This window comes from Lathamus discolor, chromosome 5 (assembly GCF_037157495.1).
Source record: "Lathamus discolor isolate bLatDis1 chromosome 5, bLatDis1.hap1, whole genome shotgun sequence".
Lineage (NCBI taxonomy): Eukaryota > Metazoa > Chordata > Aves > Psittaciformes > Psittacidae > Lathamus > Lathamus discolor.
Genome location: NC_088888.1, coordinates 19,100,608 through 19,222,503, shown reverse-complemented (window position 1 = coordinate 19,222,503; position 121,896 = coordinate 19,100,608). Strand labels below are relative to the sequence as shown.

The window sequence follows — 121,896 nt, the reverse complement described above, 5'->3', positions numbered from 1 at the left end:
CGGAGACAGGTTTCTGGCTGGAGGCGGCAGGAGCAGCCATTTAAGTGGCTACTGAGACTGTAGGGTTGGGCTGACATTTGCCATCTGGCTACCAGCAACTCTCCCCTCCCCTCCCACACCATCCCCAAAGCTTCTTCCTGCACCCCAGCATAAGTGCATGCAGCTCCCCTTCTACCTGCTTTTAGCAGCAAAGCCTCTGATGCTTCTGCAAGCCAGAGGGAAAGCCTGCTTGGGCTGGGGAGCCGGTGAGCCACAGCTGGCTTTCTGGCAAGAGGGCAAGGTCTTGCACTCACGCAGGGAGGGCACACAACCCTCCACCTCCTTTTGCACCATGCATGCTCCTGCATGCCTGTTGCAGCTGGGGTGCTCTCCTCCCAGCCCCCAACCCACTCCACAAAGAAAAGACTGCAAGAACAACAGCTCCTTTTTCTCCTTTTCTTTTGTACACAAATATATACAGGGTATTATACACATCTCTACAGACAGTGCCACTCGGAACACACAGCTCTCTGCGGGCAGAGCCCCCACAGCCACAGGGGCAGCCCCGGCCTGTGGCCATGCCTAGAGACTGGAGCAACCCAGCCACCTGCTGGACCAAGGGGGGGCGGGGGTTAGTGGGTGCAGGAACAGGGAACAGGATCAACATCCCCCCTGCCTCAGCCCCGGAGCTCTCGTGTCATTTCTGCCTCACCCCTGGGGGAATGGGTGACACTCACCATGCCCCTCTGCACTCACACATGCTCCAGCCCCAGCCAAGCCGCAGGAGCCGGGTGGCCTGCCCTCACCATGCACTGAAGACCCACATCTTTTCCCCTCCATCCCCCTTTCCTCCAGGCCTAGGATTCCTACCGAGAGGTGTGCAGGAATGTCAGCTACATCCTCCCAGAGCAGCCCCCACTGCTCCGTGTGTCTGGCTCCCCTCCTCTGGGGGACAACGGGGAAAGAAGCCATGGGTGGGACCACCCTGCCCCATAGCAGAGCAGTGGCAGGGCCGATGCGTCACTTGTTTGGGTCTGTTAAAGTGCCTGGAGCTCCAGGGCCAGCACAGGTGACTGAAAGGGTAAATGACTGTCCCCTTCCACCCAGCCTGTCAGACCCTGGAGGGTATGGCCCCAGTTGGGCCGGTGCAGCACCCACAGGGGACAGGCAAAGGGAGGGTGATAGTGTCTGCAATGAGCACCAAACAGGATGGTGGCAGGGGTCGAGGGAAATAAATATAGCTCAATAGCAGGGAGATTTATTATTTTCCTTTACATTTTACACAAGGGGAGGGGGTAAGCAATTGAGGGCAACTGATCCTGTCCAGAAACCTCCTCTCAAAGAGCCTTTAAACAGGGTCAGACCTTCCCGCAGGTGCCAGGGGCTCCAATCCACCTCTCCAATCCAACCTGTCCCCTGCCTGCCTCTGGGACACAGCTACCAAACAGGAAAGGGTCAAGGGCAGAGGTAGGGCAGGAACAGCCCCCTCTCTCAGGCTGGGTGATGGCAGGGGGGCCTACACCCAGTCAGTGCCGCTGAAGGAAGCCAGCACAGCCCCAGGAACCTTCTGTGCTCCTGAAGATGTGGTCTTGCTCAGAGAGGGCTCCCAGGGGCTGCTCTCCCGGGGCTCCCTCCCTCTCTGAACCCCTCAGCTGGGCCAAGACCCTGCTCAGGGAAAGCAGCCCATGGGGCCCCATCACAACCAGGCAGAGCTGGGCCCGCAGGGTGCTGAGGGCCTGCAGTCCAGGACCCCTTCTCCCTAGCACCCTGCCCCTGAGACCTGACCCTGCTGTGCAGACACAGAGCAGCAAAGGGGGCCATGGTACCACACAGGGGTCCGGTTGATTTGTTTGAAAGGGGAGTAAAATGCCACTTAAAATGATGCTGCAACCCCTTGCCTGCGCCCCTGGGGAGGAGGGGACAGGACCCGGGGGAGAGGCTGCCTGCGCCTCCTCCTGCCCTCCGCACCCCTCACCCTGCAAGGGGCTGCCTGGCTCACGCTCCTTCCCCACAGCGGTGCCACCCCTGACCACGAGAGGCCAGGCTGGCCCCTTCCCCGTGGCGGGGGATGTCTGTCACCACCCCAGTGCCTGGCCCAGCTCCTGGCACGTCACACCAAGTGCGTGCTGCACGGGGTTGAGAAAGGGCACGTGCAAGCAAGGGGAGAAGACACAACAGAAGGCATCCCCCCCCCCCCCCCCCAGGTGGGGCTTCCCATACACTGACTAAAGCTTTTAGTTCATCACTTTCCTGCAAGTCTAATAAATTATTAGTGTTTCCTACCAGGAGGAAGGGGGACAGAGGGGCCTGATGAGAAGACCCCAAAGGTTCCCCCCTGCGCCCCCCCAACAGCTCACCCAGCCCTCCTCCTCCCTGCAGGTCCAGAGCAGCACCGTGGGGGTCACAGCCCCCCTTCTCCCCAGCCCCCGGGGTTTTGGGGTCTGGGGACACATTGAAGAAGGTAGCTAGTAAAAGAGCATGCCCGCCGAGCTGCTGGGCCAGCGCAGGGTGGAAGGGCAGGGAAATGGAGAGCTTGTGACAGGGCTCCTGCCCCCACTGAAGGCAGCAGCCCCCAGGGGGCAGGGTGGGCAAGGGCAGCAGCCAGCACCCTTGGGTACCTCTCCCTAGGTCTCCATGTGCACAGCCTGCCCTGCTCCTGGGCTTCCTTCCCCTCCCGCCCTCCGAGGTCCCTACTGGTGGATCTCGTTCTCTATGAGGCTGTCCTCACACGACTGGAAATCTGTGTCGTTCATGCCATCTGCATTGATGAGCTCCTCGTCCTGGGAGCCCTGCTCCTCTGACTCCGTTGCTTCGCCCTCCGGTGAGGAGTCCTGCAGCACTTGGGCGATGTACTTCTGCCAGGCCAGGCACAGGGCAGGCGAGCGGTGGGAGAGAGCAGAAACACACGTGAGCCCAGGGGCTTCTCCTGGCAGCACAGCACAATACACAAAGAGCCATGCAAGAGGCTGAGAGTGGAGATACGTTTGGAAGGTGAGGAAAGGTCCAGAATTCCCATGATGTACTGGGAGAGGGGCTAAAAGTGGGGATGGCTTGGCCCTGGCAACAGTGGAACTGGCAAACCCCAGCATCCCCAGGGAGCCAGGGCTGGGAAAACATGGAGCTTCTCAGCTCTGTGGAGCCCATGTGGACTGGAAGATTGTGCTCCCTTTTTGCCAGTGGATGTGTCCCTCTGAGGCTGTGCCTGCCTCCTATAGGAATCTCCTTTTGGCAAGATGCCACTGCCCTTAGGTACATGGAGACTAGTAAGGAGCCTGGATTACATACGCACACCCCAGCACAGCTCCCCTGAGAAAGCAGGAGGCACTGCTGTACCCCGTCTCTGCATGTACCCCCTGAACTGCTCTGCACATAACCCAACTACAAAAGTGTCATGGTGGAAGGAAGCAGCTGAACAATACAGTGAACCACGGAGAAATACAGAAAACTGACTGTGATCTCAAGAGCTGGGCAGGGGAGGGAGAGTCCCCAAAGCACTTTCATGGCCTTCAAGGCAATGCCCACAGAGACCCCTTTGTGTTGCTTTCGTGGTGTGTGACAGCCTTTGCTGACAGGCAACATGCAAAGATGCAGAATGAGAAGTGAGACTGACCCAGCTGGATTCACTGTCCCAGCTGAGAGAGAGAGGCAGAGAGTAGATGCACAGCATCTGAGGAGCAGTGGGAAAGGGCCGAGTGTGCATGCATGTGTGTGGGTGGTGTTACAGTTCAGCACCCCATGAGGGGCACAGCACCAAACACTTGTCTCCCACCCTCACTGGGAGACTCTGGGTGCTGCCTCAGAGAGATGAGGAGCGAGTTACTCTGACAGGCAGTCACCCCCTTCCCAAACCTGGGTAAGGAGCACAGCAGGACATGGAGGCAGGGGCAGGGGCAGGGACAGGGACTCACAGCTGATTTGGGAGCCGGCAGACTGGTGGCAGGTCTCCCATTCTGCCTGTTTTCTACAGCGTCCACCTCCGTGTGGTCAATCTGGAGAGAAAATGAGAAGTTAAGACTGCTGGGCAATGCGTTTGCTGTCCCACCACAAGAGCAGCATACAGACAGCAGGGACAGCCTTGGGACTGTCCCCTCTGTGAAGAGACCCAGGGTTGAGAGGCTCTTCTGGGGAGCAGGCTGTGACTCCCCAGGAGCGCCTGCTGTTCCGTGGCTGAGCTGTGCTACCTAGGAGAAGGTCCCACACCCCTACCCAGTACTCTGCCTCACCTTGTAGTTGTGAGCGCTGAGGTATTTGAAGTGCCCGAAGCAGACGTGACACAGGCAGATCACAATGGTGATCACGAGGACCACAAAGGTGAACATGGAAGTGGGGGCCAGGAACCCTAGGGCAAAGGAAAACCGAAGTGGTGGTGTCAGAGGGACTGTGCTCCACGGCTGCCAGGACCACAGCCTGGCAAGGGAAGTGGCTCTGTAGGAGGCCAGAGGCTGGCATCCCAGCTCAGCATTCACCTGTGCGCATGGTGGAGAAGAATAGAAGCCAGAAGAGGCAGAGGATGGGGGCTGCCACCACCTGGTTCACAGCCCCTGAATGGATCTTCTTGTCCAGCTTGGCAGGCAGGTAAGCATAATACAAGTTGTATCGGTCCACCAGGTGCTTAAGCAGCATGTACATGAGCCCTGGGAGAAAGGGAGGTATGCCAGCGGAGAATCATCCCCTTTTCCAACACCTCTGACTGACAACTGACCTCTATCTCCCCCAAGCCACCCTTCTTGCCTTCCCCTCAAGTTCTTCCCAGCCTCTGACACATGGAGGCACAGGGGTATCTCTTACCAAAAGGGACGATGATGGGGCAGGTGATGCTGTATGTCATGACCACAGTGAAGACACACATCATCCACGCGTAAGCAGCCCCAAACTGGAACTCGTAGGCCTGGTGCTGCAAGAAGGAACAAAGACATGTCAGCATGTCCCTAGGAGCTGAGCAGGGGTAACGCACACAGCCCCATCAGGGCCCCGCTCCAGCACTTCCATCCCCACGTGGAGGCCACAACCCACCCCCATCAGCCCCGCTACATACTCGTTTGACATTCCTCCGCTCCGCAGCTGAGCGGGCCAGGCAGAGCCGTATCATGTACATGAGCAACCCCGGGATGCGCAGCAGGTCCATGGCATTCCCGATGAAGGCAGAGGCAATGACATAGTTGACAAAGAAGGCCCCGTTGTCTGGCAGGAACACACACCTAGGGAGGCACAGCAAGAGCAGGCTGCAGGAGGCGCTCCTGCCTTGCAGGAAAGTAGCCAGGAGCCCCCAGTACCTTTGGACACCAACAAGGACCTCCCCGCATCGCAAAGAAGGGCCTTCTGCTCAGCTCTACTTACTCAAATCGTACAGCAGCTTCAGCAAGGAACTTTTTGTCAAACAACCAGCGGAAAAACACATCCAAGCTGTGGGGGAGGAGGCAGGAAGAAAAGAGGAACAGTCAGACACAGTGATCAGACAGACATGCACGTGCAAGGACGTGGAAGCTGCGCTAGAAGGACCCAAAGCTCCGACCATAGACTGCCTTGTTCCCTCTTGGGATGTGTCACTAGCAATTATGTAAATCAAACACTGGAGGAAACAGTGCAGCACCCAAAAAGGAGTGTATAGCTTCCTGCTCTCGTGTACTTTTCTCATTTTGATCTGATCCTGTCAGTAAAGTATTTTCTTCTTCCCTCTGTTGCTCCTCCCTCATGCAAGGAACAGGTGCCTGACTCTATAGAAGAAACTGTTTAGGTACGAGGCCCTCTCCAAAACAGAGATTAGAAACAAACAAATTAAAAATCCCATTTTCCTCATTTCTGATTTTCTGATACAAAACTGTCCAAGCCTCTGGCACCTTGGGCACTGCTGGAGTACACAGCTCCAGAGGCAACAGCAAGGGACTGAGTGCTCAGAAGGAAGCCTGGTCTGTTAACACTGTTGTAGTCAAAATGCATTTAGCTGCCTCATTTGTAAGCTTGTATCACAGAATGAGAGTGGTTTGGGTTGGAAGGGACTTTAAAGCTCATCTAGTTACAACATCCCTGCCATGAGCAGGGTCACCTTCCACTAGATGAGGTTATTCCAAGCCCTGTCCAACCTGGCCTTGAACACTGCCAGGGATGGGGCAGCCACAGCTTCTCTGGGCAACTTGTGCCAGTGCCTCACAACCCTCCTAATAAAGAATTTCTTTCTTATATCCAATCTAAATCTACCCTCCTTCAGTTTAAAACTGTTACCCTTGTCTTATCACTACAAGTACCTGGGAAGGAGGACTATTCTGCCTCTATCGGAGTTTGTCTATTCTCAAGAGCTGCCTGCCTTCACCACTGAGGGGCTGTACCCTGAATCCAGAATTTAGGGAGGTAGAGATCCCCCACACTATCATGTGTAATCAATTCCCATCACCCCTAGTCCCACTCCCACCTCCCAGTTTCCCTACTCAGCCACCGTTCAGTGCTGGGAGCCCGTGCCTAAGGCTGGCAGCTGATGCACTGCTGTTTGCCACAGAGCATTTCTGTAACTGCAGGAAGATTTGGGGCTCACATCCAAACAGACAAGCATTGCTGCAGCCTACACATAACTTGCCCATGCAGTCAAGAGGTGTAACCTACACTGAGCTGGCTTGAATGGCAAATTCACTAGTTTTGTGCAAAATTTGGAGTGTGCAGGGCAGATGTGGGGAGTGCCTCCTTCACCAGCAGATCTTGAGCAGGCTTTTTACATGCATCCATGAACCATGCCAATTTTGTCTGCATTATTTCTAACACCATGACACATGTCAATTCATCTGCACATTGATTCAGTGAGCTTCTCAGGGACACAAACAGGTATGGTCCAATCTAGACCCAGTCAGAACTAAACTGTCACCTTCCTAAGAGAGTGGTGACCAGGGCACTTGTGCAGCAGGAAAAGAATATAGTGTAGGAGAACTACCAGGGGTGCATCTTAACCCTCCCCATGCTCCTGGTCTCTGCACTTGCTTTACCTCCCCACCACTTGTACCTGCTCAGGCCCAGTGATGGCAGCAGCAAGACCATGAAGATGAGGAAGGTGTAACACTTGTGCATGGTTGTCCTGTTCTCTCCAGACCTGAGGGCAGAGAGGAGGCTGTTAATCTTTCACCATTGCCCCGCCACGATCAGAAGTGCCCCCACGGTTTTCCCATCAGAAGGCACCTCCCAGTGTCTAATCTGAATCCTACCCTGTCCACTGCCAGTATGTGGACTTGCTCCCTGTCCTTCCACTGTCTATAAGGTCTGTTCTTGAGTCCCAGTTCCTCTCCTCCTTGTTTCACAGGCCTTCCCATCCCTCTTATCTTTAGAGGACTCTCTTGATGATGACTCTAAAGAGTCATCTCTCTTGATGTGGTCACATCCTCCCCACCAGCCGTTGCGACACAGAGCAGAAAGCAAAGCTTACATCGCATGTCCTGTGGGGAATGTGCATCACAAGCAGCATATTCTTAATGCTCTTCACTTCAAATACCTTCCCTGTGTCCAGAAGCCATAGCAAATAAGGTGATTTTTCCCTTGGAAAAGCTATGACTTACACACGGGCATAAGCACACCATTCCTGCCCACCCTCCAGAGCCAAAACTTCTCTAGCTACTAGCATTTGCCACCAGCAACCAGCCTCAACTCCTGCCAGCTTTCATCTTCTCGTAGACCTATGTTAAGCTCTGCTCAGACAACCATGCTGCACAACAGCAGCTAAAGACTGTCAGAACAGCTGTCTATGGCAGACCCCAGGTGTCGAAGAGGTGCAACATAACACCATGCTTGGAGCGGAAAACAGAAGGTCAAGCAGAAGGATCCAGCAGGAGCTTTACGTCAGTGATAATGTCTAGTGGCCAGGCAGCACGCTGGTGTGACTCAGAGCAAGCTCTGGCTGTCCTTACCTGGTCCAGTGCGCTTCGAAGAATGCAGAGTAATACACGATGGTGGGCAGCAGAGCAGAGAAGCACCACAGCAACAGGGTGGGGAAGAACTGGGTGATGATGGGGTTCTGCAATGGCAGAGAAGAGACCATGTGTTACATGGTGTGTCAGCTTCTGCACCAGCCGTAGGTACGGCTGCCTTTGCTGACACTGATGCCCCAGCACAGCAGTTGCCACTGCAGCCTGGCCAATTTCTCTCCCTATCCCCAGCCTTGCAGGTGGTAGGGGTAGTTCTCATGCTACCCATCCTGTACACGTCTCTGAAGGCCTTACATTGAGGTACTCCACGGGCTTGGTGACATTGAACTTGTCCATAGTGGTGATGATGATAGCAGGGGTGGTGAGGAAAAAGAGAAGGATGAAGAGGACCACATTGATCACGAGGCAGCGGATCCACCAGATGAAGCCCCGGATGGAGAGGTGTTCCCTGGGAAAGAGGAAGGAGGACATCAGGATAGCTGCATGGGGGAGAAGGGCAGGTCCAGAGCGCCACATATACACCACGGCCCAGCCTGCATCTTGGGGCACCAACCTAAGGCTTTCCCCTTCCAAGTCAGATCAGATTTCTAGCTCAGCCAGACTGGGCTTCAGCAAGAACAACTCATTCAGTTACCAGAGGAGCAGATGGGGAGGGATACAGAGAGTATGCACCCCTTTCCCCTTAGCAGGGCCCACTGAGCCCCACAGAACTGCTCACCAGTAGATGTTCTGTGGGTCAGGGGCATAGCTGACGGTCCAGTTGGAGACGTGGAGGGACTCGCTGCAGGAGGAGGCCCTGGGCTCCCCACGGCATGCACAGCCCTGGCACTTACAAGCATTGAAATCTTTGAGGATTCTGGAGAAGAGAAAGAGGGAGATGCTGACACAAAGGGCTGACGGGGACAAACCGAGGAGAATGCCTTAGTGCTGGCATTCCCCTGATTTAAGGCGAGAGCTGGGACAGGTCATCTTCCTGTGGAGAACAGGACTCTGCACTCACATGGCTGTGATGGTCTCATTGTGGAAGGTGACAAAGGCCATCCCCAGAGGCTTTTCATTCACCTTCTCCTTCTCCCGCTTGTAGTCATCTTTGAGTTTCTCCTCCAGCTTGGTATAGTACTCAATGGCCTCCACCTGGGCAGGGGGACAAAGGTCAGATCAGAGACTCGGAGCCCCAAGCCCCCATGTGCCCTCCCACCCAACACCTCAGCTCTGCCCTCACCTCCTCACAGCCTCTGATGACACAGCAGCACAGGTGGCCGCAGGGCTTGGGGTTGATCATGGATGGGGTGTTCTCCTTGCTCTGCAGGTTGGTGAAGTAGATTCGGCCACGCTCTGCTTTCTTCCTGAAACCGGAGAGTGGAGGAGAAGGAAGGAGAGAAAGAAACAGGGTGGCTCAGAAAAGCTCCTGTGGCACCAGACTAGAGGGGAGCCCATGCCACCGGCCCACCCTGCCTCCTCTCCCAAACCAGGCATTACCTCTCTGCATCCAAGAACATCAGCCGGGCCACGTCGTAGCAGGGACGGGCCTCCAGGACAGTGCAGTTGGCATAGGCCTCCCTGCAGATGGAAGCACCAGCTCATCACCTGGCACCAAAGGCTGTACCCTCAAGCAAACCCCATGCACCCAGGGCTTCTATCCTGCCCTGGGGCTGAGCATCACAATGCATAACAAGAGCTTGCTGGGGGCAGCAGGGGATCCTGCCTGTCCCTTACAGAGGAGGCAACATGTAGAACAAACGCTACATCCTCTGGGCTCTAGCGCAAGACTCCTCTTTGGACTTTCACCCTGTGGCAGCGAAGAACCCCTCCTAACCCCACACCCCCTCTGCCTTCATATACCACAGGGTATAGGATCAGGAAGAGGCAGAAGGGTTCCCAAAAGGTACAAAGCACTTCTCTCCCCACGGCACTTCTAAACGTGTTTCTGACTATGTCCACTGAGGTCCTGACAGGAGAGGAATTTAATTTTATTGTTAAAAATATACTTTTCTGCAAGGACTGTGATCAGGGCAGAAGCAGCAGCACAACATCCCACAGGCACTGCTTGAGCATCTCCTGCCTGTATCTCACCTCTGAACTTGACTGTATCTCAGGATACGCCCTGTCCACTACTTACCACACTGATCAGTATGGTTCTGCCAGAGATAGGTGGGCATATCCCAAGGCATAAGACTAAGGAAACCGCACATTCAGATAAAATGTGCAGAAAAATAACAGCAAGATGTCCAAAATTCAAGTGTTCACCTCTTTCTGCTCTCAGTGTATTACTGCCATTCTAGGCAACAGTAGCACTACCCCAAATAACATCACTGTTACAGAGTAGCCTTTAATTAGGGCTACAGGGAGACTCACTCAAAATGCTTCTTGATCTTCTCTGGCTCAGCATATTTTGAGATCCCATTAATGAAGAGAGTTCTCTTAACCTGGAAGGAAGAAAGGAAGGGGAAAAAAAGAGAGATGGCAGGCAGGTGTGGATGGCATGAGACCACATGGCAGCAAAGCCCTCCAAGGCCTGAGTCAGTGACAGGAAAATGCAGCCCCATCACTTAGCACCCGGGGATCCCCCTTCCCCTAAGCTTCCACAAGCTGCTGGCATCCTGCATCCTGATGCACTACAGAACAACAGGCTTACACTGCAGCTTACACTGCAGCTGCCTGAACAGAAACAAGGGGTACCCTTAAGAAGGCAGCAAAAGCAGCTACAGAAAATCCAAAGTAAGACATGAGGTCCCCCCCACATTCACCCAGCGCAGACTTCTCCTGTTTCCCCACAGACAGTCAGGGCTGCCGCTCTGGAGATCTGCCTTTGGCCAGGCAGAATAAAAGAACAGTCAAAATAAGAATGTCCCAAATTGCTGTGGGAAGGGGGGTGCTCGGCACTCTCGTCAAGGCTACCTTGACAGAAGGGCATGGAAAATATGCCTGGGAGAGTGACCAGATCTTGCTCACCAAGTCATCCTCTTTGTAGCGCATCTTGGAGGTGTGCCGGCGCATGCTGTACACTGTCAGCAGCAGGTACAGGAAGGCAAAAGATGTATGCAGCCACAGCAGGTTATTCCTGTCACAAGGGAGACCACAAAGGTCAATGCAAGGTTACCACTACAAGTCTGTGTATGGCTGGTCAGGCCCTGAAGGCGCTGGGGCCATGAGCAGTGTAACCAGCATGGCCACATGACCTACAACCACATGCCCTACAATCACTAGCCTCACAGTGAGGGCAGAAATACAATGTTCAAAGAGGTGAGGCTCTGCAACAAATAAGCATTTACAAAATGCCCCCCCCAAGGGCCTCAATTATCTATCCCATCCCTGCCCACACATACCCAGAATTCAGGTTAGCGATAGTCGTCCTCCCAAAGCTGTAGGCGTTGTTTTCTAGGGAGAAAGAGGCAGACACAAGCACATTCAGTTATACTGAGTGGCACAGAGCACCACTAGGGTGGGCTACTGCAGCAATGTCACCTGCAGAACACCCTAAAACCCAGGCTGCCCAGGATGACCCTCTGGATGCACCACACTCAAAGTGAAACAGCAGTGAGGGATTGTCTGTGTTAGTCCTGTCCTGCCCTCCACTGCTCTCCAGTGGTCTGGACATGGTGTTGAAAGCAGGTCCCCAAGCCCAGCAAAGCCTCCCTGCTCTCACCTAGCAGATCCCCTGAGAAGTTGACAGGTAACACGATGCCCACGGAGAGCACACCCACAGCCACCAGCAGCCCGATGATGTGCCTCTGGAAGGACAGGTAGTGCACTGCATCACCCCCACACTTGTCCCGGATCTCGTCATCCCTGCCAGGGAGAGAAACACCCTCAATCTTCCACATTCCCTCAGGTGCTGGATGGAGAAAAGCATAAGGGCATGGCTGCCCTCCTGGTGAGCCCACACAGCACCCCTGGTCCATGCCATACACATCTGCGACCAGGCCCTGCAGTAGGGAGCCTAGCACCCAGCCTTGAACCAGCTTGGGCAGAAACCTGTCCATCCAAATCTTACTGCAGCCCCACTCACCATGTGCCAGCCTTCAGCCCCACAGGACAGGCAGCTGGACACATGCAAACCCCAGCACACACCCTTCTGGTGGACCTTGCCTCCCCTGCTGAGATACTGTCCCACAGTGCCCTGAAGCTAAGAAGTGCTTGGGAGACTATGCCTGAGCATCATCAGGCTGGGGGTGTCTCCCTGCATCACCCAGCTCCCCCTTCATAGCAATTCCTTGGATAGCAGTGCCCCTAGAAGGAGTTCCAGGGAGAGGAGCAGGGGAGACCTGGGCTTGGTGCTCTTCTCTGTCACAGACCCACTATGGGACCTTAGTTTTGGCTTCAGGACTCTTTATCTAGTCCCATCTTTGCTTGTCCTCTCCAGAGGACACACACTTTGCTTGTGTTCTTCATGAGAGGGGGCTGCAGCAACGGCAGCCGCTTCACACAGCTGTACTGCACTGGGCGCTCCAAGACCCTGCCATGCCTTTCCTTCTTCCCCATGTGGGTCCCTGTGCAGGTCCTGGGCCACTTACTTTATCCTGAAGATGGCTGTCAGCCAGGAGCAGAAACCCTGTGCAGAAAGAACACAGGAGGGGCTCACATCATTCTGTGTTCCCTTATCCCCATGCCCTCCTCCAAAGGCTTGGGACCACACTGGTGTCCTTGCACCTCCAGAGACTTGGCTTAGGTGGAGGACAGACCATGAACACCCAGACGTGCAGAGCCATGGATGGGCCAAGAGGAAGATGACTGTGCTACTCCATGGGGCACAACACAGGCTAGACTCTGCCATGTGGCTGTCCAACCTCCCAGGGAACCCATGGGCTATGGGGACACCTAGAAAATGCACTACTTGAGCTATCTTTCTGAACAGGAAGAGCTCTGCGGGGACTGGGAAAGCTGGGCCAAGCCAGTGCTCCTCAAAGGACACCTGGGGGAGGAATATTTCCTGGGTGGTTCACCACCCATCCATCACACCCTGTTATTCTGCTGAACTCTGCCTTCCCTTTAGAGAGGAAAACAGTAGTAGACAGCGGTGTGAAGAGAAGCTGGCAAGTACTGTTTGCCATGCTGAGGCAACAGGTTGGACAGATGTCCATTAAAGCCACAGTTATGTACAGCCTACTTATTTAAGCTCATGTCTAGAAGCCACAGTTATGTCACCTTGAGGTCTACACCACACTCACACACTACAAGGTGTGGGACTTAATGCCTGGGGATAGGCAAACCCTGTTTCTTCTGAAGAGCCCTTGGTTCAGACAAGCTGTGGGCTCCTGGCCACGTGAAGGCAAGCTGTTTGACTCTTGCTGCTACTCACGTTGTCCCTCTGGTCGAAGTCCACAGAGCTGGAGACGGAGGTGAGGCGCTCATAGCGGTCATGGTTGTCGGAATGCAGGGCGGAGGCTACGCTAAAATGACAAGCGGGAGGTGAGGGAGAAAGTTAGGAGATGCGAGGAGGCAGCCTGGCCAGGAACCAAGAGCACCCAGAAGACTGACCCAGAGGTTAATTCAGGTCAGTTTGCTCAGGTTGAGATGGAGAGAGGCAAGATCAGAGATAGCAGTGAACAGAGACCCCTCCTCAGTCAGCACCCTGAGCCTTGCAGACCCCCAGGCTTGGCCACGGATGCTACTCGCTCAGCACCTTCTGAGAGGCACTTGCACTATGCAGCAGCACTTGGGAGGAGCGGCTGGCAGCTCCTGCCATGAAGGAGAGATGAGGACTGTTAAGCACAGAGTTTACAGAGGACAGGAGGTGGCAACCAGAGGGAGCTGCAGCTCCTCCAGCTCTGGTGCGGCCACAAGGCGGCAGCCCCAGAGCTCCGGAGGTGCTGGCAGCAGCTCTATGCTTGCCTTGGGGAAGAGAGAGGTTGGGAGTGTGGTGAGCTCGATCCTGCTAGACCAGCTCTCCACACCTTCAGCGCAGGGAAACGCAGAAGGAAGAGGAACGCAGCTGAGCCCCAGTGGGTGGCTGGAGCCCGAGCTGCCCTACAGCCTCAGCTGAGCCTCCTGCCTGGAAATCCCTCCAGCATGAGCAGGGTAGACAGCTAGAAGTGAAAGGACAGGAAAGCAAGAGAGATGAATATCCCAGACCCCTTTACTCCAGGCACAGGCAGGGTCCTAGAAGAACAACCTGCAGCAGAATCAACCAAGGCAGACAACAGCCCCCACTATGAATGGAAGCAGAAGGCAGCTGGCAAATGAGACAGGAAAATGATCAGACCTAAATTAAACAGAACTTGCAAGATAACAGCAGGCTGGGACCTTGGAGGTGCAAGAAGAGATACACTGATCTGAAGGCTAGAGGCAAAGGATAAAACCTGATGAAAACATGGTCTCCCTGTAACCAGTAAAGGTTCACGGAGGATCAGATGGACAAGAACCCAGAGAAGCAGCCGAAAGACAAGTGCTAGAGACAAGGTGGATGACACTATGGGAATGAGAATGAGCAAAATACCCTCACAACCCTGCTGAAGGAAAGAGGATGGGACGCATAGCCTCTGTCAGAGCACAGCAGCACCTGCTGAGTCCCTAGCTAGAAGTAATGGAGAAAAGAGATCAGCTGAAGGTCATGGGACTACAGCAGTGCAGATTCAACAGTGGTGTGCAGCCTCGCAACTGTGCAGCCCAACACCCTGCTCTGCTGGAGGGACAGCCTAAGTTTCAACCAAGCTCTTGGACCTTCAGCTCCAGAGGGCTTGCAGCTCGGTGCAGGGAGCAAGGGCAAATTTCTGCTGTCTGAAGCCCTGAGGAGAGCCCAGCGTGATGACATGGTGTGCTTTTGGCTCCTCAGTACTGGAAAAGCAAAGGGGATAGCAGAAGCAGCACCTGAGGGAAGAACTGAGAAGAGTGTCATGTTATGAGATGACCAGGCTAACTCAGCTCCATTTGCAGGGATGCAGAGACAATAATGAGGATGACCTGCAGTGCTAATAAGACAGAAGAGGCCAAACCTTGCTAAAGATGGGAAGCTGAAGAGGGAGCTCCAATGGTACCTGCACCTAGCTGGAGGCTTTTTAAAGCAAAGCACTAAGCAAAGCACTAAACAAAGCAAGTGGATGGCAGCAAGGCTGCCCTAAACCATGAGAAGATTAAGGTGGGACCCTACCTACTGCCCCAGGCTTGCTGCCAGCCCCACCAGGGAAGGAGAAGGATAGGGTGCAAGGCATGGCTAACTTCAGGCCAAGAGAATCAAAGGCTCCCCGATGGGAGGCCAGGCATACCATAGAAAGGGCTTGCTGCAGCATGAGGCAGGAGGTGGCTGTGCAGGTGGCAAGCCCCACAGGGCTCTGTGAACACTGCCCTTACACAGAGGTGGGGGTAGGCTGCCACAACTTCCTGGTACACTGAGTCACTGGTTAAGAGTGCTGATGGCTACCACAAGCCCTGGCAACTGACAGGACAAGGGCCTTTGCTTGAGAACTGGGAAGTGGACACACCAAACATAGCCTTTTGCACCAAGAGCGATGCTGCACATTCAAGGGCTGGGAGCACCAGGTGGCATACCAGTGTCCCTGAGGCCCAGCACAGAGCACAGCGGGGATGCAAAAGTGCCATCAGCCTTGGAGGAGCATAGCCAGAAGGAGGTTTCCTTGCTGAGCTCCACAGGCTTTTGGAAGTTTCTGGCTATCAACACTGTCCCAGCTCAAGCAGTAAGTTTGTTGGGGGGTAGGGCAGAAGCAAGAGCAAGTTCAGATGAAGAAGAGGAGCAGGAAGAAGTGGCCTCCTGGAGAGAGACAAGCACTCATGAGGATAACTGAGATGCCCCCCCTGCAAAAGCCTCGTAGCACGATGGTTCTGCTAACTCTGCCTTACTTCCCCCACAAGGTGTTAGCAGGGAAAAGTTGCCAGACACACCTGAAGCAGAGCCAACCACTAGTGAAGCACTCAAGCATGAACAAGGGGTCCCCTCTATGCCATGTACCACAGTTACCACCATCTCTATTTTTGTAACTCCAACTGCTCTGCTCCTTTGGGGGCAAGGAGCAGCTACAAAAATAGGAGCACCCCTGTACCCTCTCAAGGCAGCAGCAGTGGCGGGCCCCTGCTTTGCAAGTGGTTGGAGTATGAGAAGTGAGGCTGCAGCTTGCTGCCTTGGCCTTAGACCTGTATCAGCCTGGCTGGCGTGACCTCATAGGCTCTGCACCATCAGCTGACTGTCTCCTCTGTGGTGTGTACCACCCAGCCAGTTGGCAAGGCATAGGGGATGCTCTTTTCTTAGCCATAAAAGCAGCAATACAGAAGAGCAGGGAGAGAGGGTCCATGGCAGGGTTTAACGGGCAATGTCAGGCCACGGTGCTGGAGGATGCTCTCAGCAGTGCTGAGACAAGAAGTTTGCTCCTGAAGGGGGAGAGAGAAAGGACAAAGGCGCTGCCTTGCTGGGTGTGCTGCCAGTTGGGGTTATGTAGCAAGAGACAAGGGCCAGCATTTGCCCTGGTCACAGCAGCCTCATGAGGTAAAGAAAAAAAAGCCGTAAGTCTTGCAACTGCCTGCCAGATCCTCTCTGTGCATCCATCTGCCCTTGCAGCCAGTGCAGGAGCACTCCTCGTGGCACCCTGGCACAAGAAGGATCAGGCAAAGGACGTGACCAAGCGTGCTGTGGGCTCAATTGGGTTAATTTTCTCCATCATAAGGCAGGATAGCTGGAGGTGGTAGAGCAGGACATATGATGTGGTAACCTCCACCTTGGCCAGGACAGGGAGCTCCTTGGCACTGCTGCCTTTGTGGAGTGTTTAAAGCCTACAGGGGAAAACCAAGGCGCATCCAGCTGTGGTAGTGGCTGACACAAACGGAAGGGAAAGAGAAGAGCGTGAATCCACTGAAAGGCACAAATCCAAGCCCAAACTCCCAGCCACTTAGATTAGTTCAGAAGCAAGACAGAAAACTGCAAGAGAACAGGAGAGAGAAAGAGAGAAAGCAAGAAAGAAGAAACAAGACCCTGAGAAAACAACATACTATTCCCGCTCCTCTCGCTCCGTCTGCCAGCGTCGGCGCCTGGGGGCACAGAAACAGAAAGGGAGAGGTTACAACCCCGTGAGCAGGTGCTGGGTCACCTCTGTCACAAGGAGCTACGCACCCGGCACGGCTCCGCACTGTCCTGGGGAAGAGAAACCTGCTGATGGTCAGACTGGAGAGGACTTTGCTTCCAGAGCCCAGCATCACCCCAAATCTCAACAACCCAGAGCCCCCACCAGCCTGGGGGCAGAGTGCTTTGCTGCCAGCTAAAGTGAAGCTGGCCTGGCTCCACACCATGAGTGCCCCAGGGAGTCCCTGAGGGACAAGGCCAGGCAGGACAACCAGCCAGGGCTGCCCAACTGCTGTCTAAGCTCCCCTTTCATGCCTTTCCTCCCCAGCCAGGCAGCCAACACACTTGCATGCTACCCTCCCAAAATGCTCATCCCACCCTGCACATGGGTCAAGCAGAAGCAGGTCCTCCCTGGGATCCTGGTCGTGGTGATCCACAGCTCTTACCACACCATACACTTACCAGCTGTCCCTCACCAAAGAGTTGGCATCCCTCAGCCTTTCTGCCTACAGCCACTGCTCCCATTCCCTTGCACCAAAGGTACTCAAGCACCACCTCAAGCATCAGAAAAAGACCATCTAAGTCCAGACCTGTGCATCATGTGACCAACAGTAAGCACCTACATGACCTAAGCTTTCATGTAGGCTCAGAAAGCTTAACCCTGAGGAGCTGCTGCCCTCATACAGCTATTACCTTCTCCTCTTTTTCCCCCAGTGTCCCTACGTTGCTGATTTCCCCAGCCAGGCCACAAAAGGAGGGGCAGAGGAGCCACAGGGACACAGCTGCTTATCTAATGCCATCCAGGATCACTTACTTAAACCAGAAGGGTTCCTGGTTTGGTGCTGGAAGAGAACAACTCTTTGCACCTTTGTGCATGGGGTGCCTGAAGAGCACCTTGCTTGAATCTGTTTGCCAAAGGAACCAAAGAAGCTGGAGCTCAGCCCCATCTGAGCCTTTGGCTGCAATGAGCTCATGGAGCTCATTCAAAGGGAAGAACCATCTACCACAGCCAGCCTTCAGAAGCTGCATTTTGCCTCTAGCATGTGACAAAACACCACAGGCACAGCAAACCACCCCCGGAGAGGGGCAGACTACCTGCACATCCCTTCTGGCTTAATCCAGGAGAGTTCCTTGTTCTGCAGTGAAATAAAATAATCACTGTCCTTCCCACTGCTGCCAGCAAAAACAACCATAGCATCTCATTCTGCTGTGGAGCTGCCATCCCTAATGGGCCCTAGCTTTTGCCAACAGACACTAGAGACCAAAAATGCATTGGGTAGGAAGGATCCATACCCGGACCGACTCATCAGCACTTAAGATGTAAGCTAAACTCACATTAGCACAGCAGTACTGCACCTGGAAATGCAGCCTATGACTTTAAAGTGCTCTTAACAAGAACGGCACCCAACAGAACCAAAGATACCTCCAGAGGCTTAACAAAGCCTTCACTGTGGCAGCCCTCACCCTTCCTGTGACCTTTTTCCTCTCTCTCTTCCTTCCATCTGCTGTCTCTGTAAGGGCTCTTGCACACCTCTGTCACTGTAGGGACCATAAGTTACATGGAGCCAGTAGTCACTCCCTGTGCTGGGAGAAGGATGCTGTAGCAAAAAAGCCAGTGAGGATTCTTCCTGTTCCTGGAACTCAGGGGATGCTTGCCTCTCCTCCCCAGCTGCCCCCAGCACATGCAGGGGTATTTGTCCTTTCTGCCCCACAGAAAGAAGGGTACCACACACGCCCTTCTCCCATGCTTACCTGTCAGCATCAGTCACCAGGGCCAGGCGTCCATAGTCCCAAGCAACTTTACGCAAAATTGAAAAGACAAACAACAGTGCCTAGAAGAGAGCAAAGGAAGAACTGTGAGATGAGGCACTGTCCAACTCTGTGCAGAGCCACAGGAATAGGCAGGGTAGGAGGGGACAGAACTGCTCAGCTAACAGCACACTGAGATCATGGGACAGCACAAGTTCCCCAGGGCTGTTAAAATCAAACTATCAGGATGGCTGTGGGAGGCAGAGGTCCAGGGTGCAATACACAGTAGCTAAGTTAGCCACAGAATCAAAAGGCCCCTCAGGTCCCAGAGAGGTGAGATTATTCCTACAGTATCTGTGGTCTTGCAGTTTCTAAGGAGGAACAAGAAAAGCTTTTGAGTGGGTAAAGCTGCAGGGACCCGAGACCATAAGCAGGAGGTCTGGGATGCAGGACTCACCTAATCTGATCCACGTCCTTAGGAAAATTTGCAACACCTTCCATGGGCTCAATGTGGTAGTATTTGAGTTAAGTCAATAGTGGCTAAGCCCACAGTAGGTAAGGGACACGATCAGGGCCACAAAGTCAGCCAGTAGCAAAGTCAGCCAGCAGCAAAGTAATGGATGGCATTTGGGGCCCTCAACATTAACCAGCTCCCTTCATGGCTAATCATGGAAGAAGTTGCTGAAGCAACAGTAGGTACTTACAAGAAAGCACATAAAATCAAGGGCTAGGACAGTGGGCACCCCTCCGAAAGGCAGCCCCTGCAGCACAGTGCTGCGGATGCGGGCACTGTAGCAGTAATCCTTGGTGCTGTTGTTGCATGTAGAGGTTTTGCAGGTGGCCCCCGCTGAGCCAAGGGTGGCAATCACGTAGGGAAGCATCTCTACAGCTTCATCGTCTTCCCTGGGGAAAGAAGAGGAAGGCATGGTTAGAAGCACAGCAGCTGAACAACAACTGCTGGAGTTTGGGGCCTGCCTTGCCTGCTACCTGAGGCCTCCTCTGCCCTACAGGATTTCCGTGGGCACCAGTGTCCAGGGACAGGTCATCTGGAGAAGCCTACTGAATGTGAGGGTGCTGGAAAAGCCCAGGTACTTCAGCAGCTGTGGTCCCACCACCCACAGTTCCTAAGCTCCTTTCCTTGCTTCCCCACTTTCATGCCCTTTAGGTGCATCTCTTTCTCACAGACTACTACTCTTCCTGGGAGATGGTGTGTCATCCCCTCCACCTCAGCAGAGAGAATGTTCATGTACAGGAAAGAGCAAAGGGGTGGGGTGGTGGTGGGATGAAGTCACATCTGGATGACGGAAACAAACTGCTATGGGATAGCTGCTGCATCATGATCCTACAATTTCCTCTGCCTGTCTGCGTGCCATTAACTTTATTAGGCTGAATCACCACCTTCTGCTCATTGCAGGCCTCAGCCCCCAGGTCCCAGGGCACCCATCAGGGGCTAGTTACATCTCCTGCTTGTTTTCTTTCCCTCCTCTGATTTGGATGCATTGAGATGCCACCACACAGAGGGTGGAGAGGAGGCTTAGCCTGTCAAATACTTATTTTGGTGCACCTCAGATTGCTACAAGGCCTGCAGCTGGGTTTGGGTCAGCACCACTGCAGTGTCACTGCTTGGACATGGAGAGATCTTTCTCCTGTGCAGAGCATCTCCATGGGAAACACAGAGAAGACAATGCTAGCAATGGTTGAGCATCACTGGGATGATCTAGAAATGACAAACTGAGAGCAAAACCACAATCACTTTGTGTAACAGGGAGAGAAAATTCTCATCAGCTGCAAAAGGAAGCACCGATAACAGACAGGAAGATCTACCCAGGCTGCTGATCTCTGAATCTCTCCTCTTATCCAGCATCAACCAACCATCCCAAATCCTTCACTACTACTGTGTACCACGTAGAAAGGCTGGATGGCATAGCATCACTTCTGGGCAATGCCCAGGTGCTGCTTTCCTTGTGGGATGGGCAAAAGAGACATCACTTGCCAAAAGCATGAGAAAGCCACCACCACTGCCCTGTGCTGGCTTCACACATGTCCCGGAGATGCCCCCTACCACCAGCCCTTGCAGCTCTGCATTGGATGCTGACATTGGCAGGGAGGGCACAGGGCTCTTCCCTCCAGCTCACGGCTACATCCTGACAATTTCCTGCCTGGCTGCAGAGATTTATCAGCATCACAACACAGCAGTGGCTGGATAATGGGCACCAAATCATTCACTGCATTGTCCTGGAAAGCTCCGCTTCCAAGTGAGGCCTCCCAGCTCAGCTGGTATGGATGCACAGCTGGAAACCAGCTGAAGCACCAATGATGAAAGGCAATACAACAAGCAAAGGTCCAGCTGGGTACAGGCATTAAGAGGCGTCAGCCAAATTGGAAAAGCCACCAATCAGCTTGTAAAGAGACAGTCACAGGTATAGAGCTGGAGTGGGGCTGCTGGGAGCAGAAAATGGGACTATAAAAAGCAGGAGAAGAAAGCCAAGCCATGAGATCACAGTTGGGAAACAACTGGGAAGCCAGGCAGGATAATTCACCCTGGCTGAATTAACAAGAATCTTGGAAGCTCCAGGGGAGGGATGGGAAGAAATGATGGGATGAAACTCACCAAAGGGAAGTCACATGCTTTGGAGCGTGAATGCTTATATCCCCTCTGGTTTTACTCCCAAGTGCCAGCCTAGATGGACTCACTGCAAAGAGAAATTACCTCTCATTCCTCTTTTCGGGAATCTTGTAAACTTTAAGGTTGTATATGGTATCTTGCAGCAATGAGTTCCAGATATTGAATAGAAGACTATGACCCTACTGCAACTTCCCAGCCTTCAGCTCTCCTCACATAGTGAGAGAAGCCAAAGAATAAAAGCCTTTGCTTTTTCTAGACTTAAGTTCACTACTATTAAATGCCTTCTCTTTCCGATGACACAAGGTCTCTTCCAGCTCTAACCACTCTCACCACACACCCCAAATATATCCTCTCTTTTGACCCTATGGAAAGGTGACCAGAACCGCATACAATATCCTGAGTGGGAAAATGACCTTGGATGCCAGAACAGCATCCTGATGCTCTCAGCATCTCTCTTTCTGCTACTCTTTGTACAGTCAAGCATGATTTACTTCTCCAACGGCACCTCTGCACATTGAGGACAAGTATCTCCAACCAGCCCGCAATGCTGCTGCCCTGAGTAGCCACAGTAATTTAGAAGCCAGCCATGTCCCAGAACAAATCATTCCTTCCAATACACCTGGCTGCACACTTCTAAGGACCCACTTTCTCACTGCCTCACACCACTTCACAGGGTGTCAACTTCATCTTGACAGACCTCAACACCTCCACGGTATCGGCAGATTTTAGGCACCTTGCTGCGCATTATCTTTTCTGGATCATTAATAACCACGAACCTCATCCCTCTGCTCTTGTCACACTGCAATTGTCCATTCCTAGGCTTTGTTGGTGGACCCTCAGCCAATTTTTGAGCCATGAATATGCATCCCTTCCAGTGGGCAGTTTTGTTAACAATCTTTTGTGAAGGATTTCAGAGGTTTTCTGAATATCCAAACCAGTTATACAAGCTGCCTGAATATTACCTACTATTTTATAGAAGTACTGAAAGACTTGCAACAGACCAGGGAGGTATGATTTTCCTCTGCAGAGAGCAAACTGTTTTACCTCATTCCTGCATGTTTTATAGACCCATTTTCTGGTAGTCTTTCTACAAAAATGAGGCTCACATTGCCCATGAGCCTACCATAATCATTATTCATATAAACCATTATACGTTCAAGACGAACTTCGCAAACCTATGGGTAATTTAAGCCACATTTCACAGAGACAGGTCCCAGAGATGTATTTTTTCCCTGAAGCCTAGATGATGGTCTGGAAGGGACTGGAGATAAGTTTTCTTAGCTTCTCCAACCACCCAACCAGAACAGCCAGTAATGGAAAAGCTGGGGCATATGCCCAAGGCTTACACTGCCTTTTCATCAACCTAGCCAGGTGGCACAGTGACAGTCAGCACCACTCTCTGGTATGCAAGCTCCCACCAGGCTGGTTAGCACACAAAGGGGCTCCCCATGGAGACAGACATGCTTCAGGGGTGTGGGAGGGCTGGGAAGGCTTGCTGGGACATGGTTAAAAGGTGCCTTTCCTGGTCCCTCCTTTCCCTGGTGTGCTGTAGGACAGAGGGAGCATGGCTCTGGCTGGGCTGAGATGCAATACAAGCATCAAGAGCCAAGGCTCGGGGAATTGGTGGGAGGCTGTTGCAACAGATGGGGTTATGGGAACCAGCCCGTGGTGTCCAAGCCCTTTCCTGACCATCAACACAGCTTTCCACCACAGCACACAGAGGGGCCAAGGAGGCAATAAGAGCAGGACATCAAACCAGGTCCCATGCAAGCCCCAGAGCCTTCCCCTCCTGCGCTATGTGCATTTAATGCTGACTTCCTCAAAACTGCGAAGACAGCATAGAATAACCTGCCAAAAGGCATTTTCAGCTCTTATTCAGCAGTTCCGGACTCCAACCCCTTCTCTGTGAGCAGTGGGAAGCGAGGAATGGCAGTCCCCCTGCTTCCCCATCCCCAGAGAAGCCTGCTCCGCCATCCCCAGAGAGCCTTGCTCCCTGCCCCACACACCCAGCAGGACTGGCGTGTCCATGCTGTCCCATGTTTCCATGCCAGGAGCAGAGGCATCCTGCTTCCTAGTTGAAGGCCCTGAAGCACATCCCACTGGGTGCTGCAGAGCATCAGCTCCCACCCCCTAAGACCTGTGTAAATGCAGTGCAGGGAACTGCTGCTCTAGAGGGCTTGTTAGGCCAGGGCTCTCCTCCTCCTCGCCTTTGTCCTTGGCCTGCAGGTCACCACATCTTGCCGGGTTTTTCCTCTTGGATGAGCACCCATGTGGAAGCTAAGCAAGCCTGCAGCTCTCATCCATCCGTTGCAAAGGGGAAGAGGGAAGGCAGAGGCATGAGGCTAAGAAGGCCAGGAGGACATGCCTTGGCCCTTCCATGGCTGCGGGTCAGCCTGCAGGGTGTGCATAAGGATGCTCACAGAGTCATCCTCCAGTCTGGGAAGGGGGTAACACCTAGCAGATGCCTGAGGGGCTCTTGCAGGGCAGAGTAACAGGAAGCACCCACTGAGGAGGCCGCCTTCCCCACTCTGAACTCTGCCACGGCACAGCATAGCTTGGGCACACAATAAAAATAGCACTGCAGGCCCCTCCAAATGCAGCACTTCCTGTTTTCACCAGTGCATCCTGGAGTCTTTGCTCCTCATGCCCAGTGATTGCATCCTTTGCCAAACCCCTGACACGAGGGAAAGAAGAAAGAGAAAGCATTCTGCTTGGACTCATGCAGGACTGATGCAGAAGCTGTACAGCCAGCTTACAGGCACACAGATGCACTAACACGGACAAGTGCCTGGCTGCGTTCTTCCAGCCACACCACTGATGTCATGAGGAGGTGACCTGAGAAATGCCTGCAGAAAAATGTACATCAATAAAGCATGGGCCTGCACTTGCAGGAAGCGTGACGTCAGCACACAAGCTATGTTCATTTGTTTTCTCACCAGTAAATGTTAATAACCCACCTGTAATTAGTACAGCGAGATTGTGCTCTGGTACACATACATTCCTCTATGGAAAGGTGAAAGCCTCCCAACAGACCGGAGGCACAGAGACAGGCAGGATACCTGCCTGGATACCAGCAGGTTTGGGACTACAACGCAAAAGATTTCCAGTTTAAATAAAACCAACCAAACCAAACCAACCCCAAATGTGCTAAATCTCTAGGATTCAGTGTCCAGGGAGGTGAGGTGCGTTTTGGTTCCTGGCCCCAGAGCGCGCTGAAGACATGGCCTGTACCTTGCAGACCTGCTCCTCTGGGGTGCCCTTGGTCACCCAAGCACCATAGGTGATCTGTGCCATGATGCCAGGGACCTGAGCCTGAAGGGTGTATCACCCTCTGCCAGTGCAGCAGAGACCTGCCTGCACTGGGCACTGGGGACCCTCATACAGCAGCCAGCGCTTAAAACTGAGGAAACCTTTTCACCCCCCAAACAGCCAAGTATGTTACCTACACCCTGCCAGTGAAGCCCAGCAGAGAGAACTCTGTGCCAACCGCCTGCAGCCATGAACAGTCACAAGAAGAACAGGCTGACCCTTGGAGAGCAAAGCAGGGAAAAGCCTCAGAAGAGACAGGAAGAAGGGGTCAGCAAATTAGCTGAAAGCCTTTCCCAGAGTACAGGAGCAAAACAACGGGGTAAAAACCACTCTTGCTGCAGACAGAGTGGTGGGAAAGCTGCCCTGCACCATGCTTCAGACCTGGTATGGGGTTTTCAGGCAGCTGAGGGCTGGAGAAATGCTGACATGCCGGGTGCATCAAGGAGGAACATGATCTGCAGGCAAAGGGGAAAAGCATCAAGAAGCAAATGTGCTACCAATGCATTTCAAACAGGCCTGGGCAAAGCACTGACAAGCATAAAATAGGGATCAGTCCTGTATCACCAGAAAGGAGGAGGACCTGACAAAGCCCTGCATCCCTCTGCCTCCTCTCCATCTCCTTGTACAAAGCTCCCTGCATGCTTCATCATCTGTATGAGCTAGCCAGGCAGGCACCAGGCCTCCAAAGCTTTGATCTGGCAGGCTCGGCTTCTTCAAAGCAAAGATGAAGTACACCCTTGTCCTGGGTCCTGGGTCCAGCTGGCTTTGCATCAGGCCTCAAACATGTGCCAGCAAAGGGCAGCACACCTTCTTCTCTGTGTGTGAGCTCCCAGCCCGTGGGTTGGCAGGTACTGTCACTGTCAGAGCCAGCCCCTGGCCCCATGCTGCTCAGAGCACTGCTTCGCAGCAGCTTGTGTCCTGCTGGCTCTGTCCATCCTGCTGGTCCTGCTCCCAGCGCAGCTGGAAGCACGGCCAGCCACACAAGTGTCTGGCAGGGACGGAACCGTAATCTAACCATAACTACAGGGATAGACTGTAACAGCAGGGAGCCTTCGGATCTATGAGAAACTGGGGTTAGATTTTCCCCTAAAGCCAACTGAGACCTCTAGAGAAAACCGAATGAGCAAACAGGAAAAAAGCATTGCCTGCTTCCCCCCACCTGAAAGGAGGAGGGGAACTCCTCCAGGAACTCTGTCCTGAACCTGCTAAAGGGTGGTCCTGAAGGGACACTGATGTGTTGGAGACCCCTAGTTACTCCTTGGGGCTCAGTACTGGGCTGCTCCTTTGTTTCAAAGACTTGAAATGGGGTTATTTGAAAGAAGCCCTTCCCTGGGAAAAACCATTCCACAAGCTGGCTAATCCCAGCATCAGGGAAATCTTCAAGTTTGAGGTGAAACCGAACCATTTTATTGTAGCATTTTTTCTTTGACAGTCTTCCCTTCACCAGGCCACATCTCACTTCTTTCTTGGGGGTTATTTTCTGATTCACGATTTTCAATACAGGGAAAAGGTTTTGGGGGCTATCTTCCATGAAGGTCAGGGAACCTGTCCATTTCATGCCTCTGACCCTTTCAACATCCTCCAGGATAACCAATCACAAAACCTTCCCTTTGAACATCAGCAAAACCCTTCATATGCTGCCTTACCAAGCGATATGGATTTAGCTCCAGGCAGCTCAGTCTTTATTACGCCTCTTCTACAGCAACTCCCTCCATTCTGGGGGTAGTGCTTTCAAGTCATGTGGGGCCCTGAACAAAATGTTCCATGCCAAGAGAGCTGTACCACAGCTTGAAACCCTAGTATGCTACAGTTCATCTTGGTTCACCTCTCCTGGCTAATCTGCCTTCAGCCTCAAAGACTTTTTGGTTGCTCTGGCTCTGTGTTTTTCTCCCACGTCTCACCTTGTTGCCCTCCTGCCTCAGTTTTCACATCCCAGTGGACTAGGTGCTCCTGGGCAAGTGGTGCCTATCCCTGTTCCGGCTGTCAGGGAAGGGCTGATGGTGTCCCCATCTCCTTCCCCTCCAGGGAACCTTGGTGGAACAGTGCAACACCATGTTGCAGCTCTGCTGCCAAGAAGACAGTCCAACCACCTCCATCTGGCTGTAAGGAACAAACACAGCCACAGCAGCCAGCACCAACCCAATTTGCTTTGCCTCCTGACAAACACTATGGAGTCTCAAAGCCACATGGACACCCACAGGGTCCTGTCCATGTGTTTCACCCTAGTCCACAAGGGCCCATCTCCTCCTCTGCCATCAAGAGGCAGCCCAAATCTATCCAACAGTTCTCCATATCAGTCAGCTCTCAGTCTGCATGGCAGCATCACAGCCAACCCGATCTGCATTAAAATTTTGAGTGTTAGATTTCATGACTCACTGAATCAAACACCTTGGTTCCAAATATATCTGTCATTTTCCCTTCAAGCTCCTGGGCTGTAAATCTACTGGAAAGAAATCAAGTTTGCCTGCCAGCTTGTACTTTATAAAGAAATACCACTTTCTGTTTGGCTTACCATGTTTCCTGTAGGCATATGCTGGTAGTGATACAGCAAACACAACATAAATAGATTGAGTGGTGAGACTGATGAGGTGCTGGACTTCACGCTATATATTCTGCAGAGCAGTGGCCATATGGCAACCAAGCCCTGGTTGGGAGTAAGCCCCAGAAAACAGGGCTTCCTCACCTATCACCCAACACCCCAGAAGCAGCAACTCCACCAATTCCCAATGGACATTTACTAAACCCAAGGATGGAGACTCCACCACCTCTTAACACCAGTGGTTTTCCACCTTCTGGTCTGTGGACCTAGGAGCACATGGGCTGATCCTCAGGGGTTGCCTTCTTGGCTATCTCCTGTATGTCTATTATCAGTGCTTAAGCTGCCTGTACATGGTCTGCACCTTCCTCACAATACACCTGTGGGACCACCCCAGGTTGGCTCTTCCATACTTCATTTTTTAGGTGAAGGTGTCTATTCATACAGGATCTTTACTGTACAAGTATCACTTCGGCTTTCAAGCACTGTTAAGGAGAACTTAACAGTGCATGTTAAGCTCTTACTTAGTGTTCACAGTGTTTAGATGCATGTCATCTGGCTTGGCTGAAACATGGACCAAGGAGACCTTGCCAATCCTTTATTTACTCTGAAATTTTCCATGTTCCCTTCAGTTTCTGAAGTGACCAAATGCCATCCTGTCCATTCTGCACAAGTACACATTTTTAGCAGAAGCTTTGCACCTCTGCCTTTTTCCTTTGTTCATCTTAAGCTCAACTCATCTTAAAGCTTCTTGTTTAGCTCTGATCCTAATCCTCTTGTGCATAGGGGAATATAATGTATTTGCCTTCCCTCATGCCCTGTATCTGTTTGTCACAGATTGGGTATTCTCATCCACACACAGCTTTTCCTCTTGAGCAAAATGTGTGTGTGTGCCTAATAAAACCAGGTTTTTGAGCTAGTTTCTCAAGGTCACATTGACTGTTTCCTCCTCCTCACTTCTGCATGACAAGAGTCTTTACCTCCTTGCAGCACAGTGCTCAAAGACATAGGAATTTTGTTCACTGGTCATGACTGCAATCGCTTACCTATACAGTATGATCAGCACTTCCCAGCACAGAAACCGCTACTCATGGAAATCACCAAGCAGCAGTAAGAAACATCTCTCAGTTGTCCAAGCTGCCTCTGAGGGGTCCACAACCAATTCCTCACCAGGGGCTGGTAGAATACCTACTGCATCTGCCCTGGAAGCATCCCTACTCCTTACTCTGCAGCATGCAAGCTGTTCACTCAGATGTTATTTGGGTTGCTCTCATGGCCAGTCCTCCCGCCCCAAGCACTGAACACACCACACTCAGAATGCACAGTGATGGGGCATTCTCTTTTGGATGGTACTTCAGAAGAGCTTCATGTCCTTCTTTTAGCAAGTACTCCATTGAGACCCAGGAAAATTGAAACCCTGCATCAATTCAGGGATGGTGGCAAAGCGGGTGCATGGGCTGCTTAGAGCAGCATCCCTGGCGATGACGTTTAGCAGCACAGAGAAAACCCTCCTTCACATCAGGAGGTGAGGAAGATTGGCACTAGCACTGAAGGGCTCACTAGCCTGTCTCTCTCATCCAGCAGAAAACACACGGGATGTAAAAGTAGGATGCCTACAGGGAAACCTCTTCCCTTACGGGCACTGGGGGGCAAGCACCCAGAATGCTGCATGACCTCCAGCACAAGCTGCCTCACAGTGTTGCTCCTACAACAACAGCATCTGCTCCAAATCCTGACACCTGCACCCTTCCTATAACAAATAAAGGCTAATTCTTTTCAAACATCTGTAAGGAAGACTGCAGCTTCAAGCATTTGCAGTTTGCAGGCTGGGGATTTTCTCACCTTTTCCTCACCTTCCCTATAGCTCTCCTAGGGTAGCAGCTGCCTTGCAGGGTTGGCCTACAAAGGACCCACAGCACAGGCAAGCAACAAAGGTCAATGTAATCACAACCCTGCAGCAGGCAAAACTGAGCTCCCTTTATGGCTCCGTGCTGAGAAGAGATTCAGCAGCCACAGCAGGAAGAGGAAAGAAGTTAATTGTTCCTCAATGACAGCAGACATCAGCAAAGGGCTCTCAAAGCAAGAGATCTGGATGCAGTCAACAAGCCAGGATAGGACAGGAGAACATCTAGGAACTAGCATTCTGCATCTGCTGGGGAAATCATGACAGGAGTCAGAGCTCCAGCAACAGCAGTACTGCCCAACCCAGGGAACAGCACCAGCACACTACACCCAGGGCAGGCACAGCACCCAGTACAACCAAGAGCAGCCGGGAAATCTTGGCCGCAAGGATGTCCAAACTAGGACACTGACACTGGGAAAAAACTGAGGCTTTATGGCACCTTACACAATCTGTCCCAATGGCTACTGAACTCCAACAAGGGAGACAGAGGCTGTGAGACACCAATTCTGAGCTCCTGCTGGGCATAAAATAAATAACAAAGGTCATAGAGTGAGATAGACTTTAAACACAGCCTTGAGACTGTCCTTGCCCCCAAGCCCCCATCTATGCTACAGAGAGAACTGCTGGACCTCACATGGCATATCAGTGCCAATTCCTCTTCTGCAGCATGTTTGCTCTGATGCTGCCAGGGGGATCTAATCTAGAGGCAGCTTCCCAGGAACCTTTTATCTGCTGGGAAGAATGAGGGTGGAACACCTCTTTCTGAGTCGCAGGGCAGCTCAGATGCTGGGGCTGGGGTCTGCGGGCAGGACTCACTTGCACACACCAGGCTGGGGATGCTGGGCTCTCAGCCAGCCACCAGCACTTGAGAGATGCTGACTGGGCTCTTCTTTTCAGTGGTCTCCCTCCACCCCGTGGGGCTTGGCAAAAGGAGCTGGGCCTGGCTTGGGAAAACAGGGAACAAAGCACCGGTCAGGCACTGGGCACAGAGACGACGGCGCCTAGCTGAGACCGGGAACACCAAAGTGGTACTTCAAGGCAAGCAGCCCGGCTCCCAGACCACAGATAAAGGTGTGTGAGATGAAGTGGCTGCCTGGACTTAGAGGAGGGCACTGCATTTTCAGCAAGACATGGCAATGCAAATCTTGTGTCATCCGGACTCCATCTCAATGTTAGGACAAACAAAGAAACAGTACTTTAACTGGGCAAAGCTGCTCTGACTCACTGTTTATCCATGGAGCTCAGCTCCACAAAAGCAAATATCAAGCCTAGGAAAGTCCACTGAAGACTTGCAGCTGGTCACCTGCACTCTTCCTGCTCACAGCCCCTGCTGAAGCCAGGGTGCTCACACTTACTAAGACCACTGAAATCCTGACCTGACGTGCAGGAGATAGCTTGGAGGTCCCCACAGAAAGAATGTGGAGCACACCAAATACTGTGCACCAAGGGCTGCTGGAGAAGTCAGGAAGGGCCCTCCTGCCCAGATGGACAAGCATCACACAGAACTAAGACTGAATACCTGGCAGCTGCCTCAAGTATGCCTGTCAGGCAGCCACAGCATCTCCCAGGCTCTGTTCCTCCAAGCTGTGGTGTTGAAAGGAAACCAGCAGTGGGTGCTTTCCATGGGCTTGAGCCTGGAGAACTCCCAGGAACAGCTAAGCATCATAGCCTGGAGCTGCCGTAACGCAGCCTGTGCATCTGGAAGCTGCTTTCTATGGAAAGCACCACCTGAACAGTGCAAATCAGTGGAGAACTGTCTGATCGGAGCTGCAGCGGCAGCCCCAGGAGTGACCAGATCAGAACGGTGCTGCTGTCATCAGACCACCTCTGCTGCCAGGCTAAGTCCTTCAGACTTGATCCTTACGTGACAGCAGGAGTAAAGACCTACCACTTATTCTGGCCATGTTCCCCAACACCACATCTCCTTCCCAAAGCACACCCCTGTATCCTGTGCTTCCACAAATGACTTCTAATGATAAAAGAAAACAGCACGACAGCATTGATGACTGGGGTCCAAGTGCCCCAAGCCTGGGGTGAATCTCATCTCTGATCTTGTGTCTCCATCCTTGCATAAAGTCTTCAATTTTGAAGGTCACCCAACAGCCACAGCCCTAACCCTTCCCTGGGCATGGGTACCAGCACACAGCACAACACTGGCAGGATGCACCAAAGCATGCCATGGGTTTCCACCAAGAAATCACACTCCTGGCTGTTCCCCTTCCATGGAAGGGGCATCCAACTGTATGGACCAATGTGAAGTGCAGCATCACAGAGGAAAGCAGGATAAATAAATGGGAGTCAGTGGACTCCAAAGACAAGGAGCAAAACTGGTTCACATACTGGAGAAGGTGTGGATGCATACCTTGTATTGGATGAGGACAACACACCACATGTATAGCATGAAAAGAATCACTAAAGCAGTGGCTGAGGCCTCTAATATGAAGTGACACAACAGCAAGCTGTTTCCTCCAGAATTTTCCTTATAGGCATGAAGTCTGTCTCGCCTTCCCAAACACATCACTAGAGCAGGAGTATTAAAACAATTAGTAGATTACAGCATCCTGAGATAATGACTAATTAATAACCCAGATGAGGTTACTGCTTAGTATTTCTCCCAACACAAATCTAGCTTTGGCAGCTGTATGGGCTTCTGCTTGTTAAGATGTTTCTTGAAGTATCTTCATGTGAAAGAAATCGCCCCTCCTCAGGAAAGCTCCTAAATACTTCAAATGCTCTCGCTGAAGTCATCATAACTTAAGTACATGGCTAAATTCAAGTGTTTACCTAAAAAGGGTCAGACTTGAGCACTGTGCTCTGCTTCAAGCACCAGATGTTTTCCATGTGCACTGATTATCAACCCAGCCCCAGCTGAGTGTCTCAGGGTAGAGGCGGCAAAGACCAAGTAGCTTAACCACAATTCTTCTTTGATGACGAGAAGTAGGTTCCTGCAGTACACTTCATAGTGGCTGGTTAAATAAATGGTCCTAGATCAGAAAGCTTTCTTCTCTCATGGAGAAATGGTTCTGGCAAGCAAGAAAAGTATGCCACTCCTCCTGAACCCACTTCCTAACTTCATTACTGCTGCTCCTCCAAAAACACTGCTCCCCCTTCTCAGCAAAGAGACCAGAGATCCCTTGCTGAGAGGAGACATCTCACCTGCCCCTGCTATCCTCAAACTAGCCTTTCTAGCCTCTGTTTCCACAGCTGATGTCTTTGTGTGGTCAGCATCTTTCTAGCAGTATTGTGCCCGAAAGTCCCAAGCACAGATATGGCCAGAGCCAGAGAGATAACTGTACTGTGGTCTCCTTGCTCTGCAGCATGACTCCTTTGCTTTCATAGCCCAAGAGGCCTTTCAGTCATACCGTAGCCAAAAATCTAAACCCCTATATCCTGTCATCCTAGCTTGTCCTCTCACTTTCCATCTCTTTCCGGCACAGCTGCTGCCCATGGTGCCCAAACTGTCCAAAGCGGGAGGGCAAACCAGGCTTTTATTCATTTCCAAATTAACACAGGAGTTTGACAAGTGCCAACTGCTATATGGTGATCTTTAGTTTTCCCATTTATATCCACAAACATCCAAACATCCTAGCTGTCCCATTTTTAGTTTGGGACACAAACATGAACCTTGTTGCCAGACTTTTTAAGAATCAGCATCAGGGCTTGCCTGGCTCTTGGCAAACACCACCACACAACCGGCACAGCCTTTGTGTCACCATCACTGTTATGAGGGATTCTGATAACGTCTCTTGCGTTAAAGCACTCGAGTACCTCAGAGCTGCCCAGGCAGTTGTATGATCCAGAGACTCCTGCACTCCTGCCAGGGCAAGCAACCTACAGATACCAAGGGCAGAGACGAACTCCACTAATGCATGATGAAGGAGCAGCTTCCTAACATTTGCTTTTCAGATCATGATGTGGAAAGACATGTGCTACATTCTGGAGATAAGGTGGGAACCTCTTTCAGGGCATTTTGCTTTTATCAATGGAGAAAGCACAGTTACACCACCTCATCTCATACACCAATCAGGCTGTTCCTAGGGTGCCTTTTGCCTGGCTCCTCCAGAACCTCATAGTCAGCTCAGCGGAGCCAGCCTGATACTTCACAGGAAATCACTAGGCAGCATTAGACTTATGTGACTGAAAACACAACCTGGACAATGCAAAGTATGGATGGACAATGCTGCTTATCTGAGCAGTGGACCAAGCAAGGTCTCCACTCCTCAAACTGGAGAGCTTCCAGATTCAGTTTGCACCTTGCAAGCCACCACCGCCCTCCCAAGAGCTCCCAGGCAAGCCCAGCTGCTCCTTCCCCTAGTCACCCTCCCATCTGAAGGAGAAGAAGGCCACAAAGTCAGCAGCCCCCCATCACCCTAGGAGGAGGCATATCCCTGCCATGCCAACTCACAGCTCCTTGAATCACAGCCACTTATGGTGGGACATCTCCTCTCCACCCTGTGCTGCTAGGGCTGGGAGCTCACCTCTAGGGCCAGCCACCAGACGGGAAGGCGCCTGGCTACCCTCAGATCAAACCTGGCAGCCACACTCTGCTCCTCCACCACCTGAAATGGGAAAGTACAGGGATGCAGGAGGGCAGCATCGTCACCAGCCTCTCCTCCTAGGCAGCCAGCCCCGCTGCTGCCATCCTAGCTGCCTGTTTATGCCCAAGACTTGCCATGGCAATCCTTCCACAGCTCCATAATCCAGCAGGGAGGCTGGAATTTCACCCCTGGCACCCTGCCCTCCTCTTACGCCACCCGACCGGCATCCTGATCAGAGCCTACATGGAATCCCGGCGTAAGGAAATCAGGCCTCTGTGAGGTGGCAGTGACAGCCACCACGCATGGCTTCTGGGAACTGACTGCTGGGTCTGGAGGCAGAAGGATGCATCCCATCAGAGTCAATGCTGGGACTTTTGAGATCTACCCTGCCACACGCAGCTCTGCTGGGCTCCACGCTGAGGGCTGCCTCCTTTACTGCAGCTTATCAGGAATCCACAGCCCCAGCAGTGCTTTGGGGCCAACACTTGCTCCCCAAGGGACATAGTCACACACCGGGTAGCAATAAAAACGAGATCCCTCACTTGGTGCTTTCTACCTGGGACCCCAGTGGGCCCTGCAAAGCAGCCTGGGGCAGTCATCTGCTCATCTTCAGCGTCTCACCCAGATGCTGGCTTCTGGGCATATGAGTACACCTGGGTATATGAGTATACCTGAGTATAGGAGATACCTTCTAGTGAGTCTGGGACCACCTCAACAGGAGGAAGCTGACAGCTACCAAGCCCAATTTCTACCTCACTGCTACTGGCTCAGTACCTCGGTCCCTGCATGAAAAACCTGCAGCCCTTTGGGCATAACTGTAGCCCAACACAGCCATCTGCATCTCACTTCTTCCCCCTGCATCCTAGCTGCTTCCAACCCTCCTCTCCAATGACCCCATTCACATGTTGGTAGGGGTGGGAAGCTGTGGATGGCTTCCTAGGGCCAGGGGGACAGAGCTGGTGCTTAGGAAGCTTCCCCCAGCCATGTCCACAACAGCCACTTGACAAGGGGTCACCAGCGTCTCCACATGCCTGCCAGCCAAGCTCACGGCTTCCAGGCCCAGGTCCCACTTTGCCTGTGCTTACCAGCAGACAAAACTCGTCCGAATATAGCATCAGTTGCCTATTTATAACGTGCTGTTTACCAACACCAAGCACTCTTGTTAGAAGCGGAGGATGAGATGAGTCAAGGAAGCATGAACAAGGGACCCTTCTCCTGTCATGGGAAGATGAGGTGGTTGTGGGAGGGTTACTTAGGGTTGGGTGCTGCAGCACAGCTGATCACCTGCAGCGCGGCTGATCACCTGCAGCTCCCTCAACAACTGCAAGCAGACTCAAATGCACACTCAGCATCTTTTTTACACCAGACCCTTAAGGTCTGGGAAGATCTTCCTGAGAAAGGGTGAAATCAGATTGAGCACACAGGAGTCCACCAGCATCCCCTTGCAGCTGCTCTGCGCTGCCCACCCAGGCTCCGCTCTGGTGATGGTTGCTCCATCACTGCATGTGTTTGGCACCTCTTGGTAGAGTTCAGTGTGGAGGGCTGTACAAAGCAAGGACATCTGAGGCACTAATGATACCAGCCTTCAGCAGTGGGCAGAGGTGACCACAACAAAGTTTGCTATGGGTCTTAAAGTGGGGCAGGGGGAGGAAATGGATTAGAACCCCAGGCCCCCATAGCAGTGTCTCATATTTGGCACACTGTCCACAAAGGTGCTCCTGAACAACAGATGGCATGAAATGAGTACCTCCAAGGGTACCTTCAATTTTGCAGACTTTCCCTGATGCCCAAGCTACCCCCCCTCCTGGGTGGCTGGAAACAGACCCTGTGTACTGTTATTGAGCTGCACACCCATACGGTGGCAAGTCAGAGTCTTGAAGTCCATCCAGGCAAAACAACCAGTGCCAGCCCCTGGGGCTCCTCCCAGAGACACCACCACATTTTCCATTCCTCCCTCCAGGCTGCATCCAGCCATCTCCCAATGCCAGGCTCATTTTTAGAGCCTCCTATTTTCCTCTCTGTCTTCAAGAAAGTTATTGCTTTCCTGCCCTCAAATAGCCCACACCTCTTCCACCTACCAAACTGGTAATGGACCTCCTGGCTCCATTCTTCTGCCATTTCCCGGATCAGTCTCCCTTGCCATTGCACTCACCAGTCCCAAACAGGCCGGCAAGGATGTACATTTACTTTCAGAGGCTGGATCAATATCTGAGTTTTTAACATTTCCTAGTAGTCTCAAGGAGGCTCAGGGGCTTTACAAGAAAGCCTCAGCTGGAGCTGGGTGTGCATTCAGTCAAGGCTTGAAGTCCAGTTTTGTGCCTAAACCACACTGCTTTAGCTGAGGTAATACGAGACATCACCATAGGTCAACTGCATGAGTTTCAGCTATAAACCATGCACACAGCTCACCCTCATGTGACATCTTTCAACATGGTTTCTCCCCACCCACAAGCTATGGGCTCAGTGAGGGTACAGACTTCTGCACTCAATGCACTGCCAGAGGGTGAGGCACCAGCCAGTGGTACTGTCCATGCCCAGGATGATCCTCGCCGCCTGACTCACCATGGTGTTTGCTGCTGGGCCCCCGCTCTTTGCCAGCTTCCCACATGTCCATGTGGCAGCTCCAGGCCATTCCTATCCGTGTCCCAGCCCACCCCCTCCTCCCAGCACCGACTCACCCACCCCCAGCACTGACTCAATCCCTGCTGCTCACACATCAGCTTGCCTCCAGAATCTCCAGTCGCAGGGCAAGCTGTCAGCACCGCCTTAGACAGCGGCAGCAAGGCAGCATGGAACCACAATGCAGGACAGCCTGGCTCTGCTCTGCATCCCACCCAGACCGGCTGCATGTCTGACAGCATGCTGCTGACATGCCTTGTGCCTCCACTTCTGTCCTTTGAAATCATATAAACCCCTCCCAGGGAGATCACACAATTAATTCATGAGCATTGGGAAGACAGTCCACTCTCCAGATTAGACATACCAGTAGCACAAAAGTATTTCTTGCTGCTTGCACCCTCACTTACAGTCAGCCAAAATCCCTATTGAGTTACTAGGAATGAAGGGTATGTCCTGCAGCTATGGTCCTCTGCTCCCATTGGTGAGGTCTGGGGAAGCAGCAGGGCACTGCTGCCCATTCCTTTTGGATTTACCCCTCTTCTGGGTGAACAACACCTGTCCTGTCCCTGCTCAAGAGCATCAACTACAGGATTAAAACCAAAGATGTTTCTGAACGGTTTCCCCCTTGTTTGGGGGGTAACTGCAAGTACACAAGCTTCACACTGCCTCTGCCAGCTCAGGTCAACTCCAGTGCACCTTAGGAAGTTTTGCTACTGCTGGTTTAATCTTCCAAGGTCAGCACTTAGGCTCTTCAGAATGAGGTCTGCCGCCTGCCCTGGAGGGAGAGGGAAGTGGCACTGAGCAGCAAGTTCATCTCAAAAAGCAAGAAAGAAGGAATGAAACACTCGCCATCCACCCATGGCCTGAGTCACAGGACCCCTGCCAGCCCTAGCGTGGCCTGTCCTGTCTGTGGGCTGTGCCTGCCTTTGGGTACCTGTGAGACCAGTGGTGCTGCAGGATGCTCTGCCATTCCCCATCCACGGCATTTATTTCATTCTGTGCCTCACATGGCTCCTACATGTCACCTCCTGCTACCTGCTACCTGCTTGTCTCCACTGTCACCTTTTCTCCTTGAGTCCTTCCCTTTTGTCTCTACCTGGGGAGGACTTCAGGTTTACATCAGGACCAGGTCAATCCCCAGCCTTACAAGGGGATTCCATCAGGAACAGCATATATGCTTGAATCTCAATCTCCCATTGATCCTGAAATTCACCTGGCATGAGGCTCCTGCAGGCAAACTGGGGCATGAAAATGCACACAGGTCTAAGTGTGGAGGCAGAACAGGAATCACAAGGCAGCTGCGCTCCAGTGCTGGGGCAGGAGGAGAGGGTGTTGCCCCAGATCTCTGCTTGGAGCCTCCAGAGCCAGCTCTGCAAGGATGGGTTGGTGGGAAGGGTGAGCTTCACAATCACTAACACCTTGCAAGTCAAGGGGTGCTCTGAAATGCTGGGAGGCAATTAAACATTGATCAGAATGACTGACAGGCTGGAAACAGCCCCGGGGAAGGGAAGGGAACAGCAGGCCGGGGCCAGACAGGCTTACCACCCTGCAGTAGCTTTTCAGGACTAGGCTGGGAGCTTTCAGTCCATGGACCCACTTGGCCACAGCACCACCAGCTTTACTTCCATCACTGCTTGGATGGCTTGGAGTCTACCTTTACTCAACTCTAGGTTTAAAAATTGCTTTTGTTGCTTGAAGAAATGCAGTGTAAACAAGAGACAGAACACATGCGCTGCAGTCCAAATAGCAAAGCCTCCTCTTCCAAAACTAACTCCTTTGTTTTCTATTTATCAGCCACACACTTCCAGCGCTGCTTTCGGTCACTCCCATGTATTTTGAAAACAGGCTTATTAAAACTGCACACTTCCTCTACTTTGATTGCCCCATCTCTTTTCTTCACCTGATTTCTGAGCTCCAGCTAGAGGTCCTGTTTGATCTTTCGCACCAAGCCAACTCCAGAGATATCTGTGAGCACCGCTGGGTCAGACATCAAGGCAAAGATCCAAGCGATCAACATGTCTGCACAGGTGTAAGTCTGCTGCACTGATGGAAGTGCAGTTATACAGGCAAAACTGCTTCTGCTTTGAGGTGGTGGAAGAAAGCCAGGCTGGGAAGCAGAAGCATTTTTGCCAAAATAATGTATGAGCAGAGCAATCAAAACAGGCAGTCCTACACATCAAGCAGGCCAGAAGCTGCAGGTGTTTTGAAGGAAGCATCTAATGCACCCTACAGATACAGCCCAGACCATGTTTTTATGCCTTTGATTTGTGAAGGCACATCCCTCACCTCATACCCACCAGAGGAGGGCTGAGCTATGGCTGCTGCTCCGTAACAGTCTTCTGGAGCTACTCAGGCTGTTCCACTCTGTAGCAGCTGTCCCAGAGGAGAGGACAAATGCTTACTGGGGTTATTCCCTACAATCAAAGCTCTGCTCACATCAAATGGAACAAAGCTTGAGAGAAAACAAACCAAAGGAGTGAAACATGGGGATTTCTCCCCCTTCTCTCACAGCATATCAAAGCATTTGCTTTCCCCCTGACTCACAACCATAGTCAGGAGCTATCTACCAGCTTTGAAATTCCCCTTCTACCCCAGGCAATATTAAAACATGAAGATAAGAGAGCGTGAGATTCCAGGAGCACCGGGCAGCAGGGATTTACAAGGGATACATCCTGTCAGGCACACTGGATCATCTTTATTTTTAACAGCATCACAGCATTAGTGGGTGAAAGGGAAGTCATGGACGTAGTAAGATTTTAACAAGCCATCTGCTGCAGCATCTCACCCAGTCGAGGTTTGTTCATCAGGCTAAGGCAGAAACATCACCTCATGGACTGAAAAAATGGGTGTAATGACCCTAAATAAACTGGCAGCTCTAAGTGACAGAGCACTGAACTGCAGGCTGGCAGGAACCAGAGGCAAGGGTGATATCTGGTTCCATTCATCATTTTCGCTGGCCATGTCACTTAGTCTGGAGAGGTGGTAGGTGCTGGCTGCTCCCAGGTACCTTCTTTCTTCGGGAAAGCAGCCAGGTGCTGAGGGAGGGATGCTAGAAATCACTCAGAGGCAGACAATGGGCTGGGGCAAGGAAAGGCAAGGAGTAATTTTGGAGGCACACGCAGAAAGCAGGCATGGGCTTGCCAGGGCATCACCCTACATCAGCTGGGTCCAGACTAGTGCTTTCTTTTACTGGAGATGCCTCCTCTTAAGCTAGAGGAGTCTCAAGGAAAGGGCCTGGATACCAAGGCAGAGCAACAAACACGGAGAGCTTTGAAATCCCAGAGAACAAGGGTGCACTGAGAAAGCAGCAACAGGCAAAGACAGAGCTCTCCACCTGTGCAAGAGAAGGTAGAACTGGGTGCATGGCCTAGAAGGTGACCACAGCCCCAGCATGTCACCATGGGCTTTTTCTTGCTATTCTTCATGGCCTGGCATTTCTATCCTACCAAGCTAATGATATACAGTCATAAGATACGTTACGCTTACGCAGGATAAGCAAGTCTCACTGTAATCTTTTCTTGATTAGACAAACAGATTGATTTCCTTATTTTTCTCACCATAAAGCTTTCTCTCCAGCCCTCAGATTATCTTGTAACTCTTTTCCGTATTCTCTTAAAATTTTCAGCATCCTTTTCTGCACACTGACACTGGATTTAGACAGTGTATTTTAGTACCAGTCTTCCCAGAACCTTCTACAGCAGTAAAGTCTCATTCAAGGGCTACTCACTGATGCCCTTGCAAGCATCAAACAATTCACCGTAACTGCCAGGCTTGAACCAAAGAATCTGGGGAGATTCTTTGAGCACTAACTCATCCTACTCCCAAACTCTGGTAATACCAACATTTTCTCCTGTCCTGTCTAGTCGGCAACCAGACATACCCACAGACAGCAACCCTCCCAAGTACAGCTTTTTAACTGGTTGCGGGTCCACCTGAGGGACTCTTCTTATCCCCTGCCCCTTCCTCATTTACCTATGAGGCTGACCCTTGGGTCAGTAGCACAGATTGACATAAGTCAAGATGTATTATGTCTATCACCCCTGCTCAGACACTGGGAGAGGCATCCTTTCAGGTACGGCTGTTGACCAACTTGACACTGTACGTGCCAGATAAATGCACACTGGTGGATTTTTAATCAGCATATTCTCCCACCTCCTTAACAAGATACACACTAACTGCTTAACTGTTGATTCCAGATTGCTTAAATAGGCTGTTGTACTGCCATTCTTTCTCTGTATTTCAAGGGATCAAGCCTTGAAATATCAGATGTTCTCCAAGGTGGCTGCCCACCATGCAAAAGTTGCCTTAAGTCTATCCTTTAAGTACTTTCAGGGAAATTTTACAAAACTTTGCCCACATGACCATATCTACTTTATCTAAAGTCTTGCTACTTGTTCCAATTTATGCTTGGATTTGCTTTTTAACATTAATTCCTTTAAGAACTTTGTACCCTGACCTTCTTTGCAAGGTGAGGACAAAGTTCTTACTGTCACATTTTATTGTTCCTCTTTTCCATGTAGACAGAAGCCAGTTCTTTCTTCTATCCAATTGCTGCATCAGCTCCTTCTGCCCTAGCTGGGAGATCACACTGAGTTTCACATCCAGCACAAATCTGGTTTCTTTCTCTCAAATTTATAACTTTGCAACTCATGCCAAATCAAGCTGCCTTTTCTGTGTTGTGGGTAATAGTAAGACCCTGGGCAGCTACCGCAGTTCAGCAGACACACAATAGTTCATTTCCAGGTCTATGTCTCAAGCATAGAGATCTCAAGAACCCAGCAAAACCAAATCACCAACTTGCATATGCAGTCATCCTGGAGAAGATGTCAGCTTTACCAGCATCACCCAAGAGCCTCCAGAGTCCAATGGTTTCACACAGAGGAAGTCTAGACCATATGCACAGGGAGCTGAGGGATTAATCCCTTTAAGATTTCCATTTGAAACTAAAAACACGAAATTTTTGACTCAAGAGCCCAAGTATCCCCAGATCAGTGCAGAGACCCCTGTCAGTCACTGCCACGATCTTTGACCTCCAAGAAGACGACATCAGATGTTTATAATAATTTCAAGCAGAAGACAAGGCCTGATGCCAGCTGAGCTTCCTCTAAGACTGTCTTCCTCATGCTAAGATTGTCTCATCCTATGGCTTGATGAAGGGACCTGGGACAGAGCCTACTACAGGACACTGCTCTAACTAGCAAAAGCAGGGCCCAAGCCAACAGAACTCTCCTGCTAAATAGACTCTAGTAATACCCCTGTCAGCAACACATCAAGAGACAGCTGGATGCTATGAGGGAACCTGTCAGAGCTGCTCTTCAAAGCAGGTCAACAGGAGAGATCACAGCATCTCCCCTTGAGCCACACCACATGGCCTCCTTGTTGGCGTAACAGAGCCAGGGGTCACATCAGTGGCAGCTGTCTCTCTGCAGGGCAATGCTTTGCACTGAGCCAGGAGCAGACACCAGCATGGAAACTAGCAGAAACTCCCTAGTGGAAAGGGATGTCAAAGGGAACAGGGTGTCAAAGCAAGCAACTGCTCCACACACAGAATTACAGGGTTACAGAGGGGATGAGCACACTGGATGCAGGGACTCACAGGAGTAGCTCTGGGCACACACAGTCCTTCTAGGAAATGACAGGCAATGGGCAGACAGGAAAGGCCCACAGCAGCCACTCTTCCAGCCAGAGAAAAGCAGAGTTTTTTTTCCAGCTTGCTCCTCAAAGGCGGTGATGGTTCAGGAAAGCAATTGCAGAAGATACTGAAAACAGGCATACATGAATCCTGTCTGCAACTGCTTTCTCCTGGTGCTGATGCAATACACTGCCTTTCAGATACACAGTCCCTTAAGAGATCCAGCCCCTTTCTTTGATGCAATAGCACAAAGATCTTCCCAGATTGGGTGACACAAATAGGAATCTTCAAAACCTTGCTTTAAGCCAGACCTGTACTACCAACTGCCAATTTCTCTGGGGAAAAGCAGCACACATAAAACAAGACCTCTCTCTCTTCCCAGCACAATAACCACGTGGGCAGAAGCTGCTGGCATCACCAATTAGACCAAAGCACTTCAACAACAGGAGATCTTACTCAAAAGATGCAGTAGGCTATGCCAGCAGGATGCCTACCTTGCCTGTATAAGCTGTGTAGCCACTATATGAGCTTGGCCTAGGAGGGCACACAGACACTGGGAAAGCATTCCCTCTCCCCCACCTGTTTTTATGAGGGATGGGGAGGAAGGGACTTGAAAGCACAAGAGGGAGAACAGCAGGCATGCAATACCAACATGCAAGGGCCATGGGGGGATTTCTAACACCGCTTAGCAATCATGTGCAGGGAATGCATAATGAGCATGCAGAGACAGACCTGGGAAGGGCAACGAGCACTGCACAGAGAAGCACAAAGGAAAATGTTCTGCATCTCGCACTTAGCAAGAGTCTCGGGCTTCCTGCAGCTGATCTCTATTTGGAGCAGAGGGCAGACACTCAGCTCCATGCTGGACAGACATGAAGGGAGAAGGCAGTGCCAACCACAGGCCTGCAGGCTCAGAGAAAAGCCATTTCATACTGCAAGCCTTTGCTCTACAAGCTTGGCACTGGTTTCACCAATCTTGACCCTTCTTTCGCAGAGTGCATACACATATGCATGTTTCACCTTCATTTCCTGATTTTTGTTTTTCTCCTTTTAACCAACTTTCTAGCCAATGCACCAGGCCTGCCCTCCCCCCCACCTCCCCTGAGTTAGAGAGCTGCCAACAGGCTGAGGGCTGCAGGCAGAGAGATGCCTCCTGAGAAGTCCACGCTCAGGGCAGCTCCTGCACACAGCTCCCCATACGGCTGGTGAGACAAGGAGCTCTTCCCAACAAGAGCCTGAGCTACAAAGGGCACAGGAGAGAGGCTGAAGGCTGCAGTTCCAGGCAGCAGGCACTTCCACGATGAATGCAGAGATGAGCATGTCCCATGCCTCGGTCCCTCAAAGCTACAGCATCAGGACCAGCCACACACTTGTGAAAAATCAAAGTGGTGGAGGGATACAGGGACTCCCTCCCTGCCTGGAAACCTGCAAGCAAGCTCTGAGCTCCCCAGGCTCATTTGTAGAGCCAGGAGGAACAGCAGACAGCTGTGCTTAGACCAGACACAGGAGAACCTTCCTCTGACTCAGGCAGCATCCCAGGGGCCACAGCCCATTTGAGGTTCTGCTGTTCCCCCTGCAATGCCTCCCTCCCGAGCCATCAGGCAACACTTGGGACACTGCAGAGCCAGTTGAGGCAGTAGCAAACCTACCCTTTTGCTTCCAGCTCCAAGCAGGGCCTCCGACTCCTTGCTCAAGAGGCAGAGAGGAGAAGAGGCAGCAAGCTGGCACACCAGCTGCTTGCCACAGAGCCACCAGACTGGTGGGGGGGGAGGTCAGGATGGCTGCTGGGCTCAACACAGCATGCTGCCAAGCAAGCTCTCACTGGCAGGAAGGAGGTAGGGCAGGAGCAGCTGGAGGGGCTGCCACCAAGGATTGCTCCCCCTCTCCTTGGTTCCCACCCATTGGAAACCAGCTGCTAGATTAAAAAAGCCTTTACAGTACTGTCATTCCAGGACATGGAAACAATCTCCATTTGCCAAACATTCCCATCATTTTGTCTCATCTATGCACCACAAAAAGCCCCAGCAAAGATCCAGCCCCTGCCTCCAGCAAGCCTTATCATTCTTGCCCATCCTTACCCACCGCGTAGCTCCGAGATGCTTTGATATGTAAATCAGGCACAGGATCTATAACCAGCACCGTCTGCAATTCACAGCGTGCGGGGTATATCCTACACCACGGTCTCCTCTGGCACAAAGCAGGCGCCCCACGGCTGCGTAGGCTTCACGTCAGACAGCGCAGGTCCCGCTGTCCTTCCTGGGAGTGGGAGGTGCCGCCTGCACAGCCCCGGGGTCCCAAGCACACAGCCTCACCCTGGCCTTCAGGACGGAGATGGGGCTCTAGCAGAAAGAGACACGGGCTGGGTTCACCTCGGTGCGCACGGGGAGGGTGTCAGAGGAGCCGCTGGCAGGACACTGCGGGGCCCCCGTGACCTGTGTCACTCCAGGGCTCAAGGAAAGCGTAATTAGCAGCAGACAAAAAGCAGGCCCTCAGCACTGCCAGCTCTCAGGCCTTCATTGCAAATCTCACACTACCTGGGATTTCCAAAGTCCTACTTCCTACAACAAAGCAGCTTCATGGGGATATTTATAAAAAAAAAAACAACAAACCCAAGCAAGCTCCTAGCCCATTTCATTGCTGAAGAAAGCAAAAAAATATCACCAAGGATATTTTAAAAGCCCTGAAGGAAAAAATAAACCCCACAACATAAACAAACAAGAAGCAAAGCCCTTAGTATTTTTCTTTTCCTGACTCAACTCGCAGCTTCAGGACATTTTAGGATAGTTGCACCACACTCTGGTCAAAGGGAAGAACATATGGCACTGCAAAGCCCCACGGCAATGTCTTCCTGACAAGAAAACTGACACCCTCAGAAAATACAGTAGATTCAGTTCCTTCCAAGGTTACTGAAGACAGGAACAGACAAAAATAGAGCTAAGAGTGCAACAAAACATACTTATGAGCCAAAGCAGAGTGTCTTCCCAACCCCCTCAAAGGCATCTTCTTTCATGTTTATCCTGCTCCGATGGTACCCAGGTGAAGACTGCAGCAAAAGGCTTCTCTCCCTGTAAAGGCAATGTGCATTCCTATCACTAAAAGGCTTGAGATGAAAAGGCCTTTCCTAGGTAGATACCAGATAATTGCCATCATTAGAAGTAACATCCTTAATGCTTTGCTATTTTTGGTTTGAAGAGTCCTCCTGAACTTGGTTTTGAGCTGAGTGGTCAGCTTTCCACTCTCAGAGCGTTAAGAGAATAAAGGCTATTAGTGACTATATAGCATGGGTGTTTGGAGGGGAAGAGTACCAGTCTCTGCACTTGTAAAGGCACTGTCCCCCGCCCAGGTGGGGCATCTGCAGGACCATCCAAGAGGCACCCACCTGTGCCCTACAACCCTCTGGTGGCTTTCTGACCACTGCTAATTTGATGCTCCTGCCCTGCAGCTGGTGTTTTTCCATGTGTACTTACTCCAGAGGAGGACACTTCTGCCGTAACATACAAATCCAGGGGGAAGGCTCCTCAGGGACTATGAACAACTAAATTAACTGCCTTGAGCATGTATCAATTGGCCTTTTGCTTCCATCTCCTACCTACTATCAAAGGAAGAGCAGAGAAGGGAGGTGCCCAGAATCCCAGATTTCCCAAACACTTGGTCTCCATCCAGCTGAGAGCTATCAAACCTGCTCTGAGCACTGGGGCTGACTGCAACCTCATCATAGATTTCTGGCATGATGCCTCCAGCAGGTAGCTCCACACACGGCGCATTCTAGGACAGGAGGAGAAACCACGGTTTGCTGATCTGGAGGGAATGGCGATCAAGACAAGAGCAGCAAGGGCCTGCCTGACTACGCAGCAATAGACACAAGCCCTGTCTGATAGCTCCTTGCTAAGTTCTCCAGGGTATGAGAGGTAGGGCGGTACCAGCCTGCTGCTCCCACCCTTAAAACATCACTCCTGCCTCCCTTCTGCTCTCCGCCACAGCGGTGCCTGGAGGACAGGCAAGAAGGACAGGCAGCTCTCCAGCACGCACAAAAGCAGGCTCAGCACCTCCGACGCGATCGCGGGTGAGATGGTAGCCGGTGCCACCCCACAGAAACCCGGCGGCCTGGTGCAGAAAACAAGGTACCCAGCCGCGGCCGAGCCGAGGACCACGGCACAGGACGGGCGAGAACCCCCGGCACATGCCCCCGCCGCGCTTCCACGCAGCGCCGCCGGGCCTCGGCTGGCAGCGCAGGCCTCTCCGCGGGCGCCGCACCCGGGCGCGCCCCCCGCCCGCTCCACTCCGCCCCAAAGATGGCAGCGGCGCCCCCCGCCCGGCCGCCCCCGCTGAGGGGCTCCGCGCAACGGCAGCGCCGTCCGGTCCGGCCCTGCAAGCGCCGCCCGGAGATGCGGCCGCTGCCCTTCCCTCAGCCCCCGCCACGCCGCCAAGCACCGAGGCGGCGGCTCGCTGCGGCCCCGGGCCCGCCTGGCCTGGAGGTAGCCACGGCCGCCGCTGCCCGCCGCGCCGACGACTCTCTTACCCGGTGTCAGGCGCGTACTGGCTTCACCGGGGCCGCCACCCCGCTCCTCACGGCCGGGCCGGGCCGGGCCGGGCGCTGCGGTACCGAGCTGCGCCCCGCGCGGAGCAAGCGGCGAGCGCCCGACTGGGCTCGGCTCGGCTCGGCTCGGCTGGGCGTGGGGCGGGGCCCCGGGGGGGCGGGGCACGGCGCAGCGGCACCGGCTCTGCACCGCGATGGGCGGGCCCGCGGGCGCTGCTGCTCATGCGCGCTGGAGGAGGGCGGCGGGGCCCGGTCCCTCGGAGGTGCGCGGGCCGGGAGCGGAGCGCGATATGGCGGCACCGGGGGCGGCGGCGGGCCTGGGTGGCTGGGAGCGGGACGGGCGCTGGATGGGAGCGGGCCCTTAGGCCTCCCATGTGGGGCTGGCCGCGGCCTGAGGGCGGCCCGTGTCCTGCCGCCGGGCCCTGTCGCTCCTGGTGTGCGGCTCTCACCCGGAGCTGGGCCCTCACCCAGCCTCGTGACCGAGCTGGACGGGGCCTGGGCGGCCCCCCTCGGTGCTGGGGCTGAGCGAGGGCGGGCGGTAGGGCGGGTAAGCCTGGGTTGCTCCGGTCCTCCCTTCACTCGTCTACCGGCCTTGCTGCCCTTCACAGGGAGCCATTTGCGGGCTTCGGTGGTACTGTGTGCACAGGGCTTGAGGCGGCTAAACCGCGAGCATGGGTTGTTTGCTGCTCTAGAAACGCTGAAAAACGCTGGCCCCGGAGGTTCTTCGGGGTAGGTTTGAGCGGCAGGCAGCTGAGCGGTGGCATGTTGCAAAAGCTGCTGGGAGCCTGGGCTCTGTGGGGCCCGGAGCCTTTGTGTCGCTTGCGGAAGGGGTCACGGCTAGCGTCTTGCCTCTGCGGCAGGCAGCACCCTGTGCTCTTGCTGGACTTCAGCCCTGCCCTAGCAGTTTGGCCTGTGTGATTCCTGCATGTGTGTCCTTCAGTGTCTGTTTCAGAATCCACATGGAGCTGAGCTGCCGGGATTAGGCTTGTGGATAGATAGGTATGAGTAGTCATGCAGCAAAGTTAAACCAAAATTCCTGTGTCCTGACAAGAGTGGCATTTACTCGTGTGTGTCATGGGGACTCGGGAAGTGTGGGTGCTAGCCTGGGCTTTGCTGGTTGGTCTCCAGAAAACACTTTTGGAGGTTCGGTGAGTAAGGGGAGGCAATTTGGGGAAGAAGACATCATGATGGATTTCTTGTAAGTGTGTAAAGCTTACTCCTTGTAGTAAAAGCAGACATACAGTCTTTATACACAGGATACAAATGCTCATCTGAGCTGTGTTCACTTCCCTGGTTTGAGAGTTCTCCTATCTTACCTAGGAGGGTCTTGTTTGGAAGGAAGGAAACTGAATTAGGGGAAGTTCTTGCATGAGAAGAGAGGCTTATTCCAGCAAAGCTGCAGGTAGCTCTTTGCTGTCTTGTACCATGAATGTGCCTTTGTCTCCAGGGCAGCTTTTTCTTAAGCCTGAATTCTGTCTGTTAGGCATTGTTTTCTGGTATGGCTTTATCAGGAGGGCCTGGAGCCACTATCGTTCTTTGTTCTGTGAACAAGTAACTCAGGTTAGTGGTTCTTGGCTTTATTTTAATGGTTGAGCCACAGCTCTCCACCTTTTTTCCCTTCCTGATTTTTGTCCTTCTCCCTGCCACAGCTCCCCCCAGTGTGGTTGCTGCTGTCTGGTTTGTGATCGCACCTTGCTGGCTGGGACGTGGTCGCCCAGACCAGGGCTGGGAGCAGAATCTGGCCTTATGGCTTGCCACCTGTCCTGTTTTTGAGACCTCAATACTGTCAGAGCTAGTGAAGATACCTTTGAGAGGTGATAGCGGCATTGAGTTACAGGAGTGTGGGCAGTTCTCTGAATTCACATGTAATTCCAGAAGGCAGAGAGAGACAGGGAGTGTCCTCAATGGGGTTCACCTCCAGCCCCACAGACCAGAGCAGAGCTTCTGGGGTTAAGTACCTGCTCTACTGCTCCTTTCCTTTGACCTCACACAGGTTGTCCTCTCTGTAGCTTAATTTCCTGCCAGTGCACTGGGAGTAATTCCTCTGTATTTTAGTACAGTGCTGTGAATATGAATATATAGAATGGTTTAAGGTGCTTGGGTAATAGAATGGTAAGAGCTATAAGAACCTTAGAGTTGGGTTGCCTGGATACTTCGAAGTTTTAAGTAAGTTTTCCAGTAAAGGTATTCAGCTCTTCTTTTTCATCTGCCTTTCTTGATTGTGATTCGGGAAATGAGGTTAGTGTGCTTTGCTTTAAAATTGTTAACAGATGTACCTGTAGTGAGTTTCTGTTGGTAACTTGGATCAATAAATATCCTACTTAATAGCTAATTTTATTCATAAATGGAATTCGAAAAGACTTAATTCCTCTTTGTGAATCCTGGCCTTTCTGGCTGTCATTAATGTAAAACCAATTGTGTCTTGGTAATGAATATCTTGTGTATTTTTAACACACACACACACACACACACACACACACACACACACATGCCCTTAATCACATCGTTTCCTTTATGAGGAGAGTCGTGAATGGATTGAGTCCTGTAGTTCACACTTGGCTCTGGTAGCTCACCCTGGCAGACGGTCTATAAATAAACCCACAGTGCCAGAGTAGGGGTTTAGGTATTTGCATGGCACATATCTTGGATTTATTTCCTGCATTCTACTGATGGATGACAGATGCCGTTAAAATCTTTGTGGTGCCTGGAGCATGTCTGTTTTGCTCTCTTAGGAGAATAAAGGGGATGTTGGCCCCCACTGTTCGACTGTGCAGATCAGGTTACTGCTATTAAAGTCAAGAATATTTTTCCCTATTTTATTTTGTATGTTTGACAGCAGGCTTTGAGTAGTACTCCTCGGCATTTGCTTTGCAGCATCCATTGGTTTTCTCTGGGGCCTGTTTGGATGAGTTACTAGAAGAAAGAAGTAAAGAAATAGTTGAATGGTTGTGAAATGACAGATTTTGGGAATATAGGGAGCAGGGGTCATTTCCAAAATTTGTGATTAAAAAGGGAGCTAATACGGGATTGTTGGATAACAACTATTTAACAGTATGCTTACTCTAGGACGCAGGCAGGGTAAAAATGGTACCTCAACTGGTTTTTAAAATATACACCACTCATAAAGACTTGGTCAGAGCCATTGCACTGGCCTCTTGAGTGTTCAGAGACCTTTTATGAGCTCCCATCGTTGTCTTAATAGTGCACATTCATACAGACTATTCTTGTGAGGCACATCAGTATTTTTTTGGAATGGAAGAGATCCGTTTCTTGTCCACATCTCCTGGTGTTTCTCCAGAGATAATGTCATAATATAAATCTGGGTTGGCAGTGAAAGAAATTCTGGTCTTAGGTTTTGCCACATTCCCTTGCGCCAGCATTCACACAGCTGTGGGGTGAGTTGGATCAAGGAACTACATGTATGTTAAAGCCAGCATAAGAGGTGACGAAAATGTGTGTCAGGGGGACACAGACCTTCCTTTCCTGGTACTGTGTGCCCTGATGTAGTTTCCAAGTGAGTATGTAATCCTGTTCTCCTTATCTGGAAGATGTCCTTGCTTTGTATCAGCTCCCTGAGGTGGCCAGCTTGTGCATTTGCGCATGTTTGACGAAAATACGGTATGTGGCCTGCTTCTGTGAGCTGGAATGGAGTTCTCCAGCATTCCTCCATTCAAAAGCCACTCAAGATTGTGGTAAGTGTAAGTTAGTTCTTTCATCTGAAGGAAAAAGGGTGAAGGTGATAGCTTTATTATGGCACTTGAAAGTGGCACATTGGTTAATTAACTTCCAGCGGTTTATAACTGGTGAAGAGTTTCTTCTTGTGCAGTGCTGAAATTTGGTGTTGGTCTGCTGGATTGAATGGGGTGAGGCTGAAGGGCCCTCAAGAAGGGAGTGTTTGCTCCAGCACATTATTGCGTGCTCAGATTTATTCAGTAAAGTAGAAATTGAGTCATTTCAGTGATATTTGATTAATAAACACCTTCCTTCTGAATCTTTCTACAAATTCTGTCTGAGGTCTGTGCTAACTTTTGACAGGTATGTGGAGTGGAGAGAAGCACAGTGTCTCTGATTCTGGTTTAAGAAGTTAGTCTCTCTGACCACGAGACAGAGCCACTGCTAGAATTTAGGGGCAGCAGCGTAGGACCAGCTGTTTCTGTGCACAGTTCTGTATCACTGCTTTGGTGCAGCTACATGAGGCTGACGTTTGTATCAGTTGTCCTTGTACTGGGCCTTTCATTTTAGGGTAGCATCTGTTTAACCACTGCTCTTCACTAGCACAAAGACTCTGAAATTAATCCTGCTTGAGCAGAAGATTGGACTAGATGACCTCCAGGAGTCCTTTTCAAGATAATTCCTTGGCAGGAGTGCATAAGTGATTAAGTACCGAACGATTTAAGGCCTAATGGTGTGAGGCAGCGTGGGGAAGGAGAGAGGCGCTGGGTGTGCTGGGGCCGATAGCTGTCTTCGCTTTATAGCAGCTCTTCAACTTTGGCACTAACTTGGATCATTCATGTCGCAGCACCCAGCGTGACTGTGAGTGGCTTCTGTGCCCTTTGGAGTTTAGTTTGGTAATTAGCTGCTCCACAGAGGGGAAAACAGAAGGCAAAAGAGAGAAAGCTCGCAGCTGCTGAGGGAGTAAGTCACAACTGGGTCTGGTTAAGGAGCACCTGGAGACAGACCCGAACTTTCTAGAAGAAAAGCTGGCATGTTACAATAGCTGAAGATGTGATTCACTCTTTGTGAACCTACTTGCACCCTTGAATGCTGTACTTCATGCCACAGGTGCATTCTTCTCTTCCCTCCACCCTTCATGCTAATTGGAAGCATCCCCCCTGTTTACTCAGTTCCTAACAGGATGCTTCATACCAAATAATCAATCATAGGAAGGTTCTTAGCCTGTGACGCATCTTAATGTGCTGAGGAATAATTCTTAGCAAAGAAGGGGGTACTGAGTCATCTGGAAAAATAAACAGTCCTTGGGCATTTAATGCTGTTGATGCTCCTGCTAGTAGTTTTTAAACTTCAAACCTTCACTGTTGCCACAGGGTAGGAACAGATGGTGACTCCTCCCCAGAGCGGGGATGAGTTCGGAGTTTAGGCGGCGCTTTAGGACTCTGACATGCTGCCTTAAGCACATCTTGCTATGCTGGGCCTGACTTTGCTGTCACCGTGACAAAGGCATAGTGCGTGCCGGTACCTGCCCTGCCATGAGCCAGCAGACCTCTCCCATCAGCCTATGTAATGGTGAGGATGAAGAGGCCCATCCTGTCCTGCCACTGAGGCCACCATGCCTGCCAGGGGAATAGAGACAGGGGTGCCTCGGATGGCTGGATTCCCCAGGAAGTGTCTGTCAAAGACAACAGCCGGGCCAACCTGCTGTTGCTCTTTGGGTTTTCTAGAGGGATTCAAAGCCTCAGTGTGATTGTGGAGGTAGTAGGAGCAGTATTACTGAGTTTGAGTTTCACGGAGGGAGATGGTATGCCCAAGCACAGAGCAGGACACGGGCTGCCTTCTGTTAACACAGAGTGTGGGCTTATAGCGAGGCAATGTAGTTGAACTTGTGTAGAAATCCTGGCAGCAGGAATGGCCAGGTAATCGCACCTTGTTTGCCAGCAGCACTGTAAATACCACAGGGCCTTGTTTTCATTAGGATTACACAGTGAGGTAAGGAGCTGTGGCAAAAACAGCCTTCTTGGAGTCTCATTTCAGAGGGGGCACAGTGCAGGCAAGCTCTGAAGGGAGGCTCTGAACTCATGTGAAGGTCTAACCCCACTGAAAAGTATCTTTGTTTAGCACATCTTTGGCTGTTGCAGTTCTCTTCCAGACCTGCCTGTATGACAGGTGAGATGGTTTGCTGCAAATCATGTGCTTTGTTCAGGGATCACTGCTACAGGACTGCTGTGGTGCACATCTCCAGTGCTGTTCATCTGGCTATCAGTGTTAGCTTGCTCTGTAGGACAACTGCAAACCCTAAAAATTACATACATCCCCAAGCAAGCAAACACAACACACCTGGGAAAAATAAAAACAGTAGAGGGAGAGGGAAGATTTAGATTGGGGTTTACTTAGTTGTAATAAAACCAGCTGTGGTGTCATTTGTCAGAAGGCTCTGTGCGTGTATTTTTCCCCTATAGAAACGTTAGGTCAGCTTTGTTAAGAAAATGGTAAGAAAAAGGTTTAAAAGTTAGAAATATTAACTCTTTAGAGTTAAGAAAATGAAGAGTTAAAAGAAAATGGCTTTACAATGTACTGCTACAGTTTGGCTCATCAGAACTGGCAAAGAGAGATAAGAGGTCAATGACTTTTTAATGTTTACTTTAGAAAGGAGAGAAGCAGAGCATGTGTTGAGTGCACTGCCAAGGCCTAAGCAAGCAGTGTCACACAGCAGTGGTTGCAGTCAGTCTTAGCTCTACCTAAGCTGGCCTGAAAGAGGACTGGCTCTGGCCTGTGTTGTTTTCTCCCTTCTCTTGGATCTGCCTGGGTCATCACTCCCTACCCGATGTCAAGGTGACCTGTGTCCAGATAAGCCTTTGTGGTTGCGTGTGCAAGCTGGTTGCCATCAGCCTGACAGAATGAGGTTAAGGAACAGCCATAGATGTAGTCAGGGAAGAGGGGGTGGAACACTCAGAGGTCACCCCTGTAGCCCAGCTCTGCTGCAGTCTGGGAACTGTTTTGGTTTGGCTGAATTGAGCACTGTAAAGCTGGAGGGAGCTGGTTGATCTGCACAGCCTTAGCAGGGCAAGATTGGCAAAGGTATGATCCTGGTCCCTAACCATAGGCTGCCGAGCACCTTATGTATGCTAAGGGAGAGCATGCCCTCGCCTACGGAACTTTGTTTTGTTTCTTGTCTGGCAAATTCTTTCTTGAAGCTCTAGTGCCAATCTGCAGGGTGTCTCTGGCTTTTTGCTTGTTTTATAGGTAACACTGGTAACTCTTACAAGTAACTATGGTGGGTCACTGCAGCCTCTAAACTAAACGTCTGAAATTCTCAAACCTGCTGCTTGCTAAATGGTTCACAGTTTACACAGAAGAGTCCTTACTTATGTGTGCAAGCAACTCCAATGCAGTGATACTGAATCCAGCTTTGTAGTATACACATCTGAATTATATTGTCTCTGAAATTCAGGCAGGAATTTTTGGTCTGCTTTGCGGCATGCTGCTTTGTTACCACTCCTTGTGCTGTGGATTGCAGTGTCTAAAGAGGTGCTGAGGCTCTAGTGTGTGATTCACATAAGGGAAAGGAAGCAAAACAAATTCTGTCCATTTTCCAGAGTTCATAATTCTCTTGTTTCTTATGCAGGGTGGATTACCAGAATCCAAATGGCTCTCTTGAACAGGCGGTTGGGTTTGTCCTTAACCCATCTAAGCAGTACGGTGATCCAGCGGCACCTGAGGTACTTTTCAAATCTTGCTTTTGTTTTGTTGGGAGAGTTTTCTGATTGAAGGAGGTGCTGTTAAGTAGGTCAACCATAAGATAAAGTATTTGTGATTCAAAAAGGATAATGTAATAATAATTAAAAAATCTCTCAGTTTTCTCTTCCCAGGTTGCAAAGTGAGCCCAAACACAACATAGGCAGGTTCCTGGCAGTCTGAATGTGGTCTGAACTCTGCATTTTCATATGGCTTATAGGCCTTGAGGGCAATGCAGTGGCCTGCAAGCAGAAGTTGGAAGTGCCTGTGTTTTTCAGCCAAGTGCGAATAAGCAACAGCCAGACCCTGCTGAATACAGCACCAGTTATATATTTAAAATTATTCCAGAGTTTATAATTTCAGGTATTTAGAACAAAAGTAACCTGAAAAATTATTTCCTTGTACCTTACCAGTGCCCATTTTGTTATTTTTCTTTAGGTCCTTGTTCCAAGCTCAAGGCATGTAAAACTTCTTAAATGTATGGACCTCATATTTTACAATGCCTTGCACAAAGCTTAGAGCCTAATTGCACAGTACATTCCTTACAGGTATGGGGAGTCTCTAGCGTATAACTCTTTAAAAGGTCAGGGGTTTAGTTTAAAGGATGAGACTAGTTATTCCTCTGACCGTGCTGTGGAGAGGGTATTAAGACAATGCTCAGAGCTAGGTTATGTGGTAGTCCCAGAAGCTATGTTGAGGAGGTACCTAAGTTATACTGGCTTTCTCTGTAAATGGGTTGCATGAGAGCATTGGCCAGTAGAAGTTTCAAGGAGCTATGTATGCTGACAGCGAGAGGGACACAAAGTCCACAAAGGTGAGCGAGATGTCAGCAGTCTTAATGGGGAAACCTTTCCTTTGTGATGGGATTTTGCTTCAAAACTGTGGTAGAAATGAAGAAAGAGGAAAGAAAAAAGTCCTCCTTGTGCTGTTAATCTTGTCCAGTGGTACCCAGGCAATCACACTTCTAGTTGTTTCCTACTGCTTCATTGTGCATTTGGCCCATCTAGGTTTCTTCATCTCCTTCTTGTGACAACACTCTTGTCCCTTTCCAGACTCCTCCTTTCTGCTTTCCCTGCTGTGCAGCCACAGCTGACAGGCAGAGGATAGAGTGTGGTATACCACATCCCTGCCAGGGGATAGGAGAGGGTGGCTTCTTGCAGAGGTGAGTGACTTCTGAGAGAGAAGAGAGGTGTCCTCTTGTAGGGGAAAGCTGGGGTAGGCCTCTGCTCTAGGAAGCAAATCTTGAGGGCAGCACTTGACCTCTGCAGCAGTTGGACTAATACAGACTGACCCAGCTGGCCCTCCTTTACTGGATGTGAAAGTGCCTGCTTCAACTGATGAACATCCACACTGTGTTTGATACACGGGGTGGCTTCGTCTTCTTTTAGGCAGCATTGCAATTGCACGTCCTTCGTCTTCTAGAAGGGGTGATGATCTCCATTGATTTTTATATACTGTAGACAGTTCTGCTCTGCAAAACAAGGTGAACGGTTAGGTTGATTCCATATACTGTTTATTTGACTAGTTCAGCTGACAGCAGCTTGGCATTCCTGCAGCTGCCTGGCCAGCATGTTTCTGGTGCCTTCCTGCAAATCAGTTGTTCACCAGTAGAAAGGATCTTCCTGCTTTTCTGATGGTTGGTGATTGGGCCTTCTTTGAAGACAAACAACACATCGCTTGAATTTTAGCTTACTGGATAAACAAATAGCTGTTCCTGTAAAGGAGGTTGAATTGTTTCTCAGTTTATTCCTGCTGTTCCTAAGCATAGTCAGAGTCAACTCTAATAACGTAGTATCGTACAGTTTATTTCTGTTGTTTCTTACTCTGATAATCTCACAGAGCAAACAGATACAGAAGAGAATGTGTCTCTGGGTTCCTCCCACATGGGGAAGGTGATGATCTGTTAGGTTCTAGCCACTGGCAGCTTAGCAGCCACAGCAGGACCTCAGGTGTCTTACTGAGAGCAGAATAAGATGGGAGACCCTTACAGACTTCACTGAGAAGATTGGTCAAAAAAACCCTTATCACTGGGGATTGTGTACAAGATTGAAAGAGTCTGACTTGAGCCAGAGCTTCCTGTAGGCTGTTTATAGCAGAAACAGGCACATTTTTTTTGCTTGTAATTGAAGTTGAATGAAATCATCTGCAGTCACTGAAAAGCCCAGTAAATGCAAGCCACTCTTCGTGCCATCTTTTAGTCGTGTTTCAAAGTAGAACGGTTGTTATGTTTGACATTTAGTGAAGAGAGTGCAAAGCCTGAAGTAGCATCTGGCTTTCAAAGAGCACATTGAATGCAGTCAGTGTGTCACCCATATGGTATGGATTTGTTGCTGGCGCCTTGTGAGTGGTTTGTGTAATGACAAGATCCTGTGCTGGGTTTGCCCTTGCTCCCTAAGGATTACCAGGGAGATCTGTCTTACTCTTTCCTGTCTTTTGCTAGTATCACTGGAGCATGCCAAGCAATACAGAAGCTCACCCGTGTGCGAGTGGTGGACAACAGCGCCTTGGGGAACACACCCTACCACCGGCCACCAAAATGTATCCATGTGTATAACAAGACTGGGGTTGGCAAAGTAGGAGACAAGATCCTTCTGGCTATTAAAGGAGAAAAGAAGAAGGCTATAATTGTGGGGCACAAGATGCCTGGTCCCACCATGACGCCTAGATTTGATTCCAACAATGTGGTACTCATAGATGACAATGGAAATCCATTAGGGACTAGAATAAAAACACCAATACCTTATACCCTGCGACAGAGAGAAGGAGAGTTCTCCAAAATATTGGCCATTGCCCACAACTTTGTATGAAAGATAAGAAAGGTGTCTGGCAATTGTGTTTATATGCTTTCATACAGTAGCTGTTCCTTGGTCCTTTTCTTAGAAAGAAAATGGTAAAAAGTGAAAAAGTTGAGGTTTGTCAAGAGTCTCTTCATGTATAACAATTGCAGGCAACTGATTTAAATGTTGGAATACCTTGTTTTGCTCTAAAAGAAGGTTGATTTATTTCACAGAACATCTGCAGTGTGTCTATAATCATTAAAATGAGAACATGAAAATCCTTCCTGTTTTGTACTGCTCATGCTCTCTTTTCTGTATTTCTGCCTTTCCCGGTTCCCCAGGAACAAGGCACAAAGCACGGTCCCTACTCCAATGGGGTCTGCAAAATAGATTCACATATAAGAGTAGAAGAGTTACATAATGAACTGTTGGTGCCTTGGCCCCATTCAATAAAAGGATAAGTTTCTATGTCTTTGACTAAGAAAAGTCTTAAGGAGTAATCAGAACTGGGAGAGCACGATGGGCTACAAACTTCAGTGGTGTGTGATTGAACAGGATATGCCAGAGATGGGGAAGCAAAGGTAGGAAGGGGAGGTGAATCGGGTAGGTTTGAGATGCAGACTGCTCTCCACCTGGCCAACTTGAGGAAATTGTGTTCTCTGAGTAGTGCAAGGGCTGGATTCAGAAACTCTGTGCTCATGGCAGGTAAAGGAATACGGGGGGCAGAGCACTCCTAGAAATAGTGGTGGGGAAGAGGGATGCAGCCCACAGGACTTTGGCCAACTTTGGGGCCCCTCAGCCAATTCCTCACACGTCTAGTGGCAGCTGGCAGTGTCTCGTACTTCCACATACCCTCCCTGTTGAGCTGGGAAAGCTCCTTACCTTTGCCCTGCATTGCCCTATATGAATATCTGAAGACTTCAGTGCTGAGCTATTCCACATTTTAAAGAGTTACTCTGGCAGATGTATCTGCCCCACACTCCCTGCTGTGGAATCCATATTGCCCATGGAAGAGTTGAGTCCTGAATCCTCATTCTCCATGATTCCAGGTAATGCAGATAAGAGATACTTTGAATTTAAATTCAGTCTTGATGTTTAAGTAATGACACTGTCCCACCCTGTGAACTAGAGGGGATCAAACACATGTGCTGCCCAGGTCTGTGGGAAAGCAGAACCAGCTGCTGCTGGCAGCATCTTCCTTGATTGCTGTTGTCCATGGGCCAGTGGATGCTGGGTCTGCTGCTCTGAACCCCTCAGACATTGCATTTTAAGCAGTTGGCGTGCTTGCCTCATAGGTGTCTGCCCACTGGCATAACAGTGGAGCAGGCGCTTGCCTGGCTGCTGTCAGTCTTTCCAATGTATCTTAGTGCAGTCGACTTCCAGGAGGAACTTGATGTGGTCAAAGGTGATGCTGATGCCATTTAGCTAAGCAGGATGATGAACAAACCGTGTGTGCAGTGGGTGTTGACTGGCCTCCCTCCCTCCATGGCGCGCTCCAACTGCTCGGGCGCCGCTTGCTGCTTTTTTCTCCCTGCTTCAGTGTGCTGCCGCATCATGTTGGGCTGATCCCGGGGCAGTTTCGGGAGGGCTGAGCGGCTTCCTCAGTCTTTTGGCGATGCTCGATTTCCGCCCTGCGGGAGTGGGGAGCGGGCGGGGCCGGTCCCGGCCCCGGCCGCTGCCCCGGCAGCTGCCCCGGCCCCTGCAGCGAGCCGCCCGGGCCCTCTAGCGGCGTCCGTTCCGGGCTCCTGACGGAGGGATGGGACTGAGCCAGGCGCTGCTCAGGTCCGAGGGGCCTTAGGGAGCGCTGGGAGCGCGGGTCCCGTCCTGGCACCGGTGAAGTTCCGTGCAGGGCTGCAGAGTGCTGGATCTACCCGAGTTAGGCGAAGGGGTGGGAAAGTCAGCTCTGTGCCCTGCCGTCGGCGGATGAATCTACACAGCCCTCTTGAGGTATGTTCTAGGTTTTTCACAGCTCATCCCTCCAGCTGGCTTAAGTATTTTGAGTGGAAAAGGGGTGTATGCTTTTATGCATTATTAGGGAAGGTGTTTATGCCACTTAACAGCTCTGTGGTCTTGCTTTACAAAACTTTCCACAACCTTTGAAAGTCCCAAACCCCAATAAACACATAAACAAATACTTTTATATGGTTTTTATGATAATCATAAGCCAGTTGACATGTTTGCCATGCCTTTCTGCAGGAGCTCAGATATCCTCAATTAAATCCTTTGGAGAACAGAAAAAGAAGCTGGCTTCCACTAATGTAGGGCTGCAAAATATACTTTCAAAATATCCTTTGTTTCTGGGTAAAGGCTGTGGGAACAGTGAAAGAGGAGTCCATCCCAAGCTGGAATACCTTATAACTCGTCTAAAGGGCTGCTTTACTGTGAAGTTTTTGCTTGGCAACAACTCCAGCCTTGAAGCGTCTCCCAGTAGGACCTAAGGGCCTGCAAACAATCCTTGTTTTTCCTGTCCTGAGCATAAGGGCTATGAGTCTCCTGGGAAGCACAGACCCTGCTGTTTGGATATTAAATATTTCACAGAATATTTGCTAATAACTTTCCAGCATTTCACTGGGGAAGAGGTCCTGGGGAGAGGGCACAAGAGGAAGCGGGCAAGACAATGCAGCATGCTTGGGATTAAAATGTGAAGTGATGCTTTATTTCTAAGTAAACTGATACGTGGAACTAAATCCTTAACCTCGGAGCTTAATAAGCAGACATGAAGACAGCTGAGCTAAGCATATCCCATAGAGTGTGTCCTGCAGTTTTTACCTGTCTTTCCCTAACAAGGAACTCAGCCTTGGCAGAAATCCCTGTCCCACTGCAAATTCCAGGTGCTGCCTGCAGCAGCATCTCTCTGAGGGGAAAAGGCCCAGCTTGTGGATGACCTTAGCCTGCTCCCAGCCATCCCACTGAATTTGACCCCACCACGGTTGCAGGATGGTCAGCCCGTGACTGTCCCAGCACTGCTCTGGCACCATCCATCTGCGCTGCACAGGCAGGAGCAGATGGACAGTGCCTTGCCAGTGGCCTAGGCTGATGTAGGTTCTCACGGCTCTCTTTTTCTTTGAGCACACCCTGTATCCATAGAATCACAGTGGTCTGGGTCAGAGGGGACCTTAAAAGCTCATCCATTTCCAACCCCCTGCCATGGCCAGGGACACCTTCCACTAGAGCAGGTTGTTCCAAGCCCTGTCCAACCTGGCTTTGAACACTGCCAGGTCTTCTCTTTTGTTTCAGCACAGGGGGAAATACCTGCTTGTTCTTGACTTCCAGCTGGCCCAGCTCTGCTTTGGACATGTCAGAGCCTTCTGAGCAGCAAGGCAGTGGTGTCCCAGGAGCAGCTGCTGGGTTTCCTGGGCTCCAGCATGTAGTATCCTCTTTTGGCATCCTGAGACTGAGCTCTCCTCAAATGGAAGGCTTTTCCTTGTGATTTCCATCCTGCTAGGAAATCAGATGTGATGTACTCCATGGGTAGCAATTCTTGCAGATCCTTTTCTTGAAGGATGGCTGCAGGCTGGTGAGATTATTCCCTTAGAGGAGGGAAGAAAAAGAGAACACCACCTCAGTTGCTGCCAGAAGGTCATTCTTTCCCCTGCTTCCTAGTTATGTGTATTATTCTGTGATTAACAGGATTTTATATGGTAAATGGGAAAATTTCCCAGCATGAGGTGGTGCGTAAGAGGAATTCTCTCATCTCCTGGGCAGCCTCTGGAGGAGCTGCCACCCTCTGCAGAGGGAAGGAGAAGCCAAAGGCAGAGTCCTCCCAGGGTCTTCTTGCCCAGTTACAAATGTGCTTCCCTAGTCAGCTCTGAGAGGGTCCCTGGGTCTGGGTCTGTTCCCATGCGTTTGGATCCAGGGTTTGCATCAGATGAAGGTCCCAAGAGGGTGCCTATTCCCCTAGTGACAGTGGGGACTTTGTGCTCAGACATTCTTCCATGGGAGATGGGGGAAAGGGGTCTTTTTCTACATCATCCTGCATGGGTAGCAAGAGATGGCCTTCAGGGAGACGCTTGCCCAGAAAAGATATGTGATGGGGCTCTCTAGTGAGGGCTGGGGACTGGAAAGAGACAGGCGAGCACTGGGGATTAGCTGGCCGTGAGAAGGGGTGTCCCCAGAAGGAAGCAGGCGAGACGTTATCATAGAGGGATGAAGCGGGGAGCTGATGTCTTCCATCTGCTTGGAGATGGAGGCTGAGAGACAGGCGGCCCTGTCTTGTGGCCCTGTGCCAGAGGGTGGATGGACCACAGAGCTGAGGGAGGCAGTTAGTGACTTTGGGGGCTGGGAGGAGGGGAAGACAGCTGACATCACACCTGCCGAACCAGAGCCGATGCAGCTGGAGGCTGAACTTTGGTTCGGATCGGTTGGCAGGGGTGAGGGTGGCGAGCTGCACATCCCAGAGCTGGAGGCTAGGTGGCAATGTGGGCATGGTGGTGTGCCTGGCAGCCTGCCCCCATAGCCCCCATGCCACTCACTCGGTGGGCCCCTCTGCCTGACTGAAGTATCAGAGCCCAAATCTCGCTCCGTCAGCACGTTCCCCAGCCGCCGGCCCACAGTAAGGCAGCGGAGCCACGGCCACTGAGGAGGAGGAAAATGAAGACTTTGGAGTGACCCAACCTGACCAGGTCCATTGGGGAAAGACCCAGTGAGAGCCAGGGAACTCCGATGGGGGCTGAGTCCTGTCTCCATGAAGTGGCGTTGAGTAGCCGGGCACAGCAGGGTCACAGCTAACCCTGTCCTGTTTTGGTGAGGGCAAGCTGGGCTGGGGAAATCAATGGAAAAAGGGCTCTGCGAGCAGCACTGTGACTCCCACAGGGCTGTAGCTGCTTGTGACAGGGAGAAGAGGGATACAATGCCCTGCCCAGCAGTGGGGTACTGGCTCTTGTGTGGCAGTGGGCTGCAAAGCAGGAGGCAGAGGTGGGCAGTGGGGAGGCACAGCCTGGGTCTCTTGGGAAGCCTGGAGCTGGGCCAATCTCTTGATGCAAAATAACCCCTCAAAATGCATTGAGACCGCTGCCGGGGCCATTCACCTAGAGGCAGATGCCAAATCCCTTTCCCTGAGGCTTGCCAAGCCTCAGGCGGTGAGCGGGGTTCACAGGCTGAGCAGCATTTTCCACCCGGCCACTCGCAGAGAGGCAGTGGGAGGACCCTGCCAAGCCCTTCTGATGAGACAATGAGGGCTGTCATTTTTTAGCTGTTTCTCTTCTGGATGTGGCTGTGCTGCTTAAGATCTGCATGACGCAGGGAGAGCAAAGAGGACTGGGAAACAGCTGAATCTGGGGCCTCACTTGTTTGTATCCTGCAACTACTGCTCAAGATAGACAAGGACAAGGTGAGAGTGTCCATCAGGGAGACTGTTTGGGCTGGACACTTGTACTGGAAAACCCAGTTTCTCAAGAGCTGGAGGGGGTTAAGAGCTGGAGGTGAGGGGAGGACTCTGGTGCTGGCACCTCTGCCAGGGCAGAGCCCAGAGGTAGAAGCTTGTGTGGTCACTGCCCAAAGGGCTCTTCCGTGAGTGAGCTAGCACTGACAGCAGCCTTGTCAGCTTATTTTCTGAGTAGTTTCTCCTCCAGCATAAGAAATGGGTGGTGAATGATACTGAATCTAGTCGTAATGCTGTTGTGTAAATCAGTGGTAGCACCTCAAGTGAGCTAGTGCATGCCGGCCTAGCCAGCTTATCTCAGAACCTGTCAGGGGTAGCGGATGGGAATTTTCCTAGGCTGGCAGCAGATACACCTCTAACAGGAAAACAGAACTGGAAAGCTCAGGAGTGTCTAGCCTGGAGAGAAGGAAGATTAATGAGGGCTCCTGACAAGGATAAAAAGAAGGATGTGGAGAAAGCACATGAGGCACATCCATTCACCCTCTCTGAATGTGCAGTAGGGGCGACGTTCAATCAAACAGTCTGGCGGAGGAAATAAAATTAGCTTCTTTCATTTTTCCTTTCACCCAAAGCATAAATTGCCCCATGGAATTCATTACTGCAGGGCACCAGCAAGCTTCACTGCTTAACACAGCTCAAAATGAACCTGGGCACTCACCTCCGTGCCAGGAAGGGTGAGTGTGCTCAATATGAATAGCACACATACCCTCCCCAAAACGTTGGGAAATGATGTGCCCAGTTGTGGTGCAAACACCAATGACAGGCTGTCACTTGGGCACCTGAAAGACAAGCTTGGTTTGAAAATGTCTGAAGGCTGTAAACTCCATGAAACTAATGTGGTTCTTCAAAAATAAACACTCAAGCCCCAGGATACAACATGGACCAAGGCAGAGCTTGGGAAGCAAATCCAAGGTCATTTGGTCAAGGTTGTACGTTTCTCACTCTAGCTCAAATGGGATGCTTTTCATAGTTACGGCCTCACAGCACTTGGGTGTGGAGTAAGGGGTGGCACTCGTGAGTATTCCCCAAGGCCAAGGCAAGGATGTGGTGGTCCCGTGGCTCCTGTACAGTGAGGCTATCCCTCTGCTTGCCTGATGACATGGCAGGGTGAGCTCTGCTGGCACCTCGGTCTGCTGAAGGAGTGCAGCTCTGTGGATGGCTCGGTGGACCTCCTGTCCTGGGTACTGAGGTGGGACAGTTCACATGACTGGAATGTGGTCATGGATGGCTATGTCCTTTTTAGGAAAGATAGGTCAGCAAAGCGAGGTGGTGGAGTTGCTCTTTACGTGAGAAAGCAACTAGAATGTATTGAGTTCTGTCCGGGGTTGGATGAGGAGCAAGTGGAATGTCTGTGGGTACGAATCAAGGGGCAGACTGGCACGGGTGATACAGTTGTGGGGGTCTATTACAGACCTCCTGATCAGGACGAAGGAGTTGATGAGGCTTTCTACAGGCAACTGGAAGTAGCCTCGCGACTACATGCCTTAGTCGTCGTGGGGGACTTTAACTACCCCGATATTTGCTGGAAGACTCACACAGCCAGTCATTCACAGTCTAGGAGGTTCCTCGAGTGCATTGATGATAATTTCTTAATGCAAATGGTGGACGTACCAACTAGGGGAGCAGCGCTGCTAGATTTAGTACTCGCCAACACGGAGGGTTTGGTCGAAATGGTGACGGTCAATGGCAGCCTTGGCTGCAGTGACCATGAGATGGTGGAGTTTAGGATCCTGTGTGGGAGGAATAGAATACCTAGCAAAGCCACAGTTCTGGATTTCCGAAGGGCCAACTTTGGCCTCTTCAGTCAACTGCTAAGGGAAGTCTCATGGGAAAGTGTACTAGGCGGTAAAGGGGCTCAAGATAGTTGGTTAGCATTCAAGGACCGCTTCTTCCAAGCTCAGGATCGGAGCGTCCCAATGAGTAGGAAGTCAAGTAAGGGATCTAGGAGACCGGCGTGGTTAAACAAGGAGCTGCTGGGCAAACTCAAGTGGAAAAGGAGAATCTATGGATTATGTAAGGAGGGGCTGGCCGCTTGGGAGGAATATAGGACAGTTGTTAGAGGATGTAGGGAGGCAATTAGGACAGCTAAGGCCTCCTTGGAACTCAATCTTGCTAGTCGGGTTAAAGACAATAGAAAGGGCTTCTTCAAATACATAGCAAATAAAACTAACACAAGAGGCAATATAGGCCCACTGCTGAACAAAGTGGGTGCCCTGGAGACAGAGGATATAAAGAAGGCAGAGGTGCTGAATGCCTTCTTTGCCTCTGTCTTTACTCCTGCAGACTCTCCCCGAGGGCCCCGGATTTCTATAGCCCCAGAAGGAGTCAGGACAAAGGAGGAGTTTGCTTTGGTAGATGAGGATTGGGTTAGGGATCAGCTATGCAAACTGGACATCTGTAAATCGATGGGTCCGGATGGAATGCACCCACGGGTGCTGAGGGAGCTGGCGGAGGTCATTGCTAGGCCACTTTCCATCATCTTTGGTAAGTCGTGGGAAACGGGCGAGGTGCCTGAGGATTGGCGGATGGCAAAGGTCACACCAGTCTATAAGAAGGGCAAGAAGGAGGACCCGGGTAATTATAGACCGGTCAGCCTTACCTCCATCCCTGGAAAGATGATGGAACAACTTATTCTTGACTCCATCACTAGGCATATCAAGGATGAGGGGGTCATTAAGAACAGCCAACATGGTTTTATGAGGGGGAAGTCATGTATGACCAACCTTATAGCCTTCTATGAGGAAGTGACTAGGTGGAGGGATGATGGTAGAGCGGTAGATGTAGTTTTTCTTGATTTCAGTAAGGCATTTGATACTGTCTCCCACAGCATCCTCATAGATAAGCTAAGGAAGTGTGGGCTTGACGATCAAGTAGTGAGGTGGATCGAGAACTGGTTGAAAGGAAGAAGGCAAAGAGTTGTGGTCAATGGCGCAGAATCTAGCTGGAGGTCTGTGACTAGTGGAGTTCCTCAGGGGTCGGTGCTGGGACCGGTGCTGTTTAATATTTTCATCAATGACCTGGATGAGGGAACTGAGTGCACCCTCAGCAAGTTCGCTGATGACACAAAACTGGGAGGAGTGGCTGACACACCAGAGGACTGTGCTGCCATTCAGCGAGACCTGGACAGGCTGGAGAGTTGGGCGGGGAGAAACTTGATGAAATTTAACAAGGGCAAGTGTAGAGTCTTGCATCTGGGGAAGAACAACCCCATGTACCAGTACAGGTTGGGGGTTGACCTGCTGGAAAGTAGCGAAGGGGAAAGGGACCTGGGGGTCCTGGTGGATAGGAGGATGACCATGAGCCAGCAATGTGCTCTTGTGGCCAAGAAGGCAAATGGCATCTTAGGGTGCATTAGAAAGGGTGTGGTTAGTAGGTCGAGAGAGGTTCTCCTCCCCCTCTACTCAGCCTTGGTGAGGCCGCATCTGGAATATTGCGTCCAGTTCTGGGCCCCTCTGTTCAAGAAGGACAGGGAATTGCTTGAAGGAGTCCAGCGCAGAGCCACAAAGATGATTAAGGGAGTGGAACATCTCCCTTATGAGGAGAGGCTGAGGGAGCTGGGTCTCTTTAGCTTGGAGAAGAGGAGACTGAGGGGTGACCTCATCAATGTTTACAAATATGTAAAGGGTGGGTGTCAGGATGATGGAGCTAGGCTTTTTTCAGTGATATCCAGTGATAGGACAAGGGGCAATGGGTGTAAACTGGAGCATAGGAAGTTCCACGTTAACATCAGGAAGAACTTCTTTACTGTAAGAGTGACAGAGCACTGGAACAGGTTGCCCAGGGGGGTTGTGGAGTCTCCTACACTGGAGATATTCAAGGCCCGCCTGGACAAGTTCCTGTGTGATGTACTGTAGGTTACCCTGCTCTTGCAGGGGGGTTGGACTAGATGATCTTTTGAGGTCCCTTCCAACCCTTGGGATTCTGTGATTCTGTGATTCCAGTGGTGATCCACAGTACCTGGACCCCAGGCAGGTGTGTGGGGAGAGGCGTGTGCCCATGGTGTGTGGGGAGAGGAGGTAAAGCTGCATTCACAGCCCATTAGTTGCTCTTTCTGCCAGAATCTCCCAGGGCTTGAAAAGGTCAGGGTCAGGGCACACCAAGGAAATTCTCATCTTCCACCTCTTGTTTAGCAGTCCCCCTCGTGGGGGCTATACTCGTACCAAAACCAAGGGCAATGCTTTGGTGGGCTTCCTGACTGTTGCTCCCCAGTATGAATGCGGATGGTGGCTGACCTTCAGCCCCTGAGAGCTGAAACCTCCCAGGTAGGGTAACATCGCTGACATCCACCCCTGCCCAAAAAGTGTCATCATGGAGCTCGTAACTGTGGCCATGTGTCTCAGTCTCTGCACCAAACCTCCTCCTCTGATGGACTCCAGCTGTGACCATGGCATCCCAGTGTGGTTTCTGTATTAGATACATCTCTTGGGCTTAAAGGATTTGTTGCTGTTGCTTGTGACACGGGGGTCTGACCCCAGAGGATGTAAAAATAAACCTTCCTCCCATTTCTGGTTCTATACAATGCAGGGATTGGAAATCATGGCAGTCCCTTCTCAGCTCTGAAATGAGCAATGTTTTGTCAGTTGAGAGAACAGCAGCTGAGCATTAAGGACAACATGTACTGCTGGAGAGCATGTTCTACCTCCTGCATCCAGGAGGTAGGAAGATCCCAGGGTGCTCCCTGACATCCGTGTCTTGCCAAACCTGGTCAGTGATGCTCAACCCATACTGCTGGCCTAGCAGCAGCACCCTGATGACAGCAGACCACTCCTGGTTCACCAGGGATGGCAAAAGCTGAACAGCCCAGAGTGTGCTTCTTACTACTGCACTTGAGGCCATCCCTAGGGGAGCCCAGCCTGCCACCCCCCAGGGGTTGTTTTGTACTGACTTTCACACTTTGCCCCATGGTCTGGTCCGACCTGTGTGGGATGCACAGGGGGCTTGGGAACGTGGTATCCATCTCCAGCACAGGAGGGGCTTTTACTTCATGATGAGCTTTTGGGCTTTTGCATTCATGCATGCCTGGACCAGAGAAAATGGTTGTGTGCTGCCCAGCCACTTGAGCTTTTCTCCTAGGCATGTCTATGTTCTTCAAAGCAAGGCCCAGGATCCCCTGTGTGCATCTGGAAAATGGTGGGAAAGGCTTAAGTTCACTGATGGCACAAAACTCATTGCTCGGAGGGGTGGATGAAGTGAGGAGAGGAGGTGGTAGGATGGTCGATGTTATCTTTGGTCTTGTTTCCTGAGGTTCATGCTCAGCTCTAGGCAGTTCTCCATCAGGCCCTAGAAAGCTGTAGAAAGCCTCGAATCTGCATTTCATGATGCTAGCAGCAGTAAATAGTTGGTTTAACTGGCTTCACAAGTCTGTGGGGTTGCCCTTGATAAGCCTTGTCACTGTTTTGCTGAGGAGGGACAGGTCCCCAGGAGGCCACACCTGCAGGAGGGTGAGCTGAGGACACGGGCCTCCAGGGCATCGAATGCCGAGCTGCAGAGGCAGTTCTCCCCTGAAGGCTTGGCAGCTCAGGCACTGTGGCAGGGGGGAGAGGGAAGCCAGGCCGACGTCCTGCCTGCAGGAGTGGGTATCTAAACACCTGCTGGACTCTGCAGGGCAGGATCCATCCTTCCCTCGCTCCCTGGGCTCCCTTCACTGCTGGTATCTCCACTCAGCATGCCCACAGCACTGAGACACCAAACCCAAGCCAAAAGCCCCTATACCATGCAGAAGGGTTAACAGTCTGCTCACTCCCTCTCTGCTTTGGGGAGCTTTGTTCATTGGAGTATTAAATTCCACAGCTGTAAATAATCTGCAGCAGGAGCGATTACCAAGGCCTTGGGAAGAAGCAGCTTTTATTAATAAGATCAGCTCTCCCTGCAAAGCATCACGTAGTCGCTCTCCCCCCTTTCCTCGCTGTCTCGCCAGGCATTGCCGAGGACATTGGCACAGCTTCCCCACCTCCATCCCGTGCCACCCATCCTCCTGCCACGCTCCCTTCATCTCGCTGGTGCTGATCGGCAAACAGAGCTCTTCAGAGCGACTGGTGGCTTGGGCTAGTAATGCTCCCTGCTTCACCTCAAATACAGCTGTGGCTCCACATGGCCGGGCTGCTGCTGGCTGAGCTGGGGAGGTGGCGGGGCACATCCTTGCTGTGACAGGAACACGGCGCTGCTCACTATCATGGCACGTGGCAGCCAGGGAGCAGCCCTGAGGCCTCCTGGCAGCACCCCAGCACTTACCCTGAAGCAGAGAGTAGCATCAAGGCCCTCCATGTCTGCTTTGGCGGGAAGGAAGAAGATGCTCTTAAAGCAGGCCTCTAAGAGGCTTTTCTTCTGCCCTCCAGTGCCATCTCCACTTTGCTGAGAAGGGAGAGAGGGGCCTGTCAGACCCTGGTGCTGGGAGCGCTGCCTCCTGCCTTGGGCAGCTGGGCACAGACCTCTGGAGCAGAGGTGCCCGGAAGGGACAGAGCCCGGGTGTGCAGGGAGCCCTGCCAGAAGGCGCCTCCTCCCTCCGTGACATGGCCCAGCCAGAGGACAGCACTTGGGCAGGGCCGTGCCCCTCCTCACGCCCCTGCGCTCTCATGGGGATGGCTCCTGGGCTGTGCAGCCCAGCACGGCTTCTCCCTGGGGGACTGATGGCTCTGGGAGACCTGAGCCCCCTCCCCTCAGCCACGCTGACACCCGTGCTCAGGGAGTGGCGTAGCTGAAGTCCTCCTGTCCTCCTCCCTACAGGGAGTCAAGCCAGGTGAGAGAGTTCTCCATCTGCATCTTCAAACCCTTAATGCACATGGTGGTTTAGAAACACAAGCGGCAGATGCAGGTGTGGAGTAGCTGATCCCGCTCGTGTTGCACACGAGCGATGAGACCAAGAGTGTGGCCACGATACAAATCCCTCACTTGAGCAGTGGTGCTGTGAGGGCCGTGCTGACCCTGCAGGGGTGGCCTGGGCGCCACGGAGGCCAGAGAACCCGGCAGGGACATTTCATTGCCCTGCGTGGTCCAGCAGGGCTGAGCAGCAGCCCATGGCCACCAAGGCCTGAGCACCAGAGTCCCCAGAGGTTTCTGCAGGTGCTGGGGGCCAGGGCTTGGGGCCCCAAGCCCTGTCCGCAACCTCCCCAAATGCCCGTCTGCCTCTGCAGGCCTCTCAGGAAGCCCTGAAGCCCTCTCAGCCCTCCTTGTCACTGCGAAGCTGCTGAAACAGAAATGGGTCAAGCACCACGTGCCGGCACAGGCCGTGGCTCTGGGCTCAGCGCAGGAGCCCTGCTGCTCGCCCTCGAACTGCTCCAAGACGCGCTCAGAAGAGGCTCCGCAGCCGCAGCAGTCCATGGGGAGCGGCTGCGGGCCGCTGCTCCTCGCTGCTCTCCCGGCGCAGCGAGCTGAGGACGTCCTGCAGCTCAGCGCGGCCCCGCCGCGGCTCCAGGCTCCTCCCGCCAGCTCCTTGCCCGACGGCCGCTGCAGGCTCGGTGCCTGACGGGCGGCAGCATGCTGCTGCTGCTGCTGCGGCTCCTCCTGCAGCTCGCACTGCTCAGCCTCCTTGGAGCACAGCAGGCAGCGGATCTGGTCCTGCTGCTGCTGCTGCAGCTGGCTGAGCGCCCGCAGCCCATGGAGCTCCCGTGCCTGCCGCTGCTCCCAGCCGGAGCGCAGCCGTTTGGGCAGGGGCTGCGGGTCCCGCTCTGCCACCTCCTACAGCTCGCGGCGTTCAGCAGTGCCGCAGCCTGGGCCTGCCCTGCACTTGAGCCCTCCCAGGTGCTGTTCCTCCCTGCGTCCCACCCTCCCTAAACCCCTAATCTCAAACACAGGACTCAGGCAAGAAAACATTGGTCATCTAATGCCATCTTCAGCAAGCACGTTGTTCTTTTCATGGTCTTTTTGAGTCCTCTTGGCTGCTCTGGCTCTGGACATCATGAGACATTCTGGTTATCTTGCCATAACAAGACCCCATGTAACATGAGGGAAACAAGTGGCTCAGGGCATCCCAAGGGGCCTCAAGTGTCCAGAGGGGAGCGGGCCTCGTGCCCCTCACAAGGACACCCTGCGCCTCACGGGCTGGGTGCGGGTTACCAAGGTGCCCTTTGTGCATGCCCTTTGGTGACACCCCGGGGCACTGTGTGTAAGTCAGCGTGGTTGTATCCCTCACCCCCGTGTGCAGCAGGATGGTGACAGGACAGAGTGGGAGCACAAGGCTGGTGCAGAGCCCTGAGCACAGCCCACGTTGTTCCCCGCTGCCCCAGCAGCCACGTGGTGTCAAGGCACTTCCCTGAACCCATTCCCCACCCTATCCCTTTGTCAGAACAGGGCCACCCACGAGAGCAGCTCTTCACCAAAGGCCCACGTGCTGCGTGTGCCCAAGCCACAGATGGACTCAGGATCCTGTTAGCAGGGCACTGGTATGGGCGTCCCAGGGGCAGGGAGCACAGCACTGCCGCAGTGTTGCTGGGAGGGAGCAGAGGGGCCCCGGCTCCTGCCCTGGGACATGGGCCAGACGAGACTCCTGGCCTGGAGCTGGGCAGCACTGGTGGGGCATGGAGACCTTTCCAGCCTGCCTGCAGGTGAGGTCATACGGCTGGTGCCCTTATGATTTTCAATGCTGCGCCATGGTCAGCATCGCAGCCCATCTGTTGGGCACCCTGTAGCCTGGACACGCACAAGGACACTGAGGTAGGGGAGCAGGCATGGGGCTGGACAGAGGGCAGAGCTCCCTCCTCTCCTTGCGTTTGCCTTTGCCCCCTCTCTATAGACCTCCCTGCTCTCCTCTCCTAGGTGCCTCCTCTGCTGCACCCGGCTGGATGCCTCTCTGCACAAAGGAGGAAGCATCCATGGAGTTCATCCAGACTTTTGTGAATTGCTCAGTCAAGGTAACTGCAGCCATTTCCAGGGCAGCCTTGCCTGTGTCTCCTGACAGGGTCACCGGCTCTGCTACCAGGGCTGCTGGCTGGGCAGAGCTGCTCCCCCAGGCCTCCTGCACAGCACTGCAGCCCCAGAGCTCCAGTCCTGCTGGCCGCGTGTGCCCCCCTCATGCTGCCTGTTCATGTCTCTGCCCCAGCTGCCCAAGAGGAGGCCCTGAGGATGCAGTTCCTACAGACCATCTGCACCCTGTGCAAAGCTGCCAGAGGTGCGGGCTTCTCACAGGAGCTGAAGGAGTTCTACCACCAGTTCCAGGTGGCAGAGAAGATCCAGGTGAGGCGACATGTGCTGCTCTGGTGAAGGGGGCAAGTCACCAGGCACCAGCACACTGTGAGGACACCCAGGGCCCATGCATAGGGAAGGCAAGGACCAGGGTGTGCAGACACTGAGCTGCCTGAAGGGCCGCGGGTGCTGCTGAGCAGCCCTGGCAGCAGGGCGGCTCTGGGGGCTGCTGCTTGGCTGGGAGCAGAGGATCTCCTCCAGCCCTGTTGCCTGGTGCTGGGTCTGCTGGCAGTGGGTGCTGTCAGCCGCCAGGCACCATCCTGCTTGTGCTCTGCAGGCGCTGGTGGAAGAGGAGGCCACAGACTAGCTGCACATGGCGGTGCGGCAGCAAGCCATGCTTGCCATCGCCTGGCTGAGGTATGTGCCCAGCTCCTGGGTTGGCTGGCACTTCTGCACAGCCCATGGCCCTGGGCCTGGCCGGGGGCATCCCCCATCCAGGCAGAGTCTGATGGTGCCATCAGAGGGGCTGTGCTTGCCCTGCTCGCAGTTTGTGGAGAGATGCAGGGGAGAGCAGAGGGGTCCTGCAGGCCCCTGCCACATCTGGGCTGCTCCCGAAAGCAAGAGGTGAGAGGCTTTCCCTGCCAGGACTGTCCTCTGGCTGGGCCATGTCACGGAGGGAGGAGGCGCCTTCTGGCAGGGCTCCCTGCACACCCGGGCTCTGTCCCTTCCGGGCACCTCTGCTCCAGAGGTCTGTGCCCAGCTGCCCAAGGCAGGAGGCAGCGCTCCCAGCACCAGGGTCTGACAGGCCCCTCTCTCCCTTCTCAGCAAAGTGGAGATGGCACTGGAGGGCAGAAGAAAAGCCTCTTAGAGGCCTGCTTTAGGAGCATCTTCTTCCTTCCCGCCAAAGCAGACATGGAGGGCCTTGATGCTACTCTCTGCTTCAGGGTAAGTGCTGGGGTGCTGCCAGGAGGCCTCAGGGCTGCTCCCTGGCTGCCACGTGCTATGACTGCGAGCCTGGCTGCTGCAGGACTGGCCCAGGCACCATGTGGTGGATGAGGCACCCCTGCTGACAGAGTGCTCTGGGCCTGCAGCGCTGCTCTGGCCATGTGGGATGTGCTGCTGTCCCAGCCCTGCACTTTGGAGAAGGCCTTGAGGGTGCTGGGCAGCAAGCTGTAGGACCAGCGGCTCCGCAGGGCATGCAGCACCAGCACAGAGGAGGCCTGCATCGAGCACTTGGCTGTGAGTAACAAGAGCAGTCCTTGCTCAGGCTCAGGGCTGTGCCCGCCTCTCCAGGAAAACAGGCACGGCCCTGTCCCCTGCTGTCTGCCCCGGAACAGCCTCCTCCTCCAGGACATAGGGACATAGCCACTTCGGGCCATCCCAGCACTGGGTTCACCGGCACCAGCCATGCAGGGCCACACCACGCTGCTTGGGAGCGGGTGCAGAAAGCCCGGGCAGTCCGTGTCTGCCCAGGCAGTGCTCTGCTTGCCCCACCCATGCTTCCCTGTGCCCTGCTCTGCAGACTGGAGACCTGGGGCAGGTCAAGGGCTGGGGCAGGGGCAGAGACCCCTGTGGTCTCTGCACAGACTGAGCAGGCTGCAGGGTTGGGCACAGGAGGCATCATCGCTTCCTTTGTGCCAGCTCTTGCTCTTGGATGGCTCCTCAGAGGAGTGCGAGCAAAACGCTGCTGATGCTGAGAGCACACGCAGAGCTGGCACAGGCAAGCGTGTTTTGTGCAGCGAGTGGGAGAGGGAAGCCAGGCCGACGTCCTGCCTGCAGGAGAGGGTATCTAAACACCTGCTGGACTCTGCAGGGCAGGATCCATCCTTCCCTTGCTCCCTGGGCTCCCTTCACTGCTGGTATCTCCACTCAGCATGCCCACAGCACTGAGACATCAAACCCGAGCCAAAAGCCCCTGTACCATGCAGAAGGGTTAACAGTCTGCTCACTCCCTCTCTGCTTCGGGGAGCTTTGTTCATTGGAGTATTAAATTCCACAGCTGTAAATAATCTGCAGCAGGAGCGATTACCAAGGCCTTGGGAAGAAGCAGCTTTTATTAATAAGATCAGCTCTCCCTGCAAAGCATCACGTAGTCGCTCTCCCCCCTTTCCTCGCTGTCTCGCCAGGCATTGCCGAGGACATTGGCACAGCTTCCCCACCTCCATCCCGTGCCACCCATCCTCCCGCCACGCTCCCTTCATCTCGCTGGTGCTGATCAGCAAACAGAGCTCTTCAGAGTGACTGGTGGCGCGGGCTAGAAATGCTCCCTGCTTCACCTCAAATACAGCTGTGGCTCCACACGGCCGGGCTGCTGCTGGCTGAGCTGGGGAGGTGGCGGGGCACATCCTTGCTGTGACAGGAACACGGCGCTGCTCACTATCATGGCACCTGCTCCTGTGCTGGGCTGGAGGCTGCTCCACCTCGACTCCTCCAGGGGTATGGCTATGGGTAGTGCCCGGCTGTTTCTTTCCACATCTGCCCCGGGAGCAGAAAACAGACCTGGGGGGTGTTTGGAAGGATACACATTCCTGGTGATTTGGAACCACACGGTGTGATGTCTGGGAGCTTTTTTACAGAGCATCACAGAAACCTTGGGTGAAAGTGGGAGGATTGCAGCTGCTCAGGTTGGAATAGGCTCTAGCTGGGAGGCCAGCCTGAGATGGACACCAGGACTTGGCCCTCTGTCAAGCCTCCCAGTCGCTGTGGATCCTGCACTTCAGCATGAGGACACATCTCCTTACCTAATTCCTTCCTTCTCAAACTCCACTCCCACTTGCAAGTTGTTTCTGTTCCTCCTAGTACATCCCTGGCAGTGACAGATCTCCTCTCCACCAGAGCTGAGAGCATGGTAGGGTTTGCAGGTCAACAAGAGGAACATCAGACCTAGTGGTTGTTCCCACCTCCCGATGGCAGCTGTGGCTGAGGTGGCTGCCCACCAAGCTGCAATAAGCCACATGGTGCAGGGCTCTCCTGAGCTTTTAGCTTTCATTTCTTTCTGAGACAGAGGTCTGAGGTCCCTGTACCCCCAAACATCCATAATCAGCGCACAGACATCCTCCTCCCCTGGAGATGGATTGGTATTAGGAAGGAACAAATGCTCTGGCTTTGGGGGAGTGTCCCAGTTTGCACTGGATTTTCAGGGCACTGTAAGCACTACCAGGAGCACCAGCCCCATGGTGAGGCCCGTGAGAGCTGAGCACCAGCTCATCCTGCTGCCTCCCACTTTCTTTGCAAAGCTGTTGAGTCCAGAGCTAGCGCAGAGCAGACATGAATTCCCTGGCGTCACTCACCCAGTCTATTCCTCCTCCCTACATCCCCAAAGAAGCCTGTGCCCCGCTGACCAGAGCATTGCTTTTAATTAAAATGGTTCTCCTGTGAAGTGCTGTCTGAATGTCTTCAGTTCTCCCTGCTGAGCTCCAGCCAGAGGGAGGTGCTGGGGCAGAGTATCACGTTGAAATCTCTCTGACTGCAGCCAGTTTAGAGAAACTGAAGTCAAAGCAGTGAAAGCAGCTCATAGCCACAGTGCCCTCCTGCCAATGGGCTCTACAGCAAGGGTGAGCTCTGCTCTAAGAAGGCATAGGAATGAGAAATGGTCTCTTTCCCTTCAGAGGTGTGCAGAGCTGGGGATGCCCAGAGGAGGCTATGAATGTATCATAGAATCATAGAATGGTTTGGGTTAGAAGGGACCTTAATGATCATCCAGTTCCAACCCCCTGCCATGGACAGGGACACCTTCCACTAGATCAGGTTGCTCCAAGCCTCGTTCAACCTGGCCCTGAACACTGCCGGGGATGGCAAGCACAGTTTCTCTGGACAGCCCGTGCCACTGCCTCACCACCTTCATAGTGAAGAATTTCTTCCCAATGTCTGATCTAAATCTCCCCTCTTCCAGTTTAAAACCATTCCCCCTTGTCCTGTCACTACATGCCCTTGTAAAAAGTCCCTCTCCAGATTTCTTGTAAGTCCTCTTTAGGTATGTAAAAATTGTTATAATGTCCCTCCAGAGCCTTCTCTTCTCCAGGCTGAACAAGCCCAAGTCTCTCAGCGTGTCTTCAATAGCAGAGGTGCTCTCGTGTGATTATACCTGCATGAGAACTAAGCTGGAGGCCATGGTCAGCACTTGGTGGGATTTGGATGTCTCTCTCCAAGGCCCCCACATGAGTTAGAGTGGGACATCCATTGGGGTTTATAAAATGGAGAGGAGAAGCAAGTAAGGTCCTACACCTGGGTCGGAGCAATCCCAGGCACAGCCACAGGCTGGACAAAGAAGAGATTCAGAGCAGCCCTGTGGAGAAGGACTTGGGGGTGCTGGTCGATGAGAAAATGAACATGAGCCGGCAGTGTGCGCTCGCAGCCCAGAAAGCCAACCGTATCCTGGGCTGCATCAAAAGGAGCGTGACCAGCAGGTCGAAGGAGGTGATCCTGCCCCTCTACTCTGCTCTTGTGAGACCTCACCTGGAGTATTGTGTGCAGTTCTGGTGTCCTCAACATAAAAAGGACATGGAACTGCTGGAACAAGTCCAGAGGAGGGCCACGAGGATGATCAGGGGACTGGAGCACCTCCCGTATGAAGACAGGCTGAGGAAGTTGGGGCTGTTCAGCCTGGAGAAGAGAAGGCTGTGTGGGGACCTCATAGCAGCCTTCCAGTACCTGAAGGGGGCTTATAAGGGTGCTGGGGAGGGACTCTTCATTAGGGACTGTAGTGACAGGACAAGGGGTAATGGGTTCAAACTTAAGCAGGGGAAGTTTAGATTGGATATAAGGAGAAAATTCTTTCCTGTTAGGGTGGTGAGGCACTGGAATGGGTTGCCCAGGGAGGTTGTGAGTGCTCCATCCCTGGCAGTGTTCAAGGCCAGGTTGGATGAAGCCTTGTGTGGGATGGTTTAGTGTGAGGTGTCCCTGCCCATGGCAGGGGGGTTGGAACTAGATGATCTTGAGGTCCTTTCCAACCCTAACTATTCTATGATTCTATGATTCTAAGTGAGGGTATCCAAAGGCTCCCCTTTTAAATGGAAATAGGCTTTTCCATGAAGGTTCAAGGGCTTCACTGGGGTATCTGGGCAAGCACTTGGAGCAAGGGCTGCCTGCTCCAGGTTGGCTTGGTCTCAAAGTCCACTCAGCAAACACCTCCCCTTGCCCCCATTGTCTTAGCAACTTTTCCAAAGATGAGAGCAGACTTCAACTGTCTCTGCAGGAGGGGATGCTGAGGGTCAGTAATTCCCCTGGGGCACCAGATGGAGACATTTCTCCAGCTTCCCTGGGAAGGATGAGTGCAATCCCCATCCCCAGTTGCAGCTGGAGCTTCCCTGTGCTGCGGTCCTGCAGCGTTGTAGTTGCTGGTGGTTCCTCAGACCTGCTGCAGGGTCAGCTCTGAGCAATGGGAACAGCCGGGGTATTTCAACTGTTGCAGAAGTGCGTCCCCCACCCTGACCTGCGTGGGACATGTGCCATACAGGCCTGCTCTGACCCTCACAGGTGGGCACAGCAAATGGGCTCCCCATGGGGTTGGTGGGGTGCAGATGACCAGGTTTTACTCCTGTGCAGTGCCTGCATTGACCCCAACCTTTGTGCTTTGGGAAGTGGAAATTCAGCCTTCTAGCAGGAGGTGAGCAAAGGCCTGTAAAGGCTGGGTGTGGAAAGGCTCTGCTATGCAGTGGGGAGGACTCCCTGATGGGCTTGAAACCCATATGACTGTTCGTAGGGGCCTGTCATCTGCTGAGGCATTCTAATAGCAGCCCCCTGCTGTCATGTGCTGCCCATAGATGGAGGGGTCTTGTGTCCTCACACGAGGCTGTGGCATCAGCCAGCAGTAAATTGAAATTCTTTTTCTCCTGGGCATGCTGTGCTGAATCCATGGGCACTTACGGAAACTGCATGGACACGCATGTGCTTCTTTATTAAAGTATGCAACATTTTATCCCTGGATGGCAGGTGGCAGGAGTCAGGCATCCTCTTGCTTGGCGACTTCTCCCCGCTCCGGCCAGCTAAGAGCTGGAAACCTTCGGCTCTGGTGAGAGCCAGCGGTGGCTATACCCTGCATGCCCAGCGCCACGCAGCCTGCCCGGGGGCTCGGGTCCCGTCCCGGCGCCGTCCGGCCCGCTCCCTGCCAGCGTCCCTGCAAGGCCAGCGGCCGCCACACGGTGTCAGGCGGGTGCCGGCATTCCCAGCGAGCACCGCCTGCTCGCACCCGTGAGACCCGCCAGCCCAGTGGGCCGGGGCAGGAAGCCTCGGGAATGGGAAATCTCTGCCCCCGTTTGCTGTAACCGGCACCCCGAGAGCTCCTTTCTATAGGGGAAAGGTGTCTTCAGCTCCCTTTCTCATGGAACGCAGGAACGGAACTAAGATTTTCAGGTGCTGTGTGAATTTTGCCTGGTCTTTCACAGAGAGGCAGGAGAGGAGGTGATCTCCTGCTTGGAGCACCCCACGTGAGATGACCTGTGCTGAGACTCAGCCTCTCGCTGCAGAATGCAGAGGAAAGCAGCCCTGCGAGGGGAACAAAGGGACTTGGATAGTGAGAGTGACGCTTGCAAGCAGGGACTGTTGGCAGACACAGCTGCCATTGCTTGGGGAAGAAAGTGCCTGGCAGGGCTCACCGGGGTGGGGGTCCTCAGCAGGACGAGGGGATCAGGATGTTCCTGCTGCTCAATGCGCCTTGGAACCAGGGCAGGCACAAGCCGGACCTTGAATCGAGTTCAGCTGCGCCTCTCCCAGCTCTCTGCTTTGTGGCTGCTCTGGGTGTGTGTGTGCGAACCCATTTTTCCCGCTGCATTTTCATGGCGGAGGCGGGGGAGGTGGTGCGGGGAGAGGGCAGGCTGGGGAGGATGCACCAGTGAGTGACATGTGATGCCGGAGCGAGCAGTGGCCCAGCCTCGCTCAGGTGCAGCTCTCCGTGCCGTGCCTCACGTACAGAGACGCTGTCTATCCTCCAGCTATTTACCGCCAGCTCATTTTGCAAACGCTGCACTCACTAGAGTTTTTTTCTCCCTTCTCTCCCTCCCTCCCTCCCTTCCCTGTATTGATGCTCAGACAGTGCTCCCCATTCAGCTTCGAGCATGAGGTCTCCCACCTGCGTTGCACACGATGACCTGCCTGCAGGTTGTTCTATTGGGATGGCCCAAATTCACACCCTTTCCCTCCTCCTGCTCCCCTGGGGCTTTATTCCTGGCAGGGGGGAGCTCTGGTGAACAAAGAGGGAGGCTGGTGCGAGCTGAGATGCTGCCGGGGGGAGACTCAGCCAGGGAGTCCACTACTCCTGCTCTCCTACTTGTGAGCCCGGAGGTCCGGCCTGGGCTGCCCTGCAGGGCTGCTTGAATCCCGCTGGGACGTGGGGTTGCCATCTTGGCTGCCAGGGATAAACCTCCCTAGCAAGGAGAGGGAAGGAAGGAAGGAAGAAAAGGAAGGGCATTGGGAATTGGGACAGTCCCCTGATGTGGGTGGGTGAGGGCCAAACGTTCTCCTGTGGGTGATTGATAGTAAGGGATGTGGAATAAGTTCCAACCAGGGATTGCCTCATTGTACACTGTGGAGGAAGAGTAGAACTCTGTAAGCAAAGCGGAGTGGGAGCCCAGCCCCCCTGCAGTGGGGAAGTGGGAATGCGTTGCAGAGGGAAAGCCTCCTGGAGGGGGCTGCTTGGCCCTGGGAGGGTTTCTTCCCGATCAGGGACTATGGCTCAGGCTAACTCACCCTTCTCCTGGCGGCACGTGCTACTTCCATCTGTTTTGTTTTTTCAGTCTTTGGGCCCACGGCTCTTTCAGGAGAAGCTGGGCTTTTATCTCCCCGATCCCCTGGTGCTGAGAAAGGTTTTAGGGAGGTGCTTTTAAACACAAGCTGAGGGTTTTCCTAAGGGTGGGAGAGCAGACAGCAGAGAACTGCTGCCTCAGTGCCTCTGCATTTCTAGCACCTTGGTCGGCATCAGTGGGGCTGACTGATCGCTCTTGGCTATGCCGCCCCAGAGGGTGATGAGAGGAGACCTCCTGAATGCAGCTGAGGCTGGGGTAAGGGGCTGAATGGAGAGACCCCAACTTGGCATTAAGGACGAGGGCAGTATCGCCTTTCTGCCACTTGGAAAGTCCCGTGGGGGCTTTGGGAGCGCTGCTGGGCCGACGGGTCGCGGTGGGGCCGGGACCCACGGGCACGGGCGGTGGGTGCTGGCGGGGCGGAGGGTCGGGGGTGCCGGTGGGCCGAGCGGTGCCGGCCGCGGTCGCTACGGTAGGTGGCAGTGCCGCCCGGATTTATGAATGGAGGAGGAGGGGAGGCAGATGGATCCAGGGAGGTGGTGATGGAGAAGGGGGGGGAATTTGCTGGCTGGGCTCCGGCCTCCACCTCCGTTCCCCCTCGCCCCTGCGCCAGGCGCCCTCCCCCAGCCATTAGCATAGGCCTGCCCGGGTTTACATGTCAGGCTGCACGTTGCAGAGGCCGGATCCAGCAGCCAGCAGCGCTGGCAGCCGCCCCGAGTCAGCTGCTTCCCGGCGAGGAGCGGAGCGGAGCGGCGGGGAGGCAGCCCGCAGGCACCGGCTTTAAGGTGTCCTCGCCGAGATGCCGGCGCTGCCGCTTCCTGCCTGGCACCCGGCGCCCGCCGCAACGGCGTTCCAGGACGACCCCCGAGCGCAGCGTGGGTCGGTGTGAGCGTGGCCCCGTGGGTTTTACACCGGGCTGCCACCGTGACCTTGGGCCCTGACGTGCGCTTGGAGAGCTGTCAGCCCCAGTGTGGGGGTGCTGGGGTCTGGGAGCAGGCTGGGCTTTGAGGGACACAGCCGCCTTTTGCTGTCAGCAAACTCCCTTTTCCCCACCGCCCATTTCTAGGCCGGGTCTCACCAGGCAGTGTGGGGCATCCTCGTCCCCTGCAGCTTCTTTGTGCCCCAGGGGATGTTCACAGCCCCCCCCCCCATCCTGCTCTCCCATGACCTCCCACTTGCATCAGAGGGCCCCTTTGGTGGGGAAACCTGGAGAAGAAGCTGAGTAACCCCCTGCCATTTGCTGGTAGACTAGCTGGGGGTGATGAGTGCTTGAGATAAGGAGAGGAAAAGCCCCCCTTTTTTTTTAACCTGGGGCCTCTGAGACATCACCTGGGACTGCATATGTGGCTTCTGGATGCAGCTGGGATTTCACACTGTAGGGACCTGGACATTAGCATCATTGGCACACCTGTGGGAGGGGTGACTGAGCAGCAGAAGTGACTGTGCACAGCCCCCAGAGATTCCTTCTAACACCCAGGCTGGTGTGGGTCATGCCTACAGCACAACACGCAGCTCTTGCAGTTCCCAGGAGGCAGTGGGCTGGGGGAATTGGTGCTTTCCCATTCACCCTGCCCATGCTCCCACAGCGGGGATAGAATTTCCTCCATCCGTAGCTTTGCCTGCCTGAATTGGTGAGGCTTGTTTCCTTCTGGGGCAGTGCAGAGATACTCAGGGGAGCTGTGGAAGAGACACCCGAGAGCAGTGCTTCTCCAGGAGAAACATTCTAGCATGGCTTTTCCAAACAGCATATTGATCTGCTTCCTGCTGGGGGTGCCTACCCTAGTGCCAGCCCTGCGCCACAGCACAGCAGCAGAGCTGTCAAGGGGTGTGGGCAAGAGACCCTGCAGAAAGCACCAATCCAGCACTTGCATCATCTGGGCCACGCTTCTCAGCAATACCCACATTACTTGTGGGATGGACAAGGCTGGTACAGCAACACTGAACCCCCAGTGTGGCCAGCTGTGCCTCACTCATGGCATCCTGCAGATCTAGTGGTGTCTTTGACACTGTTTGGGCATCATGTCCTGCCCACTGGTCCTGCTCCAGCCTGGGTGATCCCACCTGCCTGACCTAAATCCCACAAGGGTTTCAGCGGGACTAGGTTTTTTGTCACCTCTTGTCTGAACCAGTTAGGTAGGATTGCTGGGTGCTGGGAGGTGATTACTGCATGCCACTCTAAAGGAGCCCATGCTTCAACAGCATCCTGGATCCTGCAGGATCCAGAGTGCAGGCAAGCGGGGGACTCTCCAGCCTATGGTGTGAAGTGCCCCTGGGGCTGGGAGGTGATACAGGAGGAGGACAGCAGAGCCTGCAGTGGTGTGAGTGCTTCCTCATGTTTGGCAGGAGGTCCCTGCCTGGCCGTGATGTACCTCAAAGTCATCAGCAGCACAGGCCCTGATGGGTCTCAAGCCCAGGGAGGATTGGGGCACACTTTACCGCCCTGTGCGAGCCTGGCTTGAGTGAAGGCAAACAGCTGAACTTCAGAGCAAGCATGAAATACAGCCCATCGCAGGGCTTGCAGTTTCTTACCTCTGCCCTGTGACCAGCACTGGCTACTGCCACTTGGCTTCCACAGCTCCCACTGCACCCTGCGTGTTTGCCAAGCACTCGGATGGTCCCTAGCTTGGAGGAGCTGACAATCCAGGGATTTGTTTGCATATTAAACCAGCTAAATACTCAGAATGAACTCCAGCTACTGCCACAGGGAAAACAGCTCCAAGATACATAGTTCCCTGCCAAACCTGCCTGTGCTACCTCCGAGGCAGCGGCGCTGCTGCCCGTCGATGCTGCCGGGAATGGGTGCGTGGCAGGGCTCCGACCTGCCAGCCAGCACTTGGGCAGTGTCTGAGGGAGAGCTCTGCGAAGCTGCCATTGAGCATGCGGGGAACTCGCCCTGCCACCACAGTGCTGAGGGGCTTCCTCACACACACCCGGCTCTCCACCCTCACCAAGCAGTTCAAAAGGAGTGGGCCATGCCTGCCTACAGCTCCAGGTACAGGGGAGCAGCTTGGGTGAGCCAGTGTGCACCCCTATCCTCTGCCCAGGACCCTGTGGCCATGGCATGAGTAAGAGAGACCCATGGGTAAGAGAGACCCATTCCACATCAATGCTTGGGGCAGGATGAGAGCTCATCATGTAGGACAGGCACACTTGGGCCATTAGCCGTGCGGCTGGCACTTGGTCTCACTGTTTTATCCCCATGTGGTTTGCAGGACCTGGAACTGGTCAGCCTGCTGGGCACAGCACACAGCATGTCCCTTTTCCAGTGCAAGCTGGTCTGGCTCTCCCAGTCCCATTTTGGGAAGCAGGGATCAGGGGAGTACACCCTGCCCGGCACGTAGGCCATCCTTGGGTAATGACTGTGAGTGTTTGGCCGGTCTGATGCAATGAGCTAATTAGGAATTTGCTGTCACCACAGCTGGACTCACCTGGCTCGTATGCTGCAGCCGGGTGATTCTCGCTCCGTGTGATAGTCCTCCAGCCTTCCCAGGACCAGGAATAGCAGTGAGGGGATCACATGGCTGCTCTGGCTGTCCTCGTCTGCACTGTGCCATCCTCCTGGCAGCCATGCATGCAAGCGTCATGAGGTGGCTCCAGTGGCTGCAGAGGAACGTGCTCCTCCTCACTAGCCCTGGGGACAGGCAGGTGACAAGTCTCCTGATGTGCTGGCAGCACGCGTGGCTGGGGTGCAGCCCTGGCAGCAGGGAGCGGTGGTCATGGCACCCCTCCTCTGTGGGATTTAGCCAATCTAGCCACGGGTGTTGGGGTGACCCGACACTTTGGAAATGTCTCACTGGTGGTTTGCAGAGGCCCTTCTGCCAGGCAAAGAGCTGAGCAGAGCAGGCTGGTGCTCCTTGCACTGGGGAAGCATCCTACTGCCTGGTCCAGCACGGCACTCAGCTGGTGCTGGGTGCCCAGCAGCTGTGAGATGGGGTGCGCAGAACGTACAAGGACTCTGCTGCCTGAGTCTGTGCCAGGTAACACACAATTACAGAGAATCCCTCAATGCCAAGGAATAATTTTAGTGCCTACTCTGGTGGCACAGGTTGGGCACTGGGCCTTCAGTACTGATGCCAGCTCAGGATATCCCAGCATCACTGGGTTTTCCCACAGGGAATCCCGGGAAAGATCCCACTTCCTGCATGTCCCAAGGGGTGGGGTCTGTGAGTGTATATGTTGAGGACCATCTTGGTGCCTGTGAAGGTGGGGGTCCTGGGGAAGACATGCTGGGCACAAGCGGACATCAGCTGCAATTGCTGGAAGAGCCTCTGAGAGGAAAACTGCGGCCCACAGAAAATGAGTTAGTGTTGATGTTCACAGAGCATTGTTTAGATTAAGCAATATGGCTCAAAGCTGCTCAGCTCTGGGGAGCTGGTCACCATAGCACTTACTAGATGTCTTCTGGTGTTCTGTTCATGACACTGGCCAAGTGGCTGGGTGGTGGCAGGGGGAGTTGGCTCTCTCCTGTTAAGCCTGCTTCTTCCCATCACTCTTCTGTCCCTAGCTGCTCCTTTTAGCCAGAGAGCTGAGCAAAGGGTGTGTTTCCTTCCCAGAAGCAGATGCTCTGGGCGATGCCCTCTCCTAAAAGGGAGCAGCCTTTACAAGGAGGTTGTGGTGGGTCATCTGCTGCAAGGGTCTGCCAGTCCTTCCTGTAGACGTGGGCACTGGAGACCAGGAGGTGACATGCAGCCTTGCCCCAGCTCTGCCCTAGCTCTGCTGCGATGGAGACACTGGGGTCCCTGCAGTGTTCAGGGCATCAGCTCTTCCACCAGCTTCCAAATGCAAGGGCTGTGACCAGAGAATGTGGGCTGCGCCCCGCTGGCACCAGCGCCTCATAGCTACTTGTGTGCATGGCTCTGCCGGCTGCGGATGGGAATGCACAACGTACCTCAGAGGCGCAGAAAAAAACACATTTATTTCCTGGAAATGTATGTAAATTGGAACCATCTCCCATCAAGAAGCACCGAGTTTGGTTTCCCAATGTAAAGTGGCAGCTACAATAAAGAAAAAGACAAATAAAAAGGCTGGACCACCCACTGTCTGGGGAGAGAGCACCCGGGCCCCGCAGTGTCTGGGGGGGGAACCTGCCAGGCCCAGGGTCTCCGCAGGTGGGATGCTTGCTGCCTGTAAATGCGGGGAAGCCTTCCTGCCGCCCTCCCCAAACCCAAAGGAGCCACCTTAAGAGCTCTCCCTCCATAGGACCAAACGGGATCCGCCAGGCGTTTCATATACCATATTCTATAGCCAAGGAAACCTTAACAAAGAGCCGTACGCTCTCACATTTCGCTTCAGGCTTCTCCCTGCTGCAGCTGGGGCTGAGTTTTTTAAAATCTTTGTGTCATTATTTCGTTCCTCTTTTGATTCAGCCATCGAGGGACAAGGAGATGCCAAACGAAAAGAATGGGCATTTAAACAGAACTAGATTGAAGAGGCAGTGTGTGCACTGAACAACAAGTCTTTTTACATTTCATATGATCTTATACATGGGCTCCATTCAGTATATTTCCCCTCTGTTTCATTTGAATGTACAGCATTAGCCATTCACATCCTCTGGAATTACAGCTCTTTAACATTTCCATTCTGAGCTGCCTCCATATTCTGGGGGTTGGGAGTGTTATTAGCTCAGCTGGGGAAGCACAGGCTGAGGTCACAGTCGGTCTTGCAGGCTGGAAATGAGCTTTTTCTTTTTTTGGAAAGTGCAAGATTTGATGCTTGATGACTGCGGTCAGAAAAATATATGAGTGTACACAAATATACACATGTGCTGCAGCATGCGTGTATCTGGTTTCATCAGAGGGGGTCTTTTACATGTAAATCCTGGTGGAGCTATTTCTTCAGGTAGAAAAGTGAGCCTCGGGTTTCTGATGCTTTGTGATTGCCCAAGGTCGTACGCGTGGCCATGTCCCCGTGCGTGGCTCTGCGGCTGCTGCCTCATTGTCTTTTTGAAAGACAAATATTGAAAACAAATATTTACTGCACTATTTACTAAAGCTCCCTGGATACTTGTACAAATTTAGAAGAGTTGGCCCAGAAAACTCAGTCAAACTGAGCTGGGAGTCACAAGAGGAAAAGCAGGAGGGCCATGCGTGTGCAGCTAATCCTGCTGAAAAGGTTGGGAGCCAGTACCACTGTCCTGAGTGAGCATGGAACTCTGTGGTGACATTGGTGCATCTTGCCACCTGCTCTGCCTTACCTGAGTGTCCTGCAGCATTCCCCTGGAGTCACTTCTTTGCACCCATCAGCACAAGGAAAGAGGCTGGCGTGGGACTGTTTCGCTTGTGAATCTGCCTTTTTTTCCTTGCTTTACTTGTCTGCTGGTACAGCCAGACCAGTGTCCTGTTTGGGGGTGTCCCACCTCTCTCCAGCATCTACATGCAGGAAGGTTTCTGGTCAGGCAGCTGGGACATGGAAATGGTAACAACCTGCAGACAGGAGAGAGCAGGACTTGACACATCTCTGCTGGGCACTTTGCAATACCTGCATGCTGTTGAGAGGTACTTCCCTTGGAGGATCCCAAGGGTGTGGATGAAGTGGTCCCCAGGGAGCAATGTCCCTGAAAGAGGTCTCTGCCTCCCCCGCCACTCTTTCTTTGCTGTATTTTGAACTTTTTCTATCTATGGCTTCTGCTTCATCATCTCCCCAGGGCACTTCATCTCTTTGTTGTGGAAATGAGAACAATATGGCAAACAACAAACATGAGCTCCTAGTGAGGCAAATAACCCAGTGAGGCTGAGCTTGGCTCAGAAGGTAGCAAGGGTCCCATGTTCCTCCTCACCTGGGTTTCTGTAAGAAAGCAAGAAAGCAAGAAAGCAAGAAAGCAGCCTGCCTCAAGGGCAGGAGCACAGACCTTGGGGCTGGAACATGATGCCCTGTAGGTGATCACAGCCAGCTGACTTTGCTCTAACACACAGCATCTACTGGAGAGGGCTCACCTGGGCCAGCCACAAAGCCCCCATCCCCAGTGGACCACCCCTGAACCCATCAGACACAATCAGGCTGCCGGCTTTCCCAGAGATCCCGTCAACCACAGGCCCCTGCCTTAATTTAACCTGGTTATTTATACCTTTTCCTGTGTGTGTTTAATTATAGTAGAACCTGGCAATACCGCTGTGCTTAACGGTCTGTTGGTGTTTCCATTATGAGCCCAGACTGGAAGGGATTATATAGCCCTGAGTGTTTGAACTGAGCTTCAGACAGAGTCTTGGCATAGACTTGCAGCCCAAATACAAAGATTTTCAATTGGCTAATGGCAGTTTTGAAAAGGGAACATTTTTCACATGCTTAGGCCCTTCCGTTTGCTAAAGCTGCCTTCCTCTGTTTTAAACCCAGCAACCAAGGAGTCGTAATTCAGCCTGTAACAGCAGTGACTCACGTTCGTTGCACAGTGATGCTGTAAGCAGCCAAGGCAAGGCCTTCTGCCTTAAGTGGAATTTCGCTCGAAAAGATGACTGGGGAAAGTCATCTTTTTCACTCACCAGGGTCACGCCATCTGTGCATCCAAACTGCAGCTGCCGTGGCCAGCATGAGTTGTCTGACTGTGTCTCAGGCTCAGCAGCAGAGACATCTAATGTGACCAAGATGTCCTGGGCTTCATGGGCAGCCAGCAATACTTACAGGGGGCATCAGTTGTCTCATCCTCAAGTAGACAGTTGAAATGGGTTAGCCCTATTAAGTCCTAAAGATGCTTTTTTTTCCACCAGCTGTACATGGAGCCTGGGGTAATTAGCTCAGGCAGCAGCAACCATGCTGGGGATAGTCTGGTGGGACCAATCCCACTTGGAGGAAGTCTAGAGTAGCTCCCATGGTGGGATGTAGTACATACATCTATCTCCACAAGTTTTTTCTCTAACAGCATGGAAGGCAGAGCAAAAGTTCTGTCTTTTTTTAAAAAAACCTTTTTTTTTTAAAACCTTTTGGCTTTTTATTTTGAAAGCTATGTCTTTTTTTAATGCATGGGTATTTTTGGTACAAAAGGATAATTTGCGCATGGTCTCACAGCAGGTCAAAGGGAAGCCTTTCTTTGGAGCAAACCTAGATCTGCGTCACATGCCAATGCTTCTGGAATGGGCCTTCCCCCATGTGGGTGCATTGAATAGGCAAGTTGATAAAACAAGCATGTGCTAGGAAGGGTTGTAAGTCAAGTTGGCTAGGCACCAGCAAACTAGCTAGTGAATTCCAGAGAAGCTTATAGCAAAGATCATGGGTTGCTAACAGTCTTTCTCTCCAGAAAGCTTGCCTTTGCTTTGGTGGGAGGCGTTCTGTGTCTGTGTCCTAGGGAGAACTGGTACATCCATTGCTATCATCACTGATCTTTTGCCTTTTGGAGCCTGAGTGGAGGCAAATACAGACCCTGCACTTGGCCAAATGAGAAGCAGCAAACCCCAAAGCTGCTGCATTGCAGCCTGGCCCTGGAGGAACGCTAGACAAGGTGCCCCGGCTGCTGCTCCCCTGGAGCTGGGGCTGCCCTTCATTCCCCATCTCAGGCGGTACTGGAGCTGGGTGCACTTAGCTGGGCTGTGCCAGGCAGCTGCACCCCCGACCTGAGAAGGGGGCACAGGAGACAGCTTGGTTCCCACCAGGACTGTCACCATGGGAACTTTAGGGACCGAAGCCATTTATGGCTGGTTGTAAACCCTGACTCTGACAGCAAAGGCTTTCTTCGCCTCTTCCTCTGGGCTTGGCCCTGGCTGTCTCAGAGAAAGCAGGCTCACACTTTGCCTCCGGCTGGCTCTGCACACACATCCCCTGGCACCGAGCGCTGGCCCGCTGCGTGGGAGCTGCTCGCGCCCAGGGAAGCGCCCTGGCCGTCTCTCCTGGAGAAAGTGGAGCAGACGCCTGAAGTCACCGAGCACCGCAGGACTGATGGCTCTGCAGACACCTGTGGAGGTAGGGGGCAGAGAAACGGTGGGCTCGCTGTGCTTTCATGGTGTCGATGAGGAGCTCTCAGGTCAGTTTGTGAGGTTAAGGATCTCTGCTAAGGTCTAGCTTCCCTCGGCAGGCTCCTAGTTTTGAGGTTGGAAAGGCTCATCTCTCGGCTTGGCCAAAGCTGGCAGTGTTGCAGCAGAGGAACAGCTGGCAGGAGCCAGCCTTGGGGGGAAAAGTCGAAGGCAGAAGGATTTCAGCAGCCAAATCTCATTTGGCCCTTCTTCCAATTCCAAATGCTCCTGTGAAGCCACTCCTGCTGCTCAGTTTCCGAGCGCTACCCCTGTTCGGATGCCTGCCTGGCCCTCCTCTAGAGAGGGAGGTTAAAATGCAGAGCTGGTCAAGACTTGCTCCTGCACCAGATGCTCAGCTCCTGTCAAGAAAAAAGTCACACTCACAACTTCTCGATGTTGCTCTGTCTCATGGGGCTTGTGCCCCTCTTGCCCTTTCGCAGGCCCAGCACCCTGGTTGGACTGCTGATCCCACTGTGTGCCCTGATGACAAAAAGTAGTGGCATGACCACGGTGCTGGATGGGAACCTGGCACAGCAGGGGAGAGCATGACAGGGTAGGGTAGAGCATGGCATGGCAAGACAGAGCTTGGCAAGGCAGGGTTCGGGCACCTGGGGGTCAAGGCCTGAGGGAGGAACAGTGCTTCGCCAAACTGCCTGGCCCCCAGGAGTTCAGGTTTGTGTTAAAAACTAAAAGCTTCCTGCAGGATCCAGAACCTGCTGTTAAACTAAAATAAAAGATTAAGTACAAAGAAATAGCTCCAACAGATTATGTCCAGCCACTCCATAGAGGAAGCATTTAAGTGGAGAGCTGCCCAGAGATGCTCCTTTTCTCGAAGATGCTCGCATGCTCAAACACTCTCCACTCCAGGTTTCCCCACAGCTTGAGGTCCACCGTGTCTGCCAGGGCCTGTGACCCCATCTGCACAGGAGAACGTTTTCTGGCGGAGTGACGCACTGGGAATGACATGGACCACTGCTTTCTGCATTCTTCTCCTGCTTCATGCTCCCTGATTTCCATCACCAATGAGTCACTGCTGGCACCCCAGCTGGAAGATGGACAAGTCACCCCTGTGCTGCTGACACAGCCTGAATGCAAGCTTTCTGCTCTTGCATGGGTATGAGACGAGGAAGAGGAGATGTGTTTCCTCAGAAAAAGTGATAAGGTTTGCCTTGGGCTTCCTGTGGGTTTCTGGGGTTAAAATGAAGAGGTGTCACTGCTTTGTGAGTGTAAGTGCATTTTTTTTGTCTGTGTTGGTTATTTTATTATTATTTTTAAGGAAGTTGTAAGAACATTTTCCTCCTTAAAGGAAAAATAAAGCAAAACCAGAGACTGTAGCGTTGACTGCTCATCCGTGGAGAACAGCGGTCCCATGAAAGGCCAGCTAATGTCCATAGAGAGATTGTTTGTGTTGGTGCTTGGAGCTAATGAAGTATGACTGTGAAGGGGGCTCTTAACGCTAGTGCAAAGCGAGGCTCACAAGCTTCAAATGTTTGCCTGGATGGGCTCCAAACCTTCTGCCCTCCTTTGGGCTGAGGCTGAGGTCAGAGACCTTGGAGCTGCGAAGATTTCAGTGTGGCTGCTTCCAAGCAAAACCAGAGCATCACAATGAAAATAAATAAACAAATGGAGCTATTCTGAGCCTCAGCCACATTGGAGGGTTTCATTTGCACCATACCAAGCTGGATGTGTCTCTCCCTGCTTGGAAGCAACATCCCGATTCACAGTTTATTACTTTCTGATGAATTCCTCCTCTGTCTTCAGAGCATGGGCCCTGTAGGCCTCTATGAGACCCTCAGCTCACACTTACAGAGCTCTGCTGATTTCCACTAGCAGGGCAGGACCCTGATATCATGGTGCAGGACTGAGTCACCTCCTACTAGGAGGAGCACTCATAGTAATGCTTCCATGATGTGCAACTTCCCTTCTATGCCTCATGTTAAAGAAACTTCTTTGCAGATGTGATCTTGTCCTGACACCCACAAACATCAGCTTTTATGCTCCCTGTGCACCTTTTGGCTGCCACCTCTGCCTGCGATGTTGTTCAAGACCTCTTTGTTTTTGTCAGGGCCTTTGCTTCATTTAGTGCTGGTGATACTCAGCAGCTGGCTGCCACCCTCCTCCTGCATCACTCCTCATTTCCTCTGGCTTCTGGGATACCGTGGCTTTCTCCACGGCTGCATCCTTGCAGGATCCTCTGCATCCTTGTGCTGTGCTCTCGGTTGGATACAGTTCTTCATACTGAGTCCCCATAGAGGTTCGCCTTTCATTTTCCTCCTGGATCCAGCCCAGTTTTCCTTCAGCCAAATCCCTATCCCAAATCCTCTTTCCTCCCAGCAGTTCTTCTGGTCATGTCTCTCGATTAGGTCAGCCCCTTTCCCCATCTTCCCATGCATACCTTGCTCATGCTGGGATTGCCAGGATGGGGAGTGTGAGGAGGCAGAAGCTGCCTAATTTCAGGGAGGGCCTGGGTTTGTGGTCTGGATTGCAGTGGTCTACATTTTTGCTTATCTGGAAATCCTCCTCAGCCCCTGGCTGGAGCGTATCCTGAAGGAGGGAAACTTTCAGTGAGTTTAGCCGGTGAGCCCTGTAAGGCTGTCTTAAGGGAGCACATGTGAAACGGAATATTTCAAAGGCTTGGCTAAGTTTGGCAGCAGCAATCTTCTGGGGTGCATCTGGACAAAACCAAGGGCCTTCCCTGCTCCTTCTTTTGCCAAATTTCAAGTCTGCATGCCAGAAACATGCAGTTTTGAGATCTCTTCAAAGAAAAGGTCATCAGATTTCTTTGTAACAAAAGCAAGAGAAACCAAAGTATTTCCCCTTACAATGTTCTTGGAAGCAGATAAAACATTTTGGCTGAAATTATATATTTTATATCTATATTTGTATAGATAGTTCGGTATTAGGCAACCAACCAGTAAGACAAAGTTCAACTCAGACAGTTTAAGCATGGCCAAGTTAAAATCAGCTGAAAACTTGGTTTGGAAGAGCGACAGCATGTTCATAGCGCTTGGCAGGACTGCACCTACCTGCAACGCTTGTTTTCTTGTATCTCTGTTTTCACAGAGCTGCTGAAGTGGCCATGTCATGTTTGGTTGGGGTGAAGGAAGTATAAGAAAGCCCTAAAACTTCCTTTTTTCTTTCCTGCCTTCGCTTTCTTTTTCCCCCAGGCTAGAATGGCAGTGCCCAGTCTTTAACCTGTGAATGATACCCAGGCTCCAGCCTTGGTTTGGAGATGGAGCTTGGGTGGATAGGGTATGGTTGCTTAAGCACAGGAGAGTTGGTCAGGTTATACCAGTGCTTTCCAGCTATCTCAGACTTATACCTCCTGACAGATCTGACTGGTGTTGTACCCTGCAACACATCCTGCGTCGAGGAGCAGCTGTGCGTTCCTCACAGCAGAGTGAGGAGGGGAGGAGAAAGGGGAGTCAGGCATCACCGACTGATGTGTGGGAAGTGCGGCTGTGCAAGAAGAAATCACAGAAGATGAGCGCTCCAGGAGCAGGCAGGGCTGGGAGAGGCTGTACCACTGCTCAGGTCTGTGCAGTATCCTCTCCCACTTTTCTGCAGCGTGATGAAGTGGTGGTTCACCAGCCTCCCTTCCTTTGCTCTGCAGTGTGTCTGTGTTCTCTCAAGCTGGGGAGTCAGCATCCCAAATAAAAGTGATGCTGCCCGGGACTGAGAGGAACTTGTACTGCAAGGAGACCATCATTGGGATGTATAGCTGGCCACAGCAAATGGCACAGGGCTACGCTGCAGCAGTGGAGGCATTAGAAAGGATGGAAGAAGCCTGAAGGCCCTGGTTATCACCACTCACTGCAGCACTGTGCACTGAGAGGTGGCTACGGATGCTGCACCAGCACAGTGCCCTTTTCCCTCCTCTCTCTCCTGCACTGCTGCTGTGCCCTGGAATGGTGAAGAAGGTGAGAAGCTCGCTCAGCCATAGTGGTGCTGCAGTGGTTGCAGGCAGGGTGGGGGAGCAGCGCTGCCCTTTGCAAAGGTGTTGCATGTCCTCAGAGGTGCCAGTTTTGCTCTGCTGCCAGTCTCCCGTAAGCATGTTTTTTCTCGCTGGGACACTGAATAGCCTCTGAGCAAGGAGAATCTGGCAGCTATTGCATATCCTGCTGTGTTTTAGGGAGGGGAGAGAATACCCCAAGAGCAGGGGCTCTGGTGTGGCAGCTGCAGTTTTACAACAGCCTCCTTGCATCCCAGCTCTGGCATGTGAAGGGCTCTCCACATCTCAGTGCTCTTCTGCCCATATGCCAGGTCTGTGGCACTGTCTGTCTCTCCAGTTCAGGCATGTCTTGCCACCGGTGATACAGACACTTTTGACAAAGGAGGGAGGGAGGAAGAACTTGTCAAGACTCGGATGAAGAAATGAGTATTTAGACTAAGATCCATAGAATACAACATGAGTATACATCTGTCTGTCACCAAGATGTGTTGAGCAGCCTCTGAGATCAGGAAAGTTTATCCACCCTTCACTTGGGTGGTCGGTCGGTGCCCAGCATGGCTCCAGCATTGCAGAATCTCCTTCTAGCCTTGGTCATCTGCTGATGTTCCTCAGTGTGGAGCTAATGGAGGCTGGGGTATGTGAGTCACTGTCCTTGGCTGGCCTTCATCCATGTGCTCCATTTGGTGCTGCTTTGTGTGTGTGAGAGCACGCTCCCCTCTCCAGCTGTGTGTGCCTGCCTGCCAGCGCGCGGCTGATGGAGTGTGCAGCTGTGCTGCTTTGTGCCTGTCTTCTAGCTCTGCGAGTCTTGTTCATGGATTAGGGGGAAAGAAGGAGGAGGAAGAAAGGGAGGGAGGGAAAATGAAAAGTAAATCCATAAACCAACAGAGGGGGAGATGCCTAGTAAAAGGGGATGTCCACTCTCAGAGTTGTTTTCCCCCTGGGCAGCGTGGTGTGCTATCAACCCTGCTGTGCCTTCACCATCAGCAAGCAGAAGATGCTGCCCCCCAGCACCTTCCTAGAAGATGAACTGGGGTCCCTGCTGGAAGTCCTCCTGCTTTTCTTGGGGGCTGCTAGCTCCTCTGGGCACCATACTGGTTCCCAAGAAAAAACAAGCCACTGTCTTACCTTTGCACCCAGTTCTACTTCTGGGGCTGCTTCCACTCTCTCCATATGGTGAGGGGACCACCCATCCTGCAGGTAGATGGACTGCAGCTTCATCAGTAGGCACCATCAGCTCTTGACCGCAGTGTGCGGCCCATAGAGCACAGAGGTGGCGAATACAGAGCTGGACAGCCCCTCCAGCAGGAGCTGGCTGCCAGCTGCAGAGCTAGGACACACAGCCTCATCACCCTGCGCCCAACAGCCTTCTTCATTGCAGTAGGTGCACAGGAGGTCTCCAGCCATGGCACCTTGCAGGGGAACCATAAGACATCCCAATGGGGAGAGTCCCACGTGTCAGGAGGTGTTTGGAGGTAAGTTCTGCTCTTTACAAAAGGTTGGGGAGGGCCTCAGTGCGGACTGCCCAGGATCCTGATTCCTGTGTCATCCTGCAAAGACCATAACCCTCAGAGGGCCTTGTGGGTCAGGAGGTGAACTAGGGGACATTTTGGGGAGCTTGAGTGCCAGTCTCCTCTGCTCACCGGGGTGTTGGAGACTTGGCTGTGTCAGTCTGAAGCTTTCCTTTATATATCACAGACGGCTTTGCCAAGTGATCTGTACCCCAGTGTGCCCCACAAAAACCTGAAATGGGTCTTCTGAGGATGTGCAGGTCTATGAGAAAAGGGGTGGACCAGCCAAAATTGTATGGATTGTGCTGCACACTTTCTTCCCTGTGTTTTATGGTCACTGGATTTGATGAAGACTCCACAGCCTTCAAAATACTGTCTCCCCTCCCCAGCCTTTCCTGTAGCAGACGCAGTTTCTGAAAGGGGCCATTTGGATTTCCCGTTGTTTGGCCCTGTTAATCCTGTTGTTTCCCAGGGAGCAGCAGTGGCCTAAAGCTTAACTGTGCTTTAACTGACATGGGTGCAGATCTGTGGGCTCCAAGGGTTCCCCACCTGTGGGACACCTGTGCAAATGAGATTAGGCAAGGCCCAGGGGATGTGGGTCAAATCGGGACAGAGCAGTGGCTTCCCAGTGAGGGCCTGCAAGGGCTGTAACTTCCTCAGCAGCTGCAAGCCTGCAGATGCCATGGGGAAGGTGCTGAGGGCTCTGGGCCGGTGTTTAAGCAGCCTGGAGAGGAGCCAGGCTGACTTTCAGAGTTTACAGCCAAGGTGCATGCTGCAGACAGCGGAAGGTGTTTTCCCAGTCTTTCTGGTGGTCTTCACTCACAGCTGGAGAAACTCTTTGGATGCAAGAGTTTCCCGATGAGATGTCAAGCCTATGCCCAGGCTATACCCCCCCCCCCCCCCCCAACCTTACACATCTTGTAGTCCATGGAATTCCCCTGGCTTGCAAAGACCAAGGGTGATTGTGGCAGACCTCTAGTCATGGACTTGGGGTGCCAGGAGGTAATGCTGTGGCAGGGCTGGTGTATGGCATGGCCCCCACCCCACTCCTGGGTGCAGGCAAGGAGAGTTATGTTTTGACTGCTTGCAGCATGTCTTGCTGTGCTGTAGGGTAGGGTGAGGGTGTGAAATGCGTGGCATCAGCTGGGGAACGAGTGTGTGGGTGAAGCAGGGGTGGGGGTGGTAGGAATGGGGAGGAGTGGTTGGAAAAAGGGACCCCCATCCTCTAAGGTGCCTGGCTCCAGAGGGGGATGCTGGGTGTCTCCACAGGATAAGTCCCCAAAATCCCAGTGGGGCTACAGCTGCCCTCCAGTGCTGCATCCTCTGCCATCGCTCTACCCCATGGGAGGGGGCACCCCTGCCCAAGAAGCCAGACAGGGTGCTGGATAAGGAGCTGGTCTCCCGCAGTGATTTCCCACCCTGTTCTGCAGGCTGGCGATGGGCAAATCCAGGCAGCACCCAACCTGGCGCTCCTCCCAGCGTGCTCCTCCGACGCAGCCTGCGACCTGCCGCATTTCCCCCGCTACCTGCAGCTCAGCCCCTCGCCCCGTCCCGCCATCCCACTCCCTCGTGGGTGTGGGGGGCACCTTCCTCCCTTCTGTGCGTGCTCCGGCGGCCCCTCCTCCCCACCTGGGAAACAGGCTCCCCTCTCTTCCTGGCCCTCTGTGCAGACACCCGGCTTTGCACGTAGCAAATGGAGGCGATTTCCTTCTCAGCGCAGCACATGGAAAGTATTGAGCCGCGTGTGGGTTGGCTTGGGCTTTTTTCCCCTCCTCTCCTTCTCTTTCCTTTTTTTTTCCCTTCCCTTGCCCGACATGCTGTCAGCGTGCTGTTGGACGCGGTGTTAGATCTCCCACTCCTCCCTGTTGGTGTACCTCTGCTCCTGGTCATCCTGCGCAGCGCTGAACGTCAGGAAATGACTGAATCACACAGCGAGCACAGCCGGACTGACCCAGCAGCAGCAGGGAGGGAGGGAGCGGGGACATTGGTGGGGTGTTGGGAAGCAGAGGGGAAGAAGCAGGTTTTTGGGAGCCATGGCTTGGTTGAGATCTCTTGTGCTGCTTCTCTCCCAGTGGGAAGAGCTGTGGGGGTCCTCTGTGTCTCTCCCCTGCAGCCTGGTCAGTGTCTTTGGGGTTGGTTTGCTCCCAGAAGGGACACAGGAGTACTTATTACCTCTTTTCCGATGGAATATTATTTCCTGGTAACCAAGGAGGGTGACCTGATAACCAACCAGGCTAACCCTGAAGAGCCCTTTGCTCACCCTCCTCATGACCTGGGGCCAGAACACAAATACATTTGCGTGTATTGATGTGTGTGAGATGCCCACCAGCTGGTGGGACTGGGATGGTCAAGGAAACCTTCTAGTGAGAGGGGGTCTCTTTAAATAGTCAGCATTTGGTGTAGTCTGCCCTGACAAGGAAAACAGAATGCCAGGGACTCAGAAAGGACAGGCTTTATAGGTCATGAATGAGTGTGGCAATCAGGTTAGCGTCAGCACTTGTGGGCTGTGTTGTGAGGACTTCTGCCATCATCGTTGTCTTAGGACAGAGTCAGTGTCCCCACAGCCTGGCCGCAGCACCAGGGAAGGGAGAGCACCCACAGCAGAGCTGTGCTGCCCCTCAGCCAAGGCAAGGGCACTGTGAAGAAGCCACTGTGAAGGAGTGGGACCTGTGCAAGGTACTGCTGGGAGAGCCCAAGGGCTGTTCGTGTGTGGGGGATGACTTTGCTTTAGGGAAGGACAGCAGCTAGGTAGGTATAGAACATATACAGACACCTCTGAGCTAGCAGTGCCAATAGTTAGTCACCACAAGGACATGATCCAGGTTCTATGTAGGGGGTAAATGATTCATATTGAAGTCTGTGGGACCAGAGCTTCTTTGCTCTTGGCACTCAAGCCAGCTGGATTTAATGCCAGGTTGGGTACATCCTTTGGGACAGGTAGAGAGTCCTTCACAGGATGCTGTGCTATTTGCAAGGACAGCACATATGCTCTCTGATACAAATGTCCTATGAGCCCAAGAGTCCGTCCTCTCCATCAGTAAGTACTCTGCCGTGAGTCTGAGGGAGATACTAATGGAGTCAAGAAATTTGCTGTAAATTTTTCCATGGAGTGGGGAGAAGGGGGGAATTGTTGTATCGGGCAGTTCACCAGCTTGTCTCAGTCCCTGTGCCTTGTCTCCACACCTTGTATCACACACTGTCCAGGCTGAATACACATTCAGACATCACTGGAGGGCAGGGGGCACATGGTGGGCAGGGTGTCTTAGGACATGTTCATAAGGTGAGTGCCTGGGCTGCTGCTATGCTTTATTAACCAGCATGTCAAGGAGCTCCCCATTTCTGTTGATCTGAGCTGGGGAGATCTTCAGCCTTCCCCCAGGTGCTGCTACTGGTTCCTCTTGCCAGAACTTGCGGTAAGTGAGGGTCAGAGCAGTGTTTCGGGAGAGGAGCTGTTGGCCTTTCTCTCCACCTGTCTGTCTGGTGTTTGTCCGCTGGACCATTTCCTTCCTCTAAGTAAGCACCCATCTGACTCATGTTTGAATCCCTTCCCTGCTGCTGCTCCAAGAGCTCATTGCACACAGGCATTGCTGTGTGTGTGCAGACCTTGCGACGTGCCATCCCGCAGAGCATGCTCCCTGTCCTCCCACAGACTGTTCTCCCTGAGCTGGTTACAAGCTTTCTCTCTTCCTTGGAGTATCCTGCATCCACGCCCGGCCTTTTGTCTCTCAAGATTTTAACAGTGTCCAAGTTCTCCCAACGATCTGAGCCCTCTTCTTCTGCAAGCTGCAGGCCCAGCATGGCCAGTGCTCGCAGAAGCCTGTAGGCATGCAGAGCGTGAGGTGTGGGGCTTTTTAGCCAGAAGGCATCAGTGATTTACCACCTTCTCATTGTTTCTGTACTACCCCGACCCCTTAGTGAGGTGCTAGGAGGGTGAACACAGGGTGCTGCCTTCAAACAAGCTGCAAAAGTGGCTGCATCTCACTTACAAGCCAGGGGGATTTTGCTCTCAGAGTGTGTGTGGGATCTTTGGGCAGTGGTACGGGGTTTTCTTTGTTTCCAGCTCCTCAGCAGAATCCCTGGATGGAGCAACCTGGGATGGGCTGATCAGAACAACACTGATGGACCCAGCTCTTGGTGGCCAATGGTGGAAGGGGCGACCATGGGGTGATGGGAGACGCAGCCCATCAGGAGCCAGGGGAGGGCCCAGGAGATAGGGCTAGCCTGGGGGAGGCACCCTGCACTGGGAGGTCTGGCTTCCCCCACCCCTCACCACTTCCACTGCTGCAGGCACACATCCTGTTCAGGCAACCACATGCCAGCTCTGCTGTGCGTTCAGGGTTGTGCTGAAATGGGACTGAAGGTTTGGAGAGAGGAAGCTTCCCTCAGTGTGGCCCTGGCAGTCGGAGCAGGGCAAACCCACCCTGACACCCAAGCATCCCTGTCCCTCAGTATGCACTGCAGGCCTGTCCCAATGGCACTGCTCTGTCCTTGGGGTCCCTCCTTGCTTTGCTCTCCATCTGAGAAAGTCTGATCTCCCCCATATCACCCTGTGAGATCCCCGTGTCACCCAGGTCTTCAGCAACTACTATCCTGCTCCTGGAAGCTCATCAGCGCCCCAGCATCCCCCCAGCTTTGCTCAGCCCCATTAGCCAGAGAGCTGCAATCCTGATGGTGGCCTGCAAGCTGCTGGCACCAGCTGGGTTCAGGTCTCATGGGCGCAGGCTGCCACCTTCTTGCCCAGCTCGGCCCAGGGCTCTGCCCTGCTTGCCAGGTTGGTGCCGGAGCACCCAGCCCAGCAGGACCAGAGACAGCTGGGGTGTGCTGATGGGAGCGTGCTGCCTGTGATCCCCAGGCAAGCCTTAGTCAGAGCCCTGCTACCGTACGTGCAGCCTGGCACTGGGGTGGGGTGTGAGAGGCAGGGAGGGAGAGTGGTGATAAGCAAGCCTGGGTAATTAATTCCCACTCCTGATGCATGTTTGCGCTCCAAAATGTGTGTTGGCATGATCCTGGGCAGGGCTTGGCCGGGCATCCATCAGACACCTTCTTTTATCTCAGTTATTTCATCAAATCTGTTAATTGTATCTATCTCAATCCCTGGGCTCAGGATGGAGATTTCACATCAAACGGCAATGGCTCATAAAGTGGATCCTTGCTGGGCACTGGGCTCAGCTCTGAGGCTGCAAATTGGTGTAAGGGACCTCCCAGGCTGAGATTTCATGCCAAGCTCTCTGCAACCATCCTCCTCACCCTGCTTTGGCAGATGGGGTCTTCAGAAGGCTGTCAAACCCTGCGTTTGGCAGGCTAGGCAGGGAAGGAGTTTCCCACACTGATGACCTCTGATAAAGGACGTCCCACCCCTGCCTGCAGCAGCTGGAAAAAAGTGGCCACCTGGAGCTTGGAAACATCACATCTGCAGTGGTTTGAAATTGGGAGCAAGTAATCTCTGTAAAATCCTTATCTGGAAGTCAGGCAGTGAGGCTCATCCCAAAATGAGGATGGCTTTGGGCTTGCCGCCAAAGCTCCTTGTATAGCATCGACGCAAGGGTGTTACATATGATGTCCCTCTTGCAGGAGTTGGCTGCCCAGCTCCAGGAGGCTCCCAGCCTGTCCTGCACATGCCCTGCAGGCAGCTTATGAGTTTCCATTCCACAGCCCAATCTCTTCTTCCTCTGACACAATCAGAAGTTTCTTTGCAGCCCTCCAGGCGTCCCACCCTCTTGCTGGCTTCCCTCTTCGCAGCTCTTGCCAACTCAATCTCTACAGGACTTTGCCCTGAGCCTCCCTTCAGAAGAGCGTCATAGCTGGGGCCCAGGGTGGAGATGTACAGGAAGACCACGGGGGTCTTCCTCGCCTGATTGATAGCGCAGACCTTTAGCTTCAGGCAAAGATGTGAGAAGCCTCTAAAAGGGGCATGAAGGAAAGTGGGCCAGTGCCTTGTTCCCGGGAGAAAAGAGCTCTTGCCTGTGCTTAGAAAGGGAAGCATCTCAGAGGCCCTCCCAGGGCTGCTTTCGGATAAGAGGCTTCAGGCCAGTGAGCCAGGTCAGCAAGCACAGGCTTGCTTCTCTTCTGGACTGCTCGTCTCTTGGTGACATAGATAATATAAAGGGGTTTGTTGCCTCTGGTGTCCTGCACCCTGGCTCACTCCTTGTGTCTGGAGTGGGGGACCTGAGGGGGCCATTTTTGACCAAGCACTCCTACTGCAAGCAGAGTCCCTGGGGTGCTGCTGGGTCCTGCTGAGACACAAAACTACGAAAGATGGCTCCTTTCCAAGTATGAAGATCCCCCTGAGGAAGTAGCCAAGGAGCTGCCCCAACCACTGGCCACAGGGGACCAGGGAATCCAGTGGCCAGTCCACAGCTGGGATAAAGTAAGTGGCTGGGCTTCCTACGCTCTCAAGCACCATGGTGAAGAAAGTGGTTTGGAGGAGGCGTGTTGGAAGCCTCTCCCAGGCACAAGTGGGTGAGAAGGGAGGGAGCATGCAAGCGCTTGTTGGGAAAGCAGGCATGCAGGCAGTGTTGATCGCCTGGTAGGGCCGGCAGAGTGGAGGCAGGACTCTTCCAGGAGTGTAAGGAAGGTGGAGAGGGACCACACGGATGCTGGAAGTGGAGGTTCTGGGTGTCATGGATGGGAGGAAAGTTGCTGTCCCACAAAACTGTAACTTCTTGCTACCATGAGATGTACCACAGGACATCTACGGCTGTCCCATAGCTCATTAATCGCTTCTCAGCTGGCCAGTGCTTGAACTGCTCCAGCAGCGCAGTAATATTCTGCAGAGCTTCGACTCTTCCCTACCTGAACAAGGGCCGTTCCCTTCCCCCAGCTGCCCTGCCCACACTCACCGAAAGAAAACCCGGCCCTTTAATTCCTATCACAAATTCTGGAAATGATTAGTGGGCTGTCATCACTCAGCCTCACCGGATATTGGGCACGGGGCATTTCCGTCCCCTGTATTTAATGGTGTGCGGGGTTGCCTGGCTCTGCAGAGAGCAGGGGAGAAGGGACTGAGAGCTGGGTGTAGCATTCCCCCCGCCTGCCTTTCTCACTGCCCGTTTGGGAAAACCGCTGGACCAAAAAGCAGGGCAAAGAACAAATTCATTCATGGCTAAAGGTAAGGACAAGGCAAAAGCGTTCACCAAAGAACTGGGCCACTCCTATCTGGGAAAAGAAACGGAAAATAGTGCGGGTGAGGTGGTGGGGACCACGCTGGCGCAGCCCCCTTCACTGATGCACAGAACTGCACTTTGTGTGGCTGCTGTCACAGCCCCCAAGGGGCCTGGGAACTCGGCGGCCTGTTCATCCCCTGTCTCTTCCCGGGTACCCAGAGGCAGCTGCCAGCTCCTGCCTGATGGAGAGGATGTCAGCATCGCACCCGCAGCCTCCCGGCAGCCTTTGTTTCCCCCTCTGCCTGCCCCTTTCCCAGGGCGCTCTCTGGCTCCCGGGAGCTGCCCGTTTGCCAGCTGCCTAGCGAGAGCCGCTATCTGCCCCTTGTGAATGTTGTGCATCCATCCAGCAGCCTGCCGGCCCTCCGCTGAAATGCCTCATTGTGCAGCTGGCTGGACTACGTGAGCCTGGCTACGTGGAGCCTCTGTTGCTTTGAAGCTAACTCTTCCTTTTGAGTCAACAGAGCTGTGTGGTGCAATTGTAAAATTTCCCTTCGTTGGCCAACCTCCTGATGTTAACTAAAGCTCCTTGCTATGTAAACAGGCCAGATGCTGTGGGATGCTGTCTGCAGGCTCACGTACTCTCTTCGCATTGCAGGAGATGCTGGACTCGCACCTGCAGTGTACCCCTGAGGTAGGCACAGAGATTGGAGCCATGTGCCCCCCCCCGGGCCAGGGCAGTCACCACTTCCCTCATCCTTTTGCCAGCGACCTCAAATGAGTATCTCCCTTTCTTTCAGATTAGCTGCTGAAATCCTGTCTGGAAGTGTCTTAAATGTGGTAGCAATTACCTTACGGAGAAGGGGTGAGGTTCCAGATGCTCGGGGAAAAAAGACAGGGGTAGTACCTGTTCTTAAAGGAGTAAAGGAAATGTAGTCACATGATAGCAGCCCTAAAAGTCTGCTTTCAGTGTTGACAAGGACACTGGAGCAGATGCCCTATTGGTAAGACTGACCAGGATAGCAAGGTAAGAAGTGAGAACCAACATGGATTTGGTAACAGCCTGGTTTCCTTCTACAACAGGGTTGGAGGGCAAGGCTGCAGAAGATGATGTGTCCTGGCTCTGATGCTGTGAGCTACTTGCATGATCAGCCTGGGTGTTGTTTTCAAAGATGCATATTACATTTGCTGATGATGATTTGCCACATGGTTGTTGTAGGCACTTTGGAGATCAGGAGGGGAGTTCAGGCAGATTGAGACATTGGTGAAATGGATATAAACAGGATGCAATTCATAAAGGCAGATGCAAGCCACAGCAGGATAATTTGCTGTATGAATATACAAGGGGGCAACAAGACCTTCAGAAAAGGATGTGGGTGTCATGGTGATGAGTGTCATTAGTGAGTGACTTGACAACACACAGACGTGAAGAAAAACAAACCTCCCTACTGGGCTATATAAACAAGAGTGCCACCAGCACCATGTGTGCTGCAGTTGTTCTACTTCATTCAGCATTAGGAAAGCCTCATACTTTCTGGATAGATCCAATCTGCGGCAATGCAGATCAGGAAAGGCTTATACCCGCTGGAGTCCATGGAAGATGATCAGCAGCCTAGTAACCATGACTTACGAGTAAAGGTTGAAAGAACTGCATGTGTTCAGCCGGCTTAGGAGAGAAGGAAAGGAAACACAGAACAACCTTCAGATTAGTAAAAAGTGTCTGAAAAAGGAACAGCATGGATTATTCTCCATCTTCAGGAAACATAAGGTTAGGCATCCAGAAAAACTTTGCAGCTCCTTAAGCCCTTAAGGGCTCCTGTGCTGTTCAGACAGAGTGCCTTGCAGAGACCACACGATCTCCTTCTCTAGAAACCTCCGAACCCAAGGTGTTACAAATACCTGTGGTTAGACAGCAGTACCCCTCCTCGGCAGAGGTACATCTAGATAATGTCTTAGGTGCCCTGCTTTTGGTCATACATTGTTACACGGTCAGGCGCAGCCCTGCAGTTCCAGGAGTGAGCTGGTCTTTGCAGGCTGACAGTAAGGGCATCGCTGAAGATCGGTAAACAGCAATTCTCCTCCCATTGCCATGTTGTCCAGACACCACACTATATTCCCTTTTCCAAAAAGTAGATAGCCATGCAGGATACATGGCACAACACCAGCAAGCTGTCAGTTGTGCAGATGAAGCTTAATCCACTGTTCAGACAACCCTACCCTTCAGCGGACAGAGGACAGCAGGCTGCTATCACCGCTTACTGGTAAATGCAGTGGTTTAGTCGCACCACAGAGGCTCCTAACTCCATAGAACTGGGGATCAATCAGAAAGGCTCATTATGTCATTCCTATCTACAAGAATCAGATGAGAAGTCTTCCTGAATGGGTCCCTCTCTGGTGCTGGCTAGCTAACAAGTAAAGATTTAGATAAGTGGTGGATGAAGCCTTCCCTTTGTTGTGGCTGAAATTGAACCACTAATCCAGGGCAAGCTTCAAGCGTGGAGTAAGTATCAGTCCTTGAATGAGCTTTCTTGATGGCAGAAAAAAGAGGGCCTATTATTCACTAGACCTTGCAGCAGACCTTCAGGAGGAGAACACACTGAAGCTGGTGAGTCCTCCAGGGGCTCAGTGGGAAAGCAAACCTAAAGGAGACTATCAGAGGTGTACCAGACTTCTGCAGAAGGCTGTTCAGCGCAGGCCGGGTGCCATAGTCTGTATGGGAAATCCTCTTATGGCTGTGCTGGGTCAGCCCCATGCTGAGGCATACAAACTGCCCCTTCAAACTCAAGATGCTTTGCAAACGCTGGCACAAGCAAATGAGTGCCTCTGCCAGGGGGTAAGCTTGTTCACAGAGGCTGGGTGGAGGCTCCATGGAAAAATTAGACCCTAAGCCTCACTGACACTGAGAAGCCAGCCCACCGCACGCACTGAAGGAGGCATTGGCAATGAAAGGGCTGTCCGTTGCCTGGATTACAACACTGAGACGAGAGAGGCCACTGTTGTATAAACATCTGTCAAGAGCAGATGAGGGTTGGAGCAGAGACATTCCCCACAGGTTTATATGATTTTCAAGGACCTGAGGCAAATGATCTGTTTCCTGGTCCTTGGTGATTTCACAGATGAGTGACCTCAGTGATCTCATGACCCATTAATAAACAGTTCTTCCAAACTGCTTGGCTGAATTGCCCCTGTGTAACAGTGCAGGATGAAACCAAGGGGAACAGCTTTCTCCAAGACATTATATTGTAGCTCAAGACCATTTAATAAGGCCATCCTGCAGGGAGTATAAAATCCCCTGTTTTTGGAAGTGAGGAGAAATGGGTCACAACAGATAACACAGCTCAGATATTGGAAAGTACCCTCTTTGGCTGTCCCGCTCAGCCAAGATGAGACTGCCCAGCAGTTTGTTCCACTCTGCCGGATGAAGTACACAACCATCCCAGCAACCCTCACAAGCTACAACTGGCCCTACAGACATTCCCAGCTTTCACTGGGGATTGCATCTACAGGATTGATTTCTACCAGCCAGCACTGCTTTGTTGCTGAAGGGTGTAAAGCAGAGAGTCCAGCCATACCAGCCAAACATCTCATAACATCTCATTTTGGTATCTGTCAGGTTTGTTCCAGGGGCTGAATTTGGAGGAGTAACATGACCTCCTCCCCTCCACGTCTGACTGTGGTGCTCTGGAGAGCGAGTCATCCATTTTTCATGTGGAGATCCCTGTCATTCCAAGGGAAAAGGCCACGCTTCTGACATCTCCTGGCGCATGGGTTTCCATTCATCTGTTGCTAGCTAGGCAACACGCCATCCCCACGACAAAATGGCAGCTGCTTAGTTCCTCTGCTATTAGTACATCCCTTAGGATTTTGCTAAATTTCTCCAAGATCTCCAAGATTTTTAGACAGTTTGAGTGGCAAGAGCTCAGCGTCTGGAGATTTTGGTGTCAATCACTCAGGGCACTGTGGCCAACTGAGAAAGGCTGCCTCTTCTTTTCCCTTGAGTGCTGCGGGTCCTGCGCAGCGCAGGAGTGAATTGGACCTTTTGCTGCTGCAGCTCCATGTTCTCAGGCAGCAGAGGTTTATCTATTCCCATGGCTTGTCAACAGCTCTGTAAGCAGGAGACCCTCAGTAGAAGATTAGGGAACACAGTATCTCCTCTTGTGCCCTAGTGGGGGGAAATATTAGATGAATACATACCCCAAGCCAGGCCAGCCAGATCAGGCGCTCCTGACTTGGAGAAGCCAACCAAAGCAGGCTGGGTGGTCATCAAGTGGTCCCCTCACTCTGGGGAAGCACACAACAGGCCACTTCTTGGTAGGACCAGCTGTCTTTCTCCCCGGCGTGGACAGAGCTCCGCTGTTTCACAGAAGGTGGTAAACAAGCCCTGGACCTCATCCCTTGGCTCCAGGGCACACAGTTGCACAGCTCTTCTGATCAGTGTGGGAGGAAGCGCCTCCACCCTCTTTATGGCTGCCCCGTAATGAGCCCCAGATGTAAGCCTCTCCCTTCCATGCCTGGAAGCCCAGGCTGGCCTCGAGGGGTGGGGCACGGGCTGTTTAACCCCTTCCCTAGGTTGGACAGATGGACACACGGATGGAAGGATGGGTGGACTCACAGACAGATGCTTCCCCAGCTGCTGTTGAAGCACTGGGAGCCTCTCTCTGCTGGGCTGGCTGGCCAGGTTGCCAGAAAGGTGCTACAAGGCTGGGGGTGCAGAGGCATGTGGGTTTGTGCGCTGCGGGGAATAGCAATGGTTTTGCTTGCTCCCTGCTAGAAGGTGCATCAGAGTGGCCTCTTCCTTAGCTCTGCTGGCATTAAAGCATGGCTGGGAGCTGTGGGGCTTTGCAGGGGGACAGGTTGCCAGCAGCTTCTTCATAGGGCTGTTCCCGTGGCTCCTGCCATCACCATCAGGTTGGGAACGTCCATCCCGCTGGCACATGGGTCTGTGGGTTACTGCAGGGTGCCCTCTCCTCCCGCAGCACAGCATCCCAGCAGCACCTGGGGCTTTGGCTCCCTTTTCTTTAAGCAGCTTTTGTCCCTCAGAGAAAATCGGCGGCGAGGAACCATCTCCGGCTGGCTCTCCCGTCCAGGCGCAGGCGAATGGCCAGGCAGCCGCTGGTGTGATGCCTACGTAGCACCGCGCCACGGAGACGGGGCAGGGGATTCCTGAGGTGACAGGGCTGAAGAGCGAGAGCCGAGCAGCGCTGGATGGTGAGAGGCTTTCTCTGCTCATATAGCTAATAGACTAATTAGCGAGGAGCTTGAAACTTGGCCGTGTTTGTTGTCAAATGCCGGCCCCTTTCCAAGTGGTGTTAACAGCCTTCCCTTTTCACTCCCCTTGCATTGTACAGCCGGGGCTTTTCTGCTGCTTCACAGAGGATTCTTCATTTAGAAATGGATATAGACTGAATAGCTGTTACAGCTATAGGTGACAGCAGGGTCAGGGGCGAGGGGGCAGGAAGGGGGCAGGGTCCCAGGGCTGGGAGAGCCACAGGAGGCTGGGATAGGGGATGAAGGGGGCACTGACCCAGCCGTGCGTAACATGCAGCTGGGAAGGAGGCAGCAGGGGGATTTGGGCATGCTGTGGGCAGGCTGCAGGCTGCCAGGGTGGATCAAGGGGCTTGGCCAGCTGAGGTTCCCAGGGACCTGGTGCTGAGCTACAACAGTAACAGAGTCACCTCAGTGCAGGCCACGGCTCTGCGACAAAGCAAGGAGCCCGCTAGACACCTGCACAGACAGCACACAGGCACACACTGGACCTATAGGCTAAGGTGCCTGTAGGCGAGAGAGGAGCAATGGGCAAAGGTGTGCTTCCAAGCGAAAGGTAGGGCTCCTCGTGCCATTTGCCCACTTCTAATTGAGATGCCAATGTTTAAATGATCCCTTTGAAAAACACTCCCCTTTCACACGAGAGACAAAAAGTTCACAGAGGGGAAAGGCTGCCGGCACTGGAGGACGCTGGCAGCATACGGGCAAGGGGCGGGCGCCCCGCTGCCAATGCAAATCTGCCCGCGTCGCTGAGCCGAACCCAAGGGAAACCGGGAGGGTTTCCGCCGGTTCCCACAAGCGCGGGAGCCGAGGCTGTGCCTGCGATCACGTCTGCCCACAGGCATCGGCCTTTGTAGGCAGCCTGGACAATGGTTATTCACTGCCGGCTGGAGCACGGACTCTCGCCCCCGTGGGCCACCCTGCCATCCGGACACCTGGGAATGGGTCCCTCCAGCCTCCCAAGTGGTGTGCTCCTGACTCTCCAAATTCAGCTCCTCAGGAGCATCATCCCTTGCTTCCCCTGGGGTGCCTGACAGCAAAGTGCCTGGAGGCTTCCGGTGTTGCCTTAATCCCCCTAGACCAGTGCTTTCTGCAGAGAGGGCAAGGCAAGGAGGGCAGAGCTTTGCAGGAGCGTGTCTGCAACCAAGGCTGGAGGCAGGGGAGATGCCTGCAGCCCTGGCTGTCCCTCAAGCACTCTGCCTGAGTGAAGCGTGCCTGAAACAGGGCATAATTCACACCTTCACCACACACTCAAATACAACCCAGCCGAGACGAGGTGAGCACCTGCCAGCCGCACACAAATATTATCTGGGTGTCACGGCAAATATTAGGCACAGGGCCTGGAGCGTGCCCAGCCTCCCCGTGAGCTCCATGGAGGCTGCTTGCCCGTGGCAGGCCTGGCTTTCCCGCAGACGCTTGCAATGGCACGGCTTTGCTGCTGCTGTTTTCTTTGGGTTGGGGCCAGCTGCTTATGGAAAAGCAGCCGAAGCAGCGTGGATGGCAGGTAGTGCAGAGCTGCGGGGGTACCCTGCCGACGCAATGGCTCACATCCCCGGCATGGCGCGGTGGAAGTCGCCCAAAACCTCAGAATTCGGATGGTGGTTTGGCAGAGTCATGACTCCGTGACAAAAGCCATGACTGAAAGTGTTTGACATATCCACTCATTCATGTGATGCTTGGAGCCAGAAAAGTCTTCCAGAAACATGTCCCCTCCTGCTGCCAGAGAACCAGGAGGAATTAACTCCCTTTAATAGCAGCCAGGAGGCCTAATATCAAACCAGGCATTTGAGCCCTTTTACACCCTTGCCACTTATTGCCCAGTTTTGGCCCCTGTAAAACCTGTTTGAAGGCCATTCAATGAGCACTCCACGCACACCCAGGGTTAGCCCTCCCAGGGGCTGCCTGGGAGCTGGTCGCGGTGCGTGGAGTGTCACACTGGCTGTGCTTCTCTTCCCCAACCTAGACACCAGCCAGGCTGCAACAAGGCCAGAGAGCCTTCCGGGATCACTGTGCAGCCTGCCGAGGTGTTGAACCCCGGCACCGACAAGCTCAGGACCTCTCTGCACCTTGGGGCCAAAGTTTTCCATGAACATCAGCTTCTAGTCTGGAAAATAAGTTTGGCAGCAGGGTCAGGTTTCCAGCTGAGAAGAATGAATGATCTCACTACCAAGTGGGCTATTTCCAGAGAAGCGTTTCCCAAATGGAGTGCTCCTGAGCTAAGCTCCCCTGAAGCGGCACTGGCAATACATGGCAGGGCCAGGCTGTTTCCCAGTGTGCCAGCTTGGCTCCATCATTTACTTCATGCTCCCTCCCTGTGTTATGGATTTCAGTGCAGAGACCTGGCTGCTTTTGCATTTCCGGCTTCTTTCTATGTTTGCCTTTCTGAGTGTGGATGTCTCTGTTTTCCGGATGCTGGTAATTCCCACCCATTCATCTCCCTTCTAAGCTCTGTTTTAGTTCACACTTCTATTAATTTGTTGCTCATTTGGGATCCAGGCCTGGAGGCTGAGCAACCATGGAGACAGTCTCTGTCCCAGGTAGTTCTTGGTTTAAACAACCCCTGTAATTCCCTTTGCACAACCTCTTCCAGTCCTTTCAGTTTATCCCTTACCTTGGCTCCTTCCTTCTGCCCCTTCCCCTGTGTGATCCCATCACTCCTTTCACTTTTCATCCCTGCTTTCTACTCATCCCAGCTGATGCCTCTGCTATTTCTTGGCCCCTCTTCTTCCTCTCCTCCACTGAGCTGCTTGTTTCCCTGAAGGAGACAGGGAAGACACGTGGGTATCCTCACCATGCTTGTGACTCTAGGGTGAAGGAATAAATTCAGAGGTGTAGCATCCCGAAATTGGCAGCAGAGGGACATGCATGGGCTGACCCAGAAGCTTTCAACGCTTTTGGACAGACAGTCCCAGTAAGTAGCCTCAGCCTAACACCCTCTGTTACTCCCACAGGCAGCTCTCCCCTGGCTGCTTGGATCAGTGCTGGTAGGAAATCGAGGGGTAGGGGGAACATGGCTACGGGATTCAGCAGTGCCCACCTTTGCCTGGGTGAGGCACAGGGGAGACATCACTGTTGGTGTGCAGGCAGAGGGCTCCAGGGGGCTGGGGTGGGGAATGCCGTGGCAGAGCTGCGGGCCCTGGGGAGAGCAGGAGAAAGGCCGGGCAGGCAATAAGCCCAGAGCACAATGCCCTGGCTGAGCTCTCCACACAGACGCAGTCAGAGAAGCTGCAGCTCCCATTTCCTACAGCAAACAGCAGTCTCCCTGCAGCACCTGGTCTGCTGGGCTGTGCCTGCTAAAGGGCCGCTGGTGTAGGGGAAGCCACCATCGCTGACAGCAGACGGGGATCTGCCCTCATCACCTGGCTGGACTGACAAGCTTGGCATCTTTGCATCTCCCTTTCTGCGTCATCGAGACCCAGGTTCCCTCACCTGCCTTCAGGTTTAGTGCTCCCAGCAGAGCTATGTCTGACTGGTTTCCAGAGGCAGAAAGGGAAAACTGAACCTCCTCTGACATCCACTTGGTGTAAGCACCCACCTTTTCTTCTGCAAATGGCAGAAAGCACAAACCTGTCAAACAAAGAGACCTTGGAGAACATGGAAGGCAGGTCCTCCACAGTCCCACTTTCCTGTCCAGCAGTGCCCTGCTGAATTTGCTCCATAGACACCAGAAACAAGTCTCTGCAGTAGCCAGCTTTGCCTGCATGCCACCAGCTCTTGTAAATGGGAGTAGGAACTTCGTGCTTCCCCCGCTGCTGCTGGCACAGGCTCTGAGCTCACCTCGTTATGCCCTTCACAATGAAGAATCTGAGGAAGAAAATGTTGGTGATGCCCATCTTCAGCAGCTTGAGCAAGGAAGCAAGGGGATGCGCTGGGCTTGGGGCTGGAAAGCTATCTGCAGCTAGCCAGAACCTGGCATGGACAGAGCTGTTCAGGAGAGCAGGGCCTTTACTTATCCCCATCGTGGCAAAGAGACTGTCACATCACCCCAGTGCTGAGCACAGTGGTCTGAAATTAAGTCCAACGCATTTTTGTTGGACTTTGCCATGCCTTGGCCATGCCTTTTTGCTAGAAGCACAGCAGTGAACAGCCCCACATGTGGAGAGCTCTCTAGGGTTGCCTGGACCCCGAGGCTTGGACTTTGTTTGCGTCTCTACACATCGTAGCTGCTCAGCTCAGGCCACCTGGATGAAAGGCTCACCCTTCCTCGCTGAACACTGCAAAGGCAATTTGCAGGATGGGGTGAATGAAGGATGTGATTAGATCTGCCTCATTTGCCTCCTTTGTTTAAGGGAATGTGATGGCAGCCCATTGCCAGCTTAGCTTTGTCCACTTTTATAGATGGATAATTACTCATCTGCTTCAAGAAACCCGCATTATTATCTGCACACACATACCCCCCACCCCCCCCCCCGGAAAATTCACATTTTTCTGGGATTGGGAGTATAAATAGCAAATCCGCTGTGTATGCAATGTGTTAAATGGCCTTCAGGCATGCCGTGGGGCAGCAGCGAGGGGCAGCGGCAGAGCCAGGGGCCTGGGGCCGGGCCAGCAACCTGCAGTAAGGACATGAAGATGAAAAGTGCTGCCTTCATGCAGCAGTTGTTGCATGTCAGGCCTGCTTATACGCTTAATGCTCTGTAACGCTTTTGCTCTCTCACAGCCAGAGGCCGGGTGGTGGCCTGCTACAGTGAATAACAGAAGTGAATAAAACATCTGCAAGCACAACTGCTGTGAGCTCAAAAGCTGGTGTTCCTGCCTCCCCGTGACATCCGCCTCTCCCTGTACACAGCCTTTTCCGTGTTTCCCATGCAAAGAGCAGGGGCTCTGCGGCAGGGCCCTGCTGGGCTGCTCTGCAGGTGACACCCAGCAAAGGAGGTGACCCGCTGCCCAGGGGCATCTCAGTACCCTGAAAAGGCAGCAGGCACCCCCCACAACCCCAGTGTTCGTTTGCTGCAGAGCAAGCATCTTTCTCAGAGGATTTCAGCGAGTCTGCCTTACTGCGAGGAGCAGTCGGAATGGCTGGATATCCCAAAAGTGAGCAAACGCAGCTGCAGATGGCAAGGAAATGCAGCTGAGAGCCGTGACCCATGGAGGCTGCTGCAGGCTCTATCCGTGCAGGGCTGAAGCAGTACGTGCTCTCTGGGATGTAGGGACACCTTGCTTGTGTGTGGTGTCAGTATATTCCTAGCTGCATCAAGGCTGGATTTGAGTAGCCAAGTTACTACGTGCCAATTGTCTGGTGCCTGATGTTACAGGGACTTTCCTATCCCAACGGTGTCACCCACGAGTGTGTAACCGTTACTGACAGCTGCTGACTCATGGGTTCAGCACACCTCCGGCTCTGGAGACTGCTCTCCGGTCTCCAAAACAGCTGGAAACCTCATTCATTTCCAGGAGATGAGGAGAAGGCGATTAAGACTTGGTTAACTCCCAGCTGACCCATGACATAATGCACAGAAGTGCACTTGAAGAATACTCCACTATGTCTGATCTTTCCCTTCCCTTCCCTTCCCCTCCCTTCCCTTCATGTGAGTTTGCTATGAATGCAGAGGACATTGTATCTGAGTGTGGAATATGAATTTTGAGTGCTGTTGGGGTGACGTTTTTGAGTGACTTGTTTTTGCTCCTTAGCTGGTGGGTGAGAAGCGGGAGCAGGGCAGGATGCTCCCAAAGCCCGGTGCTGGAGCACAGTGAGGCTGCAGGGGTTCGAGCAAAGGGAGGGAGCCTCAGTGCTCTGCAGGCTCCTCAAGGGCACGGAGTGGTGCTGGCCAGGGAACTGCTCGGAAACTGCTGACGGTGGCAGAAGGGAGCCATGCAGCGTGCTCCTCAGCATGGCATCGCCTGCGAGCCAGCCGGAGGAGGTGTGTGGTGGTGGGACTTGGGATGGAGGAGGTCACGATGCCCGTGTCCCAGGCCGAACCCGGCAGGCGGGGCGGTGTGACGGAGAAGCACACCCGCCTGCTTGGGAGCCTGTGACCCGCTGCATGGCCCCGGCCAGCAGGGCCACTGGGGATGTGCACGGTGGCACATCCACGTGCTGCTCCGGGGGGTGAGCCGTCAGCCGCCCGTCACCCGTCCCGTGCCTGCCAGCTGCCGGGGCTGCGTGCAGGGAGCCTCAGCTGACGGGCAGGCCGGCTGCCAGCCTGGGCAGCTCCGCGTGCCTCCGGCCCCGGCACACACTGGCTCGCACGTTGCTGACCGCACGTACATGCCCGCAGCCCAGAAGGCCCTGGCAGCAGCCGCACGTCCCGGGCTGCCAGGCGCCCCTGCTGAGCTCCTTGTCCTCCTGCCAGCCAGTGCCCTGGATCTGCTTCCTCCCTCTCTCTCTCACTGCCTTTTTTCCCCCTTCTTTTTCTCCTCTCTCTCAGTTGCAGAAGGCAAGGTGGGGGGAGAGAGAGGGGACGCCAGCAGTGAGGCAGGAGGGGATGGGAGAAGGGCTGGGGGCATCACTGCTCTGCCCGTCCGGAAAGAGATGGGTGCTCATCCCACTGCCTCAACTGCTTCCAGAGAAGTCACTTCCTTCCCTCTCTCTGCTCTTTGTTTCATGCCACAAAGGAGGAGCTGACAGTGTTGGTGCCAGGCTGGAAGCTATGTCCTCCATGGGGAAGCAGTGTTCTCTGAGCAGCTGCTGTGCCTGGGATTGTGCCTTGGTCCCTGCTCCTGCTTGCCCAAAGCAGAGGGGCACTGCTGCCAGGTGGGGCTGGGACCCTGGACCTCTCCCAACATGGGCAAAGCCATCACTTCTCCTCCTCATCTGTGTCACCTCAGGGTGCTGCTGTGACACACAGGGCTGGGTGGCCTGGCCCAGGCTTTGGGGTAGGTGGTGAGCCTGCAAGAGGCTGTACAAAACACAGCAGTGCCTGGTGACAAGGACCTTCGGTGGCAGAAACAGTCAACAACACTTGCAGGGCCTATATGTTTTCTGCTGGTGACAGCTGAAAGGATGGTGGAGGATAAACAGGGAGACACCCTTCTGGACATTAGCAGTGCACAGGGGTTGCTTGCTTTCATGTTTGTTAGCATCCCAGTGATGCCCAAGATGATGTCCATGTCCCCACCTTTCCTTCAGATCCTTGGCTCTTTTCTAGCTTGCACCAAGTCCTTTCTCCGACCCAGCTTTCTAACCCAGGGCTTTTCCAGCCTGAAGTCTTTGCACTGATACCTGGGAAACCGACCTGTGTATTGTCAAGCCCCCTGAAAGGCCAAAGTCCTCTGGCAGACTCTTGGCCATAGTGCTGTGCAAAACCCTTCAATGCATCTCTCTATCTCTCTTTGGTAGGTGGCCAAGGGCAGAAAGCAATCAGGTGGGCTCTGACTCCAGATGTGGGGGGGATCTGTAGAGTGACAGGATGAGTTTTGCTTTCATTAACCTGTGAATCCTGCCCACAGCAACAGCACCTCTGATGCTGTGGTTTTTTTTCTTCTCAGTCCCCCCCCCGCCCTTCTTTTTTTTCCTCTTCCCAAAAGTCTGTCCTCTTGAGTTCTCTGGGAACACTGAACTCATCCCTATTCCAGGCAGGCTCCAGGTTCTCATTGTCACTGCCCTAGTTAGTAAGAGGAAGGGCCAAGGGCATGGTTTTTCCTCTGGACCCTCTCATGGTGAACGTGCCTTCCTGCCTGTGCCACATGGCACAAACTTTACTCACCACGGGAATGCCTGCTCATATCCACATGCCCACAGATGTCACGGGGCAACTCGGCTCAGCAAGACCTCACACCAGCAGCGTTCCCTTGTGCCAGCAGCCTCCATGTGCCCGAAGGACTCACACCACGAGCGTGTCCTCCCCAGCAGGCTTGCCCTGGCCCTGGCTCCTGCAGCCAGCCGCACGCTGCGGTCCCCTCCCCTGGTGTGTGTCTGCAGGAGCTGGTTAGTGACCCTGCCCGTTTTATTCCTAACTCGCTCAGAAATCTGACTGACTCTTTCCCCAGACACACTGCCTTGTGCCGGCATGCACCAGCACTTGTGGGTGCTGCTGGGTATAGCCGCGTGTCACAACACGGAGGTGCATTTCCCTTCCCTCACCCATGTTTCTCCTTTGGTGTTTATCTCTCGGTTCTTTACCCCAAGGATTTCCCCCCTGAGCACTGCTGTTAATCTGCTGCCCCCAGCATTATCAGTCCCCTCTGACTGTCTTGTCCATGGAGATGGTGACTACAGGCCACAGGGGTGACTGGTTGGTTGCTGTCACAAGTTACAATGGGCTCCCCCTCATTTTCTCCCGTGTCTGTGCCGATGGGGGGTTTGAATTCCTACCAGTCTCTCATTTAGGAGAAATCTGTCCATTAACTCTCAGGGCTGGAGAGTACAGTTGTATAGCTTGAAGGATACCTAACCACCCCTGACATCTTTGAAGGTTACGTGTTTTTTACCTTTCATCCATTCCCTTTCTGTAAGCAAAGACACATCCATCCACTTGCACATGCCAGCACTGGCTTTCTTCTGTCTTCATTCCCAGAGAGATGCTCCTGGCCTGCACATACCTTTCGCTCTCCAAAATCGTATTTGAATGTAGGGAATCTTCCTTCAGCAGAAGGTCTGTGCTTTGTTAGCCAAAGGAAATCCCTGGATTTGTTGATGTTCTTGGGAAACTTCTCCAGGACTGCTCCCCTGATTCTGGAAGGACAGTGTGGACAATACTGATTTCTTTATGTGAGCCCAGAGTATCTCAAACCATGCTTCTGGCTGAGGGCTGGTAATGAGGCCAGTCGTTTGTCTGATCTGTGGACAACTAAGTCAGGGCCAAGTATTATGCCAGTGAGCTTCTTTTAAGGGCTGATTTTGCTCTACACGGTCAAGACTCAGGCACCTTATTATTAACCTCAAAACCTGATGGCTTGCTTCGTGTTGCCATTTTAGTCTGCATTTTCACTGACTCCAACACACAGCTGCAGCACTTCCATGCACTCCGCCACCTCCCTGCACTTGCTTTGAGTCCCACCTTATCAGACCACCTTTCCCAATGTCCCACCTCAGCGAAACTTGTCATGTCCTTCACCCATACATGGAAAGAGGCCCTCCGAGGACGACACTGAGTTTTCGGTGAGCCTGCTCCAATTACTTGTCCCAGCAACCCAGTGGAGCATGGAAATATGGCCTTGCTCTTCTGGACAACCAAAGTGACATTGCAGCAGCGAATGGAAAAGCAGTGACAGAGACATCACTTGAATGCAAAGCTCCACAGTGCCAGGCTTAGGCCAGGACAAATGTGACCACCTTGAAGCACAATGGCAGGCACAAGTGTGCATTTTGCCCACACCCAAGCAGCTGTGTCGCCACCCAGGACAGGAAAGAATGAGAGGAGTTTTGCTGATAAGCGTTAATTATGAGGCAGTACCTCCTGCTTAAAAAGTCCCCCTGCACGTCGGTAAGCATACAGCGGTGACCTTAGCGGGGCAAACCTCAGAGACCGCAGGAGGTCTGAGGGTGCCAGGCAAGAGAAGGGACGAGCCTATGCCAGCCCATATCCGTGGAGAGGTGAAGCAGGCGTCCGAAAATAGCCCACCACCCCTCTGCCAAGAGCAGCAGGCCTTTGATAAACAGTTTAAAAATAACCTCAGTGGGAAAGACATCGCAGCTCCCTCCATCAGAATTGGATCTGTGCTGTGTTTGCCTTGCCGTGCCCCTGCCAGCTCGCTGCTCAGCGTGGTGCTCACATGATGCCCGCTGCCTGCGGAGGCTGGCCCTGGCCGGGATGCGGGTGACCACGAGGGACTGGGAAGATGCTTGGCTCTATTTTGCTGCGGCAACAAGGGTTTGTCCTGGCCTGGAGCAGGGGGGCAGCGGGGTGGAGACTGCAGGGAGGGAGCCTGGTTGGGGCTACAAGGTGCTTTTCGCCTTGCGGTTTCCCACCTTGCTGTTGACACAAGGGAGCGGCTGGTGTGGGTGTCATGTGGAGAGGGGAAAGCACAGGGAGGTCTGCCCCAGGAAACCGGAGCCAGACGCACCAAGGGCCAGCATGTCCTGGAGAACCCTGCCCAGGGAAGGGGGCAGTGGTGACCCTCTGCTCCATGTGACCTCACCTAGTGCTGGGACATGCAGCTGGGGCAAAGAGAAGCTCTCCCTGCAAGCCACAGCCAGGACATCACACTGGGATAGAGCTCCATTCCCTCTTGGCTGCCCTGGAATAGCAGCACCTTTCCCTCAAAAAAGTGATTTGAATCCCCTGGGATGCTGGTTCTGCACGGTTCTCAAAGCTCTGGTCACCTTCGCAGGCAGTCAGGGCAAGCGGCAGAGCAGCAGTGCTTATTGCACTGACACACTCTTGGGCAAGGCAGCCTCAGTGCTATGTGAAGGGACAGCACTTGTATCCCCCTTCGCCCAGCGCCACCATACACGCACCCCTCCAGGTTCAGGACAAAGACCCTGCACCACTGCCTTTCCCCAGCTACGTGGCAAAGTCTCCTCCGAGGAAGCGGGGAGCAGGGTCCGGAAAGAAAAAGTCATGCACAGGCAGCAAAGCCTCGTACTGCAGGCGGTTTTATTGTACTGCTCTTTCGGGTGGGGGAAAGCCGGAGGGAGGTGGGGCAAGGCACTCCTTCTCCAGAGGTTGTCTCTCCGGCGCAGTGATCCTTGGAGAGCCCTCGCCATTCTGCTGCCAGCAGGCAGGAGCCAATTAAGGGCAATTAGGGTGGAAGCGGAGAAGGCGCCCCTTTAGCCGCCGCCAGAGCGGCCGCTGGGAGCGCTGGCAGGGCTCCACACTGTAAGGTTATTAGAGTTCTCCCCCATATTGTCCTTGGAAGAGATGCTTCAGAGCCGTCCGCTCGGAGCAGCGAGATGAAAGGGAGACCTCCTTTGATGTGTTCACCCAGAGCCTCTGCTGTGGCCCGTGTAACCAACCCTAACACTTCTCCACTACCTTCCACTGCTCTTAATTGCGTAGGCTGGTTACCCCAATATCTGAGGTCTCCCAGGCAGAGCAGGACCCTCCAGGGCACAGACGTGGCCTCTGCCCCACACTGTGAATCTTTTTCCATGAAACAAGATGTAGCAAGCAAGGGCAGAGAGCAGCAACAGGGAGAGAGGATCTGGGGCAGAGGGCTAGCCAGTCTCCATTAGGAGAGGAGGACGGGCACACATGAAGATGAGTGAGCTTGCTCGCAGCCACACAGGCTGGAGGCCCGCACGCTCAGCAGCTGGATGCTGATGATCTCAAAGCCTGCCTCCTGCCTGCACATACTGCCACAGGACACCAAACCATGGGGAATGACAGTGCCTGGGATTGCAACGGCTTTGTTGCTTATTTTGTCCCAACATTTACAGAATTGCCCTCTTTGGCCACGCTTTCCTCCCTTACAGCTCAGGCAGCTGAGGTTCAGCAGAGGCAGGAGTTGGGGCAACTCTCTTGCATGTCATGAAGATGTCCCTTTGACCACTGGAGAGATGCTCTCTCCAATCCCTGCTCTGCAAGCCTCAGTACCAAATGCCTTTGGGCGGCAGTGTCCTACCAAGACAGAGATGTCACCATGGCACAGAGTTTCCTAATACGTTGCCTGCAGCACCCTTATTCCTTTCCCCCTCCCCATTCTGCTTCCTGGACAGTTACTCTCCCTCCATGGGGATCACACCACCCCATCCTTATTCTCAGGCTTTAGTGCTCCCAGTGCCTGTCCTGTGTTCTTCCCCCCCAGCTGGACCTTAGCTGGACCTAACATGATTCTCACTGCCAGAGGACTGCAGTGGAAGCGAAGCTGGAACAAGAAAGAGGTGCAGCTTTTACCCCTGGCATGGGCTGTGATGGGATGAGAAGGTCCATGGTAAGTCTCCACCCTTGCAGAATTCGTATTTTTCCTGCGTCCAGGAGCTGCTCCTGGGTGGACTTCAACTTTGCCTGTGGAGAGCAGGAGTGACATCAACTCCAGACTTCACTCTGGAGTCTCCAGACTCTGGGAATTGCTGGTTCGGGGCAGGTTCCCCACAGTCCTCTGCAAACCAAGTGACCCTACCTCGGTGACCCACTGGGCAGGTCCATTGCTTTGCCGCCCTCCCTGTTTAGCTGAATGGCTCCTTGTGTTTCCAGCCGGGCAAACCTGCTGACTAAAGCTGCCAGCTCTGTCACTGTGCACAGCAGCACGGTGGGAACAGCAGGCTCTGAGCGTGCTGCCTCGCCGTCTCAAAGGTGTCCCCAGGGCACTTCCCATGGGTTTTCCACCCACAGGTGCCACCACCCTTCTGGAAGGGAGCAGCGAGCCTTGTTTTGGGCTGCTGCCTTGTAGATGCTTTCCCTCTGAGCAGCACACAGCTGCCTGACCCAGGACAAAGCAACATGGCCTCAAGAAGTGAGCTACAGTGTTGAAAACTCACAGCACTGCACACAGCCAGAGACAGATGCTCTCCACCAGCTCTTGAGACAATTGACTTTCTGCTTCTCAGGCTCTGTCAGGAGCAGGAATGATCTCAACAGTTGCCTTTCCTGCCTGGTGCTGCCCTTGTAACTGCTGCGGAGCAGAATGAGAGCAGACAGATGCACACTTTGGTCTGCTTTGTAAAGATACCTCTAGTGCCATCAGGTTTGGTAAAGGACTTTCATTTATAGGTTCTACCCACTGACCCCAAAGCATCTAAGATCCTCTCAGGATTTTTGCCAGCATCCGTGATGCTTTTGTGTAGATCAGAGCAAGAAATGATGCTCTTGGAAAAGCCCCTAGCAGCTCCAGAGCTGGTCCCTGGAAACTCAGCGGGGTACTCGCAATGCAGGGCTCAGAAGTGCTCTTCCCGCACGTGCTCCCTCTTGGAAACCAAGGCGAGATTCCTAAAGCCAGGAAGAGAGAGTGGATGCCACCATGTGGCAGCAGATACCCAAGTGTGGAACTCAGGAGAGCTTCATGCAGGCCCAGCTCATTGCTCAGGCTGGAGGATGGCCTGGCCCTCCACAGGCAGAACTTCAGCAAGGAACTATGTCCTCCTGTGGACTGACAGGGAGGAGCCATACCAGCACCCTGTACCTCCCCCAAAGACACCAGCCGCCCACTCAATGGAGGTAGGATTTATTCTGCAATTCAGCAGCCCTGGAACTTACCATGGAAGCCAATATTTGTCTGAGAATTGTGTTCCAGCACCAAAGACCCATTATTCACAGTGACAGCCTGAGGAGCTGAAAACAAACAAAGAACAAAGTCAAATCGAGTAGCTTTGGACATAAACCATCCTGCCTCAAGGCAGAAGACAACTTCTAAGCAAGAGAGACAACTTCTAAAGGAGAAACTCTTTTGGCAAAGCACAGTATCCCACTGCTGCAAAGCTTCTTGCCTTTCCCTCAGAGGCCACCAGAAAACACTGGTCTAGGTGGAAGCTTAATTTGATCCAGACTGCTCATTCTTATCTTCTGCATTTTTACTGTGAAAAAAGAAAAGAAAAAAAAAAAGAGATCTTTTGCGTCTTTCTGGCAATGAGGAGAACCCTAAATATTTGAAGCTAATGCAGAAAAATGTAACTGCATTGTTTGTGGTCTGAAGTGTGCTGCAACAAGGGCTCTGAACTGTCATTTGTGTCAAGATGATTACTCTCAGCTCAGTAATGGCAACTCGAGCCTTAGCTTTCTTCACTACTGCATGTTGGTTGAGAATGTGCTTATGCCCTAGACTCTTCAGTGCCCTCCTAGCCATAAAATCCCACTTCCTGCCTCCTTAACAGCTCTTCTAGGGTGTTGCATGTAACTGCTGTGCTGTATTCTGAAAGCACAGCTCTGTCAGCTTAAAATACATCTGAATATGGAAAAGAATAGCATGGGAACAATGGCCTGGTTGGGTTACTTGCATATTTCAGCCTGTTAAGTGCTGGACTTTAATGTGAAGCTGTGAATTAAGCTATTGACAAGTCTATGGTCTTTTGCCCTAGAGATCCAGATAGTCCAAAGTGGCCTGTTCCCAAAGAACTTGGAGTAAACCTGCCTCGATCTGCTGGGTCTATGCAAGCTACTGGTATGTCAAGTTTTAGCTGACTTTGGTTTCTGGACCCTGGGCACCCAAGGTGTTTTCCCAGTTCTCCAGTTCTTTCCTGTTCAGAACAAACAGGGCTAGAGCAGTTAGAACGTGCCAGCAGACCTCCAAGGCCCTGTGCTGATCTACCTGGGTGCAGACTCCAATCTGTTGTTGCTGTCTGAGAGGAATGGGTCCGTGTGACCTGGTGAAGAGCACATAAAAGGTCAAAGTGTGGACTGGGGCACAGTGGAGCAGATCTACCACTTCTGCTTCTCTGTATGCTTTTGCAGGGTAGAGCAAAACATTGGCTTGGGAGGCAGGGTGAGCTTGTGGAACCCAGCTGCAGAATGGAGGAGGAAGGGCCTGGGGTCTGCAGTATCACAGGATGGTAATAGGGGACCCCGATTTGCAAAGGGGATGGAGCTGGAATCGCACCAAGGGTGTTTATGTGGTGGAAAGGCAGCTATAACCACACTGGGGTGCTGGCTGGAGAAACAGGTCTTTAAATACAGCAGCAAACACTCAAAAACAAAGAAAAAAGCATTTTAAAGAGCTGGCCTGCACGGCTGCTCCAGCTGAGCTTTGTAGTGAGTCTGGAGGCGCCAGCTGCCCTGGGCACGGTGCTCTCAACAGGCTGCCCACCAGCTGCAGAGAGCAAAACTTGTCCCCATGGGTCACCAGGGACAGGCACCTTAATTGACTTAAACCACGGCTTGACTCTGGCCCCCAGCCGTGCCACCCATCCCAAGGGAGGGTGTCTGAAGCAGAGAGTGACCGCTGTGCACATCCCTCCTGTGGTCACTTTCGTAAGCCTCTGTTGAGCTCGGAGAGTGGTGGGGAAGGCAGTTAGTGGCATTCTGCAGCCATGTTTCAGCCATGATTCATGTGTTTTGGGATTTGGCATGTTTTGGTAACTTGTGGAAAGCCAGTTCAGCAGAATTGCTAAGCCGCTGCTTGCTGATGCTGCTGTTGTGATGTGAGGTTATTGCCCTCCCCACCGGGAAGACCTGGGGGACGCTAATGCCCACACAGACAGGGGCACAGCATCAGGCTCAAGTGAAGCCTTCAAGCCATGTCCAGCTCCCATCACTTCCTTCATAATGTCCGCGGAGAGGTGCAGAGGTCGGGACAGCTCATCTCTGCAGGGCTAGACTGGTCTGGTGTTTCTTGACCTTTCTTTCTTTGAAAGAACAATAAACACCTCTAGATCCCCCCATGGAGGGCTGAGCTGTAGCGCAGTGCCCTCAAATTGCCGCCTACTCCCACTGCCTGTTGTCATTGCTCCTTTTCTGGCATGGGTGAGGATGGATGTGTTGTCCCCTAAAATTGTCTGCAGTCATTTTGTGGTCCTTTTGACATCTGACAGACCACTTGTGGCCCACAGACCACAGGCTGAAAAGCACTGAACAGGGTGATGGCTCTTGAGTTGCCTCCCAGCCCTCAGGTTTTCTGAAACATGCAGGAAGAAGAAGCCCTACCCTGGAAAAAGCATCACCTTGGGCAGACAGGCCCTCACCTTGGCGGGGAGACAAGGGCAGAAATACCCCAACCACGCAGCGGGGTGGGAGGTCTGTCCCTGACCTCCATCCCAGGGACCCGGCCCTCCGAGAGATGCTGCCTGAGCAGCCCAGAGGAAGTCTTAAGGGACATCTAAGTCTTGCAGTTGTGCTGTGACATGGAAGGGGGATGATGGCAAAGGGCAGGCAGGTAAGGGAGGAGCAGCTGGGTCTGTGGTAGGAGGGAGCGGAGGGGAGGAGGGAGCCCTTGCCAGCCCCACCACACTCCAGCAATCAAAGCCCAGCCTCTGTCATTAATACTATTTAGCCCAGGTTAGTGGCAGAGGAAAATGTCTCTTGTCAGTCTGGCTTTGCCCACTGGCCCTGATTTAGCAACATGAAAGCATTTTTTCTGATTAACTGTTCACTGAAGGAGATAAAAGAGATGACCATGAAATGTTTTCTTTAATGTGATGAATGCAAAGGGACTGGTAGAGTTGGAAGGGTGAGAGGAGAGACGAGAGAGGGCTCCAACAGCATATGGGACTGGGTGGGAAAGCAGTGTAGGGCAGAGGTGCAAGGGGGGTTGGGGTGGAGGGGGCTGCCGGACAGGAATGAGTGTGCATCCAGGATGAAGGTTAGTAATAGAAACACTGCTGAAAAGAGTGACTATGCCAGCAACTGCAATTGTTGCAGATCTATCTATACATGTGTTTATATATGTATGAGATCTTTTAAAGGCTTTTATGGAGTCACAGCCTGGATGCCAAGTTTCACGGCTCATCTCTACTACTAAGCTAAAAAAATTGTCTGTAGCTAGGAAACAAAGTGAAGTAGTAAAGCTCCATTTCTGACATGATGTAGTTAGGATATTTTGGGGCACAGTGATGCTGCCTCTACTTTGTAAATCCATACCAGGGGGTTGAAAAGCTGTATTTAAAAGCTAAACTCGGTTTCCTACCAGCCCTTAAA

General features: G+C 52.9%; 2 protein-coding genes across 4 annotated transcripts; one reads left to right on the top strand and one right to left on the bottom strand.

Moving 5' to 3' along the window:
* Positions 1–421: 421 nt before the first annotated feature.
* On the bottom strand, positions 422–46,460 carry TMEM63B (transmembrane protein 63B). Of its 3 annotated transcripts, none has more exons than XM_065679978.1 (25): positions 46,313–46,460; positions 21,242–21,323; positions 19,335–19,533; positions 18,634–18,713; positions 16,812–16,850; positions 13,177–13,267; positions 12,392–12,429; positions 11,524–11,666; positions 11,204–11,255; positions 10,830–10,938; positions 10,233–10,303; positions 9,357–9,437; positions 9,100–9,223; positions 8,878–9,011; positions 8,596–8,733; positions 8,172–8,325; positions 7,860–7,966; positions 6,965–7,051; positions 5,317–5,382; positions 5,015–5,177; positions 4,768–4,873; positions 4,446–4,613; positions 4,203–4,318; positions 3,888–3,968; positions 422–2,834 (listed from the first exon to the last, which is right to left on the bottom strand). In XM_065679978.1, the coding sequence occupies exons 3-25, from the start codon at positions 19,509–19,511 to the stop codon at positions 2,670–2,672; spliced, it is 2,490 nt and encodes an 829-aa protein (XP_065536050.1). In that variant the 5' UTR covers positions 19,512–19,533; positions 21,242–21,323; positions 46,313–46,460; the 3' UTR covers positions 422–2,669. The 3 variants fall into 3 exon arrangements, with proteins under 3 accessions (XP_065536050.1, XP_065536047.1, XP_065536049.1); XM_065679975.1 differs by lacking the exon at positions 21,242–21,323 and adding an exon at positions 44,750–44,858 and having other exon boundaries at positions 46,313–46,363; XM_065679977.1 differs by lacking the exon at positions 21,242–21,323 and having other exon boundaries at positions 46,313–46,408.
* A 50-nt stretch (positions 46,461–46,510) lies between these two features.
* On the top strand, positions 46,511–56,798 carry MRPL14 (mitochondrial ribosomal protein L14). Its single transcript, XM_065679979.1, has 3 exons — positions 46,511–46,593; positions 53,631–53,724; positions 56,181–56,798. The coding sequence occupies exons 2-3, from the start codon at positions 53,651–53,653 to the stop codon at positions 56,545–56,547; spliced, it is 441 nt and encodes a 146-aa protein (XP_065536051.1). The 5' UTR covers positions 46,511–46,593; positions 53,631–53,650; the 3' UTR covers positions 56,548–56,798.
* Positions 56,799–121,896: the final 65,098 nt, after the last annotated feature.

Bases quoted from the DNA above. Each gene is read 5' to 3' on its own strand.
- TMEM63B (XM_065679975.1), bottom strand. From the start codon at position 44,793: ATGCCTTTGAGGGGGTTGGGAAGACACTCTGCTTTGGCTCATAA. The intron at 9,438-10,232 runs GTGAGTCTCCCT...TTCCATCTGCAG, and splicing joins AAGATCAAGAAGCATTTTGA to GGAGGCCTATGCCAACTGCA. The intron at 9,224-9,356 runs GTAATGCCTGGT...CTCCGGTTTCAG, and splicing joins ATGTTCTTGGATGCAGAGAG to GAAGAAAGCAGAGCGTGGCC.
- MRPL14 (XM_065679979.1), top strand. From the start codon at position 53,651: ATGGCTCTCTTGAACAGGCGGTTGGGTTTGTCCTTAACCCATCTAAGC. The intron at 53,725-56,180 runs GTACTTTTCAAA...GTCTTTTGCTAG, and splicing joins GTGATCCAGCGGCACCTGAG to TATCACTGGAGCATGCCAAG.